Source organism: Pseudopipra pipra, chromosome 8 (genome assembly GCF_036250125.1).
Source record: "Pseudopipra pipra isolate bDixPip1 chromosome 8, bDixPip1.hap1, whole genome shotgun sequence".
Classification (NCBI taxonomy): Eukaryota; Metazoa; Chordata; class Aves; order Passeriformes; family Pipridae; genus Pseudopipra; species Pseudopipra pipra.
This window is the reverse complement of record NC_087556.1, coordinates 27,498,576-27,635,867: the sequence shown is the minus strand read 5'-3', so window position 1 is coordinate 27,635,867 and position 137,292 is coordinate 27,498,576. Positions and strand designations below refer to the sequence as shown.

The following is a 137,292-nucleotide window of genomic DNA, read 5'->3' as shown; positions in this document are numbered from 1 at the left end:
CTTTGAAGACACTGATATCTGATGTTACTGATCTTGCAACCTTTGAGGGAGGTTTTTAATTGGACTTTTTCTTCTGTATTTGGGCCACTGCTCTCAAAAAACATGTAGGCATTTAGGATCTCCAATACCTCTGCTTGTAAGTCAAATTATCAGCTAATGAGGGAACAGGCAGCACATCATCTCAGTTCTGCATTTAGGCTAAACCCCAAAATAGTGACATCTGTAATTTATTATTTGCGTAATTGTCAATCTGATCTGGGGTTATAAATGTTCTTGGTTTCACTACAGACCACAGATAAAAATCCAGGTAATGGCAAAGCTGTCCTCAGTCATGTGAGCAAATGCTGTACACTCTCACTTGGGAAAGGAATAAGAGAGTTATGTATGAACAAATTGTTACAGTCAGAGTTCGCACACACAAAAAGGGGCGATTACCTCACTACTGGCATTTGCAATCAGTGACAAACACTCTCCAAAAATCTGTATGACCATTTTGTTCCCTCTCAAAAATGTTGCAAAGCCATTTTGTTAGATTATGCTCTTAAGAGAGTCCAGACAGGTCCAGGACCTGGACTCTTCTCTGACCAAATGGCTGGTGCTCAGCAAGATTGTCCCAATGAGTGACTACACAAAGAGCTTGTCTGCTCAGTGAGGACTTTAGTTTGTACCCTCCAGACTCTCTAGTCTTGGAGGCAATACATAGCGTCAGAGATGCAAGCAGCTGGTTCTGTGTTATCATCCAAGCAACACGTCTAGAAGTAGTGCTGTGCCAGTCTTGCACAAAATCCCAAAATAGAGTGCTAATAAATGGAGCAGCAGACTACAGAGTCAGCTAGAAAATCAGTATTATGTGGGAAAGTATTTTGCTGAGAAAAAGTATGTTATATGTTTTCTATTTTTGTTTCCCACTCTCTGAAAACTGTAAAAACTTCACAAAACGCAGGCATTTTATTTTCTTCTGTTGGCCTTGGGAAGATATTTGCATAAACATGCCAACATTCAAGTTGCCAGCTTCCTGCTCCACAGGATTCCTGAGTATCTGATGTGGACCCTGATCTACTGTGGCAGAACTAAAGTTTGGGGTTATGTTATCTTATTGTTATGGCAGTGGCCAGAGGATACAGCAGGAGACCAGAGCCTCACTATCTTGAGTGCAGTATAGAGTCTGGTTCTAGAATGAAGAAATTATTAAGCTGGAGTTGCCTTCACCAAGATCCATAGGCAAAAGGTCTGTAGGCTAAAAAGGCAACATCTCCTATACTTATCCAAGTGAGGAAAAAGCAAGCAGAAAAAGTGTTTAACTATTTCTTAAATTGAGTTTGGGTAGGGAGAGACAAGTTTATAAAGTGCTAAGTGAAACCACTTCAGTGAGACACTTAACTGAGACAATATAAGAAGCTAGTAATTGAATCAGGAGAAGAAATCTTTTCCATGCAGTATTTGTTACCAAGCTTTTTCTTACTTGAGTTTGTGTCAAGCTGTTTGAAGTCTACTGACTCTTCTAGTGGTTTGATATCAGACATAAGTATAAAAGTGTAAAACCAGTACTGAAAGCACTTGCAGCACTTGCAGTGTCTTCTCTTTTGCAAGGGGACCTTTCAAGATGTAGTCTATTATGTTAGGAAAGCATTAAGGGTTTTTTTTCATCCCACTTTTTTCTATAAAGTGCTTGCAGAGTACAGAATATTTGAAACCAAATGAGGAAAGTGTAGAACTCAAAGCTGTAGACAATTTATGATTCTGAAAAGGAAATTAAATGTGAAAACTAATTCATTAATATCAAGTCTTTTTAATGATAGTTTAATGAAAACGGGCATGTCTTCAATGCCACATAGAGAGGAAAGCCCTTCAAGCTGTATCTTAATGACCTTCTTAGACTGCATGTGTTTGAAACTTAAGCTTTCAAATAATTCTATGCCATGAACAAGATTTGCTCTGGTTTCAACGGCTTCTTAAGTGTTCATGAAGTTAAGGAAAGATCTAAAAATGCTTCAAGCTTAAACAGAGACATCAGATGTCGTCTGCTGCTTATGTTGTGCCACATTTGTTTCCTCTGTTGCATGCCAGGTTTTACATAACTTTACATTGTGATTTTCTTATTGAGCCTAAAAAGAAATCTTGACAATGCCAGAACTGAAAGTCCTTTCAGCCTTTGTGCAAAGAGCTCTTCTTTTAATCCTCCCTGTTGAACATGAGTTGACCTGAGTGAATGTAAGCTATTTAAATTGAGGGAAATTTTTTCTTTTAATCTGTTCTAGCTCTCAGCTTGACTACTTAAAATGTCCTTGTGGTTCTTCTGCTAAATTCTTTACTCTGCCCTGAAGAATTATGTATTCTCTAACAGAAAAATACTTCTAATAAAAAAAAAAAAATTTAAGACAGACTGTTCCAGAGTTAACTATATGACAACTAAGTCATATCAGAAGATCTTCACAATAAATGATATGTCATATTTTTTCCCAGATATATATGTCTTACAGGCTCTATAGCAGGAATATAAACCAAAAAATACTGTTATCTCCACAGCCAAAACAGCAGTCCTGTTTGGGTCAGGAGAAGAAATGAGTCTAGAATCAAATATCGCTGCAGTCATCTATCTCATCAAAGAAAGCACCAATTTCTGCTTTCGTGATCACAGCAAAACAATCAGAGGCTGACTTTATCCTCCAAACCAAACCCATTTTCACCTAGCACTTAAGCTTTAAACTTTTATTACGTGACTTTTACGGGTTTAAATACCGAAGTTTTTGTTCTCACTGCAACCTTAGCTGCCTTCACTTTTATGCAGTCCTACTGTGTTGCTTTCACTGCTTCTTATGCCCATGGTTGAACACAGTCCCTCATTGACACTAGTGGAAAAGCCCTACAGCTCAAGGCTCAGGCATGGGAAATGTTCCCTGTGTTGGAGACACCCCTAGTGTTTTGGTTGGGAGGTTCCCTGGCTTTACCATTTAGTTTGTTCAATGATCTGTTTTGTTCCTGTACCCCAAAGGAATAAAAAATATGGCTGCTACGTCCTCTGTTTCAGAGAGGGTCCTTGACCTCTGAAGATCACCTATCAACCAATCTTGTAGCCTTTGATTGGTCTTGCCAAGCTGCCTTATGCTCCATCTTCTTATCTGTTAATCCACTCCAAGGGTCTTCAGTTTCTTTCACTTTGCACATTCTTTTCTTTTAGGAAAAGGCTAATGTTTTTCTGGTGCAGAAGACTCTTCATTTAATGAACTGTAGGTAATAATTCCAAGTAATAAACAGTGAACTAAGACCTATGCATATTCTTTCTCAACTCAGAAAACATGTGCTATTCAAGTTTTTCCATCACATTCCTTGTCATCTTTCAGTTTTACCCCCAATTTGTCAGTCCATCTGACACGCAGATCATAAGGAACCAGCTTCACTGTGGCAAATGGGATCTTCTTTTGACTGATTATTTCATACGACCAATAAGTCCTATCATCCATTCACAAGATAAAAATGTCATTTTCAGAGTTACTCTGTAAAAACTGTAGGGACATGCCAGCATACCTCAAATATAATTTACAAAATATTGTCCTTGCAGATTAATAAATTGCTTCATAGTCTGTCAGCAATGCCAGCTAACAAAATAACATATCAAATAAGCATGCTGTACAATAAAAAAAAGTTATTTGCAAGCATCAAAAAACATTGCAAAAAATAATAAACCTAGCTTTCTACTTTTGCACATCTTGGAAAGCAGGGTCTCATGCTGGTCCCTGAATCACTAATCCTCTGGGCTCTCAAGAGACAGCCCAGTACATGAAGGTCAGCAACATGAACTTCCAAACTGGCAAGTCTTTCCACTACAATACATCTACTGGTGCATCTTCTTTTCTGTTTGTTTGGGGTTTTGTTTGTTTGTTTTATGGGAGGGTTTTTTTGTTTGTTTTGGGGGGAGGTTTGGGTTGTGGTTTTGTTTAATCTTCAACCTTTGATAAAGCTATCCAAGACTATTTTAATCCACATCTTATATTGCTCTTTATGATAATTTATTTAAGCCAAATTTAAAATGCTGTCATTCCTGACTGATTTATTTGCTGTTTGGTGAAGAAATTGATGCAACCTTTAACATTATTGGTAATCCTTGTTCTGGGTTTCCAATAGGAAAGTTTGGTGTCATTTAGAATGAGACATTTCCTTGTAATATTGATCTGTCAAAAAATATCAAAGAGCTTTCATGTTGTAAACAGATCTGACCTTGAGAATCTCTAAATGTCCATATATGCAACCTCCAGCAGAGTCTCTTGAGAGATGGTGAAATCTCTATCCTTAAAAGTCTTCAGAGTTGAACAGAAAAAAGCATGAACCACCTTTGAAGCAACTTTGAAGCTAGCTCTGCTTTGAGCAGGAGGTTGGACTAACAACCTTTGAAGGTTTCTACCAACCTCCTTTTTTTTTTTGTCATTCTATAATTCCTACTTTTTCTTCAGCCTCTCTGAGGGCTTTGTTTGTTTCTATCCCCTTTGAACAGCAAGTATCCTTAGTTACAACTGTTTTTCTGTACTCATTCTATTTACCCCATATAGCTGTTTTCACTTCCTGCTTTAATCAGTATATTTCCTTCTGTTTCACCATCCAGTTTCTTTGCAATAAGAATCTTAAATCGATTTATCTTAGCTTATTCTATTTATCTATCAGATCAAGTCTTTTGTTAGAAAGTGTTGTCCAGACAACTGCTTTCCTCATCTTAGCCCTCTGTTTCCTTCATATCTGTTTGTATATACACTGATATTCTAACTATCATTACATTCTTCACTTAGGTTCTCTAAGTTTTAAAGGAAATTCTGAAAGTCTTGTAGCCTCCAGAGGAACTGAGTGGAACAACTGATCTGTCAAGCTTCTCTTGGACTCCAGAGGAGTTCACCTCCCAGCAGTCCTTCCTCCATGAATGTCTCCCACTGGTCAGATGTTTTAAAACTTCAGAACACAAATTCTAGAGCCCCATGTTAATTTTCATGCCCTCTCAGGAAAGCATTGAGAACCATCTCCTTAGGACCACAGTTTATTATGGACAATTCTGATCTATTTCCAGAAGTCAAGTCATTTGTCGCAATAATTGAACAATAATTGCAAGTTTCTAAATTGTCTTATCATCTCTGACACTAAGAAGATACCTTCCCATTCTGCCATGACCAGGAGTTCACGACACCACAGATTTAATTTCTTATGGTGTCAAAATAAATCAATATTCCCTTCCAGCTGCAGGTTATACATACTTCTGCACTACATCTAGTCAGTATACTACTCTGCTTTCTATTAGTCTGCTGTCTCAATATTCTGTTCATCTCTCACTCTCTCTTCGAGATTTCTTTGGCCCTTGTCTCTGTTTCTGGATACCAATTTTCCCATTCTTTTTTTTTTTGTCTGCAAAACACCTTGTCACTGTGTGGACCTTGAATGATCTCCTTAAACCTGTCACATTTCAAAACACAGGCTTATCACCATAGCTCTTCTTAGTACCCATTACTTTATTCTATCACTTTGCTTCTATTTCCACTCAAAAATCACTCCATCTGTAACTCACTCAGGAGTTACCAACACCCTGTGCATCTGCATCCACATCATCTTTCTTCTTCCTTTGTGTTAGGATGAAGATCTGATACTCAGTATCTACACGATCACTCACCTCCTAGGCATCCTGCACTATTCCTGGAATATATATTGAGAAACAGAGCTCTCTTGCTCCAGTTTCTCTCAAGAAATTCCTTTGCTTACTCCTGAGCATCCTTCCCTTATTTTTCATTCCTTTTTTTGCCAATCACTTCTTCTGATACCAGTCTGACTGCATGCATATTGCTTATTTCTTCATTTTTTGTTTTCCTAATAAATTGAAAATATTTAGCAAAATGTCTTTTGACAGGATAGAGAGGAAGAAAAAAGGCAACAGAAGTTAAATTGTGCTGTCTGGTTTGTTTAACAGGTTTACAATTAAATCTTTTGAAACACTTTGAATTATCATTAGCCTTTTTTTTTATTTAGAGAGGCAATAAATATTCCAATGTGTTTGTTGTAAGATGGACATAACGGTTTATATTTCCCAACTGACAGACATGGAATGAGAAGATATTACCTGATGTGTTTGACAGCAGGAACTTAGCAGGAAATTTTTTAAACACGTACACTTTCCCCTGCCACCAATACAAGTAGTACTGCCAGGGCACTAAGAGTTTAAGTTCCTGAACTCTTAATGCTTGCACTCTGATTGACAGGGTATTAAGAACAAGCATACAATCGACCCTCTAACTGGTACCTGCTTTTTTTTTTTAATTAAATATCTCACATTTTCAAGGCAAATTTTGCAAAAAAACCTATTATATGGCATAACACTTTACTCACTGTTTCTATTTGCCTTTTTGCTGCTGCCACCTTGTTCTGTTTACTTTAGAAACAGTGTTTTACCCACGTCATTCAAGCAGACAAACTGTATGTATGTAACCAGATGCCTCAGCCACTACAAAGGTGGACAGCATAGCTGAAATGATATTGTTCCTAAGCTATGGGTACTGCTCCAGACAATGGTATTCATGGCTTAGGAGGATGCATTACAAAGTAAAATTTGTTTTTAAAGTTTCAAGAAACTTGATGTGTTCTATCTGAAATAGTTAGTATGGAATTTGTCAAGTGAGAGGAGTCAGATCAGTTTTCATCTTCAGTCACAGGCTCACAGAAACACAGAACAGGTGAGGAGGGAAGGCATTTGTTTGCAAATCTGTGTTGACCTCTTCCATTAACCTACTCGTAATCAGTATGCTTGAAAATGGTTTTCCCTGACTATTTTTTACCATTACCATTCTAGAGATCAAGGTAAGGTTGACCAGCCTACAGTTCCCTGGATCTTCCTTCTTGAGGATAAGAATTGACTGAATAGTGAAATAGGAATATTCTTCCTTATTTTTAATCCAAGAACTGAAAGCATTTATAAGCTTTTCACCAACTGCAACTTCTTTTCGTGGCAGCAACATTTTCTTAAATGCAGAAATCCTGCTACCAAAAAAATAAAAAAGGAAAAAACCCACAGGAACCCTAAGCCCAAAATATTTATTATTTCTATTTCTTTAACAAAACACACACTGTAGTATAGTACACCAAGTACAAAACAAAACTAAAACCAATTTGAAAGCATTGATTTGTACTCTTGACATAACTGGAGCAGAGTCTCTTAAAGCAGGCAAGTTTCATGGATGTTCTGATAGTTGTATATATTGATGCTTTTACTGTCTGTGCTCTGCAAAACACCTCCAGATACTTTATTATTTGTAGTTTTATGGTATACCCTGACTCCTTCCACTAGTAAATAAATCAAACTTCACACAGAGTTGTGTTGCAAGGGGTGGCCACAAACAGTGAACTGCAGTTTCAAGTTTTGGGATTAGATTTTACATTGAAAGTTGTACTATAGTTCTGGAAGTTTTGCTCTTTCCTAAACAGTTACAGGATTTATTCTCTGCACTAAAGCCAAAACAATCTTTTGCCAGGAAATAGTTGTTTATGAACAGTCATCTTGCACTGTCAGGACCACACAAACTTGGATGGCCACTTGAGGTATTCTGGCCTGATTTCTTAAGAAAATATGTGACATCATAGTTTTAATTTTGACATCATGGGAAAATTCCAAATTGAGTGATGAATGTTGTGTACATTCAATGCCTTGAAACAGCAAGGTGTTGTACTCCTCTTCCTCCCCAGTGTTGGTCTTGTCATCAGCTGAGTAGTCTCCATCTCCTTCCTGTGTCAGAGAACCAGCTTTACTTTGGTCTTCAATAAAGTAACTCCAGAGTAATTCCTCTTTGCTCTTCAAATACTTAGCTTAAACATAAATACCATCTATAATCCATACCTTGCAAATATCAGTAATATCTGTAGCAGCCTTCAAGTACCTGAAGGGGCTCTCCCTCTCCAGGAGAGCTGGAGAGGGACTCTTTACAAGGATATTGAGTGACAGGATGAGGGGAAACAGCCTTAAGCTGGAAGAGGGTAGGTTGAGATTAGATATTAGGAAAAAATTCTTTACTGTGAGGGTGGTGAGGTACTGGGACAGATTCCCCAGAGCGGCTGTGGATGTCTTAGGCCTGGAATTGTTCAAGGCCAGTTTGGGTGGGGCTTTGAGCAACCTGGTCTAGTGGAAGGTGTCCCTGCACACAGCAAGGGTTTGGAACTAGATATTGTTTCGTGTCCTTTCCAACCCAAAGTGTCAGGTAGATTCTATGTGTTAACTAATGGTTCTCAGTACATCCTTAGCAGCTACTTTGATCATTATAGGCAGCCTCTTCACTTCTTGAATTCTATAACAAAAAAACTTTACAAAAATCTTCACCATCTAGGAACATTTTTAAACATATTTTGCCATATAACATGCTCATTTAAAAGGCTGTGGTTTGTCTTGATCAATGATGTACCAGTACTGCAAGAAACTCACAGGAAATCATTGAGAGTTGTGTTTTGGTTATACTGGAATTTCTCTCAGGAAATACACTGGGAAATCCCCTGGCTGTTGTTTAGGGGAACTAGGACAAATATAAGAAGGAGGTGGCCAAGCTGTGGTTATCAAGCCAAATGCAAAATCCGAATGATTGAATTGCATGGGTCTTAAACTGGCTGCAGGGCTGTGCTGGCATGCGAGCTGCTGGCTAATTTACATCACTGTTGTCAGGGTGAATAAAGGAGCAACTTCTACTGAAGCTGACATCACTTCAGGACCAAACTACCCGTCCAACCTCTTGGAGCAATGTGGCAGCAATGGAACTGCTACTCTACAACTCTCTGGTTCCTGGATCTTGTAGTGTTTGGTGCTTCTTGGCCAGAAAAAGATTTTGTCATACAGCCCAGGACACTGGGTCATCTGTGTGGGGCACAGGTATATTAGAAGGCAGCAGTCTGCTTGCTTTTACCTTTATAATGTGGTCAATGAGCCATGTCACCCAGCACATGTACTCCACTCTATCCCATGTCATGACCTCTCTGAGGCATTGTTACCTTTTCTGGCAATGAGCTGTGACCCTTTTGTGCATGACACCTAATGACTACTGGCAGCACAGACTGAACAAGCATTTACAGCCAATCCATCCTCATTTACAGGTTGACTTTTCTTATGCAGCTCATCAAAGTAGGCTATTAAATAAGGTTGTGTTTGAGAAAGGCTAGAAGCTGATGTGTGCCTGCCAACCACCTTCCAGCTGGCAAGAGACCTGAGCAATTCCACAACGAAAATTAGATGAGCTTGGAATATATTTCCTGCTGTTGTGCCTCTGAAAGGGGAAATATCCTTCTGTTACTCAGGAGTGCTGCATGCCATTCAAGTGGTGACAGATGGCATGTGTGTCTTGTTGGAATTCCACGGAGCAGTGAAAAAACTTTTACGTGTGTGCGTAGACAAGTGCACTCACACAAAGGTAACCCAGTTGCAGCAAATTAAAGCCAGACAAACAAGCTGTTTCCTAACAGTAACTTATGGAGCTGGCTGGTCTCTCAGGCTTTTTACCAACATATGGTGCTGATTTCTAGAGTCCCAAAAGTACAAGATCTATGATATCTGGCTGCTAATGGGCTCATTCACATTCCTTTCCTTCTCTCAGATTCATGCTGCTCGAAGATGATGCCAAGCGCTGATAAGCCAGGAGTTGAAGTTAAAGTGGAACCCAGAAACTTGGTGATAATTTCTCTATCAGCATTTGCAATCTCTTTCTATCTCAGCTTTCCATCATGCCTCCAAAAGCTATTTAACTGAATACAGAAGCTTTTCTTCCTGCATTTGAGATGCTCTATGTTTTGAACTGTCCATGAACTATGACAGTGTCCCAGCTAGAGCCTTCAATCAGAGGCAAGAACTAGAACATTGTCAAATTAATGGTAGTGATGAGCACATCATTGGAGTTAAGATGAAGGTCAGTTTATTGGTGCTAGGTTTTTATTTTCTCTTTTGCCTAAGGAAAATGACATTGCAGTCAAGCAGGGAAGGCTTTCCCATATCCCAACTTTCTTTCCACTGTCCTAGAAAACTCACTAGCTTTTTTCTCATGCTTTGGATATATTCACAGCCAGTAATGAGATGTACTAAGCCTCATCACCACAAATTCCTTTCTTTTCTCCTCCCTTCTCTGTGAAGATCTCAACATTCAGAATAAAAGGGATTTCATGCTATAAACCTCATAAAATAGGTTACTCTGTGTAAACTACTTTTAGGACACTTGCAAACATCTAAAATACAAGCTCCCAAGTTTCAGGTCACTAATAAAGTCCAAATATAACATGACTCACCTCTTTGCTTCCTTACATATAGAATATCTTTTTGGAAAACTCTTGAAACACAAGTTAGAGGAGAGTCTGGACACCCTGGAGACAATTCCTACAGAAAACAGGCAGGGCAGTTGAAAGTGTCCTTCCAGTCTTTAAATTCTGTTTATCTGCAAGAGTCATTGATCATCATTACAGATCACTGTCAGTAGCTTCTGAATAGATGTTTCTTCCATAGTTTTTGTGAATTCTCCAAGTGCCTTGAGCTTTATGAGGTAGGGGTAATAAATTAACTGTTTTCTTGGACAAATCAAGGCTTTGGGAATATCTTCTAACTTTTGTAACAGGTGATTTTCTGGATGCTCTTTTTCACTCCTTCAGCCCAGCTAAATAATGCAGTCTGTATACAACATTTTGTTGGAACACTTTTCCTTTACTGAAGGCAAAAAAAATCCTTCTATATAATCATAACAGTATTCATATGATAATACAAGCAAGAGCAATAGGGACCACTGTTGTTTTGAATTGCATAGAATTTAACCTGCTCAGTTTGAAACTGTGTGAAAATAAATGGACTTTGATTTTTGGACAGAGCATGTTGTGCATGAGAGCTGCCATGAATTAGGAAAAATACGTGCTTAAAATTCGATAAACATTACAAAGTTCCCACTATAGATGTTTCCTCTTAGGAGCTGCTTTATAATACTAGGCATCCATCCTACCACGGAGTTCAAAACCCACTCTTATAATTGGGTGAGTCTGTCTTCATTTATGAAAACATCTTCACTTATGAAAACCATTGCTGCAGAAAGCCCTGAAATATTGTTGGAAAATTCACATGCTCAGCTGAAACCACAGAACATCATATCTTCTGTGGGAGGCTGTGCCTTACAATGGCTTTTCATATTGTCATACAGGCAGAGCCCTTTCCATCACAATCTGATGGCAATATCCTTAGAGCTTTTTTTTCATTTGAGTGCAACACTGAATATTTAAGTAAGTATCAACCATAACCACAGCTTGCGGAAAGGAACAACAAAGATGTGTTTATTATTTCTATTACAGCAGGGCACAACAGTGCTGTTGGAACTCTGATATTATAGATACTGGGCAAATACTGAAACTTTAGCAGTTTCTTTTTTTCAGGAATTTTAATGACCTAAATCAGCAATGGGGGAGGTATTAACCAAAACAGGCAAATCATTAAAGGGAAGCTAAAGAAAAGCTTTAAAAGTTATGTAAGACATGAAATAATCAAGTTTTGTGGGGTGCAGAACTCTCCCTGGAATCTGTGCTGCATGTTTATTATATAGGTAGACTGCACTAATGTCTGCAATGAGAGTATTAATGTCATGAATGCCTGTGATGGGTTAGAACCATGCCTATTAGGTAAAGTGATGACAGATATATTAAAATTAAAAAATATAGTCTCAGTGAAGAATAAACTTCAGTAAAGTATACATTTCAGGAAACTGTTTTGCTTTATAGTACTGCATGAGCGGAAAAGAAAGTTAAATTTATTGCATATCTAATCTGTGAGTAATGACTCATCCTCTTCTGGAGGAATGCAAGCAAACTTTCAATGCACTCCAGCATGACACTAAAAATATCCTATTACCATCCACAGTTTGTCATACAGAAGTATTTCTTGAGAGGTTTTCAAAACGAGGGCTTACATATTCCAGTTCAGTTCATCAAATAAGTAGGTCCTGACTACTTTCCAAACAGCTGCACTGAGGTTTTTAGGATTAATTCTTAAAACCTTAGGTGACCAAAATGCCTGCTAATTGGATTTTAATTATTTTCTGTGCAACACACTTAACCTGGTGCTTTTGCCTATCTATAGAATAATAGTGTGGGGATGGAGCACATTAATTAGATTTGTAGCTGTAGAAGGAAAATATCAGTACTTCCTGTACAGTAACTGCCTGTATTGTAGGCTTTACAACCAAAACGTTTTTGATATGGTGACGTACTTTGTGTGTTTATGTACGCTGCTCTTACTGTCTTTTCCCACTAACTCTGGAATGATGGAGTTGTCAAAGGGGTTTGAAGAAATGCAGTTGTCTCAAAGGTACAAAGTTCCTGCTGGATTTGTGAAAAGAATGGCAGGCGAGAAAGAGAGACCTCAACCACCACCTCATCCCTTTCTAAAAATGATTAAGTCCACCAAGATGGCCATTTGTGACATAAACTGTCATGGTTTGAGATAGTCCCCAAATCCAATTCCCTAGCTCCATCCCCCTCCCACATCTCAACCTAATGTGAGATGGGTTTTTCCAGACAAAACACACCAGACTCAAAGTGGGGGAAAGGGAATATATTACAATGACTGTACAAATAAATATAACATCACATTATACACATGATCACAACTATCTCTACCATGACATATAGTATTTACAGTGGATCAGGTCTCCTCTCCTCTCCAAATAAAAGTCCAAGAAGAAAAGAGAAAAGTCTTTCTGTCACTTCCTCAGGCCACAGTTCCTTCATTTCAGTTTTTTGTGGCACTGGTTAGTGTCCTTCATTTTCCTGAGGCAGCAGATTTAAGTGTGGCAGTCAGGATTTTTGTTCTTACTTTGTGGAAATTTCAACCCCGAGCCCGAGCCTTCAGGGGATTTCCTTGTAGATCTTCACTCCTCTTGAGTTAGAACATTGAAGGCAGCTTTCAATTCAGTCTTACCAAAGCTCTTCTGCTCTGTCTCATGCATGCAGCAGTTGTGGCTGGCTTTCTGCCAGCACCCACAAGGGAGGTATCCAAGTCTCTCTCTCTTGGCCCCATCGCCTCACAACCGAGGGGTCTTCGTGAAGGTCTGGTATCTCTTGCAGGGCCTTTGTGCCCTGTCTCTCAGGCTGCCACCACGGCAGCAGTGCGAGGGGGGGGGAAGCCAAGGTCAACTCCCCCTGCATTCCATCTGGCCGTCCTGGTCCAGCTCCAGGACGTCTTTTGAGCTTCTCAGCTCCTCTCTCTCTCGTGCTGCATACTCCAAGGCTCCTCTAAAATAGGAGTCCATGTCCCTCTTCTCCAAGAGGGTCTCCAAGGGAGTTTTGGGGGATCTGGTACAGTCTCTTACCCCAAACTCTGTCTCTCTGCTGCTCTCTTCTTCTCCTCCCTTTCCAGGAGTCTTCTCTCCGGTGCTGCATGTTGTTTCTGCTGCTTCTTCAGTTCAGGTCTTATCTCTGGCTCTCTGCCACCGTTTCTCTGGTCAGTCCCAGCTGCTGTTCTGTGCCCATGGAGAAAACATTCTCCCGGCATAACTACAGGCACCTAGTCCAGCTTTATGCTGTTCCAGGTCCCTGCAGCCCCCAGCCAGAGGCTGGGAGGCCCCAGAGGGCCCGAGGGGCTTAGAGCCCCTTCCTCGTGGCTCACAACATGGCCACCTCTCCTACAACCCAACTACAACTCTTCTCTTCCGGTCTGGTTGTGATATGTTTACATTTCTGCAGGAGCGCCCATTGGGCAGAACTTCAAAACTTCCAAGGGTTTCCACCCCTTGGGGTCTACCACTTTTCAGCCTCTGGGGAAAATCAAAGTCCAAACCACTACAACACTCCACCCCTCGCTCCTGCGAAATTGTCAACATATCACAACAACTTAAAAAAAAACCTCTAATTAACATGCAATCTTCAACAAACTAAAATATAACCAAAATCTCTCTACTACACATCAATAAAACATTATCACAAACTTAACTCTACCCGTAATACTTAACTTACATTACTATAGTCTTACTCTTTCACTACAATGGTACAGTCTGTGTTTTGTCTGGAAAACTTTCTGTTACTACAAGCATCATGGCTCTTATCTCTTTCCCCTTGATGGTTCGCAACCATCCTCTGCTACCACTAACTCTGGAATGATGGAGTTGTCAAAGGGGTTTGAAGAAATGCAGTTGTCTCAAAGGTACAAAGTTCCTGCTGGATTTGTGAAAAGAATGGCAGGCGAGAAAGAGAGACCTCAACCACCACCTCATCCCTTTCTAAAAATGATTAAGTCCACCAAGATGGCCATTTGTGACATAAACCAACAAAAAGCCAGACACTCTTAATTCTACTGCTTATGGTGTTCCTTTAAACTGTGACAGATACAGGTTTCATAAGGTCTTGTCTCGTAAAAAGCTTTTCCATTCTGGTTTTTGTCAAAGAAATGTCCAGTTAATGAAAATGAAAACATTTTGCCATAGCGCATCTGTCTGAATGTTAGATGACCCATGGCATTTTCTCTCAGCTTGGTATGTTTCACTTGAGAAAGCCTGGATGGTCAAAATCCAGGTCTGCTCTGTTATAGGGATTGCTTTGTGTCTGAGAAGTCCAGGTCCTCTGACATTTCTCCTCTGAGTTAGGATCACTGAGGAAGAAGAAACCTAAGAGCCTTGGGAATCTGATGACCTAGATATTTTGGGCCTGTCTTTAGAAAATGGATGATTTGAATGCTTGATAACAAGATGATTTGATTATGCTTATTTAAAAGAAAGATTTGCATTAATATTTCTAGGATCAGAATTTTTTGTTTTGCATTCCAATGTTATTTTTCCCTTCATAATATTCACCATCCTTCCTGTACAGGGATTATGATTAACCAGACCCTTTCAGGGAAGTAAAAAACATTACTGTTTGATCACTGCTGGGAGAAGTCTGAATGTGTCCTCAAACCAGACTCTATTTGCACAAAAACATTAATTTCTGCTCATGGTGTTTTGCAAACAGGAAGTACTGGGCCTGTTTATGGTTTTGTTGTGTATTTTAAAGTAATCATTGCCCTATAGAAGAAGCCAAAGACCTGATAATGACCCCTTTATGCTACCATATTTGGTCAAATGATGGTTCTATGTATACTACATGTGAACATTAGAAACTTATTTTTAGATGACCAGTGAGACCTATGTAGTTTAAAATTAGTCAGGCATAAGGACTATACTGTATCTTTAAAGGACAAAGTGCAGCTGTTGCATGAGCAAACATAAACTAGCCTCTTCTTCAGAAAAATGGAATTTTATAAGTATGCCATCAAGGTCATAAAAACAACTTTACTGGATAAGAAACATTATTCCGATTTAATGTCTGAGTGTCAGCAAACTCGCTGCCTACTCTGTATTCAGATTGGTACTGATAGGAGAAGAAAGACATTTGACAGCAATGTTAGCTGGTTGCAGTTCTGCTTGGCAGAATGAGAGTGGGAAAGCAGGATTAAAGCAAGGCACAGCGGCAAGGGCAGGCCCAGGACACAGTCAGCTACTTATAGGAGAGTTGCACAGTATTGGAAGGTCGAGCAGAGGAAGACTGGTTTGGTTTTCCTACTCTGATGAAAGCACAGCTGGTAGCATATCACAGAATCAAATAGCTTAAGAAAGATCTCTAATATAAAGTACGACCCATAAGTTGTACATTGGCTGAACACCAACTTCTCAACTAGACCATGGCACTGAGTGCCACATCCAGTCTTTCCTTAAACACCTCCAGGGACGGTGACTTCACTACCTCCCTGGGCAGCCCATTCCAATATCTAATCACCCTTTCCATGAAGAAATTCTTCTTAATGTCCAACTTAAACTTTCCCTGGTGCAACTTGAGGTTATGCCCTCTTGTTCTGTTGCCTCACCAGTGCTGAGTACAGGGGAAGAATCACTTCCCTAGTCTGGCTGGCTACACTGTACCTGATACAGGCCAGGATGCCACTGGGTTTCATTTTAATTATTCTAGTTCTATTAGTTAAAGAAGAATCTGTGTTTAGGAAGCCTTTATGAAGCAGCATCTTTGATTTTATCTAAGATAATAATATCTAGAAATTATCTACCTTTTATAATAGAAGATACATGTGTTTTGGTATTCTGGAAGTCAGGTAATATGCCTTTATGACCAGTCAGTTACTACTAGAACGTGTTTTGACTAACCAAAAGAAAGTCACTTTGACGGGCAAAACTAGTGTTTCAAGTGACAAGCCGCTTGACTTTTAAACTATTTGTAATTGCAATTTTATGCTATTGTAATGTAAATCCTATAAGGTCATGCTGAGTGGAGGAACATGGCACCTGAGTCATGGAGTCATGAAATAGTGAACAAGAAATTACATGAGTTGTAATTATCTCTTCTGGGGTATGAAACTAAAAAAAAAAAAGAATCTTTGTAGAGACATCCCTCAAGAGTTCATTTTTATTCTTTTTATTTCTGAAATGTGAGGTTTGTGAGTAAGAGAAATTGTTTCTTGTTCAAAACGACTTTTTGAATTTCAGCCCTAGGATTAATGGAGGTATTGAAGAGGGGGAAGGGGGCACACATAAAGGCACAACTCTAGAGTAATTTAGTTTGGGGCTTTTTAGAGGAACAAAAGAGATCTTACTGAAAATAACACATTCATCAGAAACTTAGCCAAGCTACTAAAAGGAATGAAACAGGTAATGATCTGAAAAGCGCTATAGGAAGGAAGCTAAAAGTAATAGGATATTGAATAGAATTGAGAGAAGCAGGACTGCTTTTCTGATATAAAGCTATCACTCTCATAGGCAATTGCCCTGATATACCTACATCCAACCAAAGGAAATCCATCCCAAAGCAGACCATAAACTTCTAGCAGAATGTTGGTGCCCCAAAAAGGGGACTTATTTTCTCAGAAGCATCAGCTGCTGAGATATTTCTACCCTACCCACATTTTTTCTTGTCTTAAAACCATGAGTATTGTTTTTTAGATTGCAAGGAGGAATAAGGTGCTCTTTAAAAATATAAGTAGACCACTTTTCACTTTCAAACTGCAGATTCTCATGTAGCCCATGAGGCTGGCAATAAACAAAACAGTGTCTTCTGACTGATGACCACTCACAGCCAACTTCATTGTGCTTCTCAATTACAAAAATTATTTTTAAAGTCTACAGACAGTTTTAGTGAGAGAATCTAGGCCAAACCCCACTGGAGAAAGGAAACAACAGGCTTGAGTTCTTTGGATCATGGCTCAGACAGAGGAGAAAAGCTTATTTGCACTTGCCTGCATAAGAGAGAACGTGTCACTCTTCAGGTCTAGCAGGGTGATAATTTTCATAGACTCTAGTTCAGTATGGGTACGAAATAATTTTCAATAGTAAGTGATTCTTTTAGTGTTACCAGTGTCTTAGTGTTTTTTATCTGTCTCTTGGGAATAATGTTTTTAATAAACAGCCTTTCCTGGAAGCAAGATGGTAGTAGCACTTGTAACACAAAGCAAATACCAGTCTTAATTAAGAGCCCAGTCCCTCCATGCCTTTATTTGACAGTCACAGTACTGGTTGCACTTGCAGCTGCCATGTTCATTATTAATCTCCAAAATGAGCACTCACAAGATAAATGAGAGGAAAATACTCATAGGGTACATGTAGTTAGCACACAACTTATTATACATTGTAATGATCTCCTTGATAATTAATCAGGCTTACAGTTGATGGTTGGAGGCAGTCCAGATAGAAGATATTTAAACAAACAAGAATAAATTCCTCTAGGGCCATAGAAAGATACAATGAGAAGCTGGGAAGAAAAAATCATAGGACTAAAAGAAATATTATTTCATAGTTGTAAACAAAGGCTCTAGCCTGAGCTGATAAAGGCTGGAATTTTTTTATCTCAGGTTTCTATAGAGAGGACAGTAATGAGCATCTTGGCTCATTAAGCATCCGAAGGATGTGCAACAGAGTAGTTCTGGTGTATTGATTTGCCTTCAGAAGAAAATGGTTGCAATACACCAGCTGTACAGGGCCAGGATGTACTTGTCACATGAAGGAATATGCCATGCAATAGTAAGGACTTGGGTCTTGTTTCCATGGCCCAGAGTTGGAGTGGAACCTAAAACCCAGGTATGTATGGATGTAATCATGCTATGGAAAGGGATCTCAGGGAGCCAGAACACTGGGTGGCCTGATATCACTTGTCTGTATACAGGCAAAAGAAAGTGTTGTGAGCAAAGCTCTTTATTAACATGCCTCCATGCCCCTTAGTCTGGGCTTTTGCTAGAGCTTGGAATTTCTCCGAAGAGAGAAAGCCTCCTGTTTGTTTGTTTGTTTACCTTTTTTCTGTCCTTTAAAATGTTAGCTGAAGAAGTGTTCAGAGGAGTTTTTAGTAGCAGACTAGAGCACTCAGTTAGGAACAAGGGGTTGCACTCTACATGAGTGCAGAGCTGCGGGTGCCCTGCAGCCAGAGCAGTCTCTTGGTGGGATGCACAGCTCAGGTGCTCTGCCACTGCGAACAGAAACTTGCAGTCTCCTCCAGCCTCATGCAGCTTTTGGTCTGGGCAACAGAAAAGTGCAAGTTGGTCTGAAGAATATTTCAGCTCAAAATCAATTTGCTGGTATTCAGCAGACATTGTGCCTTCTCACTGGCATTCACTGTAGAGGACATGTTGGTGTATTCAGTTATTTGGCCTCAGTATGTTACCACTTAACACCACGTGTCTTCAGTCCAGGTGTTAATGTGGAATACAGGACCTGGGCCACTAAAAGCAGCTAAGGCATCACAGACTGTGCCTTTGCTGGAGTTAAGAGCAGCTGAAGCTTAATTTATCTTATCTCTCCTTCTATCACACGCTCAAGCACCTGTCTCATAAAATCTCTGCACAAATGATTAAACACACGGAGAACCTCAAAGCTGTAAGAATGATGCAAAACAACAAAGACGACAGTGGCAGTAACTGTGTGCATGTCATCAAACAACCCTCCATCCAGGGCAAACGGATATGGATGAAAAGGCCTACCATCTGCCACCAGCAAACACCCAAACATTATCCAGCAGTGCAGTAAAGTTGTCGGCGTCTCTGTTTTGTGATATCCATCAGTTATTCTTATTCCATTTATTCCATACAATGCATTTGTAATGTGTAGGTTGCAACGCAATGCTGAAACAGGAGAAGTCAGCCAACATGTTCCTTATCCCTCAAAAAATAGATTAACATTTCTTTCTGTTATGGCTTGTTTACTGTAACTGCTGTGTACACATGTGGCTAACACCGAAGGGCTTATCTCAGGGTCTACTGTAGAAAAGTAGACTTCTAATGACCATTTTACCGAGCCGTGAAGACAAGATGTTCTCCTGTTCAGTATTTCACTGGTCAATTTGCAAATCAGTTTTTTGTCATATCAGTGTGCCACTGACCCATTAATTTGCATTGAACCTGCATGAAAAAGTGAATGCAAGAGATTGCATGATGTTGCACTCATGAAGCTTTTACACCTGGAGAGATAAAAATGCTGAAATTTGGTTAAAATTGTGTTACCTGCCGTTGCCACATCAAACTGTTAAGCGCTTCCAACATGTCCAGAGCACATTAATCTGCCAAAGCTTGGCACAGCCATGCGTGGTTCTTGATGCTGAAAAAATGCTAATGCTTAGTCTGCACTGCACATGGTGTAAGTCACGGTGGCAGGACACCTCTGCACGGAGGACATTTTGACTTGATGCCAGACTTGAGGTCATGGCTCTGTATCTGACTGCTGCAAAAGCTCCTGATGGAGCTGTTGATCAGTCAATAGATGAATTCAATAAAACATAAGTGAACTTACCAAACAAATTATTACTCTACTTCTTGTCAGAACTGTACATGTGCTTAATGTACTTGTATTGGAGTGATTTCTCCTCAGTACCGCTGGGGACAAACAGCTTTTCAGGGCAGCAGAGGCTTGGCAGCAAGTACAGTCTGTAAATTATTATGCTCCAACCCTGAGAGGACGATGGATTTCTACACAAAGCAGCCAAGGACAGCCAGGAGGATCCATCTCTCTGCTCTTCCACACAATGCCTCTGTCTCCTTGCTTGGGAAAGTCATGCAGCTCTCCACACTCAAGGTCATCACGTGACTGGAGTACAGCAGCTGAGAGAGCGTGGAGACTCGCATCAGCATTAAATAGGAACCCGGTTAACAAGAACCAATGTTAAAAGGAATGCCTGAAACGAACCATGAGACAGGCTTGGGTTTTCTTCTCCTAGACTCACACCATCAGGCTGGTAACTTGAAACTTACTGGTAGAAGTATAGTTTTAGTTTTCCTTTAAGTTTGTACCAACTGCTTCACTCTCCAAGGAAAAAACAATGAGAACTGTTGATGGTAGTGAAGGTTACAGAAAGATGGGAGCTAGAGTTGGCTTTTTACTAATTTGTCAACAATTCTTTTCTTTAAAAGTTATTACTTATAATCCAGCTCTGTTTGCAGCTGGACATTTTTGTGTTTTGCCTTACTGCTTTCCTTGTCACTTTTCCCAACCAGTAAAAAAGAGCAGAATTTATGGTTCAAAGAGAACTGCTGTTCTTTGAACCATTTGTAATTTCAAAAATTTTAACTAGCTTTGAAAAGTCAGGCTTATGGTGCAATTTAGTAGTTCTGATGTTTGAAAAAGTACAAAGGCTTCGCAAGTGTACCGAGCACCAGAAAGACTAGAAAACATGAAGTGGGAGAAGAGGGACAATAGAAAAATCAGAGGAAAAGTAATTTATTCAATTTCCTGGTCATTTAAAATACTTTTCTTTGTAATATTTTGAATAAAATGAGAATTTCTTTCATTCTTTCATTGAAAAATGAAAAATTATGTCTACAGTGATTCAGGGGCAGTTAAATAACTTTATTGCCTGCTCCCTCATATTCAAGGGGGAAAGGAGTGAGCAAGTCTTGCCCTGTCTTTATAACCTTTCACCTTTATTTATTTATTTCGTCATCACTTTGGCAGTGATTCAGTTGATACTTTCTTTCTGACTTGTTGCATCTTGGGGATGGACATTAAATATTCCTTGGCAGTGTGTAATTCAAACAACATGTTTACCTCCGTTGTAAACCCAGGAACTAAAATGACTTTTCTCCTCTTTTCCCACAGTCAGTGTGTGGAAGGAAAACACCACTGCCCAAGGCTGGTGTTAACTCCGCTGAGCTGGGTGGGCTCTGTGGTGTGGTCTCCCTATCTCAGGTGAGTCACACTGCTCATTGTTTATTGAAGTAACTGCAATTAGCAAACAAGTGATCAGTTGATTAGGCTTTCTTAGTGTCAGGGAAGTGATGGCTGCCTGACTTCCCCCTGGGTTTGTCTCATGCTTTGCTGATAGTTGCCTCACTGTCAACAGTCACTGAGTTACATTCCCTCCCACCCAGCCTAACGCTGAGCCTTCTTGGGCTCTGTTGTTCATCCAGCAGCAACAGGCTGGCAGCATCTTATGATCCAAAGTTAGTAAATAAGGAGCTAACAAAAGTGGCATTGGTGATTAATGAGGTTATCTTACCTCACAGGTCCCAGAGAGCCACCTGGATCAGTTAAGCTGATGTCCCTGGTCACATGAAACCAAGCCATGTCTGGATAGTTCAGATGAGTGTACTGAATACCCACAGTCAAAAAACCACAACCAAATCCTGGCTCTGATGCAAAAATCTGTAGTCAACAGGAGACTGATTCTCTGAACATTGCTTCAAGCTCACAAGCAAATCATATTTTAGGATATTTGTATTTCTAAAGATTGAAAATTTAGCCTCCTGAGAAGCACTGAAGTGGACAGATTCTCATTAAACAGATGACCTATTGGGACTCAGAGCAATGAACAAACACTTTGTTCTTCCAGGGATCACAGGGGATGCTGTGAACCCCATATACTGAACAAGGATGTTTTCCATTTCCAGTATTAGAATTTCCACCATTAGAGTTTCAATTTCCACCTCTAGAAAGGGCAGGGAGGATCAATGTCTACAAGTATCTGAAAGGAGGGTGGCAAACAGTTGGAGCCAGGCTCTTCTTTTTGGTGCTGAGCAATAGGACAAGAGGCAACAAGCAGAAATTAATGCACAGAAAGTTCCACCTGAATATGAGGAAGAACTTTACTGTGTAGGTAATTGAGCACTGGAACAGATTGCCCAAAGAAGTAGCGGAGTACCTCTCACTGGAGATATTCTAGAACCATTTGGATGTAATCGTGTGCCACGTGCTCTAGGATGGGCCTGCTTGAGCAGGGAGGTTGGACCAGATGACTCACTGTGGCCCCTTCCAACTTTCTCCATTCTGATTCTGATTTGGAGTTTAGGAAAGCCTAAAAAATACGTGGCTGTCCCAAAGAATCTAACTGCCCCACATCAGGCCATACTAGATTACCAGATCCCACAAATTGGTGCTCTTCCATGGATTTGGGTCACACCTTTTCACAGCAGTAGAGTAATTGGCAAAAGTAATTGTTTGTTTTCTCTCTTCTGTTGGATGCACTTTTGTCTCTTAAAGTTAATTACGGATTATGGATTGAACTTAAAATTATGTCAGCATTAATAACTTCCTTAACTACAAGCTGATAATCCAGAAAGAAATCCCACAGTATTGTACTGAACAAATTGTCCTTATCTCCTTTTGGGGAGAACTGAGAAGGTTATGTTCTCAAAAATTTCTTTTTGTGGCTTTAAGCAGACACATAAAGCCAGTTTTGATAAAGGGCTTTATCGTATACTCCAAAGCAGTTCATCTTGGTAGCTGAAAATGCCAGGGCACTGTATAAATCATTTTATGGTACCAGTTGCTTTATACTTAAAAGGGTACTCATGTCAGATACCGTCTTTTCTTATGTCTAGCACTGCAGAAAACACTTCTCCCCAGGTGATATGAGAACAGATCAGGTCAATGGTGATGTCACATGCAGCAAAGTAACATTAATTCATTATAGCACACACAGGACATAAGTCTATGCAATAAAAGGTGCTGCCTCAGGGAAAGCTGCTGTAAGAACAGAAGCCTTGTGGTTCAGCAGTCAAAGTAGCACAGGAGTGAAAGTTTGGGCAGACAGCAAATCAATGGTATTTCTTCATATGCTCCTCTCTTGCATCTGATATGCTCTGGAGTCTGTCATCCTGCAGCTCCATCACTGGGGTCATGGCCAGCCCATGAGACTTCTCTAGGAGCTCAAGTCCTCATATAGCAAACTAGAAGCAGTCTGCTACAAATTTGCTCTATTATTGGTAGTAATGATCAGTACCAGCAACCATAAGATCAGTGCAATATTTTATTAATGATAATGTAATAAAATAGGGACACAGTTTGGTATAATCATTCCTCTGGCATTAAACCTGCACTCATTCTCAATTGCCCATCTGCAGATGCTCTAAAATCTTTTGTGAAACTTATTCTCTGAATTTTGTTAAATTAGGTAGATTCCCTCCTTACTCAAGTGTCCGCTTGTTAGTGATCTTTCAAGAAAGGATTTAAATTCCGAGTCAGAAATTGAATCAGGGAAAAATACTTTTCTCATTTGTTACATGTGATCATCACATTCACCAGCTTCATATTATCGTCACATACAAAGTCATCCTGTCTCATCTGTCTTTTTTTGCTCATTTAACACTAAGTTGATAAGTATGATATTTTTAATCCGTACTTTCAGAAGCCTATATGTTGTAACCCAAAACTCTGCTATCAGCAGAGATGGATCTGATGAGATTATGTAGCAGGCCATGGACAACAGAAGCTGGGAGAAGCTCCTTACTCTGAGGAGCTTCATCACAAGTCTTGCTAATATTTAGCTTTGTTGATTGTCCTGTCTCCTCCAGCAAGATATGGAAAGACTTTGTGGTGATGTTGTAGAAACCCCTTTGTTCTCTTCTCCCCATGTTGTCCTTGCTACAGGAAAATATTAACCACCTGTGTAACTGTAGCAGAAAATTTTGTAATCCTCTAGTTAGCATAATCCATCCCCTAGTTAGCATAACCTGTCCTCTTCATTAACATGTCCTGCCCCCAAGACCCTTATATTGCAAAGCACATGTTCAATATATATTCCAGTTTCTACCCCCAAACTGGGATCGTGTAGTTTTGTTGACCCCTTACACCTACACTCTCTGCCACAAGTTCCTCAAATTCTCACAATTCCAAACTTATGTCTGGATATCTCAGTACAACAAAATGCAAAACCAAACACCATCACGCCCTGTGCAAGCATATGTGCAATCCACTGCATTCCTTACACTTCAATTCTTGGCTTGGAAATTAGCACTAGGAAGAACCGTTTCTTTCCAGTGGTAGTGAAGCTAGTTCACTCCTACAAAGCTTTGTAGTATATTCTAGGATCTGACAAATTCCTTTCATTGCAATACTTTTCATTTAAGAAAAAAAAATGTGTTTTTTTTGTTTCAAGTGGCAAAGCAGATCATCTCCACTGGCTGTGGAAAGCACTTATGATGGACTAGGACAGGAATGAGAACTGCTTTCTGTCTTTCACAACAAATGTTCTCTCTTCATTCCTGCCCAGCTCCTCAGCCAGTCCATTTGCCACTCTGCTATCAATGGTGGTTCAATCCAGAAACTCTCATTTACTGTAGTAAATGATCCAATAAATCTAACATGTCATAAACTCAAAGCCAAGCCGAATCTTCCACCAGAGTAAATTTGCATAGCCAGAATAAACCCTCTGTTCATTTTTATTTAGGATCAACTGAGAACACTAGCTTATTCTAGCTTGTAACACCAAGGTTTTATTGTGGAATTTTTATGGATTTTATTCATACATGTTGATAGTTTAGAAAAGCTGGTCATAATGCATATTGAAACTGGGACCTCTTTACAATGACACTCTCTTTTCTTCTCCTTATGAACATCAAATGGGATCCTCAATGTCTCCCATCTAAAAATCGGTTCTGGGCTTGGGACAATCAGCCTGGACCAGGTTTCAGTTACCTGGGTGGGAAAGGGGGAAGAGGAGAATATTTGTCTTGAGAATTAACTTTCTTGCCTTGGGTAAGCAGGAAAAGTTTGGTGTTTTTTTTTTTTTTAGGTAAGGACAGATCTAACCACCATGCACTTTCCAAATATATTGTCCCAGTCATCTGGAAATAGTGTCCCAAGACATTCATCTCCCTCTGCTAGCCTCTCTACCTGAGGGCAAGAGAAACCACACCAGCCATCACAGCTGGACAAAGGACGTCACAGACTCTTTCTGCCTATTTATAATCAAACTCTAATTGATACAGCCAGGAGACTATTGGACTGAATGTGACAAAGATTTTCATATTTACTCAGGGCAGGGGGGAACCATTTTCTTCAAAGAGTTCCTCCTCTGGTTAAGGTTGCAGAACATGATTCTGTCCTTCTTCCCATGATTTGGATTCTGCAAGTTCTTTACACCCTGGAGCTACACTGTCAGCATGTCCAAATATACTGGCATTTTATCTACAAGCCTCCACTATAGCTGATTCTTGCCTTCATGCCAGCTACTGTATGCAATCAGGAGGCATTGAGAATGAAAGGTATTTTTAAAAAGGGAGAACCTAAAAATCTATTGAAAGTCTCTGCTAATCTCCTTCATGCTTGTCCTACAGCTGTGCAATAATTTCCTGGACTCATTATTGTGGAAGCATTTTGTGGCCATATTATGCAGTCCAGCCATTAAAGTGTTGAGTTGTCATTCACTTGTAAATGACAGATCATCTCCATTTTCACAGGCCTAAGAAAGTGATTCTATTAATACCATTACACTTTGATGTTTCCAAAGTAAGGTTGCCTGTCCCAACATCTGCACATCCTGGAAAAAAATAACAGTGTATGTTTTTTCCTCTCTCTCTCTCTAAAGCAGATGCAATCTGCTTTAACTCCATTGATTTTGTTCTAACTTCCAGAGAAAAGAGTTATGCAGAGGACAAATAGAAGATGAGGACTGTAACAGCTCCTGTACCTTACCAGACCAAGAGTCACTCCAGTCAGCATCCTGCAAATGAGTTTGGTAACAGAAACCCAGGGAGGTAGCAGAAAGGATATCCACAGGGACACCTTTCCCGTATTATATTGTTTCAGCTTCTGATGGAGAGTTAGAGATGTTGTTTTGGAAGATCCATTTTTTTGATTGTGTTTGATAGCTGAAGTTAGACTCTTCTTTCACTGAGCCTGTTTAATCCCTTTTTGAGCCAGTCTCTCGATCATAGTGCTAATGGCTTGTTTTTCCATAAGCATAAACTCTCGCTCATTAGAGTTGAATTTCAGCTTCTTTTTCAGACCATTTAAAAGTACGTTGACAAGCACAGATGCAGCACAACTCCCCTGATGGCATCTCCATGAGAAAGCAGTCAATTTGTTCCTTCATTTGGTTTTTTACCTTTTGACAGTTAATTCAAGAGAAGACATACACACATTCCACAACAGCTTAGTTACCGTAGAAGTTCTTGGAGACATGTCTCATCAAAAAATTTTGGTAACTGAACTACACTACATTACCTGGGTCACTGTTACACCTCTACTCATTGACTTCTCTGTGAGAATTCACTTCCCACACAAAAGGCTGTTTTAACTCTTTCTCATATACCTAATTTACCCATGTCTCTACAATTCTATTCTTCTTTAAAACTTCATGCTGTTTTCCTACTACAAACTGTAAATACCCATTTATGGCTTTCCTAGGACAAAAGCACAGTTCTGGATTATTTTTTCAGCAATTTAAAATACTTTCTTTTTATCTTGCCTTATCCAAAATATTTAAGAAAATAATAAAACAAAAAAAGTAGAAATAATAAATTTGAAAAAATTTTAATATCAAAATATCTCATTGAAAAATGTGAAAAAATGGCATATTTGCCACACTTGGAGAATGCACATAGGGTAGGATTTTGAAAATTAAATGTGTTGGTACCTCTTAGTAACAGTGTAACAGAGTACCAGTTAGAAACCCATCTTTTCAGCATTCAGTTTCATCAATATTTACTGAGGTGAAAGTCAAATAGAGAAAGGAAATAAGAAAGAGGAAATAAGAAAGAGAAGGAAACATCAGGTCTTTGTGGTTTTTTTCCTTAAAGGCTTCACTCCTAACATATTTTTCTGTCCCTATGCAAGAAATTCCTACAGCTTTAGAGAGTGGGGATGGCTACTAGAAACAGGAGAAACACCCAGGGTTGTAGAAAGTGAAAGAGTATGTTGTGATGTCCTTGAAATGTCAAACATTCCAGACATTGGGATCTGTTCAGAAATGATCTCTAACAGGAAAGTAAATAGAAACTTGACTACTTTTTTATTAACTCCATGCTCTGAGCAAGTGAGCAGGCAGAGCAAGAGTATCTCACAGGACCAGAGCAGAAGTCCCAAGCCACACTAATTCTGAGGTACTGCATTGTGCTTCACGAGAGATCCTTTCACACCATGATGTCCCATCTCCTGAGACTTGCAAACACAGAGGATATGCTGTGTCACCTTTCTCTAGCCGTGGTGTAGGGCTGAGGCAGCCACTTTGTTTTCATATTTGTCTTGCAAAGTAGAAAAGAGCAAAATAGGTTTAGATGAGGGCAAATTGAACTTCAATGTTGCTTTGCTTCAAAACAGCTTTTTTTTTCTTTTTTTTCTCTCATCTCTCTAACTGCTGCCATTTTCTCCTCTGCCTGAGCCTGAGTATCTCATTTTGATTATTACCTAAAATGCAAGGCACGCTGTCCTGTCGCTGTTCACCTCCCAGACTTCTGGCATTTCTTTATTTTGATCAAACCTGTACAAACAATTGATGCTCCATTCCATGTGTTTCTTCAGGTCAACCTCAGTGCCCTTCAAACTCTCCACCCATGAATGCCACAAATGGCTCCTCTTCTTTTACTGTCTTTGTGCTGCTTCTATCCCTTGAGGACTCTCTGATCTCTTCTCCTTTCTTACTCACTGCTGTAATTATATTTTTCTAGTCTATCAATTGTGCCACTTTCAATTAATTGCTTATTGTACCAACAAGCTTCCCTGTGCTCTTTATAAATCCTATAAAAATGACACGGAACTGACACACAGCAATGCTGGAAAACCCCACAAACCATGAAGTAGGAAGCTTGAAACAGGCAAGAAAAGCTGAAGTTTAAAAATATTCATGGAATTATTCATTATAACGATAGAGTCATGGGGGCTGTGGGTGGCAAAAGCCAAACAGCTGAGAGTAAAGACAGAGTGATTTATCAGGCTGTGAATGAGGTAATGAATGCCAGATTTGCTCTCCTTTCTCTAGCAGTCATACTGTCAGATACCAGCTGTATACAATCTACCTAACTGCGGTCTGTGCTCTGTTCATTCCTGTCTGTATTCCCTGCAGTTCATGCAGGATGCAGATCTGGGTAATCTGTGCACAAAAAAACAGGGCTGGAGCTATCTGGAAAACATTTCTTGTGGTTGGAAGCTGTATGTGAAAATGCCTTGTGCAAATATACGTTGTTCAGGTAGGGTCATGATTGCCAAAATCCCCCTAAACTCTGTTCTGTAAGCTTAATTTTCGACCAGAGGAAAGTACTGTGGAGAAGAGAGAAACACAAACACTTGCACAATGTTTTCATCTACAATTGTAATCATGAGAAAAGAAGTCTGGATAGAGACTGGTCCAAGGGTCATTGTGTCTGATGGGCTCTGGGGAAAGCCTTTAGATGCTCCCTGTGGTTTCACCGATTCTTCTTCTTACAGCTTAAACTGTTATGATATTGAACCACTCTGATCTTTATCTAGGATTGTCCTCCATGCAGTCTTGAGGACTTGGACCTCTAGAGACCTTAAATACAGGCAGTGCAGCTCCCCAAAGACTGCCACACAAAAAGAACATTCTCTTAAATCTACAAGGACCTTTTTCCTTAGAGAAGACAACAGTAATAAAATCAATGTTAATTCTACATTACTCCACTCTATTCTCAGGAGAGACATCCCGGTGCATTTCAGCAGGAAGCCTTTTTCATTTTATTATGTTTTAATATCTGTCAGAAAGTTGTAAAGAAAAAAAACCATACATTTCTTTCCTAGCTAGGAAAAAAGTTAATAATTTACAGTGACTTAACATAGACTGTTCCACCTGGCATATTAAATGAAAGATGAGGCATTCTAACCATCTCAATATTATCCTGGCTTTACTGCTCTCTAAGAGAAGATGCTTAAGAAACTTCTAAAAATAGTGGAACAGGGACAGTTCTGAACCTGTGATTAGAAATTTCAAACACTTGCTCCCTGATTCCACAATATGAGGAGACCTGCCCTCCCCCTGTTCTCCATCTGGGCTCTGCAAAAAGACACTTGGCTACATAGGCCAGACAGACCAGCACTGCTCTGAAGCCATTTAATCAGTACAGAGCAGCACTGGTTTGACACAGAATCTTTTTTTTTCCCCCACAGCACTTCTCAGTGCAGAGAGAAGAGCATCTGCCCTGATTTTCTCTGCTGGCCACTGATACACCCTGGAGCAGTGCAGCATCTGCTCTACACTTCTTCAGTGACTGTCTCACTGGGAAAAAGGACTGACTCAGCAGGAAATTTTATCATTAGGATTATTATAGTTGTGAGTTACCAAGCCTGGTAAATCCCTGGTAAAACAACACACAAAAGAGAGGTGGTTCCTGCTGTGTTGTCTTCTGTATATCTGCTGTTAAACAGAAAAGGGTTGTTTTGCCCCTTTGAAAGCCAGCCTTCCACAGTAGACACCACAAACATCTGTGTTAACTGTTTTCTCTCCCATAAACTGGCAACAGAGCTTTGAGGAATGCTGTACGGGCCAGAGATGAATGCAGAGCAGCCTGGAAGTTAAATTAGTTGTCCAAGGTGATTTTTCAAAGATCACCAGTTCCATTTCACTCCCACTCCCTGCCACACCACAATGAAGTTACTCAAGAAACTCAATGCCAAGAAAAAGATATTATTATATATTGAGAAAAAAATACCTATAGTTCTCATCCTGTGACATTCTCCCCAGTCTCAAGCACAGCTGCTAATAATAAAATCTGCAAAGCAATCAAAGGATTTTGAAAGAGAAATGACAAGAAAGGAAATGAAAAGAATGAAGCCTTTGACGATTACTTGCTCCCAGAGTGATTTGCATTTGTTTTCAGTACGGGGAACAGTCAGCAAGATCCAGTAAAGTCACCAAATACATTGTAACCCCTGTGTCGAGTTTCAGTGGAGAATATTAAAGTTTAGTTTTGGTGTTTTGGTTTTTTTCAGCTTCCCAGTGCTAGATGTTTTCATCACTGTCTTCTCTTTTTGAGGCTGGATTTTCTTTGTTTTTCTAGATGACCTTTAATTTCTACGCAATTCCCTGAATAATAGTCATAATTATTGCAAAATCCTTGTTTCTCATTTGACAGGTAGTACAAAACAAAGCTGGACACATGCAGATCAGCACGTTGACCAGCACACTAAACACTGTTGAGACTTTAATCTCAGCAGTTCTCAAAAGCCTTAGTTAATATACAGTCGCTACGTGACCCCACAGTTTTCAGAGTCCCTGCAGTAAATCCACAGCCTACAGAAAAGGAAACACATATCTGTTAAACAAAATGCAGCCACCTGCTTTCACACTTGAAATATGCCTGCAAATGCCCAATCTCTTTTAAAGGGATTTTAGAAGAAATGGAAATATGTGTATTTTAGGATAAAAATCTAGTTTGTCTGAAAGAGAATAGAGAACAAAATTTCCCTTAGGCAAGGTACTCTGTAATGTATCAGCTTCTTGCAGTTTGCATGGTTACAGTCCAGCTCTGGATGCTTTGGGGAGAAACATTGATCCTGTTGCTCTGGCTGCTCCTGTTCCCTTGACCTGGAAGTTTACATGTAGTGTGCTGGTGTGACAGGTCTCAAACTCAAGGTAGAGAGGAAGGGAAGGAGTTACTGACAGCAACAAAGGGAGCAGAGGAATCCTCCAGCTCTTGCTGCTGGGCATCTTGGAGAGGGTGGGATGAAGAATCTCTATCCCTTGTGTTTTCCAGGACCAGGCTCCTGACATTCTCTAGATCACTGTAGATTTTACACATGTGAAAGTGGGTCAGCCTTTTTTACCTCTCTATCTGTCAAAGTCTGTTCTGGCAGCTGAAACAGCTTCAACTTTTCCCTCAGCTCCATGGAGGCATCCCCAGGGAGTCTACCACATCCTCCCTGTCTCAGCCCTGGGCTCTCTCGGGGCACTCAGAAGGGGGTTTCATGGTCCAAGGTCACTGCTACGGTGTTTCCTCCCTCACAGCTAACCCTGTTCTGCCTCAAAGTGATAATATTCGTGTTTCTAAGTCCTGAGGCTCCTGGTATCCAGAATAGTTTCTGCAGGAAGGGCTTTGACTGCATCTAGGTGCAACCCTGCAGCTTCCACCCCAGTGGTGCCGTGGACCTCTGTGCCCATCTGTGCTCTGTGCCAGGGAAAGCCACAGCAAAGAGCACCCACACATTAGAGATATTTGATCCAGGCAGGCAAAACACACTCAACAAGGGGGAAGGGAGAGGAACCGGAATATGAACAGTGTTGTTCTATCTCCTCTCTCTCTTCCTCTGTTCTAGCCTGATCATCTTTCAGGATGTTGCATTTTAAAAGCAAATACCTGGAAGCTCAGCATGAAACACAGCACTTTTCTGGTGTACGTGATCTCTAGCACAGCCCCAGAGCTTACTCTTGAAATAAAAATTTTCTCTCATAGATCTCCTACTATGTTTTACACTCTTCTTTTTTTTTTTTTTTCCTAAGGAACCATAGCCCCATGCTTTAGATTTTAATTGTCCCCCACAAGAACACCACTGCTTCCTGCTCCAGACTTGGTCTGTCTGCACTCAGGTTTTTCCTCCCTTAAATTGCACATACTTTCCACTGAGCACTGAAGAGAAGCATAATGGACTACGGTTAGACTTCATCTAGAGATAAACAAAAAAAAATGAAGAATGCAAAGGGAACAACCTTTCATTGTCTGAATTGGCCACATTACCTGAAAGTCATTTTTAGGAAAGTCTGTCATTCAAGGTCCAGCTGAGTTCACACACTGCAATTCGCAGAACTAGTGTCATTAAAGTAAAGAATTGCTGCTCTGCCCCTGCTTGGGTGTGAGCTGGCAGATTGCTGCCCTCACGAACTCCCAAAGGATAGGCTTCAAGCAACCACTTTAGGTGATTTATTAGACTTCTACTCTGAAATATAATGACAGTGATAAATAATTTACAGTTATTTGTTGTTGGTTTATTTCATCATTGGAATAGTTTTTCTGCTTGTAGCTTGCATAGAATGAAATGCTGTTTCCAATTCCAGTTGTAATTGTTATCGAGTGCTGACATTGAATTTGAACTATTTAGGTTAAAAAGAAACTCCAATATGTGACCCCAAGAAATAATACATTAAGAGTTCTCTTCTAGCTTTTATAGCTTCTGTTTTACTTAAATTTCAGGGTGTTCATTTGTAATTCATAAATGTCTCTATGTGATTAGTTTAGTTCCACCAAGAAAAACTGCAATTTAGGGGGACACAGACGAAAGAAATACAGAGAAAGAATTTTAAAAATCTTTTTGTCTCTCTATCAAAATACATACTTCTAAAATGTTGGGTGTTTTTGCTTTTTCTCTTTTTTTATTACAGGATTGAGTCATGATTTTGTAAAACTCCAAATTTGAGAGGATATTCAGGTTAGCTCTTCGAAGACGCGTGACAAGATTGAAAACAACTGCTCACTGAAGCTCACTTTGCTGCCAAAATGCTGTCTTATGATAAATGCATCGTCTTCTAAAACCATTAATCTGGCTTATATAAAAATACTCTGCAACACTTCTTTACAGGCTCAAAAACTAACTTCACTGGTTTTTACAGGGAGAACATTTAGGAACCACAAGGAAGCCATAAAATAAGACAATCAAGCCCCAGCTTCTTAAAGTTACAAAATGACAAAATTGTTTTCAAGGGTTGAAAGCTTCTGAGGTAATGGAGGAAATGCTGCAAAAAGGCAAAGGAACAAAAAGGCAAAGGACTAGAGAATAAAGGCTCCTTTGGCAGCTCCTACTTACCTTCCCAGACTCCTGGAGGGCTATCACTTCTGTGGAGTAAAGAGACAGATTTGTATCAGCTCCTGACACAGAGCTGAGAAGAAATGCAGTGTCCCAGAAAACCCAATTTACAATTCCTGCTGTTGCTGGGCCTGAGAGAGGTAGGATCACACCCCATAGCTGTGTCCTCACACATCCAAAACCCACCTTAGCCAAAACAAAAATGTCCTACACAAAGAGGGCATTCCCAACAGGTTGTCACCCACTCCAATATCTCCCAGATTTTGTCAGCATGGGAATGCACAAACTCAAGCACTGATATTTAGTTCCCTCATGCAAGCAGAAAGACTTGCTGAAACCTCCCTCCCATTTCCACTCCATGTTAAATCAGCAGCAAGCTCCTGACAGACATCCCCTTTCCCAAACGAGACAACAGTTTCCTCCAGTGATGTGAACATGCTGGTTCCATGTGCATTTTTACAATGCAAGATGGTCTTATTCACCCTCCCTCCTGTTCCTAAAGGAGCTCTTAAGGATATTCTAGTGAAGGTCCCATTTACCTTCCATATCTTCAGGGGTTACACCTCCTCCTTTGCTCTGAGGTTATTTGTGGCGAAACAAAAGACTCCTGCTTCCCTCCGAGTTCCCTCAATAAACTCCTTCCAGTGGGATCCTGGAGGAGATTTTGCAGCCATACTGACTCTCTGGGGTACAGCAGGATCCTGAAAAATTCTTGCAGGTGCTTCTGTGGGATCCAACATCGAGGTTTCTAGTTTAATAAATTACTGCCCGACACGTGAGACATAATAATTAATCATTTTACTCTTCCAAGGATATTACAAATAAGGAGTAAATCACAGTATCAAGAAAAGAGGTTTAAACTAATATATTTTACTTCATATTTGCTGTGGAAGTTTCCTACCACAGAACTGCTAAAGGCAGTAACTCACTAAATCACAGGCTCAGTCATGCATTTAAATCTGAAGTGTGGTGGGATTTGATTTTCTCAGTCCATATGAGGATGTTAAACAATACCCACTGGAAAACCTCTCATCTGCAACCTGGAGCAGGTCCTGCACAGCATCTTCCTTCTAATGTATGGAAGGGATCCCTCCCATCTAACACATGATTTGAGGCACATCTGAGGTACAACTTATGGTTTCACAGATTCATAGAATTATTAGGGTTGGAAAAGACCTCTAAGATCATTGAGTTCAACCATTAACATAGCACCACCATGTTACCAATAAACGATGTCCCCAAGGGTCACATCCACACATTTTTTGAACACTTCAGGGGATGGTGATTCCCCCACTTCCCTGGATAGCCTGTCCAATGTCTGACAACACTTTCACTGAAGAAATTTTTCTAATATCCAATCTAAACTTCCTCTGTTGGAACTTGAGGCCATTTTCTCTCACTCTGTCACTTGTTACCTGAGAGAAGAGGCCAACCCCCACCTGGCTATACCCTCCTTTCAGGTAGCTGTAGAGAGTGATGAGGTTCTCACTGAGTCTTCTTTTCTCCAGACTAAACACCCTTTGCTCCTTCATCCTCTTCTCACAGGACTTGTGCTCCAGCCCCTTCACCAGCTTTACTGCCTTTCTCTGGACATGCTCCATCCCCTTATAGTGAGGGACCCAAAACTGAACACAGTATTCAAGGTGCAGCCTCACCAACACTTGGTGCAGTGACCCCCCTGGTCCTGCTGGCCACACAGTTTCTGATACAAACCAGGATGCCTTTGGCCTTCTTGGCCACCTAGGCACATTATTAGGAGTCCTGCCCCTGTAAGGAAACAGATACCCCAAAGGAAATGGTGAGGAGATCAGGGGGCCCAAGGCTTGCACTCTACTCTGTCTTGGTAAACAGCAAAGCTAGAGCAGTCGTGATCAGACCTTGCCCTGCAAACACGTAAACAGCCTGTCTAGCAGTCATTTGGAAATGACTTGGCTGGCTTGAGCACGTCTGTTTCTAATGTCAGAAGGAGACCAACCACACACTCGTTCATGCTACACCTCAAGGCATGTGACCATGAGCCACATCTGCCAGATAAAACATTGGTGTCTGCTCTGAATCAGACACTCTCCTTTACATCAGTGCCAACAGGCGATTGCTCATTTCATCTACTTCTGATTTCACCATCACTGATAACAACACATCTCAGAAAATTAGGTGTGATTTAGACAGTCAGCCAGTCCTGGAAACTGGCTTTTTCAATCGTTTCAGCTACAGAGCCTTTTGGAACAGCTCAAGCTGTAATTAAGTGTTCAATGCTTTTGCATTTTTTATGATATGTTGATGCTGTTTTTTCGTGTCCTCATTAATTTGCCAGTGAAACATAGCACATAAAATTCATGTGTTGTGCTGGGGACGAACTGTTTAGAAGACAGGGTCAGGAAGCTATAGATTAAAATGTTTCCCAGTCAAAAAACCCTAAGAATTTAATGTAACATGATTCTATAATCTGTTGTCCTCAGAGGTATTGCTAACAAAACAGATTTGTTTTTATTTGTGCCAAAGCCAGTTAAAGGAGAATTGTTTGTTAGTGTAGAGTCTTGTGATTAAGGGAAATTTGCATATTTGAAAAGGAAACTTGACTCCCTGTAAGTTCAGATTGTTGGAGTGGACCTTCAACAACAGAATAGCAAGTTGGTCATTTCTTCTGATACACAACCATCTGTTGGTACAGGTGTTTTTTTAAAAAAAGGTTTTATGTATTTCAACCTCTATCTGCTCTTCTTTAGAATGGCACAGCTTCAATCTAAGGATGCTTCAAGGCACTTAATGAAAGCTGCCTCATTTGCAATGCTCATGGAGGGATGGAACAAGCATAGCAATAGCAGTCAAACTCACCCAGGCCTGCCCTGCCCGGTGTTTATAGCTGTTCATGGTTGTGAGTCTCATCCAAAGGCTCATCTTTTCTTTTTTATCACAGTACAAAATCTAATTCTCGCTTCAAAAAGATGATGTTTTTGATGAAGAAATTTTACTTGCAATAATAATTTAAAAAACTGTGGTGATTTTTCCCCAACATAGTATATGTAATGTGACTCTGCATTCAATCAGCTGCCATTGATTCTCCTTGGATATTTCCCAGCAAACCCATGCCAGGCCCCAAAATGGCTGAGGGCTGGAGTCAATATTCTTCCACTTGTTTGACAAAGAGCAGACATAAGTCATTGGATGAATCTTCCAAAACAGTTAGCCTAACTGAGGAAACAAAACAACCCATTCCTCATCCCCAGAGTCAAGTGCTTTTCCCAAGAGGGTTTTAATTTGAGCTTTAAAAATTTAACAAGAGATTTTTGATTTTAGTTTTTCCAGGACAAGGATATTTGCTCCAACAAAAATAGATAAGGAACTAGAACTCTGTTAACCTCCTTAAGAAGTCAACAATCCCATGAAAATTTATGGCTAACTCAGCTCTTGATTAATGGCAAGTGAAGCTTATGGCTCCACAACTAAGAGCTCTGTGCAAAAGCAGGAAACACCTTGCCAGCTGTGTTGTACACACTAGAAAAAGGGCTATTTCCCCAGATGAGGCTGCAGCACGTTTGCTAGTCACAGAAGTGCCTTACAGTTCAGAAGTGTCTATCTACAGTGCACTGTGACTAACTGCATTACACACACCTTGTAGGGACCAGACAGAAGATCCACAGTCTGTCGTCTCTCTAGTAATTCACAGTGATCAAAACTGAAATGCCCATTTCCTTCTGCTTCTTTTCTTAAATTTATTTTTTTAAGTAAGAACAAAATAACAGGGGAGAGAACTAAAGTAATGGTCTTGAGTCACACACTCAGCCAGTTTACAGCAGCACAGAGCTGCTGCAAATAGAGGAGAAAATGCCAGTTTGCAAAGGCAAAAGAACCTGGTTTGCCAAGGTCACACAATTTGGGTGATGTTCCAGTAACACCAAAAAGCTAATTAATGGCTTTTGTCTCAAAGTTCTCACTCAAAGACAAGATTTGAGATGATCATTCTGAGATTTTCCCCCATTACCAGCAATTAGTTGACCTGTTGAGGTTTTAGTCATTCTACCTTTACAAAATATTCCAGTTTTGGTAAAGGGTCATAACACAGTGAGAAAAAAATCAGAAGAGGAAAAAAAGATAGCTTCTCTTTTTTTTTTCTCAGCCTATTATTTACTTAACTATTTTCAGTACTATGTGAGGGTTATGGGAATACACAGGACTCCATGAGTGGATAATTTTTTGGGCTTTGTCCTGGAAGTCTCTTCTTTTCTGAAAACAGGCCAGTGGACCTCTTTCTGTTTTGCACTGCTTTGTAAGGATGATCCTCAATACCAACCATCTTCCTCTGCCCCAAGTGTCCCTCCAACCCTGCAGCAGGCAAAGTTTGGGCTGTCCCACTGCCTGGGTGTGATAGGAAGGCAGGCAGGGAGCAGACAAAGGGAACAAAGAGAGCCATACAGACTCTAAGTTCAGGAGCCAGTTTCTCTCAAGCAAAACTAGAGCAGGAGACCTCCGAGAGTCACCAGCAGCAGAAGTGCCTATTTCAGCTGATTCAGAGCCTGATGCTTCTGACCCTGGCTTGCAGACAGTGTGGATGCTCTAGATAAGACAAGAAAAAATATCTCAGAGTATTGGGAGAGACTGCTGTGTTATTTTTCATAGTAAAATCCAGTACCTAGCCTTGGCTTAAAGAAAAATTGGCTCCTTTCTACTTGTGAGCTCTCTCCCCAATGTCCTCACCCTTTTTTCCATTCTTTTGGTCTTTTTCCCCCATAGGTAAAAAAAGACATTATTTCTTTGCACTAAACATTAATGATTCATGTCTGTAAGGGCTGAACTGGAACATTTCCTAGATTATACACCTGCCTCCTCTAGAAGGACTAAATGTACCAGCAGTGGGTGGACTTACTCAGGCTTCTATTAAGCAACATCTGTGGGTGGTTTTCTAGTCCAGCTGTTAACATGTGACTTATTCTGCAGTTAGATCAACTATGTCAATGGAAAGAGTAGGCTTCAAGCGTGCTACTGAAGGGAAGGATTATAATAATTACTGTCACCATTTAAATATAAATGGCAGTGGATACACTCAGAGTCTCACACGTCAGCTGAATAAATAAAAGCTTGCTACTCACAGGATGACAGGTCAAATGCAGCAAAGTGTTTTCAGGCAGTCATTCATGGACAGGAAATGTCCACTGAGATATCAGCCACAATCACAGCAACCACCTCCTGGCTCTTTTATTGTCAGGATTGCCACCTCTCTAAAGGAGCAGGAGCTGCAACTTGTGCACATCACATGAAGAACTAGGAAAGTCAAGTTGTAGAGCTGGCAGGTGGGCTCTCCCATAGGTTACAAAACCTCTTTCCATTTTACCATATAAAGAGAATATACAAATTAAAAGAAGAGTCCAGAGTTAATTTGTCACTGAAAAAAAACAGGCTGAGGCTGTACAAGGCAGTACTCACCTCCCTGAAAAAAGATAACATGTAGGCAGCCCAGCTCAGAGCTGTTGGTTTCACTCCCATTGCTGACTCAAGCACCATGAGAGAGAAGGGAGAGGCAGATGGGCATGGTAACCTCTTACACCTCTGCACTTGGAGTGCATGAAGGACAGCTGACAGCTGAAAGTGCCATCATAGCAAGTCAAGCAAAACATACACTTCTCTCTAAAGGGAAGTGAGAACAAACTGGTCAAGTGTGGTCAGTAACTAATTCAGGCTGAAGTTTAGGAAGATTTGCAGTTATCAGGCAAAAAAAAATCAATGACGGCAAACTCACTACACAGACTTAAAATTTGACAACATTTTAATAAATAGATGTTAGTTCTAATTTATCAATGAATTTAATTATAGCAGTATAGATTATGAAATTAATTATCAATCAATTAATCTTTCATTAACTTGCTTTTAATTAATTCCTCTTAATTAATTGACTTTTACTATGTTTGCATATCTCAGTGGGGGGATCACTTCTTATCTCCATCCTCCAATCTCATTTTTCCTGTCCTGCTTTTCATTGACTTGACATTAAACTTGACTTCTTCTCTTCCTGTTTACCAGCTCCTCTTCCACTGTACAGAGTAGCCAAGGGCATCATACCACAAGCAGTGGGAGAGTCCTCCTGCAACCACAGGGACATGACGGGTACAACAGAGGCAGGGAGCTGATGCATCAGCTCATGCAGAAGGGTGACGAGCTTTACATGTTATCTAGAAACACAGAGCAGGGACAAGGTGGTTGTCAGTAGTTGGGATTGTCTCTGAGGATGGCACCTCTATCCCCTTCACTCTGGTCCCCTCCCAGCTCCAGCTGCATGGGAGCATGATCACCTTCCCTGCTGGAGCATCAGAAACCTCCCTTGAGAAGGCCCAGGACAGGATCACAAAGGGCTCACACCAAGTATCCCTGAGCACCCTCATTGGGGCTCTTTGGTGGGTGTGATGGACAAGAAGGGAGGCAAATGGGGAGGCAGTGCTGTAAGGATATCCTTTTCCCCTGCGAGCTGGGGAGGCGCTGGGCGGTGATGACGCACCAGTTGGGATCAGTGTACTGCTAGTCAGGGTAAACTTGAGAGCAGAAGCGGAAATGCTGTTCAGAAGCATACTCGGAAATGCTAATTTTCCCTCTCAGATCTCTTACACATGGAGCATATGAGGCCAAGAGTTCCACAGCCCAAGCAGCCAAAAAGTAAAAAAGCTCTTCTTACCTCTTTGCTCTCTTCTAGCTCCTCTAGCTGAAGGTCATGTGGTTCCCATGATGCTCAGGGTTGATGACATGTTAACTGCTCTCCTACTGCTCTGCTCGTCTGCTCATCAGCCAAAGTGCTTAACTGCTGCTCAGGAGGCAGGTTCAGGTTTGGGAACAGTTCTTTGTTATGCTCACTTTTTTTTACTCTTTCAAAACAAAGCACTGCACTTCTCCATGAAATTTGTGCTCTGACTAGTTGTTTCCTTCACTTCCCAGACTTCTGGCTGGTATTTGAGGGCTCACAGAGGGCAACAGACACTAGAAATTTGATGACAGCAGTAAAGCTGTTTCTGCATTTCTGATGTTTTATTAAGAGTCATCTCAGCAAACATAATGATAACAATACTGTGAACACAAGTACTCTCTCAAGAACCTTTCTTTAATTATTTCTGTTGTCAAGAATACATTTTTAATCCTTTCTACCCTTACAGAGATGCCAGACTTGCAAGTCCTTTAAAAAAAAAAGTAACACCACAGTTTAAACATCTTCTTAAATGAAGGGTGATAGGTATAAACAACCCATTTAGTGAAAAGATTAGCATAAAAAGTTGACAAGCTAGAAAAAGCAACTGAGTACATTATTAATAATATACTCTTGTATAACTCATACAATCATTGAAGTTCCAAAGTCTCCAGAGGATTAGTCAGCACCACCCTGTTTTGAACAAATTGTGCTATTCCATTGCAAGCATTCCCCTGCTGCATTGATTCAAGTTTGATTTGTATTGAAAAGTTCCTGATGGAAACTAAAAATGTAATAGCACAGTCTTGCTATAGTCATTTTTCTGATAACAAGCACTCCTTCCAGAAGCGGTAAAGAAAACTAAGCACTGCAGCAAATGAACCATGCAAAATTATTTTTCCACCACTAGTGATGACAGGAAGTATTTAAAACAGCTTTAAATGGTTTATTGTATGGGTATAATAGCATATGGGGCAATTACTCCAGTCTGAGAGCTCCATTGTGGCTGTATTATTTATTATTATTTAAAGATTTGGGGAGCATCTCTTTCTACAGTGGAAGGAGATAAGTAGGTGCTTATTTGCTCATTAAAGTTAATAAAATACATGCACTTAAAAACAACTACCCACAGTGCTTGCAATTATAAACACTGTCATTTTATCAGATTGAATAGTAAAAACAAATCAAGCCAATAATCAGACAAAAGCTAAACCTCAGCATCCTATCTACAGCTTAAAATCTTGATAGGCTCAAACGATGTCAGAGAATCTCAGAACACAGAAATTCTGTTTACTGGCAGCTGTACTCAGCATTACATGGCAGCTGGGACGGTGACCCTGGAGCTGAACAAACTGGGACTGCATTATGTCTTAAGTAACAAGCACAGGTCCAGTGTAAGAGCCTTTTTTCTTATACTATAACTTGGCAGGGACACCCACCGGGTTTAAGGTAGTTTTGTGCAAGAAACTAGGAATCCTCCCATCTGAAGCTCCTTGCAGGATACAGACTTTGCTTTACATAAATGGATCAACCCATAGAAGACCTTTAACTTCTGCTGTCTACAACCCTAAAGGCCTTGGCAGGGATGTTGGGGCCCTTCTTAGAATCTAAGCCTATTTACTCACTCACCAAAAACATACATTTAACAGAAAAAGGATGCTAGATCAAGCATAGAAGCCCTCAGGCACTTCTATGAGGCAGGTAAAGGCTCCTTTGAGAACATTTTAAAGAATAAGCTAAATTCAAAGTTTTTCTCTGTGGAAAACCAACTGAGCAGCTCCAGAACCAACCCAGAAGGCCATACAGCAGGCAGGTGACAAATTTAGCCTCAGGCCAACTACTCTTGCATGACAGGGTGTGCAAAGATGTTATCTCCTCCTCTCATTTTGAACCAGTTCCACTGAGAAGGAAAGCTCTTAAAAATTCATTAAGCCATAAAGTGAGCAGAACAGACAGGCTAGGGATCAGGAAACTCACCTGGGAGTGAAAAATCCTGGGTAGCACACAGTGCTTTAAGGTCCTTGGCAGGAAAAGTGTTTAACAGAAGTCCTTAGACAACTACATCCAAGGCTATCCAGGGTCTTCAGGTCTGTGAAAGATTTATTAATGTAAAAGCTGTCAAAACTTGATGATGAAAATGAACAGTAACTAAATAATTCAACACATATATTTTCCTGCTAATTAAAGATTATAATCAAAAGTTGTAATGATCTTTGCAATCATGAGTTAAGTGCGTGGAAGGAAAAAGAACTCTCTAAGGGTTTTTATTAGAATCAGTTCTAGGGTGTTGAAATAAGGCTGAAAGAAACAGAACATAAACAAGTGTTAATTAATCAAGCAGGCTAATAACTCAGTATCTGCATTTTCATAAAATTCCAGGCAACGCTGTCATTCCCTGTGCAAAACCTCCTTCATACATCATGTCCCCACAGTAAATTTTGTCCCATTTTATGAGTTTCCAAAACTAGGAAAGGATCTGATCATAAATCAGAGCATTCAAGGCAAGTATTTTTTTCACAACAATCTAGTTTAAAATGAAGGTAAATAAAAGATTTCACTGATTGTCTGAAGCACTGTCTAGCTACAAAAGCAAAGAACTTATCTTTTGATTTAATTAGACATACCATCACCCTACAAAACAGCCTTGATAGGGAAGGACAAGATTAAAGGAAGACTGAAAAGAAAAGGTATGTCTCCCCTTATCTTTGGTAAAGTTTGGATGGGGTAATTATGTACACTGGCCATGAGGAAAACAATAGGGTAGTTAATAATCTCAGTGATTCAGCCCTTGAATTCCTCCTGAGATATAACATGGCAACAGCCCAAAGAAGTATCTGTAGGTACCAGGTGTGTGTGACGGAATCCTGCGTGCTCCACAGAAAGTGGTAGAACATTCTCTCTTCTGTGGATCTATAGGATAGCCTAATCATGAAAGGCAGCACTACAATTCACTTCACTTAAGAACATGTCAAATGGATCCTGATGCATTCCACGTGTTATGTTACTTAGTGATTTTAGGCTCTAAAAATGAGTGAAATGTATTTTATCTATCTATGCCTCTATGTTTCATGATAACTAAAGATGTCTATGTAGGAGAGAGAGAGAGATAACATCAGCTCACATTTATAGGGGCAAACCAGAAGTCCCTGAGGAATCCAAACTCTTCTATCTTTGTGGTTCCTTAATCTCCATGTCCCCACTTGTCCTGCTGCCTGGCAATGCACTTGGCTCCTTATATGTGTAGATACTGACCTCTGAAGGGCAACGAACTCTGCACATGAGAGAGTTCTCCAAAACTCTTGTACCTATATGTGAGAGGGAATTATATGTGTCCAGAGCAGTTACCCAACTTGTCCTTGGAGCATAACTCCAAACAGTGGTTTCAGACACCTGTGCTTGCTAACATCTTCTTGCATTTCATCACAAGCCCCTGTACAGTAGCCCAAGCCACCAAACTTAGCAGCAGAGTTCCATGGGCACACCCAAACTTCTCAATTAAGCTCATCTTAAGAAACTCATTTCTGTTATTCAATTACCTTTTGAAAATCTAAGTTTGTCTTCATGTCGCTGATTCCATTTGCAACGCCATTTTCTGATGAATTTGAAAGTCACTTCTTACTCTACATGAGTATTTTGATCAACTCTGGGGTAATACCACTTACTCAGAATTGGCTGGATTATGGCTTTTTTTCTAAACAAAGGTCCAAGGTGGCAATACCAAGACCTTGAAAAATCAGAAGGAAAGAGTCACACAGAGAGAAACAAAAAAACTAAACTAGGTGGCTTGTTTTGTGCCATTACTACTCTTTGGTAGTGTTCTCTATACTAATTTTTTCCTACTGTTCACAAGTAGAGATGTTTGGAAAAGTACTTAAGGTCAGTTTGTACTTTTATGTAGATTATGAAGAATTTGTATACAATTTGATCTTTTTCTTTTCTGTTTATGTAAAATCTAAATTTTAAATTCATCTTGTCAGAGAAAACATGGGAAAAATTAACAAATATCTTCTCTGGCTTTTTGGTAGGTTGGTGCTTGATTAAGAAAAGAAATATTGCTTTACACAAAAGAAATGATGATTTACTCTTTTGCAAAAGTATTTCCTTCTAAGTCATTTAAGATGAATTGCAATTCAAATGCTAAATAAGGTGGAAAAAGAAAGACTTAAAATGAGCAGAATGAAAATAATGTTGAACTACAAGAAGATTTTTTGTTTATGTTTTAAGCTTACTCATCAATTAGTATTTTAGACCAAGAATATATCAAATAGGAGGTTTTGCTCATTAAAAATCAGCAAAGTAGCATGCATTATGTCAAAGTAAGATATTTTCCAAGTGTTTGAATATCTTAATCCCTAAAAGTTAAAAATGGACCTGATCTGAATACAATAGAGACTGTCTTTCTTATTTCAAGAAGTCGGTGTATTCATTTCTATCCATGCAACATGAATACAAATCACTGCTGATATAAGAAAACAGATTTTCAAAATGTTTTAGAAGAAAAACTGACCTGAAAGGAATCTCAAGATGTCATCTGGTCCTTCCTTCTACTGTGAGACAAGATTAACTCTACCTGAATTATGCCCTGCTGATGTTTGTCCTACTTAAAAATGTTCTTAATAAAGCTTCAGAGATGGAGTCAGTCAGTAGTAATGGCAAAAGGATTGGAAAGTTTACTAATTTTCATTATGGCTTAATTGTTTTGAAACATTAATAATTTTATTGCCTATAATCTTGATGGAAAGATGCACACGGGGAATTTCTAGAGGATATTAATTGTGTTTTCATCGCACTGTTGCACTGATTTGCAGAGGTGAAACAGTTTCACAGTTACAATGATGAAAACCTGATTTATTTCCTGATTAGTCCTGATGCCTCTCTTTGATGTTAAAGGCACTGTGTGGTGGTTGACAGGCCATTCCTTCCCAAGACACAACCACTCCTGCATCAATCTTAAGTCAAGGGAACAAGCAAGGACCACGATCACCCACAAAGTTCCGAGTCACAGAAGCTACAACAGGAACATCCCACAAATCCTATAAAAGAGACTAAATAACACCAATTTCTCCTTACAAAGGCTGTGTTGTCCTTGTATCCCTTGTAAACACTGGTAGCCCTATTCACATTGATTGGGGTACAGAACCAATGCCACAACAAAAGAGCTTTTTAAGATGTTTTGTAAGCAAGGAAACAATGCTTTACCCTCCACCCACTCCATAGGATAAGGCAGCATTTTGTTCCACATGGTTCACTTTGGGTGAAATTTCACACAAGGTGTGAAATTTCCAGTGTCAGATTATTTTATGTTAGCTAAGGATCAGTATTTGCAGGTTAAAAGAGATTTACTGTGACCTAGTAAAAATAGATGATTTGAGAAAAAAAATTCACATGGAGGCTGATTGAACTGATGTAGCTGGTAGATAGATTTTTTGACAAAGGTCTAGGGTGATGCTTGCTTCTTGTAATGTATCATGGCTCCCTTAGTCTTTCATGTCCAAGGAACAAGAAGGCACACGGTAAGGACAAATAATTGTTTTCTGTCATGATGCAATGCCAAGTGACTATTCTAGTTAGCACATCCTATAGGATGTTAAAACAGGCAGAGTGTAGCACTGATTCCACTGCAATGTAAAATTAGCTGTAAGGATCAGAACTGAATGGAGCAAGTACCACACACCTAAACTCAGACTAGAGATGTCTTGTTCGGGGACAAGTGTTAGGTAAGAAAGAATGTGATCAAACCCACTACAGAGATGTTGTTACATAATCCCCATGGTCTTTAACGACACTGCAGTGATGTGTGGGTGGGAGCACTGATGCGTGCACAGATGTTGTTATGCTGTTATTCATCTTCAGATTGGTAAATTTATTTAAAGTGGGTTTTTTGTATTTTTAATTATTGGGTAGGCTTTTTTTCTGAGAAATTGCTTTTAGGAAATTACAAAGTGCCCAGTTCCTTGACTGAATAGTAAATGTTTTCATACTTCAGAGAAGCAATTTGCTGCCTGCTCTGCTACTACCTTTGGAGCACTGTCCATTACATGGCTGGGACTTACTCTCTTCCTGACATCAGTAATATTTTTTTGCTTTCTCAAAAGGAAGGTGCTAATCAAACTCCATTGTCAAAGGCTTTCCCTGGATGACCCCTTTTCACCCTCACTGCATCCTCGCAACATCCCATGACTCTTTAACTTAGGGGAATCCATCCCCTTTAGAGAAGACCTCTCTTCTCTGAGGGAGTCTTTTTTGCCACTGTTCTACCAGAGGAAAGTTCAGGGCAGGTCTTTGAGGATGACATAGGAGGCAAGGTAAGCAAGGCTAGGAAGACTATGGTTTGCAATCAGGGAGTAATGTTGTTAGACAGGAGTGAGTAAAGCAAAACCCTAACACTTCATGGATTTTTCCACATTCTAATGTAAGTTTCCTCCTTCTCAAGCATAAGGAAGCTATGGTGGGACCTTCAGAAAGAAGATCTCATTCCCCCATCTGGAACTGGGCAGCTGTAGTGATGCACAGAAAGACATAGACCTGGCTTTCATGGCCTGAAAACAGTTTATCTGAAGTGCTTTTACTCTAATGAATAATGTTTTACCTAAGGTAGCTGTCCAGTCTTTTATTATCTATTTCATTACTTCCTAGGGAATTAACTGCAAGCCACATCACATTCATTGAATTTAAATTTCTTGGATCTGAGAGGCTTTTTCTCTGGACTGTTTCAGAAGTCTGGTACTTGCTATGGAAGTTATCCTGTAAGAACAAATTGGGTGTGCTACCCAGGAACCCTACCTTCTGATTAATGCACCTCTTTTTTACTTCATCATTAGATGAATACAGCAGAATCAAATGGAGAATTCTGCTTGACACTTCCACTGTGTAGGCAAGGTCATCACCACCAAGTCCAACCCACTGCTTGTAAATGAACATTGTCTTTTGTTTTTATGAAATCCCCCATATCTTCACTCTCTCCTCAACTACAGTCTCCACTCCAAACTGCTGTTGATCCCAAATCACATCCATGTGAATCGTTCCTCCTCCTGAATGGCAAGTGCTTGAGCAGTTCATGGAAGTTAGGTTTGAATTCAGTGACTGCAAAAAGTAGAGAGATCAGGGTCTTACCCCTTTCTGAAGACAGAAGCTTGGAGGGCAGTTGAGTCTTGAAGTGATGAAACCTGGAGTACCTAGAATGCATCAGACTTTCAATCCTTCTATTGCTGCAGGTGCCTACATGTCACACTTTTGTTAAACACAACAACTGTGCAAGGGGACACTATGCCTCAGGAAAAAGGAACAGCTTTTAATTTCCGTAATTCTCCTTGTTTTGCACTGATTTCCTTCTTGGCTTCATGCAAGGGAGCAGCCAACAGAGTTTACATTCTGATTGAAGTATGGCCAGCTTCTCTTTCTTGGCTGAACAGAACAGTTCAGTGACCTCAGAGCTGAAATCAATTAAGTAGCAAACCCTACATACAGAGCATTATTGATAGAAATGCATGTTTCTCATGAAGGTAGCTATCACTACCCACTGCTACTACTACAGGCAATGCTTAACCAGCCAAAATCCCAGTGAAGAGATGGTTCAGAAGAGCCAATTCCTTTGCAGAGGTATAAATCTCCAGTAATCAGTGACACTCACATTCACACACACATGAAAAAAAAAAAAAAAAAGGGAAAGAGATTTCACTGTTTACCTGCAGGAATAGTGAGGGAAAGGGCTTGTCCTCCTGGGATGTGACCACATTATGGGTCAGAGGAGGCAGCAGAAGGTATCAACTCCTCCTCCTCATGAAAGAAGGCAAAGCTAAAGCTCTCAGGAACAAGTGAAAAAATTCTTGATGATCTTATAAGAAAAGCAACAGCAGAAGAAATAAGTAAAAGTGCTGGTGTCTTGTGTCTTGTGAGATTCTCAAACAGCAGCCCCTGCTGCTTAGCCTCGTGCTATGTCATTAATATGGAAAGTTAGCAACATATCCTGTGGCACTCCCCTAGCAGAAGGCGGCCTCCCAGCAGTAGGTCTTGTGCAGCCAAGGATCAGCTCTGTGATTTTGGTGAGCTAACAAACTTTGCCAGCCCAGCAGGAGCCCCTTTTTGAAGGAAGGGAGAGCAGCAGGGACTCCAGGCTGCAGCAGAGCTACCTTCAGAGAGCACATGCCATCAGCTGCTGGCATGCCATGTCTGTCAGTGGGCTGGGATACAAACAATGGGGTTTTCTGTATCTCACAGCCAGTGAAATCAGTGGGTTTTGGAGTAGGTCTGAATCTCCTTTCATGAAGCACACATTGAAGCACTTTGATTGATTGAGGCACTTTAATTAAATTTGTTGTGGTATCCTGCTCATAAGAAAAATTGGAGCCTTAAATCCAGCCTGTCTCTCGGCCTCGTGCAGTTCTTGCAGACTTCAGAACTGCATTTCTGATTGCTGGTGAAAAACACAACACAGTTACCATTCAGTGGTAAATCATTACAAGAGGCTGACATGACCCTGGTTCACTGGGTCTGAAATAAGGCATTAAACATGTCTCACTGCTCATTTGAATTAACAAAAGAAAGTGAGAATGTAGAGGCTAAAGTTAAAAATAGCTGAAATCATTCTTAGGTATATAGATCCAGATCCACAGTTATTTAGGCACTTAGCTCCTAGAAATCTCTGTGGCATAATGTCTGTAGAGTCCTGTTATCATGTCTGACATGAATTCTTACAGCTTTCCGTGTGCAAACTGAAAGCCTTGCTAGGGAAATAAAAGGTGCCACTGTGGAGGAAAATGATAGCAAAGACAAGACATGGCCCTGAGGCACTTGCCCCTCCAAATGATTGCTCATTTGGAGTACTATATTGACAGAAGTCCCTTATTCCCCACGTGGAAACCTCGGGTCAGACCTTATTTTAGAAGGTGAATTAGAGCTTGTTTTAAAGGTGAGTTCTGACATGTCTTTATCTTTTGAAGCCTGAAAAAACACAGGTTTGCAAACACTGTGCTTTCTTAAGCAGAGACAGCTCTCAAAAACTCAAGGTCCATTTCCCAAGAGCATGATGTGGTTGGTCTCCCTGAATGCAAGTTAAAACAGAAATCTAAACCAGAACTGAGAGAAGAAATTGCATTAGTGGAATTACAAGTATTCAGAGACCGTTTTCTGGTTCTCAAGATACATGAGAGGACAGAATAGAAAACAGAAAGAATAAAAATTCCTGCATGCACAATGCCACTGACAGGAAGGTGTTCAGCCTCTGGGTCGTATGCTACATTGATCCCTGAATAACACAAAGGTGGAAGATGCAGAGAGTGTACAAGGCAGCAGAGGAAAACAGTGGCATGAATTTCCTTCTCCCAGATATTTAATTGCACACTAGCAAGGACCAACACAGTGCAACTCCAAAGACTTATCTACAGAGGGCATCTATCTCCTTAATATCACACCCTTGGAGATGGAAATTATTTGATTCTTTTTTCATTTAAATTCCTTTCATAGGAAATGTTGCCAGCTCCCATAGATATAGTGATTACTGAGAAACTAAATTTGTCGGTTTTAGCCTCTCAAATGTCAGCGAGAGAGTCAAGGAAAAGGCTGGTTTGTTTAGAGACATTTTTAGCATGATGATGGAGAATAGCCAGCATAAGAAAGCTCATCTTTCCTACCCATTTGCATGTCCCGTTATGAAAATTGAAACAAAAAAGATTTATCTGCAGAAGGTAAGGTTTTGTCAAATGGGAATAGTATCTGGGTCATTAAGATGCCCTCAGTGACTGCTGGTGACAGCAAAAATTTGTGAGGAATGCATGTGCCTTAAGCATATCCAACAGAGAGAGATGAGCCCATCAGTTTAGTAATTGTGCTTAACAGGCTACTGGAGCACGAACTGCCCTTTGCAGTGTCACCATGATGAACCCACTGCATAACATCCACTGGGTTAAGGGCAGTCACACGATGGTAGAGAGGAGTTGTCACCCTTGTGGCCAAGATATCTGAACACTGGAAATCCCAGCACAACTTGGATCATCAGCTCTCAATGGCTGGCATAAGGGAAGGCCATTCTAGCCCTTGGGAGACTGGCTGAATGTAGCCCTGTAACCCAAGGAAGCATTTGTTCACTCTTTTTGTAATCTGAGCACACACATATGAATGCAAACGTACTCTGCTTTCTAGGTCCTCTTCATCTGCATGCTGGGCTCCAGCTTACATAATTTAACTGAATAAATATTTCATCACCCATTCTTCTTAGAGATGACCTGTCCTAGCTCCCAGGGAAGGCAGTGAAAGATGACACTAATCTGAGCCATGTTATTCTCAAGAAGTTGGGGTAGTAGAGGGCACTAACAGATGGATCAAGAACCTCATTAAGTCCTTCAGAAATTTACTCCCTCCAAGAAAATACCCTCAGAAGTTGCTTTCTAAGTCACTTAAAGGAAGAAGCTGCAAAACAAAAGCAAGACTGAATGTGCTGTATTATTCTGAAGGAATACTGGTTAGTTTTAGTTCATTAGTGCCTTTTATTTTGAAGGACTGCTAATTTCTTTGCAAGTTGAAATACAGTCTGCGCACCAGGATCCTTTCACCCGCCAACCAAATGCAGAAGTTTAAGTGCATTCATCTACTACAAATGAGGCTTCAGGACTGAAAGCAGGGAAAACTATTATCCACAATGAAAAACCAAGAAATACAGGTTATACTGTCATGTTCAATTTCAGCCATAGGAACTGAGCTGATCTACCAGAGAAAAAAATCCTGACTTTCAAGGGGAATAATTTGCTAATAAATGACTGACAAGTGTTTACATTCATTAAGTGACATGAACTAGTGAATCACTTATGCTCCAAGGAAGAGCGGCAGTGCAGGTATGTCTCCTGGAAGCTGTTATCCACTGGCTTCTGCTAAGCCTACATAGACTCCTCTACCAAACCAATGTCCTGAATCACAATGGCACAGAAAGTTTCCTCCCTAATCTTTTTTTTTTTTTATCATTCCCAAGTGTTATCACTTAATTTCTCACAAGACTCAAGACAAATATCATAATTTCTCTTCTTGATCTTGTCTTGGATCAAGAAGATCTTGTGGTTCAATGATCATCATGTAGTATATAACTTCTGGTATCTACTAGGCATGTATCTATTTCAGCTCCCTCTGGCAGGGCACATGAATTCCAAGCTAAAGTCCATGGACACAATCCCCAGTGTTGATGGCTCTTACAGCAAGCCAAAGGCACCCAGCTGTGATACATTACTGTTCTATGTCCAGAAACTATTAAGAAACTGTAGGATCTACCAGACAAAAGAGATGTTGCTTGCTGAACCATAACAACTCAGGCTGTTTAACTTCCATCCTGAATCCTTCTTGGAGACCTGCCAGCATCTCTTGATATCACAGTTACTTAAAATGTTTGCTTAGAGGAAAAGATACTGGGGTATGATATGCATAGTCCTTGCTTACAAAACAAACTATGTATGTTTTGTAAGCAAGAAGGGTTTCCTCATAATGTTTGAATGATTATACTAAAAGAAGAAACAGATGAAACAGATAACATTATATAACATATATATATATATTTTAGATGCTAAGACTTCCGGAATCCATCCTGTCTCATATGCTGAAGTCACTGTGATGAGATTTAAGGGTTTTCTTTTGCAACATCCCAATCCAAGCAACGAGGAAGCTGAAGGTTGTTGTAGCATTACCATCCTTCAGTGGTAGTAGGTTTCTAGTTGCATGGCAGCTTGCAGAATCCTTCCATCAGAATGCCCAAAAGGCAGAGATTTTCATGCAGTGCTTTCACATTCTAACTGCATTGTCCCTATGAGGGACAATGTTGTTGTTGGTTTGTTGGTTGGTTTCTTTTTTTTTTCCTTTTTAAATGAAAATGTATCAGAAAAAAGCAAAGTTATGGAAAGACATAAAAACTGGGCTTGGTGGATGTTCTGCTTTCTTCTGTCCATGATAAACAGGCACATTTTCTGCATAGTGCTTTGCTTAGTGAGAACCAACTAAAAATCTTTGCACTATTGGATCATGTGCCTAGTTAAGTGGTTCACACAGAACCTACTGAGCTGCACAGGCTCATATTCCTTTGCTGAGTTTGGGATTTGTACTTTACAATAGTGTTACACCAAGACTCATTGGCAACTCTGTCTATACAAAGAATGCAGAGCAACAGTCCCTGTCCCTGGTTCTAGATCCTCTGGGAGGACTTTGGGAACATAGTTGCTGCTGTCTGTGAGAGCAGGATCATGTCCTGTGACCTTACCAAGTTTCCTATGCTCCTCATTCTCGCCTTGTTTAAAAGCCACTTACGAGACTTTACTCAAACTTTCCAAATAATTTCACTTTTAAATATAACCAAGCCTGGGAAAATTTCTATTAATAACGGGAAATTTGGGAAAGTTGTATTTCTTCAGAAAAACCAACAAGATGGTATAAAGCAAGCTGTTATAAACCCTCACTCTAGTGTTTCTGTTAGCAACTGTTTTAATGACAAAAACAAAACCAAGGAAATATTGGAAAGGGATGCTTGCAGATGTGAAGGAGCATCACAAGGAAGTCTTCCCCATCTTTAGTGAGTTGGGATTTGTGTAGCAAGGAACATGTATTTGTTAGACTGGTTGGGGAAACGTTTTGACTGGCTGTGATGAGCAGATGTATGCACAGCACACAGCTACCTAGGAACAGAGGGAATGGAGTCAGTGGCATAAGAGGCTTTTTCCATGCTATGCATCTTGATTGAATAGGCAGCTGTTAACATGCTGGGCAACTTACAAGGCCAATGGTCAGGCACAAGGTAAAATTAAAGCCTCCTGTTTGATCTCCAAACTCTAAGATGTTCAGGTTCTTAGGGCTCAACACTTTGACTAATATAAACAGCCTGGGAGATAACAGTCAGTGTTTTATCTCCTCCTGGAGAAATTCTATGGTTATTTGAAGAGCTTTTCTTCATTTTATTTTGTTCTACTTTCAGGAGAAGGACTTAATCCTTCTGTAGCATTTATTTATTATAACTCTTTTAAAGTGACTTCTTGCAGTTTTCAGGTTCGCTTGAGATTTTAAAATGTTAAAGGAAACACTGTAGAGCCTTTTATTCTATTTGTCAGCATGAGAAAAAAAAAATCATTAGGTTTAGAATTCTAAATGAGAAGACATATAAAGGAGAAAATAAGCCACCAGTATAAAGAAAAAGGATGTGATGCTTACATTCTTGGAAGGACTGTGGAAAAAACTAAAAACATTCCTCATACACAAATGCTTTAAGGCATTATGAATGGATCTTTAAAAATTCATTACAGTTCAATCCAGACTTTCAAATTCTAACCTGAGGTTACTGAGATTTCTTTGTTAAGTACATTTAAACAAAAATCTTTTTATCTTCTCCTAAACTAACAAGAATGGGAGAAAAAAGATTAGAAATGTACAATTGCAAATGCTTTTGACCCTGAAGGTCTTTGACTCTGTTTTTAAAGAAATCTAGCCAATACTCTTCTCCAAAAGTGAAGATTAAGACAATAACAGGAGCTCAAGCAACGGTGTTTTTGTATAAATGGAAGACTTCTTCATCACTTTTTCATCACTTTTTTCTTGCTAACTTGGACTTTCTTTTCCTCTAGGACCAAATAGAGTGAAAGGAACTGAAGCTGCTATTCTGGCTCTGCAAGCTCTCTTTTCCTATGTTCCCACAGTGCCTAGAGGGTTTCTTGCGCACTGTCTGCAGACCACTGCAAAGCCAAATGGTCCAGAAGTCTTTGAAGCCCCTCAGGCAGTCAGTGTTCACCCTCCTGCTCCATGAATCTGGGATGGGATGGGATGTGGGGTGACAAGAAAGAACTCTTGCTCTCCATTGACAAGCTAATAATGTAGGCACTGAGTTCTGCTCCATCTGTCCCATCATCCCTTCACCTCTCAAAATAACTAGTATAATACTTTGACATGCTGCAGCAGTGTGTAAAAAGTCAGTCCTCTGAAGGTTACAAAGGGTCTGTTCATCATCTCAAAGGTTCTGTGACTGTTGTAGTCCATCAGCCTGCATTCTCCTCTCCAAGAGGAAAGCTTTATGATGGGATTTCCTGACCAGAGGTGTTGTGTCACCTGATTTTGAATGCCAAAGAGTGTTTATTCCTTCAGTCTGACACTTTGTCACAATGTCATAGCCAAAATCAAGTTCTCAGAGATGAAGAAAGGAGACACGCTGTCTGAAGATTCTTTTTCTCAAATCTCACTCTGCCTGCAGCCCCCATTAGCCACTAAATCATATCCACCTGATGGATGGACCCAAAATGGTCCTGATTTGAATCAGAATTAGACTTTAACTAGTTAATGGTGTGACCCAAGACTTGTACTAAACTTGTAGGAAATGGCTTGAACAATGCATAGCTTGGCTGCTGGCCAGAAGCAGAAAACATGAAAGTAAAACAACATTGCTTTGCTTCCACTTTTTCTGCAGCAGTCAGAGCAGTGACTTCAATAGAGAACTTTTCCTGAGAAAGAAGCCAACTAAAGCAATAAAAATCAAGAGTCTCTGTAGAGCAGATTCCCAGAGGGAACTAGAAATCTAGCAGCAGTTGGCCTTCTGATTCAAACCAAGAAGAAAGGTGATTTTGATGGGGCTCTAGCTGGATTCAATTAAAATGTTCTCTCTGTTATTTGGATCTGATATAGTCCTTTATTTTGCCACATACCAGAAGATCCACTGAATTCCACTAGACCTGAGTCCTTTCTGGACATTTTGCTCAGTTGGAGACAAGACCTGGCAGTAGAAATGCAAGGGAATTTATTTAATTACCTTTGACAGTATACTGCAACACATAAACCCAGACAACCAAAATAAAATAAAAAATTTAATCATTTAGACTGATATCTCCCAATATTTTCCTTTGATTTCAATGTATAGCATCAGTTTTGAATTCTGATTGTCATTTTTGTAGGACTTTGGGTTATTTGCCGAAAGGATTTGATTTTAAATACTAGATTATAGTTGCTTAGAGGATTTTATCAGTCCTTTTTTATCCTGGTTCTTAAAAGCTTTAAAAGAACTTTGGTTTTAAGATACCTTGAAAGAAATTTCACTTTCTTCTCCTACTAGATGCATGAGAAAATCTCCCTGAATTTAATAGTTCCTCGATGGAATTTTCCTTGCACTTTTAAATGTATTATTTTTATTTATTTTCTTAAGATTAAAATAAAAAGTTTTTTAAAAATATATATTAATACATTTTCTTTAGTTACATGGAGGTAGAACCTAAAACCAAACTAGCTTTAGCAAACCAAAATTTCTTTTACCTGTTGTTTTGTATGTGACAGTAAACACCTTGCAAGTCCTTGGTGAAAGAGCTTAAGAAACTAGATATACATACAATGAGTGTCTCTCCAGCATCTCATCCCCAGAGATGGTGTTTCAGTTTTCTGTGGGAATATATGCCACAGAGACACAGAAATCTGTGCTTTATTCTGTCACCATAACTGGGAAAGCTCTTCGTTAAAGTCTCGTGGAGGTTCAGAAAACTGGAGGGAAGGCAACATCTTTGGAGGGATTTTCTCAGATGCACAGCATAACTACTTTATCATACCAAGACCTGCACACTGTCTTATATTTGATGTCTTAAATATTAAATATAAGATACACATTTTACAGGCAGTTCTTTTATAGTGTGACAGTGTGACCCCATACACACACACACAGATTTTTCCTGCTTGAGCAGTAGTCAAGAGTGCTGATGGTGATGGCTGCATCTGCCTTGCAGGTAACAGCAAAGCAGTTAATGGCCATAAGTCTTGCTCAAAGTCTAAGGGCTGGTTGAGCATGCACCCAAAATACAGCTGGTATCAAATAGGACTATAAGTCAATCATCTTATTTCATAAACAGGAGAGAGTTCAGGGCCTTTTGAGCTCTCCTGCACAGGATGCTGCATGCCAAGTTGTCCCCTTGAGCAGGAACAGCTCTCCAGGTTACTTGTCAAGGTTGGGAGATTTCTTGCCATAACAGATTCTCAGGAAGTGATCAACAGCATGCTAAACTTTGAAATTTTAGCTAAGCGATATGAAAGATTGATTGTGCACATATAATCCTTCAGACATAAACCATTGACCAAGTCTTGGAATAAGTCTGGATCCAGTCAGACCTAAACTCCCCTCAATAAGGGATTTTAGAAAGCAAGGGTATCTTTTCTGAACCTCGTGACTCTACAGGATGGTTCTCCTGACAGTTTTGTCTGACCCTGTCCTCCATGCAGTAAACTATCAAGTGTACCTTGCTATCAAATCTTATTAAACCACTGTTGCATTTACTGTGGAACATCATAAACATATTGCTACTTCTCTGTCACAAGTGAAAAGCCTCGCTCCATCCATGACACACAGGTATGAGTCTCCCATCTCGCATCCTGCATCTTTTGCACAGGCCAAATTTTCCTCCCTCTTGAGCATTTCACCATAGGGAATATCCTAAGTCATATACTCAGAAGGAAGCAGTGGTTGTGTATACAATGATAGTTATACACATGTACAACTAGACCGTCTAATGAAGATACCTGAAGATACCAGTCACAGATTTCAAGTTTCCACAGTGATGTATTGTGGGGGTTTGTAAATTCTGTGATTCCCCCTTCCACTTTTTTCAAGAAAGCCATTGCCTCATCTGCCAAATACAGGGATTTTGTCCAAGTGTCATGAAGATCGTGATATCATTGATTCTTTTTAACACAAGACTTTTTTTTATAAATTAAGGTGTGCTAGGATTACAAGCAAAATTTATTTTCTCTTAAGCATAAAGCACAAATTGAAGTAGAAATGTTTCAAAACTTGACAAGTTTCAGAAGCACTATTAAAGAAACTGGGCCAAAAAAATGGATTGCAATAATTTTTTAAACCATGTATCACATAAAAGTTCTAAGCTAAACTTTAATACACAAAGAATTAATTCAAAATAGAGAAATGGCTGTTTTTAAGGTGAAAATTAATATAAGAAAGATTACTTGATATTACTTCAATATGTAATGACCAATCCATATTTATGGATTGACTAATTAAGACATTAAAAGAAAATGTCCAATATTAAATAGAAAATAGAAAAATAAATCAAGGAAAGTGTCTGAGAAACAGTTGTTCAATTATTAAATGTCTTGAGATTGACCCAAAACCCCTCTTCTTTCATCAGCATTACTATGTTTAGTGCTTCCCATTCAAACTGTGCTAAACCTATACATGAAGTCTTCTGAGAGGGAGTGCTACTGGTGTGTTTTAGGATGGGATGAATAAAACCATAGCTGCCATTAGGAGGATCCTAGAAAATTAGCATTTATTTCTCTATAGATGGTGATGGGATTTTAGGTCTCCTCTGCTTTGTGAGCCACCTCTGGAAGAATAGCATTCCAAACACACGCACATACCCTGCACATGCTGGTAACAGGCTTGGTGACTGTGAGCAGAGCAGCCATCTGCTAGCTCTGAATGGTTTGCAAGTGTGAGAATGTTGTTTGTCTGGGTAAGTGCAATGGGGAATTCCAGGTGCACTTTATGTTCATGCAGTACCTTTACACAACACCAGGGACCCTGACTCATTACACTGGTGAAGTTATTACATTTGAGAACAGTTGCTGAACAAATTGTGCAGCCTAAGGCCAGATGTACAGAGAAATATAAGTACCCAGGTCTTCCAAGACATCTCTGAGATGTTGCCTAATACAGAGATTTCTCACTCCTGCTTGTTCAAAAGTCTTCAGAAATGAAGCTCTGCAGCTACTCTAAATGCTGATGCAAGGCACGTGAGCTGCTGAACAGATCAACAGAACGAGCACATTCCTGCTCAGCCTGAAAGTAGGACTCAATTTTGGGCACCTCATCAAAGCTTTCCCGTTTCTTACTGCTCTCATTAAGAGATGGGTTGAAACCCTGGCTTTAATTAGAGCAGGCATGGTGAGTTGTTGAACCTGGTCCTGGGTGACTTTGCATTCCCGGACAAGGGTACGGGATGAGAAGAGCTTGCCCCTATTCACTGCATTTCACACACAAGAAGAGACTCAGATAATTCCCTTAAAGGAGCTACCCATGCTGAGTAGCATGTGAGCTCCTTCTCAGCCACACAAAGACATCTGAGCTGCTGGCAGACAACATTAAGTTCATACTTATCTGCTCAGTGTTTCTACCAGCATATAATAAGCACTCAATAAGGGTGTTGATCTGTGACTTTCATTTTTAAATAACACATTCTACAGACAATTCAGTGCCTAATTCAGGAAGGTAGAAGCACAAGAATAAGGCTAAACAAATTAATTTGTGGGGCCCTACCTACAGATCATTCAATGATTTCCCATCTGTAATGTTCTAGAAGCACTGGAATCAGTCTGTCTGCACTGACTTTAGGGCAGGAGCTCTGAGTTCGGCTACAAACCCTGCCTGTAATCACAGCACTTCTCTATGCTCATCATGTGCTCATTACTTGTACCAAAAAAAAACGTGCTTGACAAGGTCCATCAGCTCCTGTTAAGCCAAGATCCCTGCAGACAACCTGTTCAGAGAGGGGTGAAGTAGTGTACTCAGACAGAATCAGTTCTTTAATTCCTATCCCATAAAACTGCACTGCACAACAGAACTTCATGTCCAAGAAAGTTCTCTGTGTTGATTTGCCCTTTGAAAAAGGTCTTAATGAGAAAACTGAGAGTCCCTTCAGTGGAATTACATTTGAAAATGGAAGCACAGCGAGGCAATTTGCCTCAGTAACTAATTTCTGATGTCTGTAACTAGAAGCATCAATACTTTAGCAGCCACTGCTTTGGATAATTGGAAATTAGGGTGATTCTTTCACAGAAACTGGTGTGAAGGCTGACTCAGCCTGGATTTCCACGCTGTGGGTTCATTTTCAGTGTCAAACTGAAATTACTTCAGGAAGGATTCTCTACCCAGGAATCAGAGGAAATAATTCATTATTGAGTTCAGCCCAGGAAAAAAATCTATTGCGAAAACAAGAAGAGGTAGGGGACTATGTTTAATTTGAGTAAAGGTTGCTCAAAGTTTGTTTAAAAAAGAAAAGCTTAAACTGTTCTAGACCTTTCAACCATTAAAAGTTCATTAGCGTTGCCAAGGTAGCCAGAAAACTTCAGGGTGCACAGTGTCTTAATTTGGTTATGTCTACACGCTTTTGGCAAGCCATGTTATCTCTTAACAATTTGGTCTGTTATCATTCATTACACAGAGTGGAAAACACTACACAAGCTGGCAGTGTGTGAAACAGTGTGAGTCCCAGAGTGATGTTTTTTCAGAGCATATATGAACCTTTCCCTCAGATTTTAGTACATGGAAACTCAAATCCTTACAGGACTTTGATAGGGAGAGGCTGAGAAAGCTTGCAAACCATGGACCATTTGCATTAATGTTTCTTTCTTAAAGCACAGAAAATTTCCTTAACAGAATAAGCCATTATTATTTAAATGGAAGTAATCAGCAACATGACCACTAAGAAAACCACATTGTCAGGCAATACATTCAAAGTATTATAAAACTGACATGCATACTGCTCTTACAATCCTGCCTTCTTGAAGCAGCAGAGCAGAACTGTACACACTAGGCCAGTAGCAGTCACTCTATTGTAGCCCCAAATACTTTTAAGAGAAGACCTTTTTTCTTCCTTGTGGCAGCTTTGTTTCTTCAGTCTGTGATTGTGGCAATGTCAGCACATCTCCTGAGGGAGATCTGGAGAAGCTGGCTCCAGAGTGTTCCCATTCACCCAAGATCAAGGCTGTGTTCCTGGGTATTTCAGTGGGCTCTTGGAGCAGCCTCTGCAAGGAGTAATGGGAACTGTCAGTACTGTTCCCTCTGTTCTACTTTTCCGCAATTTTATTATTCACCTCTACATTACACCATGATTTGCAGATTTGCAGTTTGGCCTGGGGGACTCTGTCTTACCGCCTTGCAAGTTAATGAAATTTTGCACATTGAGGGTTTGCATCTTTGGGCCTCTGAGGTCTGCAATATGCAAACACAGATTTACCCAGAGAGGGCAGGAAGCCAGAGGTCAGTGTCCTCCACACTAGCTCTTCTTGTAGCACCATGTGCTTGAAGTCACATCACAAGGAAGGGGCTGTGCTGATGAATAGTGCCTTTTATCAATAATGAAGTGACACTCACTCTAGCACAGGTGCCCCCATCCATATCAGGTGCTAGAGCAAAACAAACCATCCCAACATTAATCTGCATGGTCTGGTCTCATTTTAGGATCAGAGGTCTTTTGTTATCATCCCAATAGCTCCCTGGATTTTGTTTTGCTGACATTTCACAGAAGACATCTTGATCACCACTGACATTTCAAATGTAAAACAAATGGTGTTGCAAAAGTCTCAGAATAAATCACTCTTAACACACAAGTGACATAAAATTGAACAAGTTATGACTGAAGAACAAGCTGTAGTAAAAAAATTCTCTGCTCTTATTTAATGAGCATAATCCACATGAATGTAGATAAAGAAAATATTATTTAATGATTTCTTATCTATTCATACAGCATTGTCTTTTCTATCTGCAGTGAAGAGATTGTGTTCTCCCTTTACCTATATCATGTTCAAGAAAGATCTGAGATCATGCAAGAGAATTTGCTTAACAGTCATAGGTTTAACTCCGAAAATTTTTCAATCCATCTGCCTCCATCTTAGTATTTATAAAATTTTAGTCATGGTAGGCTGCAGATTTAGTTCACATATATTTGGACCCTACATTTTTCAAACTAAGAAATTCAGTAAACAAAAGTACTATTCCTTTAACACTTTCTTGTTTCTATAATCCCTATTATTTTGCTAGCTATCACATAAGCAGTAATTCCCCAGAAGCTGAGGTAAAAGGAACAAGACAAAATGTTTCACCAAGCATGATGCATGGGTAGTGACTCTTATCACCACCAAACAGAGCAGATACTCTTTGCAGAGAAATGTAGCATCATAGATGGCTGCAGGGCTCTCCTTTTATGATGGTGAGAGCAGACCTTCCTGTAGTAATGATGATAAAATGTACCTGAGAACATTAGGAAAAACTTTTTCATACTGGGTGATCTCTCCAGTACATTAGTGCAGGATTTTAAAGGTCACTGAAAAGCTCTTGAAATCAATGACCACTGCACCAAACCAAGGCCTAGTCATTCCCAGGACTACTGCAGAGAAAATTCAGTGCAACCTGGCTGATGGTTCCCATGTGGCTACATGTAAGTTGTGTCCAGTGGGTCTTGGCTGCTTTTGCCAACCCATCTCTCAGGAGCAATCCTGTCTTCATTCACTGCTGTCTGCATTGCCCTTCAGAAGCCCAGCTTCACTAATCATTTTGGCTAAGCACTTTAGTTTGTTTCCCAAAACTAAGAAAGGAGATGAGCAAATCCCACAGGCTTTTCAGCCCTTGAACCCTATATTTCCTGTTCCTTCTCCATAAACCAGAAAAAATAAGAAATATTTTACGATGAGGGTTGGAAAACACTAGCACAGATTACCCAGAGATGTGGTAGATGCACCATCCCTGGAAACATTCAAGGTCAGGTTGGACAGGGCTCTGAACAACATGATCTAGCTGAAGATGTTCCTGCTTTTCACAAGGGGTTGAACTAGATGACCTTTAAAGGTCCCTTCAAACTCAAACTATTCTATGATTCTATGACATGCTCTGCTGGGTATCCCAAAGGCTAGATCCTGTGATCTTAATGAGCATACATTCCATGTGCATTACAGCACTACATTAACCCAACAGGGACGGAAGACTGGTCAAGCTCCATGTGGGAGTTACAAAGCTATGCTGAAGGGAAAATGGCAATATCCAGACTCACATCAATGTTCTCAGTGTTATTCAAGCTTTGCAAAAGCAGAATTCACTTTTTTATTTTGCTAGGAGATGCCTAATAAAATCACACTTTTGGCTGAAACTTTATATTGGAAGCATTATCATTGCATCTCTAAAGAACAGTTCTCATTAAGCAAAAGACTGAACGGACAGATATCCTAATAATAGCTTGATTTGAAGTGCAAAGTGGGTTGAAGCACTCAGCATGCCATCTTCTAATCAGGAATGAAGGTTTTAATGCAAGGCTTCCTGACAATCACAATTTTGTAATGCTTACATAAATGACTTTGTAGATGTGTGTATGTTTTTTTAATTTGGTGCATGGGTAAAGGAATGTATTTCCTGGTGATGCAAAGAAGGACCTGACTACAAATGCAGCAATGCTATCTGCACCTGTGAAAAAATATGGGTGATCACATAAGAAAGCTCCCTTATTTGCAGAAATACTTAGTAGTCTGGGGGTTATTTGTCTTAATAAAAATACGGTTAAGGATCTGTTACCCTGAATGTTGTGTACAAGGATCTGTACCTATATTAAAGCAGCACTCCAGGTGTTTGCACCCTAAAGTAACCTCTATGTACCTAGGCACAGCTCATGTAAAAGGTCTCAGGATTTCAAGCTCCCTTTAAGCTTGTGTCCTCAGGAGACAGTCAGAGGCACATAATGCCTCTGGGGAGATGTTCTTCATTTCACTCACCTTATACATGCCTTTCTCTCCCTCCTCCCTCAGTATTGAAAGGTACCTAGAAAGCTGTTGCAAGGGCCATAGCCAAAACAAGAACTGATCTGTGGTTCTTCCCTCAGCCACACTTAGCTGCAGTGTCAGGTCTCTCCAACTTCTTGCAAATTAGATATGAAAAAATTCTTCTTCATTCCATTGTGACAATGGAATGACCAATAACGATGGGGAAAATGGGATAGATGTTTCCTACCAAAGTATTTTCAAGCTCCATTTCTGCTAGGTTGATCCCTTCCAGAAATCCCTTTCAGCTTAACTCACCGGTATTCTGGAAGTCCTCTAAGGCTGAAAGGAGCAAGTTATATGTCTTATGGTCACCCTCTTAAAATAACTCAAGAAAAATCAGTGCCAGCTCCACAATGTTTTTCCTGGTTAATGATTAGTCAGGAGGAGAAGTCTGGCTGCAGGGTCTTTGATTCATGAACATATTTGTAGTAATTGGGGTCATGGCAATTCCTGTAGCTAATGCATTTTAAAAGGCCAAAGTCAGTACCCCTGAGTAATTGGGGCTGTTACTGAGCAAATGACATGCTTTGAAGCAATGACATTATATTAATTATGTAGGGTGAAATCTAGAAGTGAAAGTTTGTAGGAACAAATCAGAGCTTGATTAAAACTTGGGATAAACCATTCAAGTTTAGTCCAAAATCCAAGACCTAGTTGGCGAACATCAGTTTGTTGTTCACGAGTAACACGAGTTCGGGAAGGACCCCCGGAGAAGTCACTTCTGACACTCCAAAGCCATGAAGTGGAGCCACTTGGCCACAACAGCACAAGGTCAGCCAGCAGGAGAGGGGAAGGAGAGTGCTACTAACCCAAACCTCTCCTCAAGGGTTGAAAGGCTGGTTTTAGTGAAGTCAGGGAGGAGGAGGGAAGGAGGAAGCACTGCTTGTGGTCCCAGCTTCACCAAGCTAATGCATCTTGCCAGTCCAGGATCTCCCGTTGAGAAGTGTTGCACTTCAACCCCTCCAGAAGAGTAATTGCAAGAGCAACCAGGACAAGGCATACAGTATCTTCAGCTCATTGCCAGGGAACATGCTGTTGTAAGAGCAAGGAAATAATCCAGGCTTTAAAAAGCAACCCTTCAAAAGAACAATGTTCTCGTGTCCCCAAGAACATAGTATTATAAATAAAAAATTCACGCACTTCCATTAAGAGATTTGATCAAATGCACTATCAATATGAAACAGCATACATTCCCATCCCCAGACCTGTTTCCCTAAATATTTGCAGAGAGATGCAACAATGCCAGAGCCACTTTCATAGATGACCAAAAAAAAAAAAAATTCACCTTTTTTCAAGGATTAATTATTAAGTATAGTAAGGATAACTTGCAGCAGCCAACAATTGTCTTATTCTCCCAAGTCCTATTCATAGTAAACATGATATTATATGGAAATTTAACTTGTATAATTATAGCCGTATGCACTTTGGAAATAGTACAGTATGGGCTCGGACATGGGCCAAACCATGCCTCTTCTGCATCTGCACAGTAATCACCATGGCTTTACATCACTGTTCAGATATAACTATGGCTGAAAGTGGTCTGGAGCACTGGCAAGGAAAGATAGGGCTGTGCTTCTCGAGGGGACCATCACTCCAGGGCCCTGATGCATTTGTGCCCCACAGCACTCTCTGTTGTGCCACAGCAGCTGAGCACACACTTCAACAAGCCATTCCCATCTCTCCCCGCATGACAACTAACTACTGCTCTGTGGGTAGCTACTCTACTAACCAGGATTTAAGGCATATGATTTAAGTTGTTTGCCAGGGTCTGCATTAGAGGTCTATTTCTTCATCTTATATACTTCTCACTATACTGGAAATTTTCAAGCAGAAGGCAAATGCTGGAGGAAAGACCACTGTGTGATATACAGTGAAATGAAGATGGAGTATTATATACATAAATATTTATAAATACATGATGTAGGAGATGTTTGCAGATGGATTTCTCCACACAGCATTCATTGTGTATAGCTTGTTGGCTGACAATAGATTATTGATTTATTACTCTTTGAAAACATCTTTTACTTACATAAATTTTCCCCTTCTGATGGGGACTAAACACAATATCCATTCTCCCCACTGAATGAAGGTTATTATTTAAAGGATGGTGGATAATCCTGGATCCATCCCTGCCTTGGTCTTTCCGAGTGGTTCTGCTTTGCTGTGGTCTTTGCCTCAGCAAACATGTGCCCTAATGGGGTTGGTTCAGAGCAGCCCAGAGAGATTCTTCTCCCTTCCCCTCCTCTTTGCTGATGGATTAACCTGCTGACATTCACCTATGAAGGAGTCAGCTAAAGACCCTTCATGTACAAATGAGCCCCACATCTTTCCTTTCCATCTCCCTGGGTTTTGGTGTCGTAGCTGAAAGAATGATGTAGAGATCTGACTTTAGACACAGAAGGACCAGCTAGAGTGAGGTCATTGTTTCCTGACTTTTCCTTAATAGAATTAGTTTGAAGATAGTAAAAAAAAAACACATCTGAATACTTAATATTCATAAGAGGTTTATTCTCCTTTCAACAACCTTGAATAAATGATAGAGAATGTGATAACACTGTAGTTACAGCTTATTCTAATGATCAAAGCAGTTCATCATTAGGGAATAAATGTTCTACCTAAGCAAAAAAAATGTTAATCCCTAAGCAAATTTATTACTTAGAAGGAAATTTCACTTAAAATTGTCCCATTAACTCTGTAAAAAGAAAGTAGGTGGTTTATATAGTATCATAGATATTCTAACAGTCCTGCAGTATATTTAGCTGAAACAGCTTGAGTGAAAACTGGGAATAAACATTAGTTTCTGCAGTTTGAATATCATTGTGGCATTTTCCCATCTGTACAGTGCAGTACACAGTACACCGTGTTCACAGTACTTTGCAAGATTCTTTCCTCTGAAATGACACATAAGCTGGGAAAAGAACTGACCTTTGGTTTAATTTATATATAGGATTGATCCATCTTCTCCATGTCAAAGCCTTTAGTTTTTGACCTACTGGTCCAAACAGATCATTTTTACATAACTCAGCCCTTGGGCACTGGAACAGGCTCCCCAGGGCAGTGGTCACAGCAGGAAGCCTGACAGAGTTGAAGAAGTGTTTGGACAATGCTCTCAGGCACATGGTGTGGCTCTAGGGGATGGTCCTGTGCAGGGCTAAGAGTTGGACTTGATGAGCCTTGTAGATCCCTTCCAATTCAGCATATTCTGTGATTCTGCAATGTCCAGCTCCCAAGTGAAGTCACTACTCCTCTTCCTCAAGGCAGCTTGCTTGGCAGATTTCTTTCACCCTGGCAGGTCCTTTAAGCTCCATTCCCACCTTAAAAATCATTTTAAAGCTCTTTGTTCCAAAGAACCCCCTTGCCAGTGAATCCTGAGTGGTGTTCAAAAAGCATACACTGTCCTCAGCCTTCCAAGATACACCTCTGAATCTCCTCTTAGGAGCAAGTGTTCCAGCTGTAGAGCCTTTCTACAATTTCTCTCTCTCTCTCTATATATATATATATATGTGTGTGTACATATATATATATATACTTTCATTTCTACTTCTGTCTATAAAGGGGTGGCATCTCCTTTGGAAATGTCCCGTTCCTCTGTTTATGAGTATGGCTGCAGTAGCTGGCATTGGAGTGATTTCTCCTTGTATCTCACCTAGATTTCTATTTTCTATAATAAGGCAGTACACCAGTTTGGTTTTTTTTAAATAGACCATATTTTGTGAAGGAGAAAGCTTTGCTACTGGAAAAGAATGTCAGGAGAATAATGTCTGGCATGACTAGTGCAGATTCCTAATCACTTTCAAAATCTAAAAGAAAAAGGTACACTTATGAATTTTAATCCCCCTTATGTATTGGGAACTGAATTGAAACTGAAAAAAAAAAGAAAAGCTATAGATAAGAAATACTTACAACTCTATGAATATAGTTCTAGAAAGAATGTTATTAATTAGCAAGCAGATGGATGGATGGATGGATGGATTAATAACATCCTACAAAAAGCTATGATCTTCTGACAAACCATCTAAACAAGAAAGGTGGCTTTCTCTCCGCCCTGATAGCTTTCTAATCCATATTAATGCAGCAAAAATCTCAAGTAAAATCCTCTCATCCAGAACTTGGTCTTTCATTCTTGGTAGGTAGAGCTGATATAACACACCCTCTTTCAACCCTCTTTCAATCAATATAGTGTGCCAGTGAAGCATAGTGGAATTAAAGACAAAAGGAAATTATTCACTGTCAAGATGTACAGCATTTCCATACTACAGAAGACATAGTGTGTGGTTCTTTTCCACTTTTTTCCTAATCTAACCAAGCAGCTGTTGTGCTATTAATTTGAACTTACATCGTATTTTTCAGTTGATTTTTATTATGCTTGGTGTTACTGATGCTGATCTAGACTCCACTGTGTTTCTCTAGGATGAAAATATGGAAAGAGAGGAGCTAATACCCAAGAGAACAAAGATAAATTAGTGGAAATAAATTATCCAGTTTCATGTATCAAATGATTGGAAATAAAAGGAAGAATATTTATCAAAAGGTCTAGGGAACACGTGATCATTGACTGTCAGCCTGTATTAATTTAAAGAAGATTTATCATTCTCAGGGGATTAATAAATTTTTACAAGCACTTGACTAGTTAGTCGTTAATCATTGTATATTTTCAAGATCCTAACTAAACCAGAAATTCAAAAATTAATAATTAACATCTTTTAAATTATATCCTTATGAGTCTTTATTCACAGGGGCACTTGGGGACATGCCATAGTTGTTGACTTAACAAGTTTGCTTATCTACCTGACTGAAGTTAATCATCTTTCTGAAAGTTATCTGTACCTTAAAATTTCATTGCATAAAAGCAAGCTGGATCAAAAGACTGAGTGAATTCACTACTTCCTTTTCAGTGACTTTAATTGACTCTCTGGTGCTTTCAGTAGAGCAAGTGGTGTGACCACTCATCTCACAGACTGAGCAGCAGTCCTAGAAAATCAACAGTAAAAGCTGAGAAGGATGGATGATTTCTGTACACGGAGAGGATGAATCACACAGAGCCTCTCTAACTTGGAAAGGAAATAAAAATATACCTAGAGCTGCATCAGTCCTTATAGGCACTGCTGTTAAAATGCTTCCTAAGCATCTTTCCCTGGCTATGATCAGAGACAGGATACAGAGCTAGGTGGACCTCATTCGTATATTTGTAGCCATCGTTCCTGCAGAAATCCACAGGTCTGTTTCTGTACTGACACAGGAATTAACCAAGAAACTTTCCTCTTGGTAACAAGTTTCTTGACTCATTTGTAATAAATTTTGAAGAACAATGGGAAAAGATGCTGTGCTGTTTATTAATTTTTTAGAAGGTATTTTCTGTGTTATTTCTCTGTCTTTGCATGTTTTCAAATTGTGAGCAGCATTCCTACCAATGTTTGACTTCATTCAGCATTGTCTTCCCTGATTATCACCCCAAGCAAACATGGAAAAAAAATGAGACACTATTATAAACACGATATAAATTACAATCAGTGCTGAAAAAAAATAAAAAAAAAAAAAGGAAAGCTGTTCAGTGCTACACATGAATAAAAGGTCCTTATTATAATTAGTTTGCAGTGTAGGGAAGAAGCAAAAAATAGCAAAACATACAACACAGGAGCTCAGAAATCAACAAGAAGACAGCATGTAAAGATGCTTAGAAGCCAAAATCTTTGCAGAAGGGATTTTTTTTTTTTCTAGGAAGAAAGAATTGGTGCATTCTGCATTTTGTCCAGGGATACCAGCCAAAAGCCAATCCACCTGTTCATTTTCACTCTTACTAGTACCTGGGGAGAACAGCATGAAGTTCATCAGAGTCCACCTCTGTTGGAAGATACAGCTAAGGAGTTGTGCACCCAACCAGAACAGTTGATGCAAACCTGATACAAACTGTAGGCTTTATACAAACAGTTATTTTGCGTCAAAGACAATTTTGGATCAATCAGCTTATAGTTCTCAAACAATCATTGGAAATTCTGGATTTCACATGCCTGCGCTTGTCAGACCAAGGAAAATTAAAAGCCTTAGAAGACTTTATGTAATTTGTAAAAGTCACTTCCCAGAAAACTTCTGATTGCCCTACTTGCCACACCACACCTGGCAGAGATGTACTCCTGACCCTTAAGGCAACAATATGAAAGGAATTCCTTTCCTTTTGAGAGTTTTTTTTATTATTTCATGCCCATGGACTGGATTCTCTAAACCCAAAATGTTCTGGATTCTGTAAAAAGGAACATACAGTGGAAAATCAATGGATTTCAACTTTATCTACGTAAGCACCCTAATTATTTTCCAGTTTCATTGCTCTGCTTGATTGTAATTGCAACACACACAGCACTCAGTAGCTTTACTGGCATTACAGAGAGCCAACTTTTGGATTGCTTTTTTGATTAATCACATTTTTATGCTGATGTCTAAAGCTAGTTAAAGATTTTTGAGGGAAACATATCTTGCTGTCAGAAAATGTGCCAGACTAAATTTATTTCATGGAACACATTGTTTTCAGTAAAACTGAGCATCAAAAATGGAAACAGAGTGTGGGACATCTTGTACAATAATAAACCAAACAATACAAATCTAGAGTTAATATTGGAAAAGCTGAGATCCAAAGTAATAGATTTTCAAAAATGGTATTCTTGATGCTTCAAGATAAAGGATGACTTTTTTTCACTTCTTATCATGAAGTATCTAGTCCCTTTTAGCTCTCTTTAAGACTCGATATTAAAGTTCCTACATTCACTACCACCTCGCACTGCTTGAGCTTGTTTGATAAGAAGAGCTACTGCAAATAACACACTGGTACTCTTAAGTAAGGCACAAATGCACCAGACTCTTAGAAATCATTTAGCTTCAAGTCAGAAAAAAAGGAGGAATAGCTTAAGTATCTCAAAAGGTCTCACCAATATCTCTTCAGCTGTCCCTTCTTTAGTCCATTTTGAGATGTAGATCCATGTTTAATAAGTATTCAAGTATGTACTTGGCTTTAAGCACAAGTAATAGTGTGGACACCTACTCATGGGCTTGGAGTGATATGTATAATTATACTTCACTAGTAGAGAAATTTATTCTAGAAGATCATGACAAAGACACTGTTTACAAGTGTATTTCCAAAACTCCTGGTACATCTAGTCCCCATCTCAATGGGAGGAAGAAGAAACTACAGGTGAGAAATACAGTTTGCTTAAAAGACGTTTTTTTAAATCTGTAACTCTCCTCTGTGAAGAGGAAAATGCAGACACTATTTTCTGTGTTCTTTAGGGTTTGTACTTTTCTATTAGATTCTATGTCTTTCACTAACCTTGGGTTCAACAAGGATCATTTCTACCTATCCAAACCCCTCACCAGGACAGCTTTACTGCCTAAGTTCTGTTCCTGTAGAGCGTCTCTCTATGTTAAGCTGCTGACAGATACAAGGAAAGAAAAAGCTCAGATTTGCAAAAGTCAATTGTTTGAAATTATTTACATTCTCTTTTGCATGACCCTGTTACACTGCCATCAATTTTTTACCAGTCTTTACTATTTTTATTTTCCAAGCAAATGTAATTTTCAAGGAACTTATCCAGCTGGCAAATGTGGAAAATGAAACACACTGTCCAAAGAACAAGGTTTGCAATGCTATGAGCTTCATACATTTTGCATCAAATAACAATGCCCCACCAGCCACCACCATGACTTAAACACCTCAGATCTGGGTGAGCTTTTCCATTCCCGACTTTCCTGTGCAGACCAACAGACAACATATTTTTCACTTGTGCTGGGTCCTTCTGTCATGTCCACAAGCAACCAGTGAAAAAAGGTTAACCTCCTCCTGAAACAATCATCAGATAGGCAGGACGCCTGATGGTATAATCCTTCTAGACTCTGAGCTAAGCAGGATTTCTGTTGCTAAAGGCAGCCTGTTGAGAGACCACTCAGTATCTTTCACTATCCAATCATACCACTGCATGACTGCATTGGAACTGAATTTACATATTACCACACAGGGACAGTTCATCACTTCTTTCTATAGTCTTGAGCCAGCCTTGTCTCACATCTTTATAACTCAAGATATTTGACAATTCTCCCCAACAGGATGCTTAACAACAAGGCTGCAATGGTGCTTAATCACCCTGTTGTGAATCTGGTTGGACCACAAAGCAGTTCTGCTTCCAGTTCAAGAAGGAAATTTAAAAAGTATTTTAAAAAAAAGTATTTGTACTTAACAAGAAACAAAACTGTAACCACGTTGCTCCCTTTCCTGTTCATTTCATCATGAGAGGTATGGAGTTTAAACAGAAGGAAATTTGAGAAATTAAATAGTGTGCCAAGATCTCTCTGCAAGTGCATTCTTCCTTACAGCAGTGACATGACAGCATGCAAACACCTTGAGGAAATGCAGGTGGATCAGCTGTCACAATATGTAGAATAATACAATTTTTAGGTTGGAAAAGACTTTTAATGTTGTTGAGTCCAATTGTTAATCCAGCATTACCAAATGCAGCACTAGGTAGGCCATGTCCCTATGTGCCATGTCTACACATCTTTTAAATACCTCCAGGGATGGTGACTCATCCAGTTCCCTGGGTAGCCTGTTCCAGGGCTTGACAACTCTTTCAGTGAAGAAATTTTTCCTAATAGCCAATCTAAACCTCCTCTGGTGCATCTTGTGCTCATTTCCTCTCATCCTACCACTTATAACTTGGGAAAAGCGACCAATCCTCACTTCACTACAACCTCCTTGCAGGTCAGTACCTGGGGCGCCACATCACAAAAATTATTTATCAAAAAATAATTCAGAAAAAGAAAGTATTCCTGCCAACATAGCAGAGAAAGAGTTCAGAAGCAGACAGGCTTTCCTTTGCAGATAGAATCCTTGTCTCTAGGACACGACTTGAGATCCAAGTTAAGTCTCTTGGCCTTGCCAGTATCCTTCCTGTGTTATCAGAATCTTTGCAGATCAGCCTATTCTGTGTAGCAAAATTTGAACATTACATGAAATATTCCCAGGCAAAATGTCATTTTGTGGCCTGTCTACTGAACCTGCTCAACTATTTACACACAATAACCCCCATTTCAAAGCAGGATCTGAGACACAGCTTAGCCACCAGAGACAGGGTTTTTTTTATTTTCAGTTTATTTTGGCCACAGTTCATGTGTGCTTTTGTGTATTGAAAGTTACAATCCTTGGCCAAGCCATTTCACCAGATATATTAAGAATCTGATCCCTCCCTTGTTGAATGGTGGCAGAACTCCCACTGACACCATGAAAACAGGATTAAGCACTAATCTTTTGCTCAAAGAATGAATGTATTTTTTTCAGCTCCTAAAGTGCAAACACCACCCAGGTCACTGCATTTTTCTGCTGTACATTGTTTAATATTTGCCCAGTGTTGGGTTTGTTATAGCTTTTATTTAAATCCTCTTAAAAAAGGGGAAGAAAAAAAAAAAAAAAGAAGAGAGGAGATGGAAGTGCGGCATTCACGGCTTTTTTAATTATGAGAGAAATCATGAGTTCTTCCTGACACTAATAACAACATGTAGGAATTATGATGAAAGAGGCTGCTGAAAAAATCCTGTGATTTTTGCAAAGAAATTCAGAGGCCAGCATAAGAAGTGTGATGGAAAATAAAGCAGGATAATAAAGCACTAAAGGAAAAAATGGGCCAGATTGTATCTAAAGCAAATTAGCCCAAGTTCATTTGACTTCAGTGAAATTATTAAAATTTAGTGCAGTTTTGGCCCATGTACTAATTGCTCAACTTATGAATAGCAATGAAATTTGAACATTTTATGTTTAAATTATATTTTGTACAAAAATACTGGCTGGATTTTGAAAGACTATAACAATTTGAATTCATACCTACCTTATCCAAACTGCTGGCAGTTTAGCATAAATACTAAATCTGCCTGGAAAAGAGAAAAAAGATATTAAAATATTTAATTTTTTTTTAAAGTTTCTTGAAATGACAGATAGCAAATACACCGTAAAAGAAAACAGGACTTGAGGTAGGACTGTGAACTCAGCTATAAATCTGGAGTGATTTCAGTAAAATGATTATAGATTTTCAGCTTAAAATCTTTCTCTGGACTTTTCAATGTATTAAAAGCAAAGGTGAGTGGATTTGGGGTTTTTTTAGATCTACAGTTACGAAAACTCAGGAAATAGAGATTGATAGCAAAAAGCACTACATTTTATTACTGTTGATATTCAAATTACTCATCAAATACTGTTTTATTCCATTTGCTGAATTTTACTGTGAATTTTTACTTTAATAATAAATCACCAATCGACTTTTTCTGGCAAAAGATAGGAACCTTCACAGTATATAAGCAACCCATCCCAGCTGCCTGGGAGCAATATCTGCTCTACAGCATATGGGCCCATCCTGCAGCAATCACAGTCTTCTCACATCTCTGACTGTGGGGACAGTGGGGAACACCCAAGGAAGCAGAATTTGCCAATTTGGTAACTAAAAAAAGTTGTGTGAGAGCACTTGGAAGAACAGAACAGTCAGAGACATGAAAAAACCTGCCAGGTAGCTGTGGCAGACAGTGCACTGAGATTGCCCTGCTCTGTCATATACCACATCTTCGTGTCATGCTGCACCGGAGTAGGAGCTTGATTGACAGTCAGGTTACGGGGTTTTATTCCTGACCTCTGACAGATTTTTTTCTATCTTCATCCCACTTTGCAGCATGGCTCTGATTTTCAGCTGAGATAACTTCTCATAGTTCTTTCCCACAGCCCTGGCATCGCTGCACAGGGGGTGATACAAGACCTGTGTGTTGCTATCATGCATGAAACATTCCATAAGGTCTCAGCACTATGAGTGTTGCCACCTGGAAAATGGAATTTTTGCAATTCCTATCTGTCTGTTTTAGGCATATTTCATCCAGCAGAGAGAAAAATGACCTCAGGTACAGGTACATCTATGACTCTACAAGGAGAGATGAAAACTCATGTCAAAAGGCACTGAGTATCTCTGTGCTGTTCCTTGGTTCTGTAAAGTCCCAGGAATGGGCCACAGGGTCAGTGTCTCCTGCCAGGGTACTGCCACACACCTCACCTTTTCCAACAGAGGAAAGAATAACAACTGTCTTCTATAACCTTGTAGAAGTCCTCACACCAGAATGTTTCTGTGGCACAAAGGAAAAAACAACTCCCTGGTGTCCTTTCTTCTTCTCTTTCATTGTGCTTTGTGGATAGATCAGGACTCCCTGGCTTTTGAAATGCCAGCTTCTGGGCCTTTAATCAAGCACCTGGCTCTTTTCAAAAAGAAAATCATAAAAATCATTCTTGAACATTCCTAATGCTTCTTCTAATACATCTTAATGTCTATGAATGATCTTTCATGGCATTTTGCATCCAAACAGAAGGACAGCCTGGATATGCTATGAATGCACAGTGAAACTCAGAGCATGTTTGTGTAATGTCAGGTCATCAACGTTAGCAGTGCACCAAGTCATTTCTGAAAAGAAAGTAAGAGAAAATACTGATCCAGTCCTAAAACCAGCAACATCAATGTCTGATTCTGAGATGATACCGGGAAATTCCCTAAAGTCACTGCTATTCTCTTAGAACAAAATTAGCACAGAAAGTGAAGAAGGCCTGCAGTGTGCTTTGAAAAAGGGAAAGCACAGCTTTGTTTTTATTTTAGCCAGTACAGTAATGAACCCCAGCTCAAAAACACTCCCCACCCTTATTTAGACAAAAACAGAGTAGGCCTCACTTGTGTAGGAACTGCACCTGTTCAGCTCTGGAGACAGCAGACTGGGTGGCACTCATCCATCCAAGCAAGACCAAGGGCAAAGGTCCTTGCTCCCCTCCTCCTGATGTGTTTCTGAAATGTCACGGGAACATGGAATTTCCTGGTGGCCCCAGAATTTCCTCCAAGGATGAAGGCACCAGAAGCATGTGGCTGACCTTGGCAGCCTTGTTTGTTTTATGCATCCTGCTTCTTAAGGCTTGGATTCATTGCTGAGATCCAATGTCCTTTGGGTATTTTCTTACTGGAAGGGAAAGTTTATGCGTATTTTGGGAAAGTATGTTTTGATTTGGTTTGCTTGTTGTCCCTCCTTCAGGATCTCTTTTTTCCAAGTGTCAGAAAAATAAGATACTAGGTTTCAAAGGGTCCTACAACTGCACCAAACATGATCCAGATGCCAGAGAGAACACACTCACTGTATGAAGCTGTCAGCTTTGGTTCACCCAGCCACGACCACCTCAGCAGCTTTCCCCATAGCTCACTTTATCCTCTGCAGCAGGTGATTAAAATGCCTGTTGGAATGATTTGCTGGTAAGGTAATAGCACTTCTCTTCCTTCCAAAATATGCTTGCCAACACAGAAATCCATTCTGACCACTGTACTTAGGTTGTTCCTGGCAAAAAAAAAAAAAAAAAGGGAGGGGGAATCTTTAAGGAGAAAGTGGCCCAGCAGAGCAGGGCTCAGCCCAAGCAGAAAGCAGTCATAACAGTGAAGTGAATGCTATGGACCATTACCCTGGGAGTTGCCTGGCACACTTCTAAGGGTCCTGCCCCAATGTTCCTCTGCCCAGTCATTAAAGAGAGAGGCAAGTTGGAATTAATAGCTTTGACCGCCCTTAGACACAACCACGTGCAGCACATGACAGGCAGAATGCTTGGGAAAGAGGGAGACTGAGCCACATCCATATGCCAAGCTGCTCAGCAGCTACTTCTGCATTCTCTATCTAAAAAACTCCCAAGGTTGTTCAATTTCATCCCATGCTCCTGAAAGCCTGGAGTCCTGATATGATGTACCCCAATCATTCTACAGAGTTGGATGAAAAGCAAAGTTCACTGTGTACCACTTTCCCTTCCTGGCTCTGCAGCTCTCCACCTCCAGCTGCAAGCTCAGCAACACTAAGTATTCAAGCACAGCAAAGCACTTTGCTGCAGCTGTGCCCAGCAACAGGAAAGCACTTCCACTAACTTTTCCTGTCAGTCTCAGCACTTGCCTGCTGTTGCTCACCTCCCCAGGAGAGCAAAGCTCCCACTCAACTACAGGAGCCACCTGCTTTCCCCTCAGCAAGCCGCCCATCTTCTGTCATGCATCTTCCTTATGGACAAGGTTTGGTCCCCCAGCCCTTGTTCACCCAGGTCGGTTTGCATTGTTTGAATAACAAGCTCCATTTCAGAAGGATCTTTCCTCCAGATGGATCCAAAGCATTTCACAAACTGTTAATTAAGCAAGCCAAACTCAGCAGAGAAAGCTCTCCTTAACACTGCACAACAAATCCCTTTTGGATGTTAGGAAGCAGATGTTTTACCACCAGCCCAGCACAAGTAATGAGGGCTATGGGTAAGGAAACAGTCCGGGGAGGAAATACCTGAGTGTATCACAGGTACCAAGTCAGATTATTTATGATCTCTTCTAAACAAGAGGCACCATAAAAGGGAGGCTGGTTCTTTTCCTCCACTGCTACCAGGGAGGGGCTGCTCCAGACCCTCACTGAGCTCCTGGAGATGCATGTCCAGGTTCCTGCCTCTGTGTTCTGAGACAGTGTAGTCTATGGGGAATAAAAGTTACTAAAGGGTTTTTCTTGCTCTTCAGTTTTTCATTTTCCTTATGGTCTGTTTTTTCTCCAGAGGTTAAAGCCTGGTTCCTAAAGGCTCCTACACTCCATAGTAGTGATGGGGGTCAATAAGATTTTTAGACTGCAGTGTTGGAAGAAGAAAAGTGTCAGCAGAAGAAATAAACATCTGCATATCTAAAATCCTCTCACTCCATTGGCTTTGGTCATGACATATGAGCCCTACAAGCATAAGATGTGTCCTCAAATTATCTTCTGCCTAATTCTTTGACTTTGCTGGTGATGGATACCTAATGCTTACCTAATGTAACCAAAGAGACAAAGCATGCCTGCACACATGTCCACATTCAGGAAAGCTATGGAATCCACCATTTTCCATGGGAAAAATGGAGGACAGCATAGGCCAAAATGTCCACCTACCTCTCACATGGCCATGTCTCCCACCACTCCCCATGGGTTGGTCACACAGGAAATGCCAGCCAGGAAGACTGAATTGAGGTCCCTCTTACCACATCAAATGCCAGGAGGACAGCCAGAGTACTGTAAGGCAGAATACAGGGATTTGCTACTACTATAACACTGAGGAAACCCTGGTCCAAACAGTCCTTGTCCCAGAAACCTAGAGTGAAGGTACCTCAGGAAGTATGGAATTTAGCTGGACACCAGAGGCCAGCTATGGAGATAACCAAGGATGTTTTACCTGTGCCAGGAGGTCAAGGACAAGTGGAGATTGCTGCAATTTCCCTGTCAGGGAGGAGTTATGACACTGACAGTGTCAAACTGAAACAAGGCTCATTTTATGCCAGGATGAGGCTTTACTAATCATACTTGTATCTGATTGTGTCCCACTTCACGTTTTCGAGGCACGCTAAAAAGCTGTGACTAAAGAGGTAACTTCAAGGGGGAAATTTCCATTTTAAACTAGCATCCTGCAAAAATAGAAAAAAAAAATTGTAATATAGACAGCTGACCAAAGGCTATCTTATTTGCATAATGAATGCTCCCCATCAAACAGAAAAATTAAAGCCCTTTGAGTTCAGATTTAACATTAGCTACATCCTTGAAAACTGCCCCAGGGTGCAGAAATATGCATAAGTGTTTCTACTCTGGTACCAGAAGTGATTGTACCTTCAGGAAATGCTTTTTAAACCAGTTTCTGACTCTCACTTAAACTACTTAAACACCTTCTTGCAGTTCCCATGCTGAGTTTTGTTACAGATTCCATCATAAATGCTGAATCCCAAACACCTCTCAAAGTACTCCCTTTTGAAAAGCATAGGAAGTCACACAGGGATGAGGGATGCTCATTTCCAATAGGATTTGCTACAAACCATAGACCCCTGCCTATGCTGGATGGCTTTCCGAAGTCCTCTCATTCATGTAATAATGGCATTGATATGCAAAGCTCCTTGATGCCTGGGAGGCTTGAAGAATGGTTAGAAGTCTTGTTTGGGAAGTTTTCTGAAGTTTCTCATTTTTCTACTGTTTGTAGGAAAGGTTTGTATAACTGCAAGGTAAGAAAATTGTTCTTCATGTTTCATTATTGAGAAAGCAGCCACCACTGAGAAGCCACAATAAGACTTTCTCTCTTTTCAGGCAACAGCCCACTAGACAAATTGAAGTCTGTTATTTCTGCAGAGTTCCTATTCATATGGAATATTTTCAAATAAGCAGCACATTTTAGAACAAGACAATACAAAACATGAGAAAAAAAATGTGTCTCCTGTTTAATTTCCCTGCAGTACGGAATTTGAGTTTAAAGAAGAAGAAACCTGTGAACACAGAAAAAGACATAACTCCGTTTTTACAAAGATGAAAAAACAAACAGATAAAAACTTGTCACTTGACTTGCTATTTACCCAGAATTTTCTAAATTCTGTGAATGAATTTCTAAATTCAAAGTATACCTAACATGAAGAAAAATAAACAAAGTGTCTCTATTAAAATTTTTTATGAAAAGCACATAGTACTCTACTTCTTACATTGCACCTCTTTCTGAAATGGCACAGAGGAGTCTCAACACACAGTGATCACTTCCACCTTTTGCATTGTCAGCTACAAGAAAATCTAACCTGAAAAAGGACTTTGGTTAGGAATGGGGGTATACTCCTCAACTTTCTACAAAATATCTGCTGAAGTAGGAATCAGCATCTTTTCCTTGGTAAAAAGGAAGGGTTTGCCTTTTACAGGCTACAGATACTAATCAAATATTGTTCTATCTTCTTGTGATTCTCCATTGTCTCATCAGCAAAATGTACACAACTATTTAACCATAAGCATTACCTGGGATAAGGACAATCAGCAAAGGGAATTGGCAGGCTCTCTGTTTCTTGGTGTCTTCTGGTTAATACAGGAGTCGGAGCAGGACTAGAAGCTCTGCTTTGATGACCAGCTGGACTGTAAACAGGTTTAATTGGAACAAATTATGTGTTTAATATTATAAATACCTCAAAGGTCCATTATGATCTTAAAATCTCACTTGACAGCCTATATGTTAGCTTGCAGCTTGAACTTATGCTCAAGCTCAAGCCCTAGACCTTCAATTGACATGATGGCTGCAATCTAAGACAGACCAAGTATCTCAGATGAAGTTCACACAGTCAGATGAAAGGAATTGGCTTGAACTGATTTTGACTCATAATTGGGGCACATGGACAGTATAGTGGATTTGGGTATCATTTTGAAAATCATAGCTTCAGAAACATAGCAGACAGGAAAACATTTGCAAAAAATCTCAGTGCCTACACTTCATGATCAGCTCCACGAAATAAACAGATCAGCTCTAAGTAGTCTGTGGTTCTAATTGTTATATCTTATCCCCCATATTAAACTTTTCTATCACTTGGCTGAGGAGCAGACACTGGCCTGTGGATTAGCCATCAGTAACAGCCCAGGAGTAACAACTGAGAAATGGCACAGTTTAAGATCTAGCCTGTGTTTTGCATTTATTTCTAGAATATTATTACATAATGACATGCAGTGAATAGAGATGGAAAACAATCACAGCTTTGGCATGGAATTTCTGTGTATACAAAATGATTGCATTTACAAAGTATATTATTACTGACACCTAATTTAATCTGTCAGAGTGGCACTGTGAGGGACTAATTAAAGTCAAAGTAGAACAAATGCTTGTACTTGAGAAAAACACCAGGGAAAACATGGACAGATTTTACCAATCTGCACGTCTCATTCCTGTCAGTGTGAAGTGTTTCTGAGGTGGTACATTTTACCTGCTTTAAAGCAGAGTCTATTCCATCAAGATAGTTATAAGCTTCAAAAGAGCAGATCACTGGCACTCACTATTTGACCAGTCTTGCTGACTTGAACAAGCTTAAGATTGTGAATTTTGAGCCTCCAATCACATTTTTAAAGTTTTTGCTTGCTTTTCATGATCACAGAAATCTATATCCCAAATATGATAACTTTCCCATGCCAAGAAGGAGAAACCAAAGCAAGCGAACAAACAAAAATGACAAGCAGGACAAAGAGAAGGAGGGGGGGAAAGGAGAGAGTGTGGTACTCCCAGCAAAACTGTTGGACCAACTGTCAGTTGCTTGTATGAAGCAAAGCCCCACAGCTACCAGGGTATTTTGCAGGGCACTAAATTCATTCAGTCTAGGGCCATGACGAAGGGGAAAAGGACGCTCTCTGTATTTGTCAGTATGAATGTTCTTGTGTAGACATTCTTCATGTTTCTTGTCCTTATTGACACTACCCTGGACCATGGAGGCTGCATCTTTCAGTGATAGAGGGACAGCAGCCAGCACAGAGCAAATCTGCCAGACTTTACCTTGCTGAGCACTGGGCAAAAAGCCCAGTAGCCCCTTCACAGGAGCAGTCTTGTATGCAAGGAATTGGGTGCAAAAATTCAAGTACAAAACTAATTGAAAGAAAAAATTGGTATTTTTCACGTAATTTTGATCCCTGCCCAAATGTTAATTTTTATCACATATATTCACATGTTCTGGCAGGACAAACGTGTCTTGACTGCATCAGTCAGGTCAGGTTAATGGGCACATAATCCAGAAAGGTATTTCTGCTGCACATCAAGCAGGGAGCCCTCTAGGCTTCTGAGGCTGTTTAATGCCAAGCACTGATTATTTCAGCAAATGAGGATCTTTCTCACCAGAGGCCAATATTTTGAGGATGCTCTGAAAAGATATGTTTTAAAATTCACTGAAGCTACAGAACTTCAAGACAACTAATTATAGAGGGATTTCATCTAGTGACTGGGCTTCTGCCCTCAAATGCATTTGTAATCATTGTCATGCTTGTTTTCACCATCTCTGGCTGGAACCACATACTCCTGAATACTCATACCCAAACCCAGCTGCTTCCCCACCCTCGTGGCTCAAATTCCTTTCCAAAGGTAAGAAGAAACTTTGTTTTAAAGCAGGAGAAAACAGAACAGGCTGAGGTGAACATGCAACTTTGTGACTGCTTGTGGTCTCTTGGAGACTTTTGATCACTGGGCCTTTCATTTTTGACATGACATGCTGTCAAAGTCAGAAAATGTGGCAAATGACCTGAGCAGCTGGGCAGGTCCCACGAGAATGGTACTAGAGGTGGGTGTACAACATATGCATCCAGGCAGCATGCCTTTTCTTTCTACAATGCCAGCCCAGCCTGAAGGGACAGTGTCTGGTTTTAGAGCAGTCCTGTCTTTATTTATCCTGAGATGGCTTTCAGAAGGGCAGGAGCTGAGCTTTCCTAGAAGAATAGTCAGAGGCTGGCGCACAATTACACTGTATTACACTCAGTCAGATAAATCACTTTTGGGGGAAGAGGTTCATAACAACTCCAGACATGCCTAATAGTTCCACAGTGAGTCTCTGGACAAAGCCCGGGACTGGAAACAAAATGAAATCATTACATAAAATTATTTGTACTCCTGTAATGCTTGAGAGCCCCAGCTAAAATGAGACTTTACTTCAGTGAGTGCTGTGCAGAGTCAGCCAGAGGCAGTTCCTGCCTGAAGTATCTGCTATCTCAATAGAAAGGAGAAGGGCAGGGATGCACTTTTTCCCACTCTTCCCACAGGCATGGGCCCAGAGGAGGTCTGGGGCCAGCCAAGGCCAGTCTGCATGACTGCAGAGAGCAGGGGTTTTGTACCACCACATAAACCAGGTAGTTTACTGAGCCTTATTTTTATTGTTGTTATTATTAAATACATTATCAGAGCCTCCTCAAGCAGTGTTAATCAAGATGATTTCCTCAAGCTACGCTCCAAGAGGCATATTACACCCCCTACCAAACTTATTGAATTAAGTGAAGTATGCGCATTATCTTTGGTTATGGCTTTCAAAGCCTATGAATGCTACTGTAATTGTTTTCATAAAACAGATCAATAAGTAGAGTCAAAATAGGCTCTGCCTGCCTCAGGGGGAAGGCATTAAAAGTATCTGGATAACAGCTTTTTCAAGAGGTCTTTCTGCCTGCCAAACAAAGGAAACTTACTGCAAACTCACCTTCTCAGGAAAAGACCTTATTTCCAAGTCAGTCTATGAACTGTTTTTGAAACAGAAGATGGCAAGAGCTTTCATTTGGAATTAAGGAATCAAGTTAGCTGGCTAGGGTTTTTTTAAAAATTCCTAAATCCTAAAGCATTTTAAATTAATTCACATTATAAAGTACTTCCCTCCTCCCACATGAGTGTTCGCAGATTTCATGTCACTTGGATGCAAAGAGGGATCTGCTAAATACTCCACAAAAATCATGATGGTAAAGTTTATGTTCCCTTGTGGACAATGGGAAACACAAAAGATACCAAAGGCCAATAAAATAAATGAAATAAATCTTCACTTCTTGCTATGTGGAAGAAACTTTTTAGTGTGTTTATCATTTGCTCCAAGATAAAATATGCCTTGCTATTTATGCAGCAAGTTAGCACATTTATAAAGACATAAATAAAAATATCAAGGTGAAACACTGAGGAGTTTATTAGCTTAGTTATTAAGAGCTCTTTACACTTAACAACCTAAAGCACACACAGAGCAATTTGTAATCAGCACTTTTTAAGCTCTGAATAATCCATTCCTTAAGCAAGCTTTCCTGCTTCCTTGAAAACATCTTTCATGTCTTCGAACTTTCAATGATGAAAGCCAAATTCATTAAAGCAACCTCTTCACTATGCTTTTCTCTCTCCCCCTTATTCCATCATATCTCCTGTTCTCAAGTGAGCTAATTACTTGGTAGTTGGAACTACAAAACCTCCTGCTAGGGCAGGGCTCAGCCCTGGGAGAACATCTCTCAAGGATGGGATTCAGCTGGGTAAGGGACCAGTGCAACCCAGGGATGTGACAACTGGCAGAGCTGTTGGCACGAGCCTGAAACACTTGGCCCCCATTTCTAGTTACACCCTTTCCTCTAACCAGAGATCTTCTCCTTCAGATCTCCTCCTTCCACTGTCATCTCCTCTTCCATCAAGAGTGCGTTCCCCTACTGCTCTATTTCTCCCTTATACACAAACTCCCATCCTCTCCCATCTCCTTCACCTCCTCCAATCACTGCAGTACTTGAATACCTTCTCTCCCTTTACTAGTCAGTTTTTTATTTCATCCTCCTTCTTTCTTTTCCCCTTCTCCTTATTGGTTTTCTGTCTTTTCAATACAATCTACCTTGGAAAAAATATTTCTGCTGCTAACTAGAATTTGCGAGATGTACTGTGCTTATTCAAGCCTTGTACTCACAATACCCTGGTTAGGTTAATATATTCTCTTAATTATCTCACTGACTGGCTGCAATACATCATCTTAAACCAAACTAGTAATATGTAGTGCACCTAAAGATATCTCCTAGAGTGTAAATGAACCTACAGTTTCTTGCAATGATCATGCAAGTGAGACACCTTCTGGCAAGGGTAACATGAAACACACGCAGATAGTTTCCAAATAACACCTTTTTTTTTTTAAGTAATTCGTGAAAACATACCCAATGCCAAGAGTTAAGTAGGATCAGAGAAGCAAAATTCATGTTTCAGATATAAATCCTGAAAATCTGTGCCAGTTTTACAGACTTCCCTAGAGGTGAGAATCTCAGCGTAGGCACTTCAGCTTCTTTCCCTGACTGTCCGTTTAAATGAAACTTCTCTCGTCATCTGGACTGGAAGGTTTTAGGGATCACCTTGTAGCAGTTCCTTAAATTTTCTTCAAATTCAAAAGGTGAAGAATATGTGTGTCTGCAACACCCACCTGATAGCTTTCAGGATAGCCACAACACAATCTGGCACATGAAGATATTCTCCTATAAGCTTTTGCTTGCTCTTGGTGTTTTTAAATAACATTAGACAGAGAACATTTGGTGGGGGAATCTAAGAATCTAATACAGAGAGCCAATTCAGCTACAGTTGGTGGGAGAAGGGGTGGATTTGCAAGAAGACAATGAGAAAAAGAATCAGTAAACAGATGAAATATTAACTTTATTTATCGTGAGCCAGGCTAAGGATCTGTCTCCCACCAAAAAAGCACTACTAGAGCTATACCAGGGAATACCTGGGCAGCACCTTATTTGTCTTGACACAACAACACAACAGCAAAAAATCATGCTGTAATAGTCAGCTCTTCTGATTGTTTTTCAAATCTATATACTTTCTGGTATTTTATGAACACATTTTCTGAGGATGGGGAAAAAACGAGACCCAGGATCTTTGTTCTGAAATACTGCAGTATTTCCCAAATCTGTAATGAGTAAAAATATTTTCATGATTTAACTTACCTAAATTTTGAAGGGAAGATCTTAAAAAAAAAAAATCCAAATATTTTAGTAAGGTGCTAATGGAACAGCTCAGGTTAAAAGTGGCACCAGTGTAAACTAAAGAGAGCACTAAGTCCACATTCTTACATTTCTGTTGCCAACACTGAGATCAAATAGGATCATGATGGCAACAATGTAGAGAAAAATGGTTATCCAAAAACTAATCCTAAGCAGCTAAAACATAAGATACATTATTGAAATTGAAGATGACACATACATAGCATCATCACTGGAATAATTTAATTTAATGTAACAACATCTTGAAACATTAAGGAAAGCTAAGTGTATAGGAAATTTCAAAACACACATCAGCTTCCTAAACTCTCATAACCTCCTCCTAACCTCAGGAGTATATTAGAAATATACAAAAAGGGTCTATTCAACTGACTGTAAATAGGAAAAGAACAGATTCTGACACACAGCACTGCTGTTTATGGATGTGATTGAAAACAAGACCTCCCTTGCACTGTATTTGGATGATTGACTCATATAGTCCTTGTTTGCATTATCAAGGTTTTGGAGACCATTGGTTCCCAATGCAGGAAATAATTTTCTCTCTGTTCAGATTGATTGTAATTTAGTGCAGACAGAGGTAAGGAAAGTTTTTGCATTTTTCTGCAGCATGGTACATATTTTCACAAGCATTTTTCACCCTTTTTTTCCTCCCACAGTAGTTTTAAAACATTCTTAGCTTTGATGGCAACTTTTTTCCTTGCTGGTGGTACCTGCTGGTGATTAATGTCTAGTTAAGAGTTTACACAAAACCATCAGTGAGCAAATTAAAATTATCTAATAGTCCTTACTGACTTTATACTTTCTGAAACCTTTAGAGAGGCAAGCATACCTGTGCCATTGCAAGGGAAAAGATCCTGCAATGTTTAATCTGCTTGTGATTTCTGGGAACCCGTCCAATGATGTATGAGTGCCAGGGGAAGACGGTACTGTCTCTCTGGGGACTCCACTGGAGCAGGGCTTCCTGGTACTTCCTTAGCCTCCACTGCACAAAGTCCTTGTGCCTGAGGTGGCTTCCCTTAAAGGGAGACTGCAGTGAAGGGGGTTATTTGCTGCCTTAAACTTAGGCAGAGACTTAGGCGTTCCATAGCAGCACCAGGAAAGCATAAAGCACCAAGGAAGGGACTATAATCCCTATTTTATAAAAGGAAAAGGTGGCTGGTAAAACCTTGTCTCCTTTTTCTTCTCTAACAATTTTTCCTTTTGTAGCAATGATCACACAGGTCAGAAGAAAAAACTTGGGGTAGAGTAGCCCATTGTGGTTCTAATATTGTCTGAAGGAAGGTTGCCTGAACTTTAAGTCTTCAGAGACTTGACAGTTCAGCCGAAGGGTGGTTTTTATACTATACTTTAAAAAGAAAAAAAAAATAAAAAGTAGCTATTTTCCACAGGAAAAAAGAAATGAACACGAGTTTTTGTAAGAAAAACAATTTTTATAGATTTCTTTAGGCCGAAACAATAAGTTCTTGGGGCTTGGGTTTCTGCAAGAAGCCGTAGTATTGTCTAGAAAGTCAATCAATTAATAATAGTTAACACCATGGGAACAACTCCAGAGCAAATTCCTCATCCTGCTGTACGACTCTTCAGAAGTTGTGAACTACAGACAAGGGGGACCCAGATCATCTCATTCATTCCATTCTTGACTTCTAGAAATACCCACAAGCTGAAAACTCTAAACGAGGTGGAAAAACCCTCAGATACTCATTTTTTACCCTGCTGGTCTTGTGAAGGGAACAGACTGATCTGCGTAGTCTGCAACCCAGCAGACAACACAAGAGGGCTCTGTGGCTGCACAGAGCTAGCCCCGCCACTTGCCACTCAGCGATGGATTTTTCCTCACCTGGTCCTTCTGAACCGGTCATTGCTGGCTGCTGGCAGCCCGTCTCCATGGGCACAGCGGGAGAACGAAACCTCCCTTCTCCTGCCTCCAGCTGGCCCCAGCGCTTCGCTCACTTCGGCGGGGGGACTGGGATTCCTCTCCGCAGCATTAGCTGGGGAAGTGACCCAGCAGCAGAGCAGGCAGCAGACCTGCCCTGGGGGGTGATGGGCTTTGCAGACAAGCCGTGCTGGAAGTGCCTGCCCTCTCTTCTGTATCTCTTTCTACAGAAGATCGAGGCAGGCAAAGCTCTTTGTTTCATTTTAGCTCTTTCTCTTCCGAGATCATTAAAACTTCAGCTGCAGGCTGGGAACAGTTCCCTCTCAAGCCTCCCCACTCCCATCTCATCCCCATCTCCATCCTGGGGTTTCTCCCTGGTAGTGCAGTCACTATTCTTGCTGCAGGAGCCACAGCCTGAGCTGTGAGGTGGTTCTTTATCTTCACTGTTTTGCCCCCACAGCTCATTTAATTTTTCTCAGAAGACCTTTCTGGAAAATTTCCCTACCTGTCTCACAAATCTACGAGATTCGTTACAGAGAGAACAATCTGCCCTTCTCGCTGACAAGCTCTGACATTTGCTGAGGGCCCTACTCAGCCCCAGGAATATCAGGTAGTTGCTGGCCCAATCACAGTTTTGGCACTGATGGGTTCCTCCCTGTTCCTGCAAAAGTGTCACAGACATCTGTGAAAGCCCTCCTTAGAAAATTCCCTTGTAGCACAGAATGAGGGCTCTTGTCTTGCTAACTGACTTTGCCTTTGCCAACCATCAAAAGTCATATATGGCATTTTTTCCAAACTCTCTCCTTTACTCTTTTGAAGCTGACACCAGTGAAAATCCCAACCTATTGATGGGAAAAAAAATTAATCAGGTAGAAGCCAACAGTCCATGGAATGTCTCTCTGGAGTGTAGAGAGTTCTATTATAGTAACTGTCGCAGTTGGTCAAACATCTCTGGGCTGCCTCAGTGTGAGCATTTTAACAGCCCCAAAGACAGGGTAACCCGAGCACATGCAGCACCATCTCTGTTCAAAGCACACAGGTGCATCCATCTGTGCAGGCAAGAGCAGCAGGAGCCTGCAGTGGGAAGGTTTTCAACATTAACTGGTATCTGCTCAAAGGACAGACAGGCTGTAACCACATGTCAGTGCAGGGCACTGACCCTTACACAGGGCTCCTCTGAGTGTGTGGCTGTCAAAACTCCTTCATCTCCATCTGGTCTCACCTGCACAACATACTCAAAGGAAGGCCTAAACACCTCTTCTGCAACAGCTTATTGCAGAACAGTTATTCAGTAAAAACATCCTATCACTATTGTCCTTCTCCCCCCGACAAAGGGCAATACAGTCCACACCTCCAGCTGGGTGTCCATAACTGTGGTACCAAATGGCAGAGTCGGGGTAGGGCATGGGATAGGAGCAGGCCTGAACCCCACCTGCCCACTGCCCCATCTCACCCATGCACAAGCCTTTTTCCTGGTTTGTTTCAATGAGCACACTTGAGTCTCTTCACTGCAGGTTTTGCAAGAAGATCCCTGGAGCATGCTGCACTGCTAGGACTTGTGCATCCTCTTCCCAATTCATAACATCCACTAACAGCGTTCAGCAAGTCCCAGAGGATTGGGACAAGGGGTACCTATTCTCCCTGCCAGCAGGGTGACAAGGGCAGAGACAGGTATGGCCAGAGGAGCACAGGTCTTGCCCATCTGCAGACAAACATCCCTATCAGCCAAGTCTCCAGGTGGCAGATCAGAGGAGCCAGCTGCTCTGATGTAAATGAACCTGTTTTCTCTCTCGCACACACAAATACAAGCCACGGATGAAAGAAGTTGTGCTGGAAGTTGCTGTTTACAAGGAGCAGTTTAACACAAATGACTCAGAGAGAAAGTGGAAACCAGTCCTCAGGCTGAGATCCCAGATAAGAGAGGCAAGGGGGAGCAGGCCCATTTCTCGACATATATCTCAATGCGCAATGATGAGAAAAATGTTGGGGCCAGCTCAGGGCTCCCAAGAGCAGAGGCAGTATTGAAAGGTCTTCCCTCACAGTTGGAAACAGCCTGCTGTGGAGACCACAAGGAGAGACATGGAACTGCAGTGGGATGCATTGAGGGGCAAGGAGGGATGGAGGGGGTGATCCTGTGGTGAAGCTGCCACTCAAAAGCCATTTTGTCAGTGCCCAAACTTCAGCCCTGCCAAGATCCTCACAAATGTTTTTAGACTACTGAAATACAAATAGTATCCTGAAGGAAAGAGCCTGGGAAAGGGTGGAGACTGGTTGAAAGCCAGAACGGCAAAGCAAAGGGAGGTCATCCTCATTAACTAAGTCACTGCTCTGTGCCTGTGAGCTGCTCAGTGCCCAGTTCCTGCACCCCCAGACCCAGCAGTGATCCTTCAGCCATGGAGGGGTTTGGAGAGCAAAAGCTTACAAGCAACTGTTCCTTGAACATGTTTGGAGAAAGGCAATGAAGTTTCCTTTCCAGAGTGACAACACATGGAAAATCCTAGGCCAGAGCCTTCCACAACTTGCCCTCCACAAAGGCACAACCTCCTTCTCTCCCTCTCCTCTCATTCATGCTTCTCTGTGTCCGTGACTGAGCTCTGCCTGCAAGAGACAATTCCATTTCAGTGTAACAGATTCAAACTCTAATTGAGTTTTCCCATTTAAATCAAGGCAGGAACAGCTCTGCCAGCCTGCAGTCATGAGAGCTATTTTTGAAGAGAATTTTCAAACTGGCCAGGAAGTCAAATACAACATTTTTAAACCATTTTAAAAAGTGTGTGTGTGCACACGTGAGTGCATTTCCCTCTGCAAGGAAATTGCTCCCTCTGCATGAGAGGAGACAGGTTGCTTTAATTGTGCAGCTGCTACATGCCTTCTTTGTGGTAGTGGAAAGCAAAAAAATCTTACATAACTCATTGCAATGGAAAAAAACATAATGCTTCTTCTCTTTTAGCCCCATCTCATCCCAGACACCATCTATCTTCATGCCACTCTATGGCTGCTTGCACAGTGGTGTCTCCTCCTTTATGCTCCTTAGTTCAAGTGCAAAGTCCAGAGCTTATTTGGAACAGCTTATCCCCCTCTCTGTACAGCACAAGGAAGGACTGTTTTATGATGAAGACATCAGATTAGGACTCACATCCAGCTTTCACATTCAACACTGATTCAAACTTCTGGTGGAACTCAGTTATTCATCTTCTATTAGGCAAAAGTGCAATAAAACTTTGTCTTTCATCCTATTCTCACTCAAGGCATTTTCTATTCAGCAAGATTTAGCACAATGAACACCTATTACCCTTTACATTTACATTGTAAACCTGTATTTTCTATCACTTTCCTATATTCTCTTCTAAGTATTGTATGCTTTTTAAAGAGCTAAGTGAACTCCTTGGTAGATGTTTAGATCTCTACTTTAATAGGCCTTTACAGTTAAATCAGTGTTAGGAATAAAAGTCAATACATGCACACTGAGATAGTTTCAATTTCATTGATTCTTTAGTAAGAAATAGTCATGAGAGTGATTTGCAGGGTTTACCATCCTACAGATAAATTGACTGACATGTTTTGAAGATTCAAATACTTTAAGAAAGATGTTTTTCCTAGGACAAAAATGTTTGCAAAAAAGCCTGCATTTTGCTGTAGAACAATTAACAATTAAATGATGATGAGCCCATCATAATTTTGTGCTATAAACACATATTCTCAGCTACAGTGAAGTCTTGCTTTGAATTTGTCTCAAAGCAGTATTCAGGATTTATCAGTTCCTAGTGGCCTTGATGGTACTTGACGTTAGAAAACATCCTGTTTTCTTCATTGCAAAAAGAAGTTGGTTGCATACTCCAGTCAAAGAATCGTAGAATGGGTGAGGTGGGTGGGCACCTCTGGAGATCCTCCAGAGCCCTACCCAGACTAGGGTCAGCTGCCACAGGTTGTTCAGGGGTGTCTAGTTGGGTATTTAACAATTCTAAGAATGATCTTCCACAGCCTCTCTGGACAGCCTGTGCCAGTGTTGAACCAGCCCCACAGTAAAAGTGATCTTTCTTATGTTTAAATGAAATTTTCTGTATTTCAGTTTGTGCCCTTTGCTTCTCATCCTGTCCATGAACATCACTGAGAAAACTGAGTCCATCTTCTTTAATCCTCCCTAGGTGTTTGTACACATGGATAAGACCTCTCTGAGCCCTCTCACCTCCAAGCTGAACAACACCAGGTCTCTCAGCCTCTGCTCATGTGACATATTCTCCAATCACCTGATCGTCTTCATCACCCTCTGCTGGACTTGATCCAGCATGTTCATTTCTCTCACACTGGGGAGCCCAGAACTTGAACCAGGACTCCAGATGTGTCTTAACAGTGCTGAATAAAGGGAAAGAATCACCTCCCTTCACCTGTTGGAAATATGCTTTTTAATAAAGCCCAGGGTGCCACTGGCTTTATTTGCCTCAAGAGCACATTGCTGCCTCACATTAAACTTGGTGTCACCATGGCCTTTTCCTGTATTGAACTTCAAGAGATGGCTCTTGGCTAATTTTTTCCCCTGTTTCTTCAGTCCCTCTGAACAACAGGGATACACTCACCCAGGGTATCCACTGCTGCCAGTTCTGTATCATGTACAGTTGCTGAGAGTACACTTTGTCCCATCACAAAGGCAATTAATAAAAATATTAAACAGTATATAGGACCCATTGTCAACCCCTAGAGTGCACTACTAGTGCTGACCTCCAGTGGGACTTTGTACTGCTGCTGTCACCCCTTGGGGTCCAGTCATTGAGCCAGTTTCACCTCATGTCATTTCTATTTATTTGCCCCCTAGTTCATCAGCTTGTCTCTGAGGACCTAATGGGGAACACTAAGCCAGTCATGTCCCTGTAGAGGCTATCATCACCCATCTGTGTAGTGAGGAAGGTCTGAAATCCAAGGTCATGGCATTGAAAGGCCAGTTTTATTTTCCCACTGCTTGGAATTGTTAGTCCTTGGATGAGTCAATTCTGGCATGAGGAAGGTAGATGTGATTTCTTCATTTCTGTTTTACATTAGTAGATCTTGTTTACCCTCAATCTCAGATATTTAAATGCATTGCAATATGCTGGGTATAAAATTGTGCTGTGACCTTTAGAAAAGGATCCTGAGGCTAAAATATCAGTTGTGCCATTCCAAAGACAGCTCATTTCCCCATACAGAGCTTTTTGTGTTGCTAACAAGGAGCCTGGTTTTTATGTTGTTCTCCATGAAAACAGAAGCTCAGCCTTGGCATCATCTCTCCTTGAAGTAGCCGAGAAGTGAAATTGGCCCATGTTTTATGCCAAATGTAGTTGATAGTTTAGTTGAAAATTGGATTTCCTTTAGAATAGAAAGCAAAGAGGACAAAATTCAATGGAAATATTCTTTTTGGCATCCCCGGGCCTTGGAGCAGCTCTTTGAAGATGAGTTTTCTGGGAGAGAGAAGCGGTGATGAACTAGGCCCTGAAATTACTTCCATAGTCTAAACTCTGAAATATTTTACAGTCAGATTAAAGAGGAAGACTCTTCCTGCCACACTTAGCCCTTCAAAGCCAGATGTCTTCAGAGATGTGAGAGAGTAGACAACATATATTACCAGTGCAGACTTATTCAGAGATCTGGAAATAAAACTACATATGTTTCTGGATTTGGCCAATGTTGCTCAGAGCTCGGACATACCTGGTATGTCACTTGAGCTGCAGAAACAGTCCGCTCTCATCACTGTGAGAAGTAACATACAAGAAGTAACACGGTTTGCTGACATCCTCGGAAGGGCCCATGAGTGTAGTTGGGAGCTGAAAGCACAGGGGATAGCTCCGGGGGGACAAGCTTAAGGAGGAATTCGGTAGCTGTTTTCTACTACCTGTAAGGATTTTATGAAAAAGCAGCCAGGCTCCTCTTGTAGAATCACAAGGATGCAATGAGGGACAAAGACCACAAGGATACAAAGAGATAAATCTTCACTGTGGAAGACTTTACCACTGAAATACAGGGCCAGTGAGTTTGTGGACTCTCCATGCTCAGCCCAAAGTCCTGAGCAACCTGACCTGCCTTTGAAGTTGGGCCTACTTTGGGCTGGAGCTTGGGCCGGGCAACCTCCAGACATCCCTTCCAGCCTGAACCATTCCTTGAGTCAGTGGCCTGGAAAGGATGTAGCAGAGCTCCCATTATCTTGGGCTAAGACAGGATATCCAAACCCTTACTGCAGTTTAGAGATACACAAGAAGATACTAAGTTCAGTAGGAGTCCTGTTTGCATCAGAAAATATACTGAAAACTTTGGTTAAAGATTCTATCAGCAGGCATTGAAGTTTCACTAAATTTCTTGTACTAACTCCAAGTCTGTTACTAATACATGTGAACATTCAGATTCTATACATATTTTAAAACTAGCAGAAAATTTCAAAATTTCTTCACTTAGCATCCCTGATAGCAAAGCTGTTCTTCCTAGATTTGCAAGAATTCCTTCACAGAAGTGTAGTCTAGATACACTAGTATGTTTTTCACTTACGAGGTATTTTTAACAGATGTTGGTTATAGATATGATTTGAGAGGAAATGCTCTTTTTTCAGTAGTTTGTGGTATCACATGAAGCATCAAATTCTGGACAAACATAGGTTTCCTTCTGATAACTGAATATGAAATATATATATCTATGATATTGCAAAGATATCTGTTTTAAAAATCTCTCTTATATACAGAGCACTCTCCCTTTGCAGCTGCTGCTGCTTTCTCAATAATTTATCTCTAATTAATTATTGAGATAACATTTTTTTTAAAATATAAGTAAAATCTTACAGCACAAAACACAGAACCATGAGTTCAATGTTGAACTGCTCAAGTAGAGACTGAGCAGAAAGGTAGAAGAATTGCTATTAGCACACAAATAGATGAGATAATGGAAAAGGGAATATATTGCTCAGGAAGCAGTTTTATAAATGTTATTTTTCAAATGTTCTACAGGATGGAAGTCCCCATTTAATAACAGCATTTTAAAATTGTCATTAAGGTCTTAATCCTTTAATGTGCCACATGTGGGTGGCTGCTGTCCAGATGCCAAGTGAGGCTGGGGAGGAGGTGAGCTTCATGAGACATGGGACTTCTTCAGCTAAGCATCATCACATTGTCCCTCCACCAACCCCCTGAGACCACAGAGAAGATTTTCAGCAAAGTGTAACAAGAGGAATTAAAAAAAAATTAATGAGGGGGAAAGCATCTGAAGGGCATTCCTTTCAGCAACAAACTCAGATTTCTGAGGTTTCTTTATAATTCGTTAGCAAAGGTATGGTCACACATCTCCAGCAACCAACAATGATTTTCAATACTAATATATATTGAATTTATACTGATACTAATACATATTTAAATAATTTACTCTCCCTTTGAGATAGATCACTGCCAATACTGTTCCAATTCTCACCTTTTGATTGAAATATTTCTTGACCTTGAATACCCTCCCAAACATCAGGAGTGAGGGGAATCTGCAAAGGGGGAAATTTAATCTTCTGTGCTCTATCTGTTGTCAATGAAGAGATATCCTTAGTACCTCTCCCCATGGCTATCTGTAGCTAAACTAGCAACCCAGTACTAAAAAAATCTCTTTTCCACAAATTTTGCCCGCAGCAGAGGTGACAGGGACTGTGCAGGGGACAGATTTGGAGGCTGTAACAAATGAGGCCCCCAGGTGCAGGACCCTAATACACTGCAAAGCAACACTGCAACAAGATGTCCACCAAAACCATCTGAAACTTGTGCTGACAAGGATTAAATGGGGGAAAGTAAGAAGGGAAGCTGAAGAAAAAGGGGGGAAAAAAAACAAACCAAAACAACAGAATGGAGAAAGAGAAAAGGAGCTCAGTGGAAGAACTTCTGAGTCTGAGTCACTCTACTAAAACTTTCTGTAAAGTTCAAAAACCCAACTGCATTTTATGTGTGAGCCTGAAAAGATGAAAGGAGCAAGGAGCAGAAGGTTGTAACTTTCATGTTTATACACAAATGCTCTGAAAGAACCTGCCTCTGCCTAACACCTTCATTCAGTACTTAGAAGTGCAAACACAAATTAAGCAAAGGCTTTGAAGTCCTCAGCTGTGCAGAAGTCCCAGCTGAACAAGTTCTGAGCTGAGGCAGAGGCAGGAAGGTGCCTACAAGTGTTGGAGGAGCACAAGTGCGTGGAAGCAGAGACAGAACGTGTGTTTTAATCCTCTGCGTTTTGCTTGTGCCAAGAGTCTCATTGAATCTATAGGGAGAATTTGTCTTGGAATGCCAGGAAAGCCCTTGTCCTGGCCTCCCAGCATCATCAGAAGCCTCTCTGTCAGCTACTGTTGGCCTCAAGAACACTTGGTGAGCACACACTTGCCAGGGCTGGCAGGCTGTGAGTGGATGCAGCAGGAAGGCAGACATCAAGGGGAAGAGGCTCTGCTCACCCTTCCCGGTGCTGCTATGTGCAGGATTGCCTTGGGCCCAGCAGTCCTCCGCACCTTCAGCAACAGGGCACCACAAGTACCCCAAGAGAGTCCTCCAAGCAAAAAAGCTCAAAATACATGGTATTCAATGCACCCTCTCCAGCCTGTACTGTCTCCATGGGCCCTCTCCATCCCACCCCTCTGACCATATTGCTCTGGCTTCTTTGATTAGATTGCTCTACTCAGCAGATACACTACAACACTGCTCTAGCCTTGCCCCATCCAGACTTTGACAAGAAGAGTGCTACTGAGCTTCCAACGCCTGTCAACACAAGGGAACAAGAAAGAGGGGAAATAACTAACCTATGATCATTAGGGATGCACCATAACTATCCAAGTTGGTAGAGAACACCAAAGAGAAAGTCAAATTCCAGTAGTGTTGATATGCACACAAAAACCAAAGCCCTACATCCCAGATGAGAAGCTAACTCAAAAACCTGCAGAAAGTGAGTTCTTATACTTGTTTTCGGAGCCCGAGGGCTCTGAAAGGAAATATTGACTTTTACAGAAAGGAAATATTGACTTTGGCAGTACATTGTACATCCTCTAGGGCTCCAAACCTCTTCCCACTGCCCCTACTTCTTTTCTTCCATAAAATCCTCTTAGGAATGAATGAACTTTGTAATAATAATAAAAAAAATCTGCTTAATGAGTTTTCTCATGTATGGCCAAGAGCAAAAAGCAAATGTTTAACCTCTGACCTCAAGGCTAAATTACAGCATGGTAAGTGATGAGGACCCACTGCTTACTGTTTGTTTTAAAACACAAACAACGCCACCATTTTCAGGTAGCAATTAACACTCCTGCTGTGTTCAGCACTGAAGTGTTTTTTCCCAGTGGAATAAAATAGTTCAGGGTTTTTTCCCTCAAATTTACAAAATATCTCTGTAAATGTAAATCATCAAATTCCTGCTGAGCATCCAGATGTTGCTGTTAAAATACATGGTCATATATACATATATGATAGTTTATCTGTATATATGTGTGCATATATAATCTATATTCACATAAGTTTAAAAAGTGTATAAATATGTCTATGTGTGTCTGAATATACACATGCAATGGAAGACAACTTGGATCCCATCTTGGACACATTAAAAATTCATCTGGATATGGCCCTGGGCAACGGGTTCTAGGTGGCCCTGCTTGAGCAAGGGGGTGGATGTCCTGCGATCCTGCAATTCTATTTTTCTTCCCAAAAGGAATTATTCAAGTTGGCTGTCTTCTAATGGCACACATCTCTAGAGCTTATGAACAATTTAGCAGCATGTTTATCCAGTTCCTAAGGTCCCAGAAGAAGTTTTTCTTTGTATTTCTTTGTTTTTCCTTTTGAGACCTGCTGTGAAAAGTTCATTGTGTTACTGTTAGCAGTTCAATAAGTTTCCGACTGAAGTACTGAGCCCAATGACAAAAGTTAACTGTCCCTACAGTCAACAACTTCATGGAAGATTTTAATCTCCAAAGTAAAATGCCTCTACTGCTTTTCCCAGAAGGACAGATTCTGCAAACACAAATTTTACAAAAAAAGTTTTTCTTCCACTCAGTGGTGAGCTTTTCATCCTTACAGCTGTCTCTAGGTCAAAATTAGATGGAAAACTTTTCTAAGCTTGTCACGAGAAATGTTGTGTCCCAAGTTACAGAGAAATATTAATGAGTGTACTAATGGATAGAATAAGGAGCTTTAATGACTTACATTTGGCTGCCTGGAGCCTTACAATCTATGAAGGACTGAAAGAAGGCTCCCAGAGGGTCTCATGATGCGCTGATTCTCAAATCAATCCTTGGATGGGTTTCCTGGGAGTGCTCACAGACTTAGTAGTTTCAGGCACCAATTCAAGAAAATTGTCTTATTCACTATCTGCCTTTGTGAGATACTCCAGAGTTTTCAGCACCCAGCAACTAAAACGGGAAACTTCTAATTTCTAACAATTCTGCAATGTGCTTAAATTCAAGTGTAGGTTTCAAATCCTTGGATTAGGCCATATTTTTAAATGTTTTCCATAGTTTGTCTGACAATTTTCTGAACTGGGTTTCACAGTTCTAAATCTGGTATAATATGCCACATAACCAAGTTAATTCCAGGCTCTTGCTGTTCCAACCAACAGGAAGAGATGTTCGGTTGATTTGGGATCCACAAGGAGCTTTGGTGCACAAACTCTATTTGGTGTCTGCTTAGAGATAATTTCAGTTGTAGTTGCTTTGTAGGCCTCAAATATGATAAACGGTTGTCACTATTTGCTATGGACTTTTTTAATTTTATTGCCTTCTGGCAGTAAATACGTTTGCTTAACCACAACAAAGCCCCAAGGACTCTGCTGCGAGATCCCTGAAACCTCCAGTAAATGAGAATGGTCTCTTTTCTGGTCTTCTTTACATCTAGGGCAGGATCCAGCATTACAGTAGAGAAGAATGAGGGATATTTTTTAGGAGATTTTCATGTTTCATCTTAGCCATTTGAACCCCTGCTGTTCACTGCCACAACAAAAGAATGTCTTGAGTTCCTATAAAAACATAAGCCTGATAGAATACTTGAGAGTAGAAAACCAGGTAGTCCAAATTGCGTTCTTGCAGTGAATGACAAGAAAGAAACAACAGAGCTGAAAGGAAACCGAGATAATCTTTGTGTGGTTTAAAGGATCAGTCTGGCGCCAACTGCCAGAGAATAGAGCAATCAATGGCACCATTGGCCTATCGAAATGGAGAAATGATTTTCATAATGCTGCATAATGATAAAAGATGGCTGATGGTTAGATTTATTGCTTGTGGTTTCTTATACTGAAGAACATAAGAAATGCCTCAACATTTTCAGCATCAGATGGAATTCCAGATCTTGACAGGCAACAACTGAGCTAATTATGAGGAACATCTTGGGGGGAGGGAAGGCAAAGGCTCCTCCCAGCATGTCAGAGCTTTCATCAATCAGTTCTTGTGTCATGAAGAAGGTGGAAGAAGCAAATTTTGCTCCCTCAGTCCTGCTTCTGTCTGATCCCCTTGTGCACCTCAGATAGTCCGAGCCTGCAGTTCTGCCAGAGGGCCACACTAACCCTCAGCCACTCTCCACAGCTTTGCTAAGGCACTTTCTGTAGCAAAATAAAGACACCATTTGCTATGGGAAGCTGCCAGCATGCAGCCATTATTGGAGGTTTGCTGCAATTTAGGCACCTGGTTTGCTTTTTGATTCTTAAAGACCAAAATGTCACAACCTTTGGAAGAGTAAGTGGAAAGCTCAGCCCCAGGATTTCACCCATTCCTGCTCTGTATCTACAGGGAGACTAGATTAATTCCCCCCAGACTCACTCCATGGCTCCTCTGAAATCCACCTGTGCTTTCTCAGTTAAATTTCCAATCAGCATGTGAAATCTCTGTCTTTCTCCAAACCGTGAGGTATCTGCTGCTATTTACTATCAAAAAACCAACTCTGAAGGCTTGTACTGAGGTGAAAATCTCTCTGAATTACTCCCTCTTGCCAAAGATGAGACATTTAATATTTTCTTTTTCTCCCTGGAGACAGTAAAGATGAGAGAACAGTGGCATATACAATGAAAACAAAAATACAGCAGAATGTATTATCTCCATGAGGTGGAATCTATTTGGTTTTTTTCTGATCAGTACTAGACCCAGGCTAGTTGGTGGCATCACCAACCACAACTGAGCTCCTACATGCACAGGCTGCATAAATAACAATGACTGCAGAAAGGCTGGAGGTGCTCACTGACCAACACATCTCCCTGACTGCAATCTGAGGACTGAGGATGTGACTCACCCTGCTTAGGCTGTGCTGCATTTCATTTTAATGTGGCATAGAGGGGTTTGCTCTACCTGCACTCAGTTTCTGACACTACAGATACGTCTCCAGTGGAGACCACTCTCCTTTTTTACTTCATTTTTGTGATTTTTATAAGAGAGAATGTAGGCAGTGTACAAAAGCTGTGATTCAAGTCATTTCACAAGTAGCATTATTACACCTTTGAAGCACTCTAAAGAGACTTCAGCCCGTATCACAAAGCTTAAACAGTTCTAAGTCTCCATCATATCAGCTTAAAATCAAGTCCTGTGGGTTCCTCATTTCTTTTGAGACTATTCTGTAAGTGATGTACAACTAAGGAACAAATACAATTTCTCAGAGTACTTAGTTTTTGCTTTGGCACAATCTGTAGATGCTATGTTCCAAAAATCTCATGGGAATTGAATTATCCCCAGTTCTACTGTCCTGGGCCCCTTCATCTGATTTAGCTGAAATTGGTTAATACGCTCAGAAGTATGACATACATACACACCCACAGAGAATGAGACTATACAAACTATATTGAAACAAGCAGCTGTGGTTTTCCTGGGATTCCTTGCAGTGGATGGTCATTTTCAAGAGTCAAACAAAAATGTTAGGGAAGCCTCTTCTAGAAAAATCAGCATCTCCCTCCTGAATGATGCTCAGTACTTGCCACAACCATCCCTCTGTGAAATGTCCTGACATGTTGATTTAAGTGAGAAATGGGTAAGTAGGTCCTTTGGATCAAGGCACAATAAGGATGAATGTGTTTATTCCAGCTCTTAATGCCATTAATTATTAGAGTCTATAAGCATGAATCAACTTCATCCCTCTCAATCCTTGCCAAAGTGCCACCTTCCACTGGAAGGTCTCTGTATTATCCCTGTAGGAACCACCGGGAGACATAAAGTATGATATCAAGAGGGTAAAAAGGGCCAACAAAAAAATAGAATAACCTTCTGAAAGCATCTGGTAAGGCTGGCAACTCTTTGGGGACTGTGAATCAACACTAGAAAAACCTCTGCCTATAACTGTTAGTTCTACCTTTCCCAGACAGCCAGTCTTTTTCCATGGGTTTTCCCAGCTTTGGTAATCAACTGGATAGTACAAAATCTATTTACCTGCATTATAAATACCAGTAATATTTCAGGTGACACCTTAGTCTTTTGGAGTTTTTTAAGAACTGGCCAATCTAAACTTGCTTCATACTTTTTAAATTAGTTGAATTCCACCATGGAACTAGAAAACAAAATGAGTTTTGTGTTTAATATCTCTGCATTACTTAAAAAGAGAGTAAGACAGAGAAAACATAATTTCATAGAGCAAAAATTCCCAGCTTCCATGCCCAATAAGCCTTTTTTCCTAGGAGCTATTAGAAAAAGTTATGTCCAAAATTATATAGAATTGACCTAGCTTACCATAAAGCCTGAACTCTACAGGAAACTGAACTTCTGACAAAGCAGTCCAGATCTTAACCCAAATAACACATACCTAGAGGTACTCTTTGGACTCCATTTAAACACTGTTGTCAGTCTTCATGAACTGAAGGGGGAAAGGTGTTAAGTTGACTTTGAACACTACTGAAAACTCAGGGAAGTGTAGGAATTTAAATGACAGGTGCTTTTGGTAAGAAATACATCATCATTCATTTCATCAGCTGCAGGAAAAATGAATTTGTTCTTACTAGTACTTGAAAACAATCCTCAGTTTTGTAGCCCTGAAACTATCCTGGGCGTTTCAAAAGGAGTGGCACCTGTGATACAGAATACAACAGGATGATTAGATGTATGTAAAACATTTCCCATAAACCTCTTCACACTGGCTGAGCATAACATGGATAAAGATCAGCTTTACTTGTGACATACTGAGGTCTTTCTCCCTAGTAGGAGATATCACCATGTGCCATATCAGAACAGGGTTAAATGAGATTAAAGCTTCCAGAGAGAAGGATGCAAGCAGGAAGAAGTATGTCCAGTTACTGGTCTCTTTTATCAGTTAAAAGCATTGAAAATCAAAAGCCACATTCAAGTATTTTGACCTGGTCTAATGGAAGGTGTCCCTGCCCATGGCAGAGGGTTTGGAACCAGGTGATCTTTAAGATTCCTTCCAAATGAAACTATTCTATGAGTTGGAAGGGAGCTTCCTCAAGAGCACAGGTTCCCCACTGCCATTCCCATGTTGGCTTTTCTAACAAGTTCTTTTCCCCATCACAAGCACAACTAAATGTCTCCAATTTTCCTGTTATCAATATTTATGAAAGATGAACTGAAAAGCAGGAAGACGAGTCAGTGCAGAATCAACTTCAAAGCATTTTAAACATAATAAGAGTAACAAGAATTTGAGCCGTTTTAGGAAGGAGGAAAGCAGAAGGAAATAACTTAGATGAATCTGAACATTAAAAGAAATCATAAAGTTAGAAAAAAAATCTGAGATTTCACCAAAGAATATGCTCAGATATCAAGGAACAGGCAATTTTGGAAGTGGTCTAATGTCAGGACACCAACTCAGCAGGGATCAGATCTCTGAATCAGACAAGAGACATAATAATTATTATTTAAGAGACAAGTGCTCTAAAGAGCCTTGAATAAAAAAGATTTAGGTATTGACAAGAAATGCACACAGAAATCCTGCCACCAGCAACCACTACAAAGTAGGGACATTTCCTCATCAAAATGTTCAGAATAATGCCATAAGCTATGTAAGGGAAGAGACTGATAGGCAGCACAGAGTTAAGATTAATGATGAGTCTCTAAACACCTAATTGCAGCTCAATATCTGAGTGCAGCAAATCGCACCAAATATAGTGAATATAATCAAATGTACTTCCTGGGCCTTGATGTGCAGGGAAAATATCTCTCCGGTGCTCCTGAACATCCCCAGTTTCCAGATGAATCAGTCAGATGCCTGTTTCAAGCTTTCAAGACTCAGTTAAAGCTGCTGCCTATATGAGGGTAATTATTCATGGAATGGCAAAGCCCATTCACTTGGGGGTTGTCTGGGCTCTTTCTGCCATGGCTGATCCTTGGCAGAGGTCTGTGGCTGCAGTGTTATACAGGATCAGAAGCCCCAATGTTGTTTTTTTTCAGCATAAGTTTTTCCTGCAGTGTTTTCTCCAGCAACCTGATCATCACCATGAATCCACCTCTCCCTCTGTGCCACCAAACCACAAGAAGTAGATGGTCCTGGAAATGATCCACACATAACCTGGACATAACCCTGGAAATAACTCTATAAATGCTGTCCCTTATTTGGGAGGAGTGAGTGACTGCATTGACATTGCTCTGGGGAGAGAGCAAAGCTCACACATTCTGACTGCTGATCTGTACACACTGTAGCAAATTAAAATTCACACGGTCTCCTATAAATCCAGCCTGGGGTTCTTATCTCACCTGGGCAATGGAAGAAGTGGATCCAGAGCTCTTCAGCAATATATGACTCCCTGTGAATCTGGTAGCCCACCTGGAAGAGGAAAATGGGATGGGACAGGATTGTTGCTGCCGTCTTCTCCCGAAAAAGGAAGGAACTTTCCTATTGCACAAGGAGTATCAGAAGGGTTGCAGGCAGTTTTATCTCCGTGGCAGGCCTTGGCTTTGGGAACAAAACTGCCAAGAAGCCTTAATTTTATTGCCACAGATTTCAATACAGTGTTGAATGCTAAATGATGACTGTTCACGTTCAGGTGCTGAGTACAGTACCTGTCTGTTCTTATCTAGGGACCTCAGAAAAATAGATGTATTGGCAGTTACTTCTTTTAGTACAAATATTCTCACCTGTTGAGATCAGGGAAACACAAGCCTTTTAGAGCCATGCAATGGTTAGATTTACCCTAGAAGCATTGTCTACATTGGGTAGACTCCTTAGGTACTTCCACACAGTCTGTCTTGGACTCAGATCTTCACAAAGACTCACCGCACCCAAGATGATCCAGGGAATATTATCTTCAGTTCATAATCCACATCTAAGGACAGTTGGCAATAATCTTTGCTTTGACCCATGTGCAGTTTCAAGGTAGCCCTAATTATTGAAGAACTATAGATCCTCTCTTATACAAACCAAAAAACACTGAATTCTTTCTAGTTCCTCCCAATTTGCATTTGTCAATGTTTTAGACCACCCTCAGAAAAATTATTTCAAGATAAATATACACAGATGCAGTGATTTTATTTGCTACTGCACTATTTTATGAGTGTGTACTGCAGAGCCTAACTTCAAGGCAAGAAGATTTATGGTGTAATTACTTTAGTATATTGTTGTACAATTTGCAACTAATGGAAAAGAAATTTACTGGCTACACTTCAGCTGTCAGAAAGTCTGTCTGCAGAATAAAAGTGAAAGGAATATGTGCTTCTCTCTTTGAGTGGAAATGTTAAATGACAGGCATTGCTTAACCAGATCAAATATTTTAAACTTGATCAGCTACCCATATCATAATAAGTAAATTTTCCTGCAAAGAAAATTAATTATTCCTCATAAGGAAACAGAAGCATTTGATATCAAGAAGCAAATAAAAAACTGCCCAGCACACCCACTCCCAGGAGAGTCAAGCCCAGTCAATCAACTTTCTAGCCAAGCGTAAGAATTAAGAATTTCACATCCTTTTTTAATTGCTTTAATTGGCAGTGTTTCCCAGTGGAGTTTCATGTTTCATTTTGTCTTTTTTTCCCCCAAGTTGAAAAAAATGCGTTTGATTAATAATCATGTAATTGGATTTCCAGTTCAATGTTTAATGTCTAACATCCAGTACTTAGGAAGAGCAAAAGCAGAGATTTGTCTTCACATTTGACATAAGACCTTTCTGATGGAGAAAAAAATCATTCATATCAAATGTTTTGCAACTTACATTTCTCAGCATCTTGCCAATCAGTTCAAGTTAGATGCCTGGTAGGAAACACCCCTTCCATTGGAAACACAGAAATTGGAAGCATGAAATTGAATGGAGGAGCCCGGAAGAGTTCAGTCACAGTTTTCAGTAACCTTAATACTCAAACGACTTAATTTAGAAGAAACCCAAGCTCAAGTCCCTTGGAAATCAAATCAAAGTTTCCTGTTGCAGCAGAGAGGAAAAAGCTGATGCAATCTGATGGGCATCTAAGCCTAGAGTGAATTTAGCCTATACAAAATCTCAGTGAATGTGAAAAATTTTTGTTTGATCCTTAGATTTGGGACAGTTGCATGCTCTCTGAAGCAGAGCAGGCAACTATGGCCGTATCTGTTCCTTACCCCATTTTCTTTCTGTTCCTTACCCTTTGCTCACTATATTTGTATTATTCTGGTTAACAGTTCCTACTAGTCTGGTGTTATATAAATGGTAATATAACATGTCCACATCATAAAACTCCCCCTTACACAATTAGAATTAGATCTATAAAAAAACAAACATTAAAATACAGAAGTACCTTTGTTCCATATTGAAAATGCAATGAAACTATTGTAAACTTGGAATCAGTCAGTCTCCCATCCAGGACTGTGCATAGTGGGCAGGTCTTCACATCCCCTACTTCAGTCTTCTTCCTGGCCCATTTAAAGTAATTGTGAGGGTATTAAATAAATCTTGAAGGAAGGCAGACTATGAAGCCTTGTAACCATGTCCATATCAGAAGAAAACTCTGCCAAAGTTTTCAGTCCCAAATATCTCAAAAAAGCCTTGCAAGTCACTTTAAAATAGACAGCCATCATCTCGTCACACATGCAGCTAAGAGGAGCTGAAAACTCTGAAGCACTATCATATTTTGAATTGAAGTTTAATGGTGATGATCTACTCTTTGATAAAGTTCTCACCCTACGTGCTAGTTTTCAATAAGGACCCTTCAAAAGGCAGTGAAGTGTTTACCTTGACTTCTTATTGCTTGTTTACCACTCTCCAAGTTTCTGATCATTTCACGTGTACAGACTATTAAACAACACTCCTCTGACCATGCCCTGAGCTGATGGACACACCTACAAAGGAACAGAGACAGCCCAAAAAGACTCACTGAGAAATTCAGTCAAAAAATTAATGTGTAAATAAATTAATATTTAGTTGTAATACACATAGGTGACTGTACTTCTTCAACTTCTTGTCTCCTCCCAGTGGAAGTGAATTCAATTTCAAGGCATTGTTCTGGAGCAGGTTTATAACTCATACCAAATAAATCAAGGCACTACAAAGGTACCTTACCCTGCAGTTGGAAACACGGGGATATTTAAGCACATTTTAGTGTGCACAGCACATTGCAGGCATAGGGCAGCCTGTGATCTGAGGCAGTCCAAAGCCCAAAGGACAGCCTGTTCTCTCATGCTTGGTCCTATTCCTCTGTCCTATGGGACTCCAGCATGCCCAGAACATTGGCCTCCAAGGTCACATCTGCCAGCATATACCTTTCATCACTACTCTAACAGAAACCAATAAATCATTTAACTTCTTCTTTGACTGATTTTCCTTTGCATAGAAAAGGCAATGGTATTGTTGTCTCTTCCAGAATAACAAAAAAACTCCCACTCAAATTTTTATGCAAAAAAAAAATTATTTCTGCAGCAAAATGGAAATTATTCTGGAGAAAAGGAACTCTAATTATATAAGTTTCTTGCTAGTGACAATTACACAGATTTTTTTATTTGTATCTATAAAGGCAAACAAAAATGACATGAGCCTAGTGGCAAAGGCCTGAAACAGAAAATTCAAATATTTTCCTAACCATTAAGAGTCTTAACAGTGACTTGGGGAAGGGTATTTATGGACCCATTATAATTCTCCATAGCTCTATAAACCTGAGATGAGCATTGACTAGCATATTAAATTCTTGGTAGGGATTGAATTGTTAATGTAGACACCAAGATATGACCACACTTTTCACCACACAGGTCTGTGAGACTATTATTGCTGCTTTTCTCTGAGTTAGCTTTCACCCATGTACTTCGGTTTGAGAGAGGAAGTGGATCTTTTTCATGCTCCACTGAGTTGGAGACAAAGAAATTACAAATGAAGTTAGACCTTCTCAAAGGGTTACTTTCTTTAAAACTCCAGACTGCTGTGAGGCAGCCTTTCACATGGGCAGTCTTCTCTGCCTCCTGTGAATTTAAATATGGCTTTTAAAAATAATGTGAGTTTGGGGGTGAGCAGATCTAAATAATCTTGCCCTGATGAAATTATTCATATGACATTAGTCCATTCCTGAGCCATCACACTAACAAGCACTGTGCAAATACAGGAAATATCTATGTATGACATATTGACCTGAATGCCAAATACCTGAGCCTTCTACATTAACAAGCTGATGGGTACTATTATAGTAATTACGTCAAATAAACCAAAGCTGACTTTGAAGGTCTGACTACAAAATGAGAGCCAAGAACGTAATGATTGATGGAGTCTGCAGCTGTGCAGAAGCTTATTCTCTATTAAACCCCTCATATCATTTTATTTTGGTTTGGCTTGTAAGATATCTCCAATAGCAAAAAGTTCCATTTCTCCCTTAATTCAGAGCACTCTGCCTAGTAGAAATGGGGAAGCAAGCAAGAGGGAAGCCCTGATCTTGCCTGTGGTCTTCATGCTGATGTGGCTTCTGACCCAGATTTCAGGGGTACACCTTGATGACCCCATTTGCCCACATCCATCATTTGCAGGTCTCCACATCTACACAGTGAAGAGGTCCACAAGACTTTTTCATATTTGCTGCCTCCTGGACTAACCTGGGCTGTAAGACTTAGAGAGGGCATTTTCTGTCTCAGGAAAGGAAACAACTGCCCTGGCTTCTTGAGTTCCTTCACAAGCAGGCTGTCTGGGAAGTGAGCACAGCCCTTGTACAAATTCCATGAAATGAAGCAGAGGGAGATGAAGAGTTAATATTTCTCTTGACCAGAATGGCTATATCTCTTTTCTGTAGCTGTACCCACCAGATAACACTGTGCTCCAGGAGGAGCAGCTTTTTTCTGTCCCATATCTGATCCAGGCTGACTTACCAGAATAGATCTGACTCACACGCAGCAGCCTGCTCTCTGGCAGGAGTGAGGGATGAAGACCCAGCTTCCCTCAGATGGTGGACTTCACAATCTGCAACTTTCTCCTCTGTTTCCAACTCATTCCCTTTCATAAATCTCTCAACATCCATAAAGAAGGGCTTTGTGATACATTATATGACAGGAGAGGAAGCGCTCAATTGCATGCAACTAGTTTCCAATTATTTTTCCTTTTTTTTTTAAAGCTTGGCCTTCCCTCCCTTTTTCCCAATGCTAAAAGTGGTCAATATTAACACCACTGTTGGTCAATGAACCCAGAATTAGATGAGATAATAATCTCACTCACACACATACACAACCTTGCTCTTTTCCTACAGCAAAACCACTATCAGCTACTAGCCCATCTTTCCACAAAGATCTCCAAACAACTCAATTCCCTCAAGTCCCAAGGAGAAATGACATTTCCTAATGAGGTGAAGTGCATAACTTCTTTTTGACAAAGTAAGAAATGTCCATGAGTCATCATCTCCCCACATCACACATCACTTCTTCCCACATCCCACTAAACCATTCCTTCATGTAGTTTGAGAAGTCCGTCCCAGGTAAAAAGTATCAAAAAGCTGGCAGAAAGACATCATATTGATTTTCCAATGAAAATGATGGCTCTGTGACACCTTAGCTGAAGGTCTGCTGTGGTATGTTTCACAGCAGTTTGTGTGGCAGAGCCATGATCTATTTTAATACTAGATCAAAAAGACAAGTAGAAAGAAACAAAGTGTTTCTTGGATTCCATAATCCAAGACCATTTCTGGTCTGGTAACATATTTATTACTACAGGAAACCCTTTTTCTTTCTGTTGGTCCCACACATCATATATATGATTACAGTATCAGTAACATTAGTCATAATATTGTTAGGAAACATAAAGCAGGTTGACATGACACACATTCTCCAGAAAATAGGAAAGAGAATTTATCCAAAGCCTCTTTGCTCCAACCTTGTTCAGATCCTACTGCTCTCTCTGATTTCTTCATTACCTTCCTATGCTACATCCAAATTGATATTGAATTGCAGTTTCTTCAAGATAAAAAGCAAAACCTATGACTTTATTTCAGTATGAACAACTTAATACTATTGCTTTCCTACTCAAGACAGGTCCAAGAAAAGATTCTTCTTCACATTGCCCTGCTAGTAGCCCCTATCAGCCAAAGTCCTGTCTGCACACAGTGATCAGCACTGAATGCCTCAGAAAAGGTTCCATAATTGTGTAATAATTCACCTTAGGGAAGTTTGTTCCTAGTGACAGGATGCTGGTGGTCAGCTTAAGCATTCATGTACAGAGCTAATGGAATTAAAGACTATCTGCAGTGTTCAGGATGCAGCAGGCAATACGGTAAAGAAGGAAACAATGAGATGCTTGAAAAGCACCTTGGATCACAGACACATTTTCTTGTTTTTAAGCATTCATTCTGTTTATTTCAATAATTCATGCCAAGGTGATCAGGGTTCTCAGAATTTCTATGCCCAGAAATGAGGAGTGTTGTAGCATGCTATGAGCATCACAGTCCAAGTATATATATTTTAGGTACCAATGTTCCCATAAAAGACCATGATTTTCCCTCCCTGAAGACATAGTTTTGTTGTGAAAAGTGATTTTCATATTGCTAGCATGTCCTTACCCAGATCTGCTGCTTGGGAAAATGCTCAGCCAGGCTAGAACCACCCACTCATTGGTATAGGCAATCCCAGTGTGGTCAGGCAAAACACAAGACAGGGAGGCACATTGTCTTCTGATGGTTCCTTCTTAAACCAGCAATATTTGATGAGATGGAGACATGGTTGATAAGACTGTATCTTTTAGCACATGGTGGAGGCTTGTCAGTAAGCCCTCAAAATGGCCTAGGTTAGCCTGGAGTCCTCTCCAGCTGCCCTGTTAAAAGTACAGATCAAAGCTACCATGTGCTGTCATCACGTGGGCTGTGAGCTGAACTGGGTTGGAAAAATAGCACATCTAACATAATAGCTGTCACCAACAACAGCCATGGTATTCCATCAACACACCTTCACAGCCTCTGGTAGTTTGTGTCCTGAACTCAAGTACAGTTTCAACCCCAACAACACCTTACAGCAATCAGTCCAATAGCACTTCCCTGACCTTCACCACCTTTGCTTAAGGAGAGGATACATAACTAAGCTGAGGCTTCCAAGGGAAATTTGAAAGGCTCAAATTACACACAAACTGCAAAATCAGTAATATGCACTTATGCATCTTAATAGGACTGACAGTGGCCAATTTCGTGCACTTTAGGCCCCTATTAATAGCCAGGTTTCACAGGCAGTGCAATAAAACACACTTTCCTGGAGTGATATAACAGCAAGGGAGGACTGACCAGGGATGAATCCCGTTCAACTGAGTGGATGAATATGTAAACATAACAATAGCTGTTGCTTCACAAGTTCCTTCTGAGTTTATCTGTTGTAGAAAACGTTAAGCATATTGACCAGGTGGTGCCTTTTGTGATACGTTTATTTTATTAGTACATGTCCTTGAACTAACGCTGCACTTCATTCGTACCTGCTGATAAGTGACTGAAAGAACTTGGCATCTGGGACTGAGAACTCAGGAGAGGGAAGGAGGACAAGAGGGAGACAGGTGCATTTCAGTACAGATAAGGAGTTACAATTATCATGCTCATGCAAAAGGCAGGGACAGAAATGGCTCACCTTGTAGAGGACATATTTGCACACATTTTACTCTTCAAAACAGATCTTGAAATAGCAGGCTGGAGACAGGTTCCATTGAAAAATGTCCCTGCTTTTTTCCCAGTAATGATGCCATCTACTTTAGTCTGTGAGGTTATCTCTGTTAGGTGAGACATTTTGGGATAAAAAGGCATACTGAGCTATCTCCCACTAGCTTATCCATAACCTAGGATAGCTAGGAAGGTAAACTTGAGGAATTCCTGTGTGTGAATTGTCATTGATGATACAAACCCCAGGCTGGCTCTTTCAGGCTGGTGGATGAGCCATACCATGGCCATCTCCTAACATATACTGGTTTGCAGTCTGCACACACTACCTTATGTGGAATCATTACTTCCAGAGGAGCAGCAAGCCTTGGACTGGTCTGGGCTCAGGCATATGCCTAGCCAAGCTTAGAGACAAAAGTACTCTAGCACAGTGAAATGTTAATTAAGTTCTCAGCTGTCAGATTGAAGACTTACAAAAGAGAAATCAAGGCACACTGAAAAACATGTGCTTGGCACTGACTTTTCTGTCCTATGGTCCCACTTTGGGGGTCTATCAGGCACAGCTACAAAGTGAACACAGCATCCTCCATCAGGCGACTGGCCTTCAGATTTAACCTGGCAGTCAAAGACCAGGTGGGTTGAGACCCACTCCAAGGGGCTCCCTCCAAGTCAGCTCTTCATGCTCTTGCTTAAGACGAACTGCTTCTCTTCCACCCTTGACCTCTCCTGGACCTTTCTTTCTTCAGGAATGCAGCTCCAGCAACCTCATATAGCAATTACAACTGCAGCTCCCGCAGTCCTCTTTTCCATGTGTATCTCTATTACAAATGGAAGCACAGCAAAGGAAACCTTCTGTGGTCATCAGAAGTGTCTCTGAACTTATATTGCTGCTTTGTTCCAGAACTAACAAATGCCTTTTATTTTAAGTAGCCTTTTTGTCAGGCACATATTTTAGAGGCCACTACGACACTTTGCAGTTGTAAATTATTTCCCTCAGATTTAGCAGCCAGAGTGATTTTCTTTATCATATCCCTCTAGTTGCCCACAGCTACTTGCCTCATCCAGATTCACTCCCATCTTTATCTGAGGACTTGGTTTCACAGCTCTCCAGTAGAAATTAAAATGGAGCTTGAGCAGATCAGATTATTTGGAAACTTCATGACTTGTGGTTTTGTGGCAGCTCACTCCTGCTAGAAGGTGGACACAGAGACCACTAGCTCATTTCCTATGTCTCAGTAGCACAACAACATTCCCTAACAAGTGCTATGAAATGTGCTCTCTGCTCATCTGAATGCAGCTGGGGCTGAAGTTAGAGGCTTATTATAAACTGAGCACAATTAGCACACAGCCATCAGGTCTGTGGTCCTGCAGCATCAATAACTCTCCAGCTTCTCTCTGATTTTCCTCTCTTTTTTCTCATCCTCTGCCTCCATACCATTTTCTTTTCTTTCCACTTTCTCAAGCCTTAAAAGACCTCCTGTGTTTAGGATTTCTGTCTACTTTGTTTTTCTTTGTGAGGGATTTACCCACCCTCTCTCAATTCTCTTGGCTACTCTCCATCTTCCTCATGTGAACCAAGAAATTCCTGACAGCTGCACTTCCCATCTTGTGTTTTGCCATCATCGTCATTTTGTTTTGTGTGCATGCATGTGAGTGTGAGAGAAATCCAGCCAGCCTAGTGACATGGCTTGAATCCTACACTAATGGGAGGTGGAGTCAAATGCTCCATCTCTCCTTACAGCTGCCTCCCTGAAGACCAACAGCCGTAGCTCAGTGATAAAGACCAAGCTCACAGCCCCGGGAGCACCTGGGAGAGCCCAGGGCTTTTGCTGTGACACACACATTTACCACCAGATTTGTTGAAGCCATGCAGCTGCACTCCTCCCCGCACAGTTCTGCTGTTGATCTGTGCTGGCTTTTTACTTTTATAGCAGCCAGCTGTGCCCCATGAAGAGACTGGGCAGGATTTAATCAATAAATTTTAAAAAACTATCCATTTTTTCCCTTATTCACTCTCCAGACTCACAGCACAGGCTGTTTTTTTCCTACATGCACTGGCTGCTTTTTCTGTCTCTCTCCCTCTTGCCCTCAGACCTGCACTAGCAGCTGTACAGCTTGTGCTGCTGCTCTGCCAGGGTCAGATGCTCTCCCACATTGACCAGAAATTATAACTGACAGTGATCTTGGACAAGCAAAATCACTGTTGATGTAAATCAATGATTTTGAAGAATAATAAATACTGAATCCTACAAACTCTATCCATAATCCATTACCTCTGAACCATCTCTCTCTCTCTCTTTATGACTCAGCATCTGGCAGTCAGATGAATCCAAACTTCTATACTATCCCATTAAAACCATCTCCAGAATGATTTCTTTGTGTATTTCCTAAAATTGTACAAAACCACAAGAGTAGTTGAGTGAAAAATGCAATCATTCACAGCTATCATGGCGACAATGATAAAATATGTGCTTCCTGCTTATTCTTTTTGATTAAGAAAATTATTCACACAGCGTCAGATGTTTGGAAAGAAATCCATCTTGCGGTTTGTTAATCAGAAGAACAGTATACTCTAGACTATTGAGAGAGTTAACTTTCAGGGCTGAAAGGCATTGCTATTTGTTTTCTATAGAAAGATGGTAAGAATCTGCACACTTTTTTAGCCTGAAATTTGATGTTGCCTATCAATTAGCATTTCCATCCTGAAAGAACTTAAGCATACAGTTAAGTGTATGAGGAGAGGCATAAAATTCAAGATGAGTATTTGTGACCTTCACATTGAGCCCATTTTTAATAGTTCTAGTATTTTCAATTGCTGTGTTGAAGCACAGTAGAACAAGCTTAACAGCAGAAATGGGTTTAGTGCCTCTCCTCTCCCTACCACTTCCATGTCCTGTATCCAACTCAGTTCCCCGTGGGACCACCAACATTCCTTCCTTGGGCTCCTGACATCCACTTTGCAGTAGTTTCTAAGATCCTACCTTCCTATGTTGGAGTCTCCTCATAGCATTTTGTCCTTGGGCTTGTTCCTGGCATTTTTTCCTTGCTGCTAGACACTGGATGTGTAAAGCCCAAGTGAAAATGCCCGTGTTAGCTTTTCATGCTCTACTCACAGTTCCACATCAACATGCTACTTTTCTTCTCATCCTCTAAACATTACTCTGACGCTTTGTCTTTATCATTGGCACATGCATGTGACATCGTCAAGCACTACAGTGTCTCACTTGAGGAATGGCTGCATTTTAGTTGTCTTTGAATAGATTATCAGTTTTGGTGTTGCTTTAGGGCTCCAGGTAAAGCTGTTCCATAACAATGTGATCTTATAAATAATCCATTATAAATTATTCTTTATCTGCACACAGGTAAACAAACATCTCACACCTTGCAGATGTTGTTAGTTGTGGTGAAAAATCACAAGATAGGTGTTGATTTTAGCAGAACAATCAGCACAAAGTATCAAAAGGTGGCTGTGCCTCTGCCCTACCATGTGGCATGATCAGCTTGAGGCAGATGCATTTTTTTAAGTATGGTCTGTGTTTTGCAAAACAAGACAGTCGAGGACAGGATGCAGTCCTACACGCATGGTGAGCAGATCACATCTGTCTTGTTCATCAGTTTTTCCAGCTTCTGGGAGATCCACTAGAACAAAGTATCACCAGAAGGACACGTGTTTTATAAATAAGCAATGACAGGCAAAAAGCAATTGAATTAGATCCCCAAAGCTTTACTAAGACAGATGATCCTTGAAAGCACAGCTAGGATATTAAACATAGTGAAAGTATAATTCTTAATTTCTAGGCATCTGTGAGAATAATTACCATTCTTTTGGGAGCATTGTAGTGACTGTAGCTGGTAGATGTCTAAATGAGACAATATTTCCTTTTGATATTGTATCATTAAGATAACTGATTCCTATACCCAGACAAATGTTTCATATAACTCTTTTCTTCCTTTTCCTAATGTGTGCAATTGTGAGAAAGCAGCACTGTAGGGATTTAGTGGCTGTATCTCTTTATGAGCCTGAACTGTGACATGGAGGACTCAGTGAGTTTATTGATTTTAATTTCTTATATTTGGGATTTATTCTCTCAGCTTTTACTTAACAGCTGAGAATACTCACAGTATTGACATAGAAGACTGTCTACCCAAGGGCAAATTTCAGATCCTCATTTCTCCACCTGTGCATTTATTTGTTTGCTTCTGGATGGATACCAACTGCCAGGCTTTGATCCAGGCTTTGATCAAGAGTGGCTAACGGGTACACTCTGTGAGAGAACATTCCTCTCTCTTAGTCTCCATAACCAGAGCTGGGGGGGTGGGGAGGGGGGGACTTTAAGCAGACTTCCATGGTTATCAGAGGGAAAGATCAAGTATGCCCTTTGAAGATACTTTGTTATTGAAATCTCGATTATCACCTATGATTTGGTCTGAAAACCCTAAACAACAAGGCATACAGGAGAGGTTTCTAGGGGGTAAAGGGATCTGAAAGATGGATTGATAGCTGTGGGTGCCAGGATATTTATTTTTCCTAGGAAGACAGCCAGAGTGGTCCTGAAAGCAACGGTATAGAAAAGCTGGTGACAAATCCGCTTTTCAGGCTGTTACATGAGAGGTACCATCCTGCTTTGCAGTAATGAGGAAAATGTAGCAAGTTTTTGGTTTAAAGCAGACTCAGCACTTCCTGGGCCATTTCAGTATAGGAAGGAGTGTTGATTAATCAGGTTAATTTCCTTACTGGAGCATTTAAGGACTAAGCTAATAAGGAGCTTTGTGAATGAGAATTCATGTGGCGACACAGGGAAGGTGAAGAAACATGAAACAACAGATGGAGTGTGCCTGTCATTCCCAGAAGAGGTGTTTTCTCCTGTGGATGCACTACTGAACTTTGGTGCCTGGAGGAGCAATAGCTGTCAATGATTTGTGGTTCACCTTGCTCACTTACCTGCTCTTTTCTTCTTGGCACCATTTTTATCTTCTTCAACTTCCTTAACATCTATGAGGCACGTATTTGTACCCTATTGTGTCTCTACATTCCAGTGTGCAGAGCCATAGGCTAGATGTTGCTGCAACGTTAGGTATTGCTGCTAGAGAGAATTAATGGCCACAGGTTGCTAGGGGTAATGAACTCTAACGACTTTCTCGCTTGACTGTCTTGGTTCAGTAACACAGGGATTGATGTAAGACTTTCTTTAAAAGGTATTCAACCTACCTATTTCCTTGCCTCCTTTGGTCCCTCCACTCTCCCTTCCTTTACCTTCTCTCTTCCAGTATTTCCAAGCCTGGTAGGCCAGTGCTGCTTTCTCCATCTTCTGTTTTGAGATGGCATCAATACCAACCAGCCACAGGGCAGAGCTGTGTCCAAAGCCATTTCCAGTTCTCCCCATGTGAAGGGCCAGCATGCATTCATGACCATTACGGATGCTACAGTGGACTCATTCGTAGACTTGCTTCTTTCTGCTGTGAGATTCCCTGGCCCTAGAGCTGTGTTTTCCTTGGCACAATGAGTAAGACAAGAAGGAATTTTTAAGCTGAAATTTCTCCGGCTCTGGGAAACATTTCCCCACACACATGTCCTAGAAGAGATCTACTGCATCCCGAATTGCACTCAGCACTTGGAATGTGGTGACATCTCCACATTTCATGACCAAACATAGTCTCTACCATTGCTCAAGAGTAGAATGGGCCCTAGCCTAAGGTCCTTTATCGACTGTTTTTGTCATGCTGTCCATTTGTACCTACTTGGAGGAAAGTTGTGCTGTCTGCTGCTCATGATGCCAAGCTGCCTGGCAAAAGAGATTTGCTGTAATTGTGGTATTTTTGCTCTTCTCTTTTCAGCTTTTTAGGCAGAAGTGAGTCAGTCTTCTGCTTCATGGTTCTCTCCTTCACAACTCTTCTGGTCTCATGCAAGACTTTCCTAAAATCGATGAATACTCACTGCGAGCTGATCCATAATAGGCTTAGCGCTTCAGCTTTGCTTTCTTCCAGCGACCGTTTAAGTAAGGACAAGTCCCTGTTTTATCTGATGAGAGGATAATGCACAGGGGTGTAGTTCTACCATGCTGTACTTAAGCCCGGATGTCGCACAGAAACTGAGACCAGTGTCATATTAAGCCTATTGTCAGAGGTACCAGAATGAACTCTTTGTACAGTAGCTTCAGATTAATCCTGGTATTAGTGAGTCCTGAAAACAACCACAGCATGTTTTAATCAAACAAAGCACAAACAGTTCTCACTTAGACTGGGAGGGGAAATGATAAGGGTCATTTCATCCCTTCATGTCTAATGCAGACTATGACAGATGGAGGAACCATGGGGAATACTAATAAAATGGGATAGGAAGAGACTCTTCACTGTAGGGAACACCTGACCCTTCAGTTATCCTTCATCCCAGGTACCTCTTGAGTGTTTGAATAGGAGTTACTTCTTTTGCAGTCATGAGCACACACAGCTCCTCCCACAATCTGGTCATGCACTGACTCCTGTCCAGCTCAGTGCTTCTCACACACACGCACCTTTCCTCAGGTAAAGCCACTTCAGATGTCCCCTCCCCTAAAAGTGAGATTCCTGTTTCCAGGATCAGACTGGACACATTCACTGCCAATGGCTCTATTACAGCTGTGTGCTCTCAGTGAATAGCCCCTGATGATTAAACACAGATGCAAAGTATCCTTTTAGCAGTGCAATTGGTAAAATCAACATTGTAAATCAAGAGCCTTCACATTTTTCCTTTGTTTCCTTAATCTGTGGATTTATTCAGGATAGTTCTTTTGTTTGTTATGGAAAGTGTAGCTAAACTTGAATTTTGGATGAACATATTAATTGCACCCACCAGATTAAGATTTGTCACTGCTGATCTTCTAGAGGGGATAAAAGAACCCTTTAGTAGCCCCACAGTAGCTTGGCTGAACTGCTTCCTGTGCTGACTAAATTAATAGGGGTTACTGGATAGCTTTCCACTGCATCATGCAATATAGATATAATTCAAGACAACGGAGTATCAGTAGCCTTTTAAGATTGCCCTTGAATCACATAGTGGGTGAGTTCATGAGTTGCAGCCCAAGGGAAGCAGTTTTCTCCAGGCATTTCTGCAGAGAGATGGAGCTTGAATATGGAAATAGAGACAAATAATTGTGGGACAGTTTTCAGAGGGGCTTCAGGCAGAAGGAAGAAAAAGGTTTGCCAGCAGCTGAAGGCTGAACAAAGAGAAAGCAACCACTGTCAGGAATATTTCCACAGCCCAGAAGTCAGGCATCAGCATCAAGTCCCAGCCCCTTTTTCCATGCTCTCAAGACACTTCTAAGGAAAGTAGTTGGAACTGTGCACAGACAGAGATGTTTCCCTGCTTGGGTCCTACTTGAGCACACCAAGTCCTGATCCCTCCACAGGGACTAAGCCCTGCAACAAGGCTGGGGCAGCCCAGAGTTGAGAATATGCCCTACAGGGAATGCTTTTCCCTGCATCACTAGACCAGACCAGCACTCATGCGGGAAACATAATTAAAACACAATGCATTGAAAAATAGCTGCTTTAAGAAAAATATTAAAAAAAACAGATCTGGAAGATACAAATCTAAGGGAAAACAAATAACCCACTGGTGCCCAGCCTGACAGTCAGGTTATCAGATGGCAAAAAAATTTATTTCTTTATTTAACTACTGTTTCACCCTTCCCAACACTTACTGTGCTGCACATTTCTTCCAGTTTTCAAGCAGCCTATACCCCTTAAGCCCAGCTCCACATGTCTGGGGAGGAAACGTTCAGTCCTGGCTGCATCTGCAATGACAAAAAAAGTGTTTCCAGGCAGAGAGGGGCAAAAGGTATATAGTCCATCTTGCAGGTTGCTTGCCTGCATCAAAAGAGAATTATGCAAGAGATGATCTAAAATGATCTAAAAAGATGAGAATTAGCTCCATGCCACTAGGGAAGGAGATTTCCAGCTTGCCTATGCAAACAAAGCCAGGGGTGAGTTCAGCTCATTAACTCAGCATAAACCAAACTACCTCTTTTCTGCTGTACTATTTTTTTCTGCCAGATTAGTGAGCTGTATCAGCATAGAGAGAGTACTACAGGTGCCAGAGCTTTCATAGATAAATGGCAAGATCTTAAATGTTGGATTGGAGAGGAAAGAAGCTTAGTGAGCAGTAGTCAGCAAGGAGACGTTCTTACCCCATCTGATGGTACTCCAAGACTGTAAAACTGGTAAAACGGGGATTGAACTTCAGCACTTATGTGTGCTTCTTGATCTGTACTTACAGCTGGATAAACCAGAATTTATAATACAGCCAGAAATAAAGTATAACCTATAATGAACACAATACCATCTCTGCATGGGAGTATAATATAATCTCCATTATATATTTGGTGGGTGGATGTGAAAAGTGGTGATCAAAGTTATGTACAGGAGTTCCTGCTCCTGCAGGACCAGTGACACTTGCTGTGGATTGCACATGGACTCTCACAGAAGTCTGTTTAACATCTGATGGGTTGGCTCTTGACATTGCCATTTTTTGCTCCTTTTTTATGGCCAAGTTTGCTCTGCACAGACCTCCTCCAGCCTTCACAGAGGATACCTGGCCTCTCTGGGACCCACTTAGCAAGATGTTAAACCCAATCTCCTGCCAGCCAGGAAGAGTGGCTGGCAGAGTCCCCTGCAAACACTCTCCTGTACTTACTGTACCTATTGTCAGTGGGAGAGAGTTGCCTCGAAGATGTACACAGAGCAGGCTGGCTCTTCAAAACCTGCTCGACACACTCTGCCAAGCAGCTCCCTGGCAGTGCCAGGCTGACCTGGGGTAGATGCCACAGCCAAGTGGCCAGTTCCATTCTGAAACCCAGCCAACAGCTTCCTTGATGCCCTGGTCATTCAGGAATGAGTCACAGCCTTGGCCATGGCTTTCCCATATTCCAGAGAGCCCCAGCATGCACATTTGTCACTTGCTGACGTATGCTTAGAGATTTTCTCTTTTTTCTGCTTTTTTTTTCTATTTCTTTTTTTTTTACCAGATAGTGAAGCTTATGGTGCCTTGCTGTGTGATTAACTAACAGCCTCCTGATGCCTGTGGGAATTACTACATCCAATGCTTTTAGAGAAGGTATTTGTACTGCTTTTACCTGCCACTCTCCATATTGATCAATTGCTGTTTTCAGGAATTTATTTCTACTGTACTTCAAAGATCACCTTACTTTAAATTCACTCTGTCTCCTGGATACATGTTAGCAAGAGAAGTATGGGTTGTGTTGCATTTTCTCTGACTATTATTCCATATTAAAAGAAGATTAATTAGAATGACTTCGCTTAATATGTCATGGTGCAGTGAGTGGACTTTCAGTTCCCTCAATTTAAAGTACTTAAGGCTATTCCTCCTGTTACATCCTGTGTTTGCATCATTTGTATTTTTTCCTTAAGTAATTTTTACTTCTGGTGAAGTCTGCTGGGCAAGAGCCCTGGAGCCTGCAGGCAAACGTCTGCAGAGCAGCTCTCCCTCACCAGTACTCTGAGAGCATCCCCCAGGAAGGGTGACTGCCAAAGGGAGCAACCAATAAGAAAGAGGGCGAGGTACTTCTTTCAGGTCTGGGACTGGCTCCTAATCCTTGGGCAGAGATACATGGATAATTGAACACAGGGAGAGAAATTCAAAACGAGCCCTCTGCCAGGTAAAAAATTATAAAGAACAAGTAATAAACAATCTCCTTTCAAATACAATAGAATGAAGAATACTTGTGTATAATCTTGTCTGGTACAGAAATTATACGATACACAGTCTTATACTGCACAATATATAGGATATTTCAATGGGGCTTCAGTGTTTGGAAACAAAACTTCAAAAGAAGGACAGTTTTCTTGTACTTTCTGATAAGGCACATTCTTCCCTTATAATATCCTAAGACTCAATCAAAAAGGATGGTGGCTTTAGGTCAAACCTTCTGCTTCTCAATACATTCTCATACTGAAATTTATAAGCTTCTGCTCCTCTTTTTTTAAAAAAAATACTAAAAATTTGAAAGTGATCTAAGCCCAACCCTTATTGCTTGGCTGCTCACCATTTTAGACAGAAAGCTGTTCAGAGGGGAAGAATTGACCATTGGAGTCACACTAACAGGAGATATTTGTTCATGGTGTAGACTTCCTTGAAGACAACAGCAATACATCATTGGTAAATTTAATCTGTTGCATCACTAGTTTGACATTCCTAGCAGCCACTGGCAGAGAGTTCCCAGGGACTCGGCGCTCACCCAACTTGTCTCCTGTCTGTGTCAGGAGTAGCATGCCAACCAAGGATGAAGGGGGAAGGAAAGCTTTGGAAAATACTATCACATAAATGGAAAACAATTGAAAATTCCTAGCTTAGGTTAATTTCAGAAGTTGTCCAGCCTAGTACCTAATGTCAGCATGCTTTCATATCGATGATGAAGTGGAAAAAAAAGCAAAATGAAAAACAAACAAACAAACAAAAAACATTCCTAGCTGATGGAAAGAAAAAAAAACAGACATATATATATATGAAAAGTCACAGAGATATAGTAGCTTCCAAGTCAGTTACTGCCAATAAAGTGAGTGCTGTTGACTGCAGAGTATCCAGGATATGTTATTTGTATATATTAATGAGGGAAAAAAAATAAATCCAACAAATTGGGAGCATAGTGCAGGGAGAAACTTCCTGGGTCATAAAGTCCAGACTACGAGTATCCCAGGCACCACATAATTGACTCCTTTTCATCTGAGTTATCTCTGGTTTTCTAGATTGATGTGGAAAATATGTAAAACAGGAGAAGCAATACTAGCAATAAGAAAGTAAAAAATGACTGTACCACAAACAAAGCCACATCAGCTCTGAGAGCAGCCATAAACATAAAAATGTGTAAGGTTCAGACAGGTAAGGCAAAGACTAAAGTGTAGTGAAAAGTCTGATTAATTTTTGAAGAAATGTGTTGTGGTCTTAATACACCTGTATCACAAGAGTGTCAGAAGGGCTTCAGGACAGAGGCACCGAAGGAGAGAGTGTTGACTGGGGGGCTGTTTGGTGCCTCACTCCTACTGTGCTCTGGGTTTTCTTCCACGCCTGCCTGATAGTATGTGAAAACTCTCCATCTTGGCTTCAGTCCGTGAAAAAACTCAGCTTAATGTAAGCAGAGACTGACACAGATGGGAACACAGTTGTGTCCTGCAGGGTTAAATCATGTCTCTGGTAGAAGAGATTCAGAGCTGCTGATTCGCTGCTTTTACCAAGTGGTTTAACATCCGCTGTAGCATCAGCACCAGCATCTGTCCTCTCTTCCTTGTCCTGCAGTGTCCACTAAGCTGCACAGTTGCATTTCCATTAAGTCTTCTTGTCTCCAGCAACTTTAATTATTCTGTGAAAACTGAGATTTGGGAGCTCAGTTCTCCTTGGATAGAGGTGGAAATCAAAGTCTTTATCTTTTATCAAATCAAAGCCCAATGTCTTTTACAGGAAGGGAAGGAAAGGGAAAAGCAATAGCAAACTACATGAGGCAGAGGGAATTGATTGCAACCAGCCATATGTAATTACATTGTGGAGGACATTTAATATTTCATCTTGATCTTTGCTGTATCAGGAGAGCAAAGAAAATCAACATATGAGGAAAAGAGAGGTTGCAATGTTACTTGATTTGAATTGTAAATTCTCACAAGCAAAACCATAAGGTGCTTTCAGACAATCTGTACTGCTGTTGCCTGAATGTATGTGACCCAAATTCCAAGAAGAACCAGAAAGCCACTCCACCTGCCTGAAGACAACAGTGGCCCTAAGCCATCATGGCAGGTCCCCAGCACAGAAGGTATTTAATCCAATTGTTGTAATGAATTTCTTTCCTCCTTTGCTCCTGGCCAGCTACAGACATACTGGCAAAGGGTTCTCTGGTTAACCACTGCAAAGAGGAAAGAGCTTTGAATCCCAGAGTCTTAAATAGGTCCATCCTCAAAGCCAGACCTTTTAAGCAGCACAACATGGGTTTTAGTTATGTCTGGTATAAGCAACGTGCACACACATGGGAAGAGACAATTACTGCTCAAGAATGTTTAGTCTTAAAAGGAAAAGATGGGAAGGTAAACAGAGGCTCTGGAGCAAGATCAAACAGAACAAGACGAAAGGTAGAAGCAAAGATCCCTGCTACACTAAGGGCATATATGTACTTAGGCTATATGCATAGGCTTGCAAATCCTCCAAGAAAGCACACCTAGTCAATCCACTCAGTCTCCACTGCATTCTACTTCTGATGTCTGGTCCTAAAAAAATAGGCCATACATTTGCTGTGATGGGAGAAAGCCAGTGGCAGCACCCAGCAGGAACCTCAAGAGGGGAGGATAAGGCATTACTGAGCATCCTTACACACCAAAATACATAACCTTAACCTTATGACTCCGACTGGACCAACTTTGCTTTAGAGTTTGGCCACCTACCACAGAAATTCAGCTCCCTGAGGTGGTTCAGAGCTGGCTCAAGCTACAGCTTACTTCACAGAGGGAATAATTGCCCCAAGAGCTCCATGTACTAATCCTTCCTGCAGCCTAAAGCTGCCAAATACCTCTCTGTTTGCCTTGATCACTTCCATACTCTGCCAGCTGCAACTCAGCTGTACATATTAATTATTGTAAAAGAGGGGGAGATCTACTCATTGCTCCAGATGATTAATCAGCTAGTCAGGCATAACACCACCCATGCTATTGTAATTGCAGTCAAATAATAATGTTATATGCACTGCAATCATAGGCGTCATCAAACACCAGAGGAGCCTCGTAATACAAGCAGTGTCATCTGTTCATAGGCTCTACAAGCCGAAATTATCTACAATCTGGAATAAATTCTTAAAGACAGCCCATGAGATCAAGGTCTCAGTATAGAGAAAAACTGGAAACAGACCAATGATGAACCAATGCTGCCCATGTGCATTTTTTTCCATTCTCCATTTCATACAGGAGAAATTTCTCCTCCAAATTTTTAAACTAGCAAACTTCTGAGAAGGTATTGGAGTCTTGGATTCTGAAGCTGGGTTGCAGCAAGGAGCAATTTTCACTATAGCTATATATTCATATGAGTGCTATGCATTTACTGGGGAATGCAGGTGAGGATGCCCCCAGGCCTTGTCCTGGTTAAACATATTGACCAGTGTGGTCCTCAAGGCCATACACATACACACAGTAGGCAAGGGTACTGTCTACCACACTGCTCGAGCCCCTCTCAGGTACCAAGGATGTTTTAAAACATCTTGTGCACTCGCATAAACTCATCAAAAGTTTGGGCCAAGCACCTGACTTCTGTCTCACCACTCAAAACAGGCTAGAAAATAATATTTGGCTATCCTGCACTTTCCTCTATGTGCAGGATACGGCCTCATAAACTAACTCACGTCTTAGCACTGAAATGAAAAAACTTGATGACGTAGCCAGAGCCCAGAAGAAAGGATATAATGAAGAAGGAGCATGAGAACTTAGTCATTACAGAAGGTGTAAAAAAGTGTCTTTTGTGTTGTTACTTTTTTCTCAGTGCGTATTTTGCCCAAGGCTGGTGGTATTCACTTGTTGAGCAGCTCTTTGTTGGTCTGCAGGAAGCTGATCGGCCTTCTCAGTGGGGCAGTTTTAGTTCGGAACAGATAATTCAAGACAAAGGCTATCAGCCTGTTGTCCAGCTTACAAACAGTGCCTGAGCCTGCTCAGGGGCTGCCTTCCAGTGGAACTGACACAGGGATCTTTTCTCAGCTAAGTAATGAGCTGTATTGATTTTCCTCAAAAAGAAAATTGGACTTTTACAAACAACGCAACAAGCTGCTTGAGTCAGGATGTCACTGAAGTGATCCTGTGACCACCTCGGGCTCGTGGGATTATCATGAAAGAGAGGGGAAAAAAAAAGCTCAGTAGGTTTTCTCTGCAAGGGCAGGTTACACAGTCAAAACCAAATTTCCTTTCTAATACGTTCAACAGTCACCAGACTAACCTGCAGGGACAATTGTCATTTACCCACTTGAAAAGCGTCTGCATGAACAACTCTTGCACTTGTTCTTGTGTGCTGAGGCCCAAAGCCTGCACCATGGTTGGACTCCATCTCTCTTCATGCAGTCTTCAGTCTCTTCCCGGTCTTGTGGAAATGCTCCCACTGCTGGCTGGACACCTCTGCAGCAAGGAGCACTGAGCTGCCATTTGGGCCACCTAGTAGATCACTGCTGTTCACCTTGTCAAAGTAAGTCCAAGGGCTGAGCCCCTGGCAACATCTCTCTGCTCTTCCCCAAGCTACTGAGCATTTTGTACCTTCTGAGGAAGTCTCATCACATGGCAGAGCCCATGGGATTGTCCTCTTCACTTAGACCAGGCTATTCATGTCTGCCCAGCATAGGTTTAGTTCTTACCTCCTAAAGCTTAAAATTATTAGCTGTAACATCCATTTCAACCCCCAAACCTACAGCATATTCCTGAAGCTGACCTGACAGGAAGAAAGCATTCAGCCAATTTCCAAACTGTCAGCGGAATACGATTCCTGCCCTTATACCTCTCCAAAATTCCTGGTGGCCTTACAGCTCTTTCAACCTTTCTGCAGGACAGGGGCCACCAGCACCAAGGTTGTAGGGTGGCTGGGAACTGTCTCCATTTCCTTCAGCACACAGGGAAATCCTGCCTCTGCTGTCACAGTCACTCTGGCAGGACTCAAGGTGTTCTCCATCCAGCACAGAGATCATGGTGCCCATGCAAGGTGCTGAGTGAACGCTTGTCTGGCACTGAGCCCCCCACTATCACAGCTCATGGGGTCTTGCATCTGAGCTGCACAACTGCAAGTAATAAGAGCATCATCCTGTGGGGCATATGGGTGTGTAGGTCCAACTCTCATTCTCACTCCCTCTTTCCCTGCACTTTCCTCTATGTGCAGTCATCCTCAGGGGCTCCTCAGTGCAGTTTTCTCAAGATGGAGGGCCTTGCCTTTACAGAGCTTTGCCCTGAAACTCATCTCCTGAAATGAGAACAGGCCTGTGGGAATGAAATAGGAAAGCTCCAGGCCAGTTCCTAATGCTAAGTAGGGAGATAACACAGATATCACTTTAACTTCTTTCAATGAGGGAACAAGCTGAAGGAGAGCAGCTCAGGGAAGAGCTGCTCCTCAGGTAGCTCCACAGAGCTGCAAACTGAGAACCTGGCTATGTGCACCAGCTCATTCAGGTTCATCTGGATACCTCCATCCCCTTGCTTTGCTCCCCACTTTCTGGGGCAGTGCACCCATTTCTTTCATAGAGCGTGCCACTCCCTGTGCTCCCTAAAAGCCAAGCCTGGGCACCCTCATTGTCAAGGATGGGTCAATAGCAAAGACAAATTCCCATCCTCTACTAAAAAGGGATCATTACAGAGCATCTGAAAGAAGAAACCCAACCATGATGTGACAGCTGGTCTAATGAGGCTGGGCTGCCCCCAGGAACCAAACCCCAGCAGGGTTTGCATTGTGCCCCAGGTCCTTGGGGCTGCCACATCCTCACAGCAGCACCAGTGCTACTTCCAGTTCCCAGCTGAATGTTCACAGTCCCCCAAGAGGTACCACCAGCACCAAGGCAGGCAGGAAGGCAGTGAGGGTATTCCCTTAACGTGTCACTTCCAAGGTTTTGCCGAGCACTGCAGCCTCATGCACCCACTGCTTCCAGTGGCCCCAGAAGGCAGCAAGACACCCACTTAACCACATGCTCTCCAGCAGAACAGGAGGCAGCTTCAACCTTGCTCTCAGTTCTGATAAGGCAATACCCAAGAGCCTTACTGTTAAATGCCATGGCATCCAATTGCTCTTTACAGTTTGATTCAGAAATCAAAAGATTCCTATCTCTGTCTTAAATGGTATCTGTGGACTCTGAAATGAAGCACTTATGGGCAGTAATCTCTCTGATCAGGCATGAACACCTGTAGAAACCTACTGGGAAAAAAATCCTAATCAAAGTTTGCAAAATTAGAAAAATAAGAAAAAAATTAATACCAGTAAGCTCAGCAGGGACAAGAAGTCTTAATTTTGTGTTGGTAAATGGGAATTACAAGAAAATGGAAAATATATTAAATGTAAATTCAAAGTCATAAAAATCCCACAATTAAAAGAAGTAGCTGACACACCTACCCGTGCCAGAAAGGAATGCAATTAACATCACAAAATAGGCTTTTCTAATATTTTTCATGTCAGTCTTTTTTTGTGTTTTATTTAGTGCAATATAAAATCTAGAGAAATATTACAGTCTCTGCAGTAAACCAATATCTTATTATTTAGTTTTAACTCCTGATGGGAAGAAAGTTTGGAAAACTTCAGCTTATAAAACAAGATGTTTTCATTTGTAATGGGATAAACAGAGATCATGGCAGTAAGTAAACTATAAGTAGCTACATCTGACCTAACTTTAAACAAAATAGCTTTGGTGATGTGTGTAAGGAAGAGGGGCACCACGTTGTTGTGATGTGCTCACCTCCCAGCTGTCTGCCTGACACAGCTCCTGCACAGTGCATTTTCCCCAGGAACCATCAGCTACTTGCTATGCCCGACCCCATCAGCAGTAGGGGTTGAACAGTACATGGAAAGGAGAGGAGAAGGCTGAGAGGTGATCACCAGCTCACAGTAAAGCATAATAATCCCATCTTCCAAAGACTCTCCATTTACAAACTCTCCTCCCTTTAATACAGACTGTGTTGTTTTAATGATGAACGAGCTTCTTTTGACCTGGTTTGTGAAAATAAAAGATCTCCAAAGCTCAGGCTAGAAATGTCTTTTCTGGGGGTAAAAACAAAACAAAACAAAACAAACAAACAAAAAAACAAACCTAAAAAAAAAAACTAAACAAAAAGACAAAATTTGCTCCCTGCTTTCATATGAGATGCTGATTTCACCTGACCATGTTCACACAACACCTGCCCTCCTTCCTAAAAATGTAATAAAAGCAGCAAAATATCTCCTCTCCCCTTGTTATCATCCCTTTAATAATTCTGCAGAATTAGGCCGAATGCACTGATTATTTTCCACATGCATTAATCATGGCTAAATTGTGCTAGAGAAGAAAAATGTACAGCCTGCTGTTCCCTCTCAGCATCTTCCTCTCACCCTGCTCTCAGAACAGTCTCAGCCTGGAGGGCATCCTGCCAGTGTGATTAACAGTGTGAAATGGGGAAGGGAAGGAGATGGGAAGATGAAGGAAAAAGACCTTTCCTTAAAATTTAGACATGGCTTTCGGCTTATGAGAACAGCAAAACCTCAAGATCATCATGTACTTGCAGCCATGAGCTTCCTCAGCTCATGAAATCCAGACAAGTGCATGATCAGCTGCTGTCATCTTCTGCAGTCTCATTCCAGTCCCTATCCAGAGCCCCGCTCCAAACTTACATATCCTACCCTTAGACACACGAGAAAAGCCTACCAAGCTTTTCTCTTTTTCTGCTGTGGCTGTGCTTATTAAAATATTCAGTAAAGATTTAATAAATTATGAAGAGCTGCAAACAGTCAGCCTATTGCAGTAGAGTTGGATGGAGCCCACCAGGACAAAAGGTAGGGAGAAAGCATGTTATTCCCTCCTTGGGCAGATTTCTCTTTCCCAGCATTGCAGCTCCACAGAGCAAGCATTTTCCTAGAGCTGGCCAGGAGGTTCCCTTCCCCACTGACCAAGAGAAAGTGACTGGCTCAACTCACCTTAATTCATCTAAAAGGCATCTAAAAGATGCTGAACCTGAATTGACTGGTCACTGCACCAAAGAGATTCCTAGACCACGTTTTGGCAAGCCTTGGAAGATTGTCACCCGCTTGACCTGGATTCTGGAGGCAAAGTGGAACTGCATATGTCTAATTAGAGCTGTGAATGTCACATTTCAGGCTTGATTTGGCCATCACCTCTCTCTGCAGGGAGGCAGTTTATGCTGCCAAGCAAGGAGAGAAGCACAAGCTCTGATCCTCAGCCCGTAAACTCTGCCAAAGAGGATCCCTCCTCTGGCTCTCCTCCACAGCAGCTGCTGCTCTGTCAGAAGAATAGGTTCTACCTGGAAGATTTTTCCATTTTGCCTTTCTTTTGCCAAAATCCCTGAGGGCACTGTCACTTTAAAAAAAATTACATCCAAAAGAAAGCAGATCTGAAGTGGAGACGACCTGGCAGAAGGAATGGATGACAAGGCCAGGAAGCGAGCAGTTAATGCCGGGCTCTTTCCAGATGCACTGTGGTCATGCCACACATTAATAAGCTGTGACAGGCATAAAGATGGGCAAACCTTCGCCTACAAAGTCAGCTGCTTCATACATAGATACAGTCACTGGGAAGCTCAGGAGAAGGTTTCTAATCCCTGTCTTTGCAGAGCAAGGCCAGGCAGAACAGAGGAAACCCAGAGTTCAAATATAAAGCCTCCAAAGGCTTTTGATGCAGCTGAGGATGCAGAAACACACTTAGGTTTTGTGTACAATGGTAAAAGGGTTAAGGTGCCAGTGCATGTCAGAGCACTTAGTGCACAATGCCTGAGTTCTTCCCAGGAAAGTGCAAAAGCCTCTCCTCCTGCTGCAGCATCTCACAGAGACAAACGCAAGGCCTTGCAGAAGGGTTTTTGCTGAAGGATATTCCTCTTCCTCTGGCTTGGAAATCCAAATCTTCTAAGTCTTTGTATGTGAGCTTCACATTCTATATTAGCTGTTTAATGCCATTTATAGTGCTGCTTAATGCATCCAGAACATGCTGAAAACTTTGCACTGTGAGGTGGATCAGGCCAGCAGCAGACGTTCAACATGGCCTGAAATTTCAGACTTGTTCTCTGAGAACAGAGAGACGTGCAGCAATCTGCTGTGACAGCAGGTGGCTTGAGGAGTATTTACTGAAAGATGGATTTTCCTCCCCATCGTGCCCAGAGCAACGCAGTTGGGCAAAACAAAGTGATCACAAAAATTACACACAGTGACAGAACCAAAACATGTCACAAGAAAAACACCTTCTGGTGTTGTTTTGCTTTTGTGGGGGGGCATCCCAGACGGGTTCTGAAAAGCTCCCAGCACTCCCATCAGTCATTCAATCAGTTTAAGACTTCCCAAAGAAATATTGCAGTTTTCTCCCTATGACAGTGATCAGGCATAATTTTGGGTGAAGGAGCTCTTCCTTTTAGTAATGAGGACTTCTCTTGAAGCTGTCTAGCTTGCAGGACACGTGATGTTCCAACTCACAGGGTCTCATGAAGGTTAATGTGCTCCTGTGAGAGTCATCTTGGAGACAAGCTTACTAGACAAGGGCAAAGAGAGTGCTCTGAGCTTCCAAGAGGAAGAGCTTGCTCACCACCTAAGGGACTTGGTAGACTTGACCGCCTGGCCCTCCCTGTGCCACCTTGCAGCTCACTTGGTCTTGGGCATCTTACACAACAGGTTTGTGTAATGAGCTAACAAAGGTGAGAGCACCTGAGGCCACTACAAACCCCCTGGGGAAGTGCAGCTGACACCTACTGACCTTCTCTATTAGATCACCTATTGCTGGCTACTGATGTGATCTTGACCTCTCAGTCCCATCATGACATCATCTACATTTTCATACAGATGTAGATGAATTAAATCCCATCTAGGAGTTCCAAGAGAAAGTTTTCCCTCCAGACACGTACCTCTTTCACATTTACGAAAGGCTCCAGTGCTCCCCAGTATAAATGCTCCTCAGGCTGGTTGCATCAGTGCCTTCTCATCATGTTCTTCACAGACACTGATCATAAAGGAAACAGGCAGCCTTTCCCTAGCACACATTGCAAAGGAGGTGAAGCCATCAGACAGGGCTGGAGAAGCATGCTCTCTGGAGGGTGCATGTCCCTGTACTGCTGCCCGAGGTGGAGTGCTCTGATCAGTACATTTCAAATAAAACACACTCACATTCATCAGCTCCAAAGGAAAAAAAATCCTCTTATAAGCTTTAAGCAGTAGGGCCAGAGGACTGCTGGGTCACTGCTTGGAAAGGGCAAAGTTGCAGCAGAGCTTAATATTAGATTAGCGAGAAGTCTATGAAAACACTCCAAAACTGCTTGTATGCTGTCTGAGTTAGTACCAAAGGGTACCCTGAAGGGTTTCAATCATTTGAAGGGCTTCAGCACTGGCATCGATGTTTGCAACCTGAACTCACTTTGAACACAGTGTTCCCAGCTGTTGGTTGATGAAAAAAATCTGCTTGAGAGGCTGAGGCAAAGACATACAGAAAGAGGAGAAACCTACCTCACTGCTTCTGCAAGATTCTTAGGAACAGTGCACTGGAGAGGCAAGGAAAGCAAAAAAAAGGGTATGAAATAGTTGAACAGAAAGACAGCTCTTATATGGCCTCTCTTGTAAGGACCATTCCCTCTTTTTCTCCATCTTTTGATGTTATTCCTGTTTCTGCTTAAAAAAAAAGAAAACAAAACCCACCAGAAGTTAACTGTGTGCAATTCCTTTTCCTGAGTATGTGAATACCATTGCTTATGGGAAACCACGGCCATCCACATGCCATTCTCCTGATTCTTAGAAACTCTTACATACTCTCAAAAATCTTTTTAGAGCTATGACTGAGAATGGCTGCCAACACAGCAACATGCGAACCTGCAATTCAGCAGCCTGTGGGCAAATGCTGCTTGCCTGCAACCAGGTTTCCTTCCAAAGCTTGACAGCTTTGGATTCTGCACAGCGTGGTTTCTGCCATGTCTCAGAGCCTGCAAGCACATCCCTGCCTCCAATGAGAGGTCTCCATCCCTCCTCCTCTGAAATGACAGGCTGCATCAGACCGTTCAGAATCGCATTTGGTTCTCGTTTTCGAACAGACATCCAAGATATTATTTTTAGAAGAAGCTATCCTGGTATTTGCAAAAAATAGCCTTCTTTGCTTTTATCCCAAATGGGGTCTTTTCCAAGTTTCTTTTCCTACTTTAGTCATATCTCTAAAGCCGTTTGCATTAAACAATCCGATTCTAGAAGTACATTAATCAGACTCTCTTTGAGTTCCTCTTGCGTGTGCCTTTCTCTGTGTCACAAGGCAAAAATACAATCAGCTCAGCCATTACCTAATTCTCTTCTCCAGCAGAGGAAGCCCCAATCCAAGGGCCATATATGGGTGACAGCAGGTCCGTTCAGCATTTGCATGGTGTCACTGACATCCATGCATTAAGACGGCAGCTTCCAAGACCTGCCCACACTGTGAGGATCCTGCCCTTACCAGTCCCTCACAGTTAAAAAAGCAGATCAAGAGCCTGGTGCAATCCATCAAACAGAGAGGAGAGCCGCCAGCAAGGGCTGGCTTTGCCAGGTGCTGACCTGCCTGCCTGGCTGTGTTCCTGTGGGACCCCTCAGAAATCTGCTCTGGAAATGGTTTTCTCTGCTTGGCTATGATTACAGTTCTGAGAAATCCTGGCAGGACAACAGAAAAGACATCCCTGATGGGTGTGGGGGCTCTGCTGCCTGCTGGCAATGAAACTCAAGGCAACTCAGCAGCACAGAGGTGAGACATAGAAACAAAGACAGGTTTGTTTGGGTTTTCTCAGCATATTCCTAGAAAAAGGACCTCAACTTAACGAGGTGTTGCAGCAGCATCCCGAGTCAAAGCAAGCATGGGGTGCTGGTGTCTGCAGATGAACTGGTGCTGAGCTGCAGGCAACCCACAGCCATGGAAAGGAGAGCAGAGTAAGGCAGGGAGCCCCATGGTTTGGCTCCTTCCCCAGGTGTCTGCTTGTGACTATGAGCATCCCTATTTTACAATTCTATAAATAGATTATGGTCTCAGTGTTAAGTGAAAGTCTGCAATTTAGATGGTTAGAGGTAGGGAGCAGTGGTAAACTGAACTTTGTCAAAACTCAGTAAGATTCTCTGCATCTGCCTCCAAAATATTTTTGAGCTTTTTCAGTTTCAGGAAAGAAAAGTTATTTCTCAGGGTCAGGGTGAAGTGGGATGCAATACCCCAAGCAAGGACTATCATCATGGACCTTTGTGAGCCTTAAGTCCAGGCTCCCTTGCCCACCATCAGCAAGGTACAGACCTGCCTTTCCTGGACACTTGTGAACAGCATGGCCTCAGGAGGCCACCCAGACCAGGGATGTCCTTCTTCAGCACAGGGGCTGTGTTCCTCCTGGCAGGGATCAGAGGCAAGGGCAGGAAACCAAAAGGGATGCTAAAGACACCAGAGGACACAAAGAACAATTACCACAGCAAAGACCAAGCAGCAAATTCCCCGTCCCCAAGCAGTCCCTGAAAATCACAGTGAGATTAGGTCTGCCTTACCCTCTGCCAAAAAGGTGGCCAGGCACTGCCTCGCATCAAGTTGAATGAGATCAGCTTTCTGGTCCTGTTAAGCTTCATCAACTGCCCTATACTGCATTATTTAAAACCATCTTTTATTAATCTACCACAACTTTTTTCACTTGACCTCTAGCAAGTCACTTAACCACTCTGAATGGATTGCACTGGCTTCATCCCCACACGATGCTGGCAGTGGTGAGAGGGACAAGCCACAACTCTGTTGCTGCTTCTGAAATATTCTAGATGCCAATAGACTAGAACGATCTGTTTGACAATGAGAGCGCTGGATTTACCCTCACTCTTAATGGGAGGTCTTGTCTAAACATACAGGTCATACTGCTGGGTAATGACAATACTGGTATTTAGAAAACTGCTGCTAGGATATTGTACATACTTTTAAAACAAGCTTACTGTCCCCAAAACCAAGCAAACACTGGCTAAAATATCACCAGTGCCAGCACAAGGGCCCAACACGAGCACTAAAAAATTGGGAACTTAAGGGAATGTATCCCCAGCTTGGACCCTTCCAGTGTCCATCATTTCCCATCAGTAGCCCCCTGGATATGTGACTGGGGTTGCCCACAGTACCACGCTGCCAAGACAGAAGACTCCAGGTGCCCCAGACACAGTGCAAGCTGTTCTGAAACCCTCCCTGTACTGAGGGAGGTGGCAGAAAGCCTGTGCATGGAAGCCGGGACAGTGATCTGTGCCCAGCCAGAAGCAGAGGTGCCAGGAGAGCAGAGTTTACGGCCTTGGGGTTCAGGCAGCACTGGGACTAAGTTTTGAGGATCTGCTTTTGAGACATGGGCACCTAAATTATGTTTGTCATCAAAATTCCCTCTACACGCATGCAGGATCACAAAACTACAGCTGAGAAAGAGTTTGGGAAACAATCTAATTCATTGTCTTGCACCAGCAGATAAGCCCTAAATCTTTGCTAACCCACCTCCTGCAAAATGTGGTCTAGCATGAGTGCTGGGCTTCAAGATGAAAGACTTCAGCAGGGCTTCATCAATTTGTTCCTGCTGAGGAAGCAGCCTCAGCCATTCAAAGTCCTCTTAAGAGCTCACACAACTTTCACAACTTTCACTGGCACATCCCAATATTTTTATTCCTCGGTCCCCTTTTGAACACCCATATGTGTTGACCACTTGCTGTGGCATGCAAGATCTTCACAGTAGCAACGTTTCTCTCTGATATGTGAGGGTACTACCCAGTGTCAGCTATGTGGAGGTGGAATGACCCTGAATGTGGCACCAAGAATACTCAGATACAAGAAAAGTGTGGCAAAAGAAGGAGTAGACCTGGCAAAGGTGCCCTTGGGAAAAAAAACCTATATATCCCCCTCATGCCCTAAGTGGCTGGAGAGAGCCCACAACTGGCCTTGCTTGTGAATCAAACATGCTTTAACTTCCACAAAAAATTCTAAATAATTCAACTAAGTAAGTAATCTTGTGCTAACAAATGAAACTGTATCTAGTCCTGCAGGAACAGAGTGGATTTATTTGTCACTCTATGTTATAAAGCAACATCAGGCTATTATAGATAAAGCATGACACTGTAAAATTGATCAGATACCTGAATTTGGTTTATAAATACGATAATTCCTCTCTCTTCTATAGGGAACTGTATCAAACCCTGCCAGCAGGAAGGCAGGCAGGGACTGCAGCTCCAAGCAATCTTTGGTTGGACCAAACCAAGGGTCATTTTTTCAATCTCCACTCACTGGCAGGAGGATATTGACAGCAAGACTATTTCTCGTTAAGTATCTACTGCCAGGGCCCAGCTGCTGATTTCTGAGAGCTACATAGAGAGCCTTGGGCAGGAGAATTGGGTGACAAAGGCAGAAAGCAAGGACTTAATCCTTCCAAAGGTGATAAACACTTTATAAAACAAGTCAAGCCCTATCCAGGGGAGAGTTGTAGGGGACCACAGAGGGGGAGGCAAAGCTCATTTTAATAGCAAAATAATAGACAATGAAGAGTCCAACCATCACAAACTGACCAGCATGATAAATGATAGGGCAGCATCAAGTGGCCCGTGACTAATTTGCAAGACTGTACTTGAAGTTCATAATGAAAATCCAGATATTCTGGTTTATCTGGAGGTATTTAAAAGTCGTGGCACTCAGGGACATGGTCTAGTGGTGGACTTGGCAGTGCTGGGTTAATGGTTGGACTTGATGATCTTACAGATTTTTCCCAATTTAAATGGTTCTAAGACCCCAATAGAATTTCAGCAAACCAGACTCACCTGCCAGCAGGACTTGGAAACAGTGGTCTCACTCCATCTCTGGTGAGGGTACACAGGAGCACCAGTCTGCACAACTGGGGAATTAGCTGCCCTCCTTCAGATAAGATGCCATTTTTCTACATGTTTTCCTCTTCAGGAGGTAAGATGTAATTATTTTGTATGAAGCATTGCTGTTTGCTGCCCAGTTTGTTTTTGGCTGCCCACTGCCCTGAGAAATGAGAAGCATGAGAGAAAACCCTTCCCCACAAAGCCTCTTTCCCCACTGAAGATGAACGTGGCAGAAGAGCAGGGGTGATACTGAAGTGGTATCTGAAGTCCAAGTAGATGGGATAATAGTAGATGAATAAGCCCAGAGGAAGGAGGACCGGGTTCACACACAGGCTGACAAAGACATAGATCCAAGAGAAATTTAATTCCTATCCACAGATGATGCTTCCGTGTAACTCTGATCTTTGAACACTCCCTGATATTCAGAAGATATTCTAGCTTTACTGCCCACATAAACATCCACTGGGGCTGCTATCTGGGGGGAAGAGGGAACTAAATATTTAATTTCAGTCTATTTCATCAAATATTTAATCTATTTAATATTAATTAAATCTTGATCTGAATAAACAACAGCTAAAAATTCACCTCTTCCTCGAAACATCTGATAACTTGAACATGTCAGTCTATGCAATCCCAAGTGATATGGCAATTAATAAGAGGGGTGGGTCCTATCTTTATATTGTCAGTTACTGGAATTGCTGTGGTGGATTTTTTCCTCATGTAGCATTTCAGGCTAGATCTCTTTGCAGCTGGGTGTGCAGTGGCATCATCCAGTTTACACCAACCATTTCCACACCCTGTTTCACTCTATCTCATTTTCCATGGACTTCATTTGTAGCCCCACAAGTACGTGCCCTTCTCCCACTCCCAGATATGGTTGCATCCTCAGCAGTCAGAATCCATGAAGATAAAGTGATGAAAAAAGCTATTGGGCTTAGGGCAAATAAAACCCAGGCTTCTCACAGATTGATGTGGATGGTGTGAATCATTTCCCAGTGCCTTGACCACCCTCCTGACACAATTGCACATCTCACACATCACTCAGAAGAATGGCCAGGAACAGGCATTTCTGGGAACAATAAGCAACAACTACAACAGGAGCAGATAATTTCCGATGCAAAGGATTTAAGCCAATAACACTGGGCTTTAAAGGTGGTTGCCACCATTGTATCTGTTGCCACAACCATCTTATTCTACTACAGGAAACCCTATTTGGACCAAACCCCACTCATACCAGCCAGAACACATTCTCTAATTAGGCTCTGTAGAGCCAACAGTCATGAAAGATTGCCTTGCATCCAACACTGCTTACCTTGCTCTCCTCAGTGCGTGCCCAACTCAGCAGAGCAGCACTTAGCTTTTCTTTTCCTCCCTGCTGCGCCATTTCAGAGCCATCTCACCCAAACGCTGACTGGTGTCGATGAAAGTAATTATACTGCTGTTCAAAATGTATCGGATGTACCTTCATTATCCTGAGACAGCAATGCCAAAGGCCCTACAATGGTAAATCTTTCAAAGTAAGCAAGTCAGGTGATTCCATTTCAACTGGCTGTTTTAACTCTTCTGGCCCCACTAAATTTTGAGGCTGGTTTAAAGCCTTGAGATGTTTTGGAAGTAACAAATGTAGGATTATTTTCAACTAACATCTCTGAAGTTTAAATCTTTGGGTTGTGCTTAGGTTACAGGCCAAGCCCGTAACCAAGAGAAATGGGGAGACTCCACTCTCACTTGGGGGACTGGAGTCATGTCACTGCTCTGTATTTTGAGTACCTCCTGGGGAAAAGTGATCATTCTAGTGATGCACTTGTAGCCCCCTGTAGAAGTGTGCCCTGTCTGGGTGACAGCACAGCAGAGAGGAAGAACATGGAGGGCTGTGTTTGTGACGGAAAGGCTGCACAGCACCAGGCACAGCCATGCCTGGAAGCTCGTTCTGGCAAACCTTATTCAAAGAGCCATTTCAAGTCAAATATCTGCATCGCAAAACCAAGAACAAACTCAGCTTTACACAGAGAGGACTTATCACTAGATTACCCCCAGGGATCATGACTGCAGGAATAATTGCTGGGAAAGGGGAGGCTCCAGCAGGGTAGAAATCAGCATCCCAGCAGCAAAGCTGCCAGGTCTGCCACACATAAGACCCAGCTCTGCAGGGTTTGGTCTGCAAGAGGAATAGTTTGTCCAAATTTTCCTGGTGGCAAAAGTTATTCTGGTAATAAAAATCCAGGATTTCAGTCTTTCAAAAAGTTCAGTCAATTCAGAAAAGTAAAAGGTTGGATGCAGTGTCTTAAATATTTACCTACACATTTCTTTTTTACTCAGGGAATCTTTCAGTAACACCGTAAGGTTTTCAGTCTTCAGATGAAAGCTTTGCAGCAACTCCACATGTGCAGATGAAGACAAAGCAGCCTTCAGCAGGAATTATTTTATCAGAGATGTCCAGTGGTGAGAAGCTCATTCTTTTTTTTTTTTTTCTGTGGAGACCAATTGAAAAACAAACAGGAAAAAGGCCATAAAGTCATGGTCCAGCAAAACACAACTGTTTCAATCAGCAAAGGAGCAATCAATTCCTCCATGTAGCAGCGGATTTAAAATAAATGTTTCTCATGTCTGAGAGTGAACCCTGCAGCAGGTCACACAGCTCTGGAGGACCTCAATGCTGCTCCTCCAAGTGCAATGCCCTAGGCTGTGCCCAAACCAATATGGGCCAAATGCTGCAGGCATTGCATGCAGGAAAGCAGGGATGCTCACATCAGCTCATCTCACCTCCTGACAAAACCTATTCACCCCATTACTCTCACACAGACCTGGTTGCTGGTTCTGACTCAAGCATGTTTTTGAAAGCCATCCAGACCTCCCGCTGCAGAGCATGGCTGACAGGAAACACATGTCAGTGGAATTTCTCCATTAGCGCAAAAGGCACCGCTGGCCCCAGGAAATCCCTGAGTGCCTAATGACCCCAAACCTCCTGGGGAGGGTTCTTTCTCTTCACTATTCCCTAAAATCTGCTACAGGGCGCTCTCAGAGCCACAGAAGGAGAGCAGGACCTCAGATACAAGCCAGCACAGATGCTCTCTCCTAACTCAGTCAATACAGAGTTGACAATCATGCTAACAGACTAACCTAGAGCCAGCTTAAGCAGTTTTAAGCCAGTTTAAGCCAGCAAGTTTACACCTTTGCTGATGACACCTATGCTCAAGCAAAGGCGATGCCTTCCTGCTCCCTGTTATGGTTAGTTCTCATGTGTCTCTGTTGGATTTGGGTGCTGAGACCCATCTAACATCCCTATACACCTGGATATGAGATGTTGTCCTCAAACAGTGGTGGTCCTCCTTGGGAAATGAGTTCTCCTAGGGGATAACTTAAATGGCCAAGAAAGTCCCCCAAGAAGGAAGGATGCTGAATGACCAGCTCAAGCATCAGCACCTCCAAGACCTCCCAACATCCCCTGTCCCACAACAGCAGGTATCCTCCTCCTCCGCTTGCCTCAAACCTCCCTCCAGGGACCAGCCATGGTCTGACCCAAAGAAGACATTTTTTGGTGCCCCCCGCCAGCCCTGTTAACTACCCCCTCTGCTCAGCCTTGATAACATTTGGGAGTGTGCTGTGACCTTGTGCAGCACTACTGCAGCATGACCCCCAACTGGAACTTCACCTGGACTTCCCAGGGCTCAGACTAAAACCCTTTCTGTACACAGAGCAGTTGGAATCTGGTCCTGGAGCATTTGTGAGCTGAGTGAGTACTAGTGGCTAATGCAGGGGGTGGGCTGATACTAACCCTGCTCTCTCTTCATTTCTACAGCTCGGGATAAGGCACAGCAGACACAGCTACAAGCATTTTGCAAGTCATAGAGGTGTTCCTACAAACCAGCTGCAAAGAGTAGTTCATGATAGAGGTGGTGAGAGGTCCAAGTGGAGCTCCAAGTGAAGCTGTCTGCAGGGCACTGGCTGTAATAAAGGAGCAATCTTGACAGACTTTGAACTTTTCCAGTGGTGAAAGAACAGGGAATGTTAAGAAATAAGACAAAGAGCTTACACTGATAAAAGCCACATGGGCAGCGAGGCTAGCCACCCAACCCAGAGGGAAGCAAACCCTGGAGAAGCGGATGCAGGGTGGGACTTATGGCACGGGAAGGCTGATGGACACAGACTGAAATCCACAGATGCTCCTCCAGGTCTGGGAAACTCATTTTGTGGAAGCAGAATGATTCAGGCCAAGTCCCTCCCTTGCTGGAACATTTTGGAGAGGCTCCTCTATGTGACCAGCTCCTTGCTCCCCAGAGAACAAGAACCAAAACCCCACAGAAACAAATGCATATATCAGTAGGCTCAGGGGGTCAGGGACAAGCCCTGGGCAGGCAGCCACAGGTCTCTGCAAGGGCAACCCTCCTGCTCTTGCAGCTCACCCCTGGGGACATTTTAGGACACTTGCCCCACATACCAACTCACACTGAACTCCTCCTGCATGTCCTTTGTCTGGCACCTTTGCGTTCTCCTCGGGGGGTCCCCACACAAGGGGTGGAATGCAGGGTCACCCCACACAGGGGAGTGGTGGAGAAATGCTCT

At 41.2% G+C, this 137,292-nt stretch overlaps 1 long non-coding RNA gene across 1 annotated transcript; it reads right to left on the bottom strand.

The window, feature by feature from the left end:
- Window positions 1-39,920: 39,920 nt before the first annotated feature.
- Window positions 39,921-135,331, bottom strand: LOC135418223 (uncharacterized). Its single transcript, XR_010432345.1, has 8 exons — window positions 135,026-135,331; window positions 115,892-115,990; window positions 100,923-101,034; window positions 77,950-78,063; window positions 76,087-76,595; window positions 73,862-74,493; window positions 41,575-41,686; window positions 39,921-40,086 (listed from the first exon to the last, which is right to left on the bottom strand). It is a non-coding gene; the product is annotated as an uncharacterized LOC135418223 (long non-coding RNA).
- Between the last annotated feature and the right edge of the window lie 1,961 nt (window positions 135,332-137,292).